Here is a 144,179-nt window from a genome sequence, read left to right on the forward strand (position 1 = left end):
GCTGCCACCGTGTGGCGGGACAGGAGTGGGGCGTAGTGGGGCGCCCTGGCCTTGGAATCAGGCGACCTGCAGCTCTGTAACATTTCTGTGGGTCATAAACCTCCCTTGCCTACGCAACTGGGTTGTTATGTGGTTTAAATAACGTGTATGTGACAACTTTTGTAAATTATGTATAATGTGGTTATCCTAAGACGACCTAAGGGACTTACATTCTCGTGGAGTGTAACATAAGCAGTAAATGATAACGACACAAGACCCATACACAATACGGCAGCAGGAATAACAACACTAGTTAACACTTTGTGGTGGTTTCACACTGGGACAGCTGTGCTCAGCTGGCACCATCACCCCAGGTTTCCTTCCTTGCCTGGTTGTGGGTTAGGGCTGCTCGAGGAGAAATCCACGCGAGATTTGGAAGGCGGAAGTGACGCGGCAGCTCGCGTGCTGGGCGGGTTGGTGCAGGGCGTAGAGGAAGGGTGGCTCGCGCTGTTTTGACTTCACTGGAGTCAAGCCTCAGCTGTGACTGTGGCGGCTCCTGCTCCCACCAGCTCTCCTTCAGCTTCTTCCGGTTCAGGTAGGTACATGCTGCTCGGCGAAGGCAGCCGCTTCTTTTTCTGGTCACCAGCACTGTGTGGTTAAACGCTGTGAGAGACAGTCGTGGGTTCCAGTTTTCCTTGCTTTCCTCAGCTTTGGTCTCGAGTTTCTTCCCCATCGGCCTACTCTTCTGACCTAACTCCTCCAGCAGATTCAGAGGCAGCCTTCTCAGCACTGGTCTTCTTCGTCAGCTTTCCTTTGTGGTTCCTAATAAGTGATTTTTCTCTCATCCTCCAGCGTTCCCCTTGCAGACCTTTACTTATCCAGATTTCCCCACGGTTGTGTAAGGGAATCCCTGTAATAAAACCCTCATTCCATTATTAGTCATATGGTTCTGCTTCCCTGATCGCACCCTCCATGATACTCGCATATGGACTCTTCTAAGCATTTCACTCATGTTTACATATCTGATTTCCAACACAAGCCTGGTGAACAGGTCCATTTTATCTGCATTTTGAAGATGAGAACATTGAGGCATAGAAAAACTAAATTACTTATTTAACATCATAGAGTCACTAAGGGGCAGAGCTGGGATTTGAGTTCCAGCTTCAGTTTTTCCAGAGTCTAGGGTCTTATTCTCTGTACTATACAGTCTGTCCTGGCATTATTTTCATTGCTGCTGCCTTTGTTCAGTGTCAGGGGAGAGCCATGAGAACTGAAGTTGTCTCTCAAGGGCAAGGAGAGTTGTGTGAAAAAGCTGAGCCTGAAAGTGCTGGTCCTGAGAACCAGAGCAAAGGTGACCTCCAGGCTGCAGCACCAATCCACAAGGGAGAAAGGATGGGCAAACGGTCAGAATTGAATCTAAGGTCCAGGGGCTGAATGGAGGAGTGGGGTTGGTTAGGTTCTCTGAGGAATCCCATGCAGGTTGGCATGAGAGAGATCCAGCCACAGGTGTTGAGAAGCTGCTTAAAAGGACCTGCAGGTCAGGAATGGGAATCCAGTGGGAATTCATCTTCTGGACACGATGATGGTGTAAGCCGAAAAAGAGGAACTGGTAGTCAAGTCAGCTTTTAGTACCAACCTTCCTAATTCCCCTTGCCTTGTCACTGAGTCCAAGGTCTTGGGCAGTTTAAGCCCACAGTGGTCGTTAAATGGATATATGTGATTTGTGCCGCATCTCTTCCTTTGGGGACCCATCTTCTGTGATTCTGTGTGATTCATGTGGGTCTGATCGGTCCCCTCATTCCACCCCCAGCTCCAGACAGGAGCATGTGACCAGGTTTGTGCAGTCAGAGCCTTGTTTGCGAGAACTATTGTAGACAATGTAGGTAGGTTGGAGTTGGCCCTATTCCCCTGGCCTCAGTGATTGGTTATGGATTTTCAGGAGAACCAAACAATGCTATCAGAACAATGTTGTCTTTTCCTCTGATACCGTGAGCTACAAACACAATATAAGTTGGAATTGCTTGTGGGTCATCTTGCCTGGCCAAATGAAGGTATCTCTCTTTCGGGAGAGGATGAGCCCAATATGCAAAGAAAAGCAAAGCTGAGAGAGAGCCCAAACCACACTGTTGAATGCCTGGATCCAGCTAAACCTGAAGGTCTAGCTCTAGGCCTGTGCTGTCTAACATGGTAACCACTAGCACGTGTGAGCACTTGAAATATAGCTAGTCCAATTTGATATGTCCTGGAGATGTAAGATAGACACCAGATTTTGAAGACTTTGTGTGTTAAAGAAAAAGAGTAAAATATCTCAAATAATTTTAACTTTCTGATTAAATGTTGAAAGTAGGATAATTATAGATATATTGGATTCATAAAGTATACTATTAAAGTGAATTTCACCTGGATCTTTTAACTTTAAAATGTGTCTATTAACAATTTTAAAATTATATATGTGTTCACATTATATTTCTATTGCTTAGCACTTCTCTAGACTCTTTACTTACAGTAGCCAATAAATTCCCTTTTTACTGATTCTGATTTGAATTGAGTTTTTGTCATTCACAGATGAGAGTTAGGACAGGCACATATTGGATCTCAGCTCAGGCAGATAGAAGTTGGGAGTGCTGCCACACAGAGCCCTGCATACATCATCAGGATGGAGACTGCAGAACATTACGCGCTCCACGTATGTGGCTTCTGTGACCTCCTAAATTGTATCTCTTTTCCTCATTCGTTTTCTGAGCACTAGGCACAGATTAATAGATGTTAGGTAGATATTTCCCTTTGGCCATTCCCTACCGCAAAGTCAGCATGTTTTATAACCAAATTGCCAGGTCTTTCTGGTCAACCATATTCAAAGATTTGAAGTCATTCTTGATCACACCACCTTTCCCTACTTCTTGATTTTCAACGAAACAGACTTTTGAGCCAGAACGAACTTCTTAAGTTCCTGTAGTGGGGTATAAACTCAATTCATAGGTATGAAAACTGATTAGTCAGGAAGTTTGTTAAATCTTTCTCCATGCTCTTTGCCTGTCCTAAGTCTTCCCAAGTGACGGGAGCAAGCAGTTGCTGCATTCTGGCCGTCCTTTTCTCCAGGAGGAAGCCCCTGGCCACCTCCTCTGACTATTGGCATTGTCACTGCTTGGGTTAAATGATCTGCTTGATTGCACTGCCCCCTTGTGGTACCAACAAACGTTAGTTAGTGGTGCACCCTATAAAAAAGAATAGTCAAGGATTAGAAAAGTTATATTAATTTGGTTTTCATTTACTTATTTGTTTTCATACAAGAAGAGACATATAACATTTGACTAATTTACTTATCAAATTAATCCTTGAGAAGAAATCTTATTCATTAAGTTAAAAATAATTAAAAAGCATACTTCAATATTAAGGGTGAAAGAAAGGAAAAGAGCAGAAAAGGGAATGATAAGGAGTAAGAGACAAAGGCAGACCTTAAGAATGGGGCAGAGAGAGAATAAAGAAAATATATTTAAAAAATAAAGAGACAGGAAAGTTAGAGTGAGAAACACAGAGACACCCAAGGGAAGAGACCTTTAAATGAGAAGAGCCATCCCTGTGGAATGAGGCTTCTGCAGAGTCCAGCACTGTGTTCCCAAGAAGGATTGTTAGCAGTTCAAGACAAGGACTGGACCCTTTCTGGGTGGTGACTAATTGGGCCTTCTGAGAAAATAGTCAAGAGGCATCAGGGAACTGCCAGCTGAGACTGTTCAGGGCCTGGTGGGCAGGGTGCGGTGGGCAACAACACTTGATGCTCCTCCCCTAGTGCCTCAGACTTTGCTTCCAGTGGGGCATCTCTGAACATCTTGTAGGAAGGACTGTAAGGAACTGAGGAAAGAGGGCCACAAACTTAACACGTGGCAAGGCAAGTCCATCCTGTTTGGGACTATATTAATCAGCTCAAGCTGCTGTAACAATATACCACAGACTGGGTGGCTTAAACAACAGAAATTTATTTTCTCACAGTTCTTGAGGCTAGAAGTCCAAGATCAAGGTGCCAGCAGGGTTGGTTTCTGATGAGACCTCGCTTTGTGGATTGCAAACTGCTGCCTTCTCACTGTGTCCTCACACAGCGGAGGAAGAGAGAGAGTTTTGGTGTCTCTTCCTCTTACAAGGACACCAATCTTATCAAATTAGGAGCTCACTCTTATGGTCCTTATGACCTCATTTAACCTTAATTACCTCCTAAAAGCCGCATCTTTAAATGTAGACATATTGGGGGTAAGGGCTTCAGCAAATGGATTTTGGAGGGACCAATTTAGAATGTTGGAACATTAGTGACGAGACAGTCCTCTCCCACCTCAGCAGTGTGGTCAGTGTGGGAGAGGTCAGTGAGGCACCGGGGAGCAGAGGGGGATGAGGCCTACCTGCATCAGTGATGGGTCAGGTCCTCACATCACCTGCCATGTAACAGAGACAAGAATAGTAACTTTAAAACTAACGCAACATTGTAAAGCAACTATACTCCAATAAAAATTATTTAAAAAAAATGAGAAAATAATAATTTCAGCTCCGAGAGGACCAGAGGAGACATTTGCTCTATGACCATAAAGGTGAACTTGTACAGTAATTACTCTCAGGCATAATGACCCACTCAAGAAACCTGTCAGGAAAAGGGAGGAGCTCTGGCAGGACTGGATTCTAATGTTTTCACTGGCAAGGACTTAGTTTCATTTTGTAAAGCTGCCCACACCTTTCTCAGTCTTGTGATGGCTAGGAGACATAAAGATGGCGGTGCTGAGGGAGATAGCAGGGGTGTGGGCTGCTGGATGTCTGAGGATTGACTGACGGAAGTAGGAGAGAGACTGAGCCACACACACACACACACACACACACACACACACACACACACACAGCTGAGCTCCAGATGTACTAATAAATCCAGAGGTATCTTCTGTAACAGACAGCCTTTATTATCTGGCCTTCTGGTTTACCATGGTTAAAGACCTAAATTCAAGGTCATGTTTTCCCAGTCACAGGTGTGGGGGAAATGACTCTTGGTCTTTGCTGCTGAGATGGACGGCATTGAACTGAAGGCTGGGATCTGGTTTGGGGACCAGGGGTCCCTTTGTATTCACTCCCTGCCGAGTGGAGCTGGTAGAAAGCCCACCGGAAGACTCCTCCCACCATTTCCTCATAAGCAGCTGCTCTTTGAGACGTGGTTAGGCCCCAGTGCATCCTGCAACCAGCCTCTGCTAACACCAGTGAAGAGTGTAGCTGAGCAGAGTCATAATCCGCACATTCACACATCAGTTAGGGATGTTAGGAGAAGCGGGAGGTGACTAGGAGCTCACACTCAGAAGACCCGGGCCTTTTTGCCATTGCTGGAGGGAAGGCAACAAAAGGGACTGGGGACTAATGAAAATCAACTTGCCATGTAAGTTCAGATACCTCGAAGATCTTGCCTAAGCCCTTTAGAAAGCAGGGCACACCCGGGCCCGTTTCACAGAGCTCAGTATCCCCGGACCAGTGACCGCCTGTGGTGGGTGGACACAGCCACTTTCTCAGAGGCCAGGGTAGAGGAGGTATCGGGCAGTCATCAGGGGAGCAGCATGGCCGGGGCCACGAGCCCCCAGAGCTCCCACGCAGCACCTGGTGCAGCGACCCTCAGCCCCGAAGCCTGCCATCTTCCCTCCCTCGCGTGCAGATCCATGAGCTATCTAGCAAGGGGAGCATGTTTAGCAGCAGAATGACCAAGGCAGGAGGTTTCCTCTGTGGGGGGCTTTGTGTGCAGGAGACTGAACGCCACCGGCGAGCTAGGCCAGCAGGTGAAAGAGACAAGAGTTTAGAGATGGGAGTGAGAGCAAGTTGAGGGACTCATTGGTGCCTGGGGGAGAGCGTGTGTGTGTGTGTGTGTGTGTGTGTGTGTGTGTGTGTGTGTGTGTGTGTGTGTGTGTGTGTGTGTGTGTGTGTGTGTGTGTGTGTGTGGTCACTTGCCTCTCAGTTCTCACATTCCCAAAGTCCTGTGTCTGTATTTGCTGTTGTTATTTACTCCTTCTGGGGTAGAGTTGAAAGCCCAGTCCCTTGGAGAGGAGGGTATTTCTTTGCAAGGTTTATTTCAATTTTATGGTTGGTAACATAACTGTCCCCATGTTCAGAGGTCTGAGGTTGAAAGTCCCCAGGATCACACTCCAAGTGCCACATCTTGTTAGGAGGGCGGGAGCCAGTGTTGGGTGTCTGTATTGTGGCTTGGTGCCTCTGAAGACACTTGTCTCCTGAGATTCTGCTGGCTGGGTGGCTCTGCTTTGACCGTTCGACCATATAAACGCTAGAGACCCGCCTGACCTTTGGTTGCTTGCTGATATCATGATAGTAGGAGACGCAATGCAAAAGGACCTGCTTGCAGAACTAAACTGTCCCAGGATTTTACAAGGTTCAACTCCCTCCTTTAGAGGAGGGGTTGGCCTACTTTTTCTGTAAAGGGCCAGGTAGTAAACATTTTAGCCTTTGTGGGCCAGTTTCTGTTACAACCAGTCAGTTCTGCCATTTGTAGCATAACAGCAGCCATAAACAATATGTAAACAAATGAGCATGGCTATGTTCCAGTAAAACTCTCTTTCCAAAAATGAGGGGGCAGGCTGCTGCCTGGATTTGGCCTACAGGCCATAGTTCGCTGATCCCTGCTATAAAATATCTTTTATATAATACTCTCCCTTCTTAAACTCCTGGCATCACCAGAACAACCTGTATTCCATAGTTATCAGGAGAGGTGGGAGAGGCTGGAAAATCCAGGGTATTTGTTTTGACATTTCTCACTGGGGTCTTGGCCTTGATAAGCTCAGGTTATGTACCCCTGATCAAGCAGCATTTGAAAACCCTCTGGGCATGAGTTACTGAACAGAGTTCTAAGTGTCCTCCCCACTGTCCTGTAGCAATAGACAAGTCAAACACGGGATTATATTGCTTCTACCTAGAAGTGTGGGGATGATGATGAAAGGAGTATCTAAAGTGTTTCCAGTTAAAAATAGAATTCAGGATAAAGATAAGGAAATGTGGGTGGTATAAACGCAAACGTAGTTTTACTAGAGGTTGCCATTTTGCGTATCTGCCAGCTAAGAACCAGAGCAAATGTTTTCCTGTAGCCTCACCCAAAGGGTTTATGATTAGACTCACGGGCTTTGCTGGGAAATAGTATATCAGTGTTGTTTTAATTTGTGTTTCTCCCATTAGGAATGAGGTAAAGGTCATTTGATATGTTTATGAAATGTTTCTTTATCTGTGAATTTATTTGTTCACATCTGCTGCCCTGTATTTTTATTGGGTTATTTGTCTTTTGTGCTACAAATTTTTTTTAAAGAGCCCTTTTATACTTATGGAGACTAGTGTTGTTTTTTTTTGATATAAGTTGCATTTGCCCCAGTGTGGTCACTTTTGTTTTTTTTTAATGTTTTAAAATTTTATAACAGCTTTATTAAGGCACAATTTGCATACAATAAAATTCACCCATCATAGCTGAACATTTTGATGAGTTTTAGCTATTGGATACAGTTGTGTAACCACCACTACACTCAAGATGCTTCCAGCATACCCCCAAATTCCCTTGTGCCAATTTGTAGTCGACCCTCTCCCTCCTCCCTGCCCCAGATAACCACCCATCTGATTCTGGAAGGTCATGTACTTGGAACCATACAGTGTGTAGCTCTTTGAGTCCGGCTTCTTTCACTCAGAATAATACTTTTGAGATTCATCCATGTTGTAGCATGAATCAGTAGTTTGTTCCTTTTTATTGTTGATAAGTATTCCATTGTATGGCTATATGGTATTTATTTGTCCATTCATCAGTCGATAGACGTTTAGGTTGTTACCGGTTTTTATGAATTTGTGAATTATGAATAATGCTGCTATGAACATTCGTATATAAATCTTTATATGTATATATGTTTTCAGTTCTCTTGGGTAAATACCTAGGAGTGGGTTGGCTAGGTTGTATGGTAAGTATATAGTTTAACTATGCAAGAAACTGTCAAAGTGTGTCCCAAAGAGGCTGTGCCATTTTGCATTCCCATCAGCGCATGAGAATTGTAGTTTTTCTTGTCAACACTTAGTAGAATCAATGTTTAAAAAACTTTCCTGATGACTAGGGATGCTGGCCATCTTTTCATATGCTTGCTGGTCATTCTTATTTAAAGTGTTTTAAACCTATCTTTAAAAATATGATTATATTGAAATGTAATTATATGATATGACTATATTGTAGAGACTTTGGTACAGAAATTTGCCCTGGATCTAAGAGGAATTTATCACTGATAGAGGATTTTTAAGCCCATCAAGAATGGGTTTAAAGCAAGAAAGGGCCTTTGAAAGGATCCTGTGGATAGAATGTGGTAGGGGTGGAGGGGTATTTTATTATTTTTTGAATTTTACTTTCTTTTTTTTTATACAGCAGGTTCTTTTTAGTTATCTATTTTATACATATTAGTGTATATGTGTCAATCCCAATCTCCCAATTCATCCCCACCCCCGCCCCGCTTTCTCCCCTTGGTGTCCATACGTTTGTTTTACACATCTGTGTCTCTATTTCTGCTTTGCAAACCAGTTCATCTGTACCATTTTTCTAGATTCCACATATATGTGTTAATATACAATATTTGTTTTTCTCTTTCTGACTTACTTCACTCTGTATGACAGTCTCTATTTCCATCCACGTCTCTACAAATGATCCAATTTCGTTCCTTTTTATGGCTGAATAATATTACCTTGTATATATGTACCACATCTTCTTTATCCATTCATCTGTCGATGGGCATTCCATGACCTGACTATTGTAAATAGTGATGCAATGAACATTGGGGTGCACGTGTCTTTTTGAATTATGGTTTTCTCTGGGTATATGCCCAGTAGTGGGATTGCTGGGTCATATGGTTGTTCTATTTTTAGTTTTTTAAGGAACCTCCATACTGTTCTCCATAGTGGTTTTATCAATTTACATTCCCACCAACAAGGCAAGAGGGTTCCCTTTTCTTCACACCCTCTCCAGCATTTGTTGTTTGTAGATTTTCTGATGATGCCCATTCTAACTGGTGTGAGGTGATACCTAATTGTGGTTTTGATTTGCATTTCTCTAATATTAGTGATGCTGAGCAGCTTTTCATGTGCTTCTTGGCCATCTGTATGTCTTCTTTGGAGAAATGTCTATTTAGGTCTTCTGCCCATTTTTGGATTGGGTTGTTTGTTTCTTTAACATTGAACTGCATGAGCTGCTTATATATTTTGGAGATTAATCCTTTGTCCATTGATTCATTTGCAAATATTTTCTCCCATTCTGAGGGTTGTCTTTTCATCTTGTTTATAGTTTCCTTTGCTGTGAAAAAGCTTTTAAGTTTCATTAGGTCCCATTTGTTTATTTTTGTTTTTATTTCCATTACTCTAGGATGTGGGTCAGAAAAGATCTTCCTGTGATTTATGTCAAAGCATGTTCTGCCTATGTTTTCCTCTAAGAGTTTTATAGTGCCCGGTCTTACATTTAGGTCTTTAATCCATTTTGAGCTTATTTTTGTGTATGGTGTTAGGGAGTGTTCTGATTTCATTCTTTTACATGCAGCTGTCCAGTTTTCCCAGCACCACTTATTGAAGAGACTGTCTTTTCTCTGCTGTATATCCTTGCCTATTTTGTCATAGATTAGTTGACCATATGTGCATGGGTTTATTTCTGGTCTTTCTTTCCTGTTCCGTTTATCTGTATTTCTGTTTTTGTTCCAGTACCATACTGCCTTGATTACTGTAGCTTTGTAGTATAGTCTGAAGTCAGGGAGTCTGATTCCTCCAGCTGAGTTTTTTTCCCTCAAGACTGCTTTGGCTATTCGGGGTCTTTTGTGTCTCCATACAAATTTTAAGATTTTTTGTTCTAGTTTTGTAAAAAATGCCATTGGTGATTTGATAGGGATTGCATTGAATCTGTAGATTGCTCTGGATAGTATAGTCATTTTCACAGTATTACTTCTTCCAATCCAAGAATGTGGTATATCTCTCCACCTGTTTGTGTCATCTTTGATTTCTTTGATCAGTGTCTTATAGTTTTCTGAGTACAGGTCTTTTGTCTCCTTAGGTAAGTTTATTCCTAAGTATTTTATTCTTTGTGCTGCAATGGTGAATGGCATTATTTCCTTAATTTCTCTTTTGGATCTTTCATTGTTAGTGTATAGGATTGCAAGAGATTTCTGTGCGTTAATTTTGTATCCTTTACCAAATTCGTTGGTTAGCTCTAGTAGTTTTCTGGTGGCATCTTTAGGATTATGTATGTACAGTATCATGGCATCTGCAAATAGTGACAGTTTTACTTCTTCTTTTCCAATTTGTATTCCTTTTATTTCTTTTTCTTCTCTGATTGCCGTGGCTAGGACTTCCAAAACTATGTTGAATAATAGTGGGGAGAGTGGACATCCTTGTCTTGTTCCTGATCTTAGAGGAAATACTTTTAGTTTTTCACCATTGAGAATGATGTTTGCTGTGGGTTTGTCATATATGGCCTTCATTATGTTGAGGTAGTTTCCCTCTATGCCCACTTTCTGGAGAGTTTTTATCATAAATGGGTGTTGAATTTTGTCAAAAGGTTTTTCTGCATCTATTGAGATGATCATATGGTTTTCATTCCTCAATTTGTTAATATGGTGTATCACGTTGTTTGATTTGCATATACTGAAGAATCCTTGCATCCCTGGGATAAATCGCACTTGATCGTGGTGTATGATCCTTTTAATGTGGTGTTGGATTCTGTTTGCTAGTATTTTGTTGAGGATTTTTGCATCTATATTCATCAGTGATATTGGTCTATAATTTTCTTTTTTTGTAGTATCTCTGGTTTTGGTATCAGGGTGATGGTGGCCTCGTAGAATGAGTTTGGGAGTGTTCCTTCCTCTGCAAATTTTTGGAAGAGTTTGAGAAGGATGGCTGTTAGATCTTCTCTAAATGTTTGATAGAATTCACCTGTGAAGGCATCTGGTCCTTTTTGTTTGTTTGTTGGAAGATTTTTATTTTATTTTTATTTATTTATTTTTAATTATTTAAAAAAATTTTGGCTGTGTTGGGTCTTTGTTGCTGCACACGGGCTTTCTCTAGTTGTGGTGAGTGGGGGCCACTCTTTGTTGTGGTGCATGGGCTTCTCATTGCGGTGGCTTCTCTTGTTGCAGAGCACGGGCTCTAGGTGTGTGGGCTTCAGTAGGTGTGATGCGCGGGCTCAGTAGTTGTGGCTCGTGGGGTCTGGAGCGCAGGCTCAGTCCTTGTGGCACACGGACTTATTTGCTCCACGGCATGTGGGGTCTTCCCGGACCAGGGCTCGAACTGGTGTCCCCTGCATTGGCAGGCGGATTCTTAATGATTGCACCACCAGGGAAGCCCCGGAAGATTTTTAATCACAGTTTCAATTTCATTACTTGTGATTGGTCTGTTCATATTTTCTGTTTCTTCCTGGTTCTGTCTTGGAAGGTTTTACCTTGCTAAGAATTTGTCCATTTCTTCCAGGTTGTCCATTTTATTGACATAGAGTTGCTCGTACTAGTCTCTTATGATGCTTTGTATTTCTGCGGTGTCCATTGTAACATTTCCTTTTTCATTTCTGATTTTATTGATTTGAGTCCTCTCCCTCTTTTTCTTGATGAGTCTGGCTAAAAGTTTATCAGTTTTGTTTATCTGTTTATCTTCTCAAAGAACCAGCTTTTAGTTTTATTGATCTTTTCTATTGTTTTCTTTGTTTCTATTTTATGTATTTCTGCTCTGATCTGTATGATTTCTTTCCTTCCACTGACTTTGGGTTGTGTTTGTTCTTCTTTCTTTAGTTCCTTTAGGTGTAAGGTTAGATTGTTTAAGATTTTTCTTTTTTCTTGAGGTTGTATTGTATTGCTATAAACTTCCCTCTTAGAACTGCTTTTGCTGCATCCCATAGGTTTTGGGTTGTCGTGTTTTCGTTGTCATTTGTCTCTAGGTTTTTTTAAATTTCCTCAGTGATCTCTTGGTTATTTAGTAACATATTGTTTAGCCTCCATGTGTTTGTGTTTTTTACGTTTTTTTTTCTCTGTATTTGATTTCTAATCTCATAGCGTTGTGATCAGAGAGGGTATATGATTTCAATTTTCTTCAGTATACTGAGGCTTGATTTGTGACACAAGATGTGATCTATCCTGGAGAATGTTCTGTGTGCAGTAGAGAAGAAAGTGTAATCTGCTGTTTTTGGATGGAATGTCCTGTAAATATCAATTAAATCTGTCTGGTCTATTGTGTCATTTAAAGCTTGTGTTTCCTTATTAATTTTCTGTCTGGATGATCTGTCCATTGGTGTAAGTGAGGTGTTAAGAATCCTCCACTATTATTGTGTTAGTGTCGATTTCCTCTTTTATAGCTTTTAGCAGTTGCCTTATGTATTGAGGTGCTCCTATGTTGGGTGCATATATATTTATAATTGTTATATCTTCTTCTTGGATTGATCCCTTGATCATTATGTAGTGTCCTTCCTTGTCTCTTGTAACATTCTTTATATTAAAGTCTATTTTATCCAACATGAGTATTGCTACTCCAGCTTTCTTTTGATTTCCATTTGCATGGAATATCTTTTTCCATCCCCTCACTTTCAGGCTGTATGTGTCCCTAGGTCTGAAATGGGTCTCTTGTAGACAGCATATATGTGTGTCTTGTTTTTGTATCCATTCAGTGAGCCTGTGTCTTTTGGTTGGAGCATTTAATCCATTTACATTTAAGGTAACTATTTGTATGTATGTTGATATTACCATTTTCTTAATTGTTTTGGGTTTGTTTTTGTAGGTCCTTTTCTTGTATTTCCCACTTAGAGAAGTTCCTTTAGCATTTGTTGTAGAGCTTGTTTGGTGGTGCTGAGTTCTAGCTTTTGCTTGTCTGTAAAGCTTTTGATTTCTCCACCAAATCTGAATGAGATCCTTGCCAGGTAGAGTAATCTTGCTTGTAGGTTCTACCCTTTCATCACTTTAAATGTATCGTGCCACTCCCTTCTGGTTTGTAGAGTTTCTGCTGAGAAATCAACTGTTAACCTTATAGGAGTTCCCTTGTATGTTATTTGTCGTTTTGCCCTTGTTGCTTTTAATAATTTTTCTTTGTCTTTAATTTTTGTCCATTTGATTACTATGTGTCTTGGTGTGTTCTCCTTGGGTTTATCCTGCCTGGGGCTCTCTGCACTTTCTGGGCTTGCGTGGCTATTTCCTTTCACATGATAGGGAAGTTTTCAACTATAATCTCTTCAAATATTTTCTTGGGTCCTTTCTCTCTCTCTTCTCCTTTTGGAACCCCTATAATGTGACTATTGTTGCATTTAATGTTGTCCCAAAGGTATCTTAGGCTGTGTTCATTTCTTTTCATTCTTTTTTCTTTATTCTGTTTGTGGCAGTGAATTCCACTATTCTCGTTTCCAGGTCACTTATCCATTTTTCTGCCCCAGTTATTCTGCTATTGATTCCTTCTAGTGTATTTTTCATTTCAGTTATTGTATTGTTTATCTTTGTTTTTCCTTTAATTCTTCTAGATCTTTCTTAAACATTTCTTGCATCTTCTCGACCTTGCCTCCATTATGTTTCCAAGGACCTGGATCACCTTCACTATGATTATTCTCAATTTTATTTTCTGGAAAATTGCCTGTCTATACTTCATTTAGTTGTTTTTCTGGGGTTTTATCTTGTTTCTTCATCTGGTACATAGTCCTCTGCCTTTTCATTTTGTGTATCTTTCTGTGAATGTGGTTTTTGTTCCATAGGCTGCAGGATTGTAGTTCTTCTTGCTTCTGCTATCTTCCTTCTGGTGGATGAGGGTGTATCTAAGAGGCTTGTGCAAGCTTCCTGTTGGGAGGGACTGGTGGTGGGTAGAGCTGGGTGTTGCTCTGGTGGGCAGAGCTCTGTAAAACTTTAATCCACTTGTCTGCTGATGGGTGGGGCTGAGTTCCCTCCCTGTTGGTTGTTTGGCCTGAGGTGACCCAGCACTGGAGGCTACAGGCTCTTTGGTGGGGCTAATGGTGGACTCTGGGAGGGCTCACACCAAGCAGTACTTCCCAAAACTTCTGCTGCCAGTGTCCTTGTCCCTGTGGTGAGCCACAGCCACCGCCCCCCCACCCCGCCTCTGCAGGAGACCCTCCAACACTAGCACGTAGGTCTGGTTCAGTCTCCTATGGGGTCACTGCCCCTTCCCCCTGGAGCCTGATGTGCATGCTACATTGTGTGTGTCCTCCAAGAGTGGAGTCTCTGTTTCCCCTAGTCCTGTAGAAGTCCTGCAGTCAAATCCTGTTAGTCTTCAAAGTCTGATTCTCTGGAATGCTTCCTCCCATTGCCAGATCCCCAGGTTGGGAAGCCTGATATGGGGCTCAGAACCTTCACTCCAGTGGGTGGACCTCTTTGGTATAATTGTTCTCCAGTTTTTGAGTCACCCACTCAGCGGTCATGGGATTTGATTTTATTGTGATTATGCCCCTCGTACTGTCTCATTGCAGCTTCTCCTTTGTCTTTGGATGTGGGGTATCTTTTTTGGTGAGTTCCAGTGTCTTCTTGTCGATCATTGTTCCGCAGTTAGTTGTGATTCTGGTGCTCTCGCAACGAGTAGGTGCACATCCTTCTATTCAGTCATCTTCAAACGAAGGTCATATAACTAGATGGTGTGGAAGCTGAGACTCAAATCTTGGTGCCTCTGACCAGGAAGCCCAGATTTTTGCCACTCCCTCAAGCTGCTGTGAATTCTCCTTCCTTTAAGACCAGTTGGCAGGGATTGCCAGGTAAAGCAGCTGACTCCTAAATGTGTTTTGAGATAAGGAATTACTCTGCAGGGAAGGGTTTGTGAGTCAAAGGTGAGTTCCCAGTGTGTATGAGAGGTGAGAGGTTGACCATCAGTTCTTAGCTGGTTGAAGCTGAGAACTTGTTACCCACCTCCGTCAGGGCCCTAAAGCCCGCCAGCCCAGATGGATCACACAGGCAGAGCTTGTGATCAGCCACGTGGCCCAGCTTGGTCACTTGGCTTTCACTTTTTCTTATTTTTTCAATGTAAAAGTTTTTTTCTCCTTTTTTTTCTTTACATCTTTATTAGATTATAATTGCTTTACAATGTTGTGTTAGTTCCTGCTATACAACGAAGTGAATCAACTGTATGTATACCTATATCCCCTCCCTCTTGGCCCTCCCTCCCACCCCTCTAGGTCATCACAGAGCACCGAGATGATCTCTCTGTGCTATACAGCAGCTTCCCACTAGTTATCTGTTTTACACACAGTAGTGTATATATGTCAGTGCTACTCTCTCAATTCGTCCCACACTCCCCTTCCCACCCTGTGTCCACAAGTCCATTCTCTACATCTCCATCTGTACTCCTGCCCTGCCACTAGGTTCATTACTACCATTTTTCTAGATTCCATATATATGTATTAATATATGGTATTTGTTTTTCTCTTTCTGACTTACTTCACTCTGTATGACAGAGTCTAGGTTCATCCACATCACTACAAATGACTCAGTTTCGTTCCTTTTTATGGCTGAGTAATATCCTATTGTGTATATGTACAATATCTTCTGTATCCATTGCTCTATTGATGGACATTTAGGCTGCTTCCAAGTCCTGGCTATTGTAAATAGCGCTGCAGTGAACACTGGGTACATGTTTCTTTTCGAATTATGGTTTTCTCTGGGTATATGCCCAGTAGTGGGATAGGTGGGTCATATGGTAGTTCTACTTTTAGTTTTTTAAGGAACCTCCATACTGTTCTCCATAGTGGCTGTATCAATTTACATTCCCACCAACAGTACAAGAGGGTTCCCTTTTCTCCACACCCTCTCCAGCATTTATTGTTTGCCGATTTTGTGATGATGGCCATTCTGACTGGTGTGAGGTGATACCTCATTGTGGTTTTGATTTGCATTTGTCTAATGATTAGTGATGTTGAGCATGTTTTCATGTGTTTGTTGGTCATCTGTATGTCTTCTTTGGAGAAATGTCTATTTAGGTCTTCTGCCCATTTTTGGATTGGGTTGTTTGGTTTTTTTGATATTGAGCTGCATGAGCTGCTTGTATATTTTGGAGATTAATCCTTTGTCATTTGCTTTGTTTGCAAAGATTTTCTCCCATTCTGAGGGTTGTCTTTTTGTCTTGTTTTTGGTTTCCTTTGCTGTGCAAAAGCTTTTAAGTTTCATTAGGTCCCATTTATTTATTTTTGTTTTTATTTTAATTACTCTAGGAGGTGGGTCAAAAAGGATCTTGCTGTGATTTATGTCAAAGAGTGTTCCACCTACCTTTTCCTGTAAGAGTTTAATGGTGTCTGGCCTTACATTTAGGTCTTTAATCCATTTTCAGTTTATTTTTGTGTATGGTGTTAGGATGTGTTCTAATTTCATTCTTTTACATGTAGCAGTCCAGTTTTCCCAGCACCACTTATTGAAGAGACTGTCTTTTCTCCATTGTATATCCTTTTCTCCTTTGTCATAGATTAGTTGACCATAGGTGCATGGGTTTATCTCTGGGCTTTCTATCCTGTTCCAATGATCTATATTTCTATTTTGGTTCCAGTACCATACTGTCTTGATTTCTGTAGCTTTGTAGCATAGTCAGAAGTCCAGGAGCCTGATTCCTCCAGCTCTGTTTTTGTTTCTCAAGATTGCTTTGGCTATTCGGGGTCTCTTGTGTTTCCATACAAATTGTAAAATTTTTTGTTCTAGTTTTGTGAAAAATGCCATTGGTAATTTGATAACGATTGCATTGAATCTCTAGATTGCTTTGGGTAGTATAGTCATTTTCACAGTGTTGATTCTTCCAGTCCAAGAACATGGTTTATATCTCCATATGTTTATATCGTCTTTGATTTCTTTCATCAGTGTCTTATAGTTTTCTGTATGCAGGTCTTTTGTCTCCTTAGGTAGGTTTATTCCTACGTATTGTATTCTTTTTGTTGCAGTGGTAAATGGGATTGTTTCCTTAATTTCTCCTTCTGATTTTTCATTGTTAGTGTATAGGAATGCAAGAGATTTCTATGTATTAATTTTGTATCCTGCAACTTTACTAAGTTCGTTGGTTAGCTCTAGTAGTTTTCTGGTGGTATCTTTAGTATTTTCTATGTATAGTATCATGTCATCTGCAAACAGTGCCAGTTTTACTTCTTCTTTTCCAATTTGGATTCCTTTTATTTCTTTTTCTTCTCTGATTGCTATGGCTAAAACTTCCAAAACTATGTTGAATAAGAGTGGTGAGAGTGGGCACCCTTGTCTTGTTCCTGATCTTAGAGGAAATGCTTTCAGTTTTTCACCATTGAGAATGATGTTTGCTCTGGGTTTGTCATATATGGCCTTCCCCCCCACCTTTTAAAAATATTTTATATAGTCAAATAGAGCCATCTTTCTCTTTCTTGCATCTGAAACTTGTCATGTAGGAAGCTTTTCCTTCTTTCCAAATTAAAAACAATATACCTGTTTCTCTTTTAGTTCTTACATGATTTCATTTTTCTGTATTTAAATCTGTTATTAATTTGGAAATTATCTTGGTGGGTAATCTGAAGGTGGATTCAATTTTATTTTATTTTTCTAATGGCTATCTAGTTATCTCAATATTAAAAAGTCATATTCCCCTAAGATTTGAGATGGCATCTTTTCATGTGTCAAATTATCATATACACTTGGGTCTGTTTGTAGACTTTCTTTTCTGTCTACTCATATGTCAATATTATACTGTTTTAATTTACAGGATTATAATATGCTCTCATATCTCATAGGCTAGCCTCTCCCCCTTTGCTTTTCTTTTATCAGGTTGTTTCTGGCTTGTTTTTGTTTTTTCTCCTTCCAACTGAACTTTATAATTAAGTTGTCTACGTAAGAAAACAATTCTATTGGTATTTTTGTTAGCGTTCCATTTGTGAGTTAACTCAGAATTAAGATCTTTATGAAGTTGAGTCTTATTGAAATATGTGGTATGTTTCTGTTTATTCACATCTACTTTAATGTCTTTCATGAATATTTATAATTTTCATCATGTTCCTTCAGTTCAAAGAACTTCCTGAAAAACTGCCTGTTGGACAGGTCTGCTGGTCATGAGTAATCTCAGATTTTACTTACCTGAAAATGTCTTTATTTTGCTTTCAGTTATGAAGACTATTTTCACTGTATGTAGAATTCTAGATTGACAATGTTTATTTTCCCTTTCAGCACTGTAAATATGTCAGTTCATTAGCTTCTGGATTGCACTGTTTCTAATGAGAGGTCAGTGATAATTCTTAGCATTTTGGGGTCTTTTTTATATGGCTACATTTCTTTTCATCATTGATTTCCAGAAATTTGACTATGATGAGATTATGTGTCATTTTCTTTGGTTTATTTGGATTGTACTGTATTGAGCTTCTCCAGTCTGTGGGTTGATATTTTTCATTAAGTTTGGAAAATTTTCAACCATATTTCTTCAAATTTTTTTTTGTGTTTTATTTATTATTATCATTATCATTATTATTATTGTTATTGTTATTTTACTGTAACATCTCTCTCCTCTCCCACTAAAAATCCAGTCACATTTTTATTAGACTATTTGATATTACCCAATAGCCACTGAGGTTCTATTCATTTTTCCAGCCTCCCCACCCCATCCCCCAACCCCACTGCCTGTGCTTCTGTTTGGATAGTTTTTATTGTCCTATCTTTATGTTCACTGATGGTTTTTTCTTCAGGGTTCAGTCTGCTGTTATGTTCATCCAGAGCTTTTTTCGTTTCTGTTCGATTATCAGTTTTAACTTATATAATTGCTGTTTGATTCTTTTGTGTAGGGTCCACTTACCTCTTGAGGGTATCTCTTCATTCAATATATCTGTGTTTTCTCATAAATCCTTAAACATGTTTATACTAACTATTTAAAATAGTTGTTTGCTAATTGCAACATCTTTGTCATTTCTGGATCTGTTTCTATTGATTATTTTTTTAATGGATCACATTTTCTTCTCATGTCTGTAATTTTTGATTGTGTAGTAGACATTTTAGCTACTTTTTAAAAAGCCTGGCTTTTGTTGTCTTGTTTTAAAGAGTGTTGGGTTTTGTTCTGTCAGTTAGTTTAGTGGAGGATGAGTTTGATGCTTTCAGGGCATAAAGTAAACTGTATTAGGATAGATTTATAGTAGGCTTTATTCTATGGCTAGAATAAGGCAACTCATCTTTGGCTTTTCTGAGGTCTCTGTTGAGTTCTTGGAGTGCACAGTGAGGTTTCTTTGCATTGAGTGGTTGGAACACCCATGTCTCTGCATTCTATGACCTCTGCAATTTCCACTCAATACACAGATCTCATCCCGAGTAGCTGTTATCTGTTACGCCTCATCTGCTCTCATCCTGTGCGTCTTAATCTTTGTTCAAAATGCTAAGATCCATTTGCAGAGTTCTTGTTCTCCTTTGTGAAGCTTCCTTTTTTCTAGTACAAGGCTCTACAAATTCCATTCCCTTGAGGTCCTGATCTCCAAGCTCTGTCTCTCCAGGTAATAAATCCATCATGCTCTGCATGAACTTACCTCCCTGAACTATGGCCCAGGAATTGCTTTCATACAGAAAGCCAAGGAGAGCATAGAGTGTACCTCATTTGCTTCCCTTCTTTTATATGATTCTTGTTGTCCAACCTCTGAAAACAGTTACTTTATAGATTTGTCCAATTTTATGGGTGATTCTGTGAGAATATTAGTTTGGTATCAATTACTGTCATGGTTAGAAGCAGAGATATGATCTGCATTTTTTTTTCTTGTTCTTGTTACGTGATGTTCAGGAGGAAACTTTGTCGATTAAATAAACAAAAAAAACTATCCATTTTCCTGCAGGATCTTGAAATCCTCATCCATGGTGTTGACTCTAAATATGTCCTTATCTCTAGAGCAACTCTACCACATTTTGCCTTTGGAGTTTTGGCAGTTTGTCACATTTGCCTCTGAGCTTGTCAATATTTTGACCCTCAACTCTTGAGGGACTCTGTCCTGGCCTGAGCTCCCTCTGTATCAAGGATTTTAAATCTCATACCACAGCTGTGTCCTTGCCTAGTCCTTGTGTTTGGGTATCCCGGCAGCTGAGGCAGAATTCAGTTCTTCATAGAATAGGATGAGAGAAATATGCATCACCAGTCTCTAGAGTCACTGTATAGTACAAAGACACCCCAGTTCATGTGAGCATGGCCTGAGAATTCAAGCCAGCAACCCCTGGGGTTCTTGCTGCTGACAACAGACCCTTTGCTGCAAACCTCATGGGGATTAATAGTGACTTTGCCTCTAAAGCTTCTTTCCTTGGTGGCAATGAGGCTGACACGTCCCTGGAATTATAGATTCATACAGTGCAGCTGCTTAATTCCCATAGAGAGCAAACATGGTTTCTCACTGTCATGCTGAAATGCTTTCTCCAAAGGCTTTTTGCAAAGGCAGCATCCCCATTCCCAGCCTTGCCTTCTCTTCTACCATGCAGCCTGGTGAAAACGTGCAACTATTCTAGTAAAGGGGCGTAGGGATGCTGATTTCTTTTATTACTTTATCTTGGGCTGAAACTGTGCTCGTATGACATCGGGCACAATTTTATTTTGTCTTCTTTGGCTTACAGGAGGCTTAGCTTCTCCCATTTTATTTATAGAAACCCACATACCAAAGGAGAGAATAAGGGAGGTTTTTCTATGATGTGGCTCTTAGCAAGAATCTGCAGATGTTACAGGTGTCTTTCCCTCATTGCATATATGCAGTCTCTCTTTGGACAGGGCACAGAGAGACTCTGCCACACCTTTCTAACAAATAACAATTATAGACTATTAGTTCTGTTTAGTCCTGTGAAGAGGAAAACTCCTTATGTGGGAGTGCCAGGAAATCTGGGCCCCATTTAGGACATTTTCTGGAGAACTTCCAATACATCATTTAATATAAATGTGTTGTAATTTGATTCAGAGCCCTTTTTAAAAAAATTCTCAGGCAGTTTATTTAATTGACCATGCATTCTGTTGCTTTATGCTTTCTCTTTCAACACTTTATGAATTAAGGAGATTTTTTTTAAATCGAAGAATTGGTTAATGAGAAATTTTAATTTGTAAACAGCACACAATAAACATTAATTTCATATAGAAGCCAAAATGTCTTGTGTTGCTGACTGTGATGTTCCTTACTTCATCTGTGTGGCTGAACTCTCGGGGCATATTTCCTGGGCCTCAGTGAGGGGTGTCATCCATGTCCTTCTGGAACCCACTCTTTGCTCCCCAATTCTACTGCTGAAAGCATACCTTTAGTTGTTGTCTGGACCCCTGGGTAATACGGAAACCTACTACATACCTCACATGGTCTTCTCTAAGGAACTTAAAAGAGAAGGGAGCTGCAGTTCCTCTTCTCTGTGTGACACTGTCTTTGATTCTTCTTGTCTTCCTCCAGCTATTTCCTCTCACTCTCCTACTACAGTGTTTCCTTTACTGGCCAGCGTGGTCCTGCTGGTCTTCAGCTGAGAGGCTTTTCCCAGTCAATTATTCAGCCTCTGCCCCTCCCGATGGTGCATTCCTGTATCGCAGCCACATTGCATTATTAAACATTTTCATGATAAACAATTCAGAGCAGCATTCAAAATTAAAAACATTCATCCCAAGGCAAATAAGAGCTCTAGTTTATTGGAATGTGCTTTAACAATAATCTGATATTCCTCCGAAGCAGGTTCTCAAATTACAGTCTGAGTTGCTGGGTGGTAGGATATCTTTCTAGAGTCCCAGGCTATAGTGGCCCTCTCTGAATTTGCCCTTGGTTATCAGCAAGACAGTTCTCTCTGAAGCTGTGAACTTTTCTCACAGAACTGATTTTCTATTGGAGAGTTTCCCCTGACTTCTCCCATTCCTCTTTGAGAAATAGGAGCCAGTTTGCTTCCTCCATCATCCATTAGTTCTAGGTGAACTACACTGTACTATTGTCCTAATTAAGGTGTGCACTTTGAAGAGTGCGCCAAGCTCAGCATCACGTAAATGAACAGACCTTTAAAATCCTCACCATTTCTGGAAGAATTTTCTTTATTTTATGAACCCTTAAGACACTCTCTAGGGTAATCTCAAGTTCTTCCTCATATGTTCCTTAAGAAGGTGGCATTGCCTTTAAAGAGCTACTCAAATCTGCCTTTACAGAGGCAGAACTGCAAAAATGGTGGATGCGTTGCTTCCTTCAAGACTTCACAGCTCACGTGTCAGAACTTTAGTTTCTCAAGTGCAGATGACGATGATAATAGTATCTAGCATTTAAGGTTATTGTGAAAATACAGTGAGTTGATAAATATGAAGCACTTAGAACAGTGACTGAAACATTATTCAGTGTGTTAGCTGCTATCATTTTTATTTGAAAGGACTTCATATAAATACATACTTTAAAATGTGTATCAAATCAACATTGTATTTAACACCATTCTATCCCTCCAGCACCGCAGTACCACTAATTGGATTTAGGTTTAGGTCTCCCCAGGCAGAACCTGAATGAACTCCAGGCTGTGACTGGGCTTTACCACCTTTCAGTGGACAATCTAGGTATTGCATTCCTGCCCTCACCTGCTGAGTTTCACCCATTCTTTCAATGGCCTCTGCTACCAACTGAGATAGCTTCCAGTTTTACCTTTGCTGCTCTCTCCCCTGCCACAGGCGAGTATTTACATGGCCTGAGATTAGAGAATGATATAAATCAGGAACCTCTGTTGGCATTTGCAGCTGAGTCTGTTTCCCCAGTGCCTATCTCCTGTAGCTGGCTGGAGTGCTCTCCCGGCCCCTTTCCTCCCATCAGTCCTATTTTAAATGATTCGTTTAGATGGGATCCTACTCTTACTCTTAAAAAGTTACCTGTTCTCAAGACCAAAAATTGATCTCAAGTTTTAGAAGGGCATGATTGGAAATCCTTCATAAGCAGTTCATCCTCAACATGATGTAGGAAGACCAATGGTGATGGCAAGATATGTTGTTTGGGGCATTTATTATTTACCAGATATTATAGACTGAATGTGTTCCTCTAAAATTCATATTTTGAAACCTAACCCCCAAGGTGATGGTATTTGGAGGTGGAGCCTTTGGGAGGCGATTAGGTCATGAGGGCCTTGCCCTCATGAATGCCATTAGGGCCCTTAAAACAGAGACTCCACAGAGCTCCTTTGCCTCTCCTACCATGTGAGGTTACAGTGAGAGGCTGGTCTGTGAACCAGAAAGTAGGCCTTCACCAGACACCAAATCTTAGACTTCCCAGACTCTATAGACTGTGAGAAATAAATTTCTGTTGTTTATAAACGACCCAGTCTGTGGTAGTTTTGTCGTAGCAGCCTGACAGACTAAGATTCAAGATAACTGGAAATGTGACCTTACACTAGGGTAACACTACTATCAGTTCATCCAGGTTAGTCAAAGGTTAAACCTACAGTCCTGGAAATTATTATTTTTTATAGAGATATAATTGACATGTAACATATTATTAGTTTCAGGTGTACAACATAATGAATCGATCTATTTATATATTGTGAAATGATCACAGTTAAGTCTAGTTAACATCCATCACCACACAGAGTTACAAATTTTTTTTTCTTGTGATGAGAACTTTTAAAATCTACTCTCTTAGCGACTTTCAAATATATGATATAGTATGCTTAACTGTATTCACCATGCTGTACATTACATCCCCAGGACTTATTTATTTTATAACTGGAATTTTGTACCTTTGACCCCTTGCAGCCATTTTGCTCACCTGCAGCCCCCACCTCTGTCTGCCAACTGCGAATCTCTTCTCTGTATCTGTGAGGTTTTTTTTTTTTAAGATTCCACATGTAAGTGATATCATACAGTATTTGTCTTTCTCTGTCTGACTTATTTCACTTAGCATAATGCCCTCAAGGTCCATCCATTTTATCTCTGATGGCAGGATTTCTGCCTTCTTATGACTGAATAATATTCCACTGTGTATGTATGTGTCTACACACACACACACACACACACATACACACATCACATTTGCTTTATCCATTTGTCCATCAGTGGACACTTAGGTTGTTTCCATGTCTTGTCTTGTAAATAATGCTGCAGTGAACATGGGGTGTAGATATCTCTGAGTTAGTGTTTTCGTTTCCTTCAGATAAATACCCTGAAGTGGAATTTCTGGATCATATTGTAGTTATATTTTTAATTTTTTAAGGAACCTCCATCCTGTTTTCCATAGTGGCTGTACCAGGTTACTTTCCCACCAGCAGTGCACAAGGGTTCTCTTTTCTCCACATCCTTGCCAACACTTGTCATTTCTTGTCATTTTGATAATAGACATTCTAACAGGTATGAGGTGGTATCTCACTGTGGTTTTGATTTGCATTTCCCTAATGATTAGTGATGTTGAGCACCTTTTCATGTACCTATTGGTTATCTGTATGTTGTCATTGGGAAAATGTCTATTTAGATCCCTTACCCATGTTTTTTAATTGAATTGTTTGGTTTTTTTGCTATTGAGTTTTATGAGTTATATATATATTTTTTGGATATTAACTGCTTATCAAATATATAGTTCACAAATATTTTCTCCCACTCCATAAGTTGTCTTTTCATTTTGTTGATAGTTTCCTTTGCTGTGTAGAAGCTTTTTAGTTTGATGTAGTCCCACTTTTTTTTTTTTTTTGTTGCCTTTGCTTTGGGTGTCAAATCCAAAAAAAATCATTGCCAAGACTGATGTCATGGAGATTACTGCCTTTGTTTTCTTCTAGGAGTTTTATGGTTTCAGCTCTTACATTCCCTAGAAATTACTAAGTAAGTGTCTTTCCTTCACTCTTAGAAGTGTCTTAGTTTAGACAATAAATTATAAGATTGCTCTAACTTGAACTGTTGTCTTCTAATCCTCCAAATTGTTTTATAACAGGAGTTCATAACCTAACATCACTTTCCCATAGATCTCTACCTCTGCCTTGCAGGCTGGTGGGTTCTATAGGCTCCTCTATTTTAACAACTCTGTTACAAAGCTTCCAGGAGAGGTATGTTGAGAAGTATGTTAGAAAACCTAACATAAGCATATTCATGGTGAAAGGTATGATGAAAATAGGACATCAGTCTCTACCACAGTAGAATAGGAAAATCTCTTTTCAGGTTATACCTCCTTCTGAAGCATTCCTTGATTGCCCAAGACAGGTGAAGAAATCTGTGCTTATATAAGGCACCCTGTGCTTATCTCTATTTTAGGATTTACTATATAATACTCAAATTATATTTGTCCTGTGACTATTCTTCTTGAAGGCAGGGACTATATTGCAATTATTTGTACTTTCCCAGGGTCTGGCACAATGCCTGGCACTAGTACCTGCTGAAAAAAATGTTTGTTGTTCTGAACATTCATCATGCTAGTTGAACTCAAGGCTATTTTTTTTAAAATTGTTATTTATTTTTTGGCTGCGTTGGGTCTTCATTGCTGCGTGTGGGCTTTCTCTAGTTGCAGCGAGCAGGGGCTACTCTTTGTTGCGGTGCACAGGCTTCTCATTGCAGTGGCTTCTCTTGTTGCGGAGCATGGGCTCTAGGGAGTGTGGGCTTCTGTAGTTGTGGCACGTGGGCTCAGTAGTTGTGACTAGCGGGCTCTAGAGTGCAGGCTCAGTAGTTGTGCACAGGCTTAGTTGCTCTGCAGCATGTGGGATCTTCCTGGACCAGGGATCGAACCTGGGTCCCCTGCCTTGGCAGGTGGATTCTTAACCACTGCGCCACCAGGGAAGTCCTTCAGGGCTATTTGTATCAACTCTTCTCTTTATTGAAGTTGGTTAGTGCCTACCTACTAGAGGCTGCTGCCCACCTACCTAATGAAGCAAATTAATCTGATGTGTTATCGTCATGTAGGCTACTCCCCCACCCACCCCGCCCCAGTCTTCCATGTATGGAACATTCTCTTGCTTCCACCTCATGGAGGCAGGTGAACCCCTTTCCCTTCTCCCTACTCTTAGTAAGTCTGATGACACCCCATGTTCCTGCTCACCTGATCCTAAGCCACGAAAAGTAAGATGAAGCAACACGTACCTGAGCCAGGAATTTCTTAGGAAGATCCTGTCAGGGACTATAGCCAGTCCCAGAGAGACATGGCCACAAGGCCCACAAGTAAAGCCAATGACCCAGGTGAGGAAGGTGTGGCCAATGTCATGAGTCTGGAGTTTGACATCGGAGCTGATCTTGATAAAAGAGATGGATCAAATAAAGAGAAACCAATTAGAATAATTCTCATTCTCTGTCTGTAATCCTGGTAAAACATATGAAAATTGTGACTCACATATGGTGTTTACACTCTGTGGATTTGAATGACCCGAGCTATTCTTATCTTGCTTTACAGTGAATAATTGAGATTTGGGCTTTGTAGGATGAAAGAAAAAGTGTTTCAAAATCCAAGGTGACTGTAACAGTATCTGCCTCTCAAGTAGGATAGGAGTGACGTATTTCATATCAGAGGAGAATATGTATATACATCTGTATGGCTTCCTTCTACTCACAGAGGCCGGAGGGGAGGAAGAGAGGAAAGCATAAAACTTCAAAATCTCCCCTGTTCTTTCTTTTCCTTTCTTCTTCTAATCTGAATAATGCTGCAAGTTTTGGGGGTGGGTATCAAAGGTTGAGATAACCCATTGTTTTGTCAAAGGATATAAATGAGTGGTTTTTTTTTTATGTTTGCCAACATGAGCACAGGGCTAAGTTGGAGTGGGAACCAAATTACTCTGAATAATAAAATGAGGGGAATTGAGATGTGAGATTTGAGGTATAAGGTATAGGCATTGCTTTCTTGCAAACCCCTGCATTGCCCCAGATCTGTAATGAAGTCTGTTATTCTCTTCATGCTTTTGAGGAAATCAGGGAGCAACTGAGTTCTACATCTACAGTGTCTGCATTGAGTATAGCAGAGCTTCTCGAACATTAATATACATGCAGATCACTGGGAAGCTTATTAAACTTGAAGATTTTGATCCAGCAGGTCTGGGGTAGGGCCCAAGATTCTGAATTACTAACAAGTGTCCAGGTGTTACCGATACCCCTGGTCTCAAGATCACATTTTGAAGAAGTGCAGGTGGACTGTCATATTCGGCAGATTGAAAAGCTTAGAATGAGAAAAACCTTGAGAACGTAAACCCTAGAGTTCCTCAGATATCTTAGGGGAGAGTATTAGACTGCCCACTGAACACAGGAAAAAAAAGTTGGAATCAGTTTTATTAAATCTCAAATGACAAGAAGAGGACAGCTGATACCTGAGTTATAGGTACCTGCATTACTTTTGAGTTTTTGGGTTTTGGGGGTTTTAGGATTGAAACTTTCCTGATTTGCTTTTCATGGTTCCTTTTCTTTCTTTCTTTCCTTCCTTTCCTCCACTGTTCCTTCTTTTCCTTTCTTATTCTTCTGTGCATTTTTCTCACATCCAATGCATGGTGTCCACTGGAATCCTAGGAAGAAAACTCAAGCTTGCCCTGAAAGTGTCACCCCAAATTAATATCCCAGAAGGCTACCCTTTCATTAGTATTCAGACCTGGTTTCAGCCCAGATCATTAATGGACTCTTTTCTCTGAGGATGATAATTATGTGTGATGATGCTGTTCCCTGCCAGTCTGGGGATATGAAGAGCTTTTATCACTGTGGTGGGCTCATCAGAGAGTTCAGTGGCCTGGATGAACGCTGTTCCACCAAGAAAACGTCTTCGGACATTGTAAGCAGAGTTTCAGCCATCGCCAAACCCGATGTTGTTGCATGACTTCGTGTGGAGTTTGTGTAGTTGCTGACGGATGAGAGCACGAGCACTGCTGGGTACTCGCAGACTGTCTGGTATTAGGACACACTGTCAGGTCACCTGTGGATAGGTTAAATGCAACAAAAACAAGAGTTCCTCCTCTGAAATCAGCTCTAATCTAGGATGCTCCCCATTCTGGCTTAGTTAATATGAACAGTGAAATTGTATATTTATCTGATGTTTCCAAACACCTCATTTGTTCTCAGATTTTCAGTCTGTTGACCATTCTCCAATCCAGTCTTTTATAGCTTTGTGTATATCAAAGAACTTCTGCATATATTCCTATTTGATGCATACGCCCTTATCTCTTTCTAATTCTCTTTTATTGCTTCATCACCTTCTGATGGAAGATTACTTGTCACTTGCCCTGGCTTATATTCACAGGGCAGTGTGTTCTACAACATTATGCAAGCATTTCCCTCCCTCAGAGCTGATACTTCTCAGAGCTCTGGCTAAGTCGACACACTGGGGTGTGGACAGCGGCTCTTCTTGTGTGGCAGGTGACTGATTAAGCTGAGCCGTGGAGGGCAGTGCTAGGAGTGAGAACCAGGCCAACGAGCAGGTAAGGGGCCAGGCAGGCAGACCACAGCCTGGGGCCACAGTTTCCTGGAAAGCAAAGCCATGTAGGTGGCCTACCTTCCAGGGAAGGGGTTAGGACTTGTAGTTCTATAGAAGCTGAAGAGATAGAGAAAAGCAAACAAGAAAACTAAGTTTTATAAGAACAGCTGCGAAATCAGGCTGTTTACTGAAGCCGTCTTCAGTCACAGAAGTTTATAGATGCTCCTTGCCAAGGTTGAATCTGTTCTCTGGAGTGACTGCCTCTGGATCTGCAGGTGGAAGTGAGTGAAATAACTTGCTAGGGTGGAGGATGGAGTAGGAATCGAGACCACAGGAAGTCAGTTCCTGGTGCAGACACTATTGTTCATGCAGTTTTGGATCCTCGGGTATCCAGAATTACAGGATGACCCAGGAGTACTGCTGTCTGGAAGGGACAACACCAATCATACTGCAAATTAGGTTTTAGAAACATTTATATTGAGCCCGTATAAACTTTACTACTAGCACAAAGCCTAGTGCCCAATACACAGTAGGTACTATTAATGTTTGCTGTACTGAGGTGGACTAAGTGTGAACAGACTGGGGTTTGTCCAAGTGGAAGCCCTGGATGTGTGACTTGGGTAGCAGGGAATTAACGTGAGTTAAAAAGGGCAGGAATATTGAGAAAATGGAACACAGCAATAAGAGGAAGGCTGCGTGTTGGGAGAAGGGCTATCAGAAAAAGAACACAGTGTGAGAAGTCCGGAGGTGGGCATCCCCAGAGGAGCTTAATTCAGCCTCATTAATGTTCTTTGAGGGCCAGCTTCTTTGGTCCTGATCTCCATGCGCCAGGGGGTGCTCTCCCTCAGGATGGGCCCTCCCCATGCTGATGACATGGCTGCCTCCTTTCCATAGTTACATAGACACAACAACAAACAGGACGAGGACTGACTCTTCCAGGTTCTCCTTCACAGAGAGGTCCCAGCAGATCTCTCCTCTGATCTCTGCCAAGAGCTACGTATGTTCCTGTTTACTCCTACATCAGTCACTGATGAGCAGAATGAGATTTCCGCGATTAGCATATATTGTGCTGAGCAGAGTGTAGTCCTTGGGGCTTTGGGGCTGGGACTGGAGCTAGACTCTCCTAAAACACTAGACAGAAGAGGGTGGAGAAGAGAGTTTGGGTAGGCTACCATCAATATTGTTATAATGGATATTTAGGGGGTTTGGGAAGCTGTTGGAATTAGTTGTGTGAAGTCCAAATCTGGTGTCTGGTGTGCGTGCCACGTTTACCTCACCTTGCTAGAACGTGTGTTGCACTCTGAATCACTGAACTGGGGGTGTGCTGCAGACCTTGTGTGCAAGAAGTGTTATGAAGGGATGGAAGGGGAGAGGCTGCATCCCAAGTTGTGATCTTTAGAAGTGGAACTGACCTGTTCACTTTGATGTAGGTGTGTGTGAGGGGAGCCTTCTTTGAGGAGATTGCCCTTAACCTGGTTCATTGCATAGTTCTACTGATCCACAAGAGAAGTTGTTTCTCTTGGTCTGATGCGTATTCTGCATGGTCCCAGTTTAAAGACTAACAGTATGGATACTCATTACCCAAATCCATCTCTCCTTACCAGCTAGATGTCTTGTCACAGCTCCCTCTGCCCTTCTAGACCCTAGTTCCCTTGCTATAAGCCCAGGCTCATGTATTTTCCAAGGTCAACTTTGAACCAGTGGGGAAATGCATTTCTTTCTTTCTTTTTTTTTTTAATTGAAGTATAGTTGATTTACAACGTTGTGTTAGTTTCTGGTGTACAGCAAAGTGATTCAGTTTATATATATATATGTGTGTGTATACACACATATACACACACATTTTCTTTTTCGTATTCTTTTCCATTATGGTTTATTAGAGGATACTGAAGATAGTTCCCTGTGCTATACAGTAGGACCTTGTTGTTTATCTATTTTATATATAGTAGTTTGTATCTGCAAATCCCAAACTCCTACGATTCCGCATATAAATGATATCATATGATATTTGTCTTTCTCTTTCTGATTTACTCCACGTAGTATGATAATATCTAGGTCTATCCATGTTCCTGCACATGGCATTATTTCATTCTTTTTTATGGATGAGTGGTATTCCATTGTGTAATATATACTACATCTTCTTTATCCATTCATGTGTCAATGGACATTTAGGTTGTTTCTATGTCTTGGCTATTGTAAATAGTGCTGCTATGACCATAGGGTTGCATGTATCTTTCTGAATTATAGTTTTGTCTGAATATATGCCCAGTAGTGGGATTGCTGGATCATATGGCAACTCTATTTTTAGTGTTTTAAGGAACGTCCATACTGTTTTCCACAATGGCTACAGCAATTTACATTCCCAGCAACAGTGTAGGAGGGTTCCCTTTTCTCCACACCCTCTCCAGCATTTGTTATTATATTTGTAGACTTTTAAATGATGGCCATTGTGACCTGTGTGAGGTGGTACCTCATTATAGTTTTGATTTGCATGGGAAATGCATTTCCATCTGGGACTTTCAGACAGCCTTGTGGGGGAAATTGGGAGAAGGGCACATCTTTAATGGTACCCCTTGTTTTACTAGATAACTTTTCTTTCCAATCTCCTCCTCCTCAAGCTCATTATTCCAAATGTATTTCAAGTTCGAAGAGGCCAAAGTGAACGGTGCTTTCTTCCTGACCAACTTTTTAAAAAAAATTTATTTATTTAATTAATTTATTTTTGGTTGTGTTGGGTCTTCGTTGCTGCGCACGGGCTTCCTCTAGTTGCGGCGAGCGAGGGCTACTCTTCGTCGCGGTGCACGGGCTTCTCATTGTGGCTTCTCTTGTTGCGGAGCACGGGCTCTAGGTGAGCAGGCTTCAGCAGTTGTGGTGCACAGGCTCAGTAGTTGTGGCTTGCAGGCTGTAGAGCGCAGGCTCAGTAGTTGTGGCGCACGGGCTTAGTTGCTCTGCAGCATGTGGGATCTTCTTGGACCCGGGCTCGAACCCGTGTCCTCTGCATTGGTAGGCAGATTCTTAACCACTGCACCAGCCAGGGAAGTCCCCTGACCGACTTTTAATCATGTTTTCCAGTCGCCATTGAGGTGGTTGTAACATTCATGACGTTATAGTTTTAGATTTGGAATTCGTCCTTTACTCCCTAGTAACGCTTAGTTATAAATTCCTTGGCTAAATTCAGTTGGAACATGAGATTCTCCTTATCTCATTCTCAATTTCTTTATGTGAGAAAGTCACAAACGTTACTTTTTGTTTTGTCTTCTGTGGTTTAAATGCCAGTCTAACCCCTCGTACCCTTGACACATTGTCCAAGATGGGCTGACAGTGGAGACATTTTAGATGCCATAGGATATTTTATAACTTTAAATATTTTATAACAAATTAAATGTTAATTATATGCTGGTCAGGGAAGAAAATCGCTGAAATATTTAATTAACATTTAATTTATTATTCATCAAATATTTACGTAGCTCCTACCTGAGGGACTTTTCCTCTTCATTAGTGTAAGTTAGTAACAAGTTATCATTGTTAGTTACTGCAGCTCCTACTAATCCAAGTTTGTATGTCTTTCTAGATCTCTTTAAAAATACCTTTGCATATGCATACAGGTAGACCCCAATACAGAAAGACGTATTTCTAAAGCCCTTTTTTCCCCCAAAGACTTTTTGTGAGTCCAGTTGATTGCTAGTTAGACATATTTTCACATAGAAATCCTATGTTTGTATGCGACTTTACAATTTGAAAACTGCCTTAATTTTCATGATCTCAATTCGCCTTGTCACTAGCAACAACTTTCATGAAATTTGTAGGGTGGGTAGGATCACTGATACCTTATAGGAGTTGGATTCTCAAAGGGTTTGTATAACCTCTCAATGTCGTGGTGGCAGAGGTGGAATTTGATCCCAGATTTTCTGCCTGCAAATTTAGCCTGTTTCATGATCAGTGTCAGGTGGCATTTCAGCCTTGGAAAAGTCCTGACAGTTACTTTAGTGACCAATTTCATCTTTTATTTCTAATTTATTATGAATGGAAAATGTGGCCTATAAATGATTCTCTTGAATATGTTTATTTAAGCAATGTACTGGATCAATTTTTTTGTGAATGTTTCATGGACATAAGACAAAAATGTATATGTGTTCTCTATTTGGAGCCATATGGTTCTCCATATATTTAGTACATTTATTGCATGATTCAGTTCCTCTAGGTATTTGCTTATTTTTTGTCTAGTAAGTCTACCCATTTCTGAAAGAAGTATATTGAATCTTCCTAGTATATTTGTTGTTCATTTATTAAGTTCTGTTTGCATTTCCAGTACTTTTTGCTTTACATATTTATCTGCTGTGTCATTTGGTGACTGTGGTATCTTGTTTATAAGTAGTGCATTCTTATTATTGCAAAATATCTCTTTGATGTGTTTGATGTTTTCATAATCTTGCTGATTTTAAAATGCTCCCTTCACCTTTCCTTTTATTTATATTTTCCCAGATTCTCTTTGTATAGTTCTTTATTTTCAGCCTTTCATTATCACTTTAAGTATTTCTTGTAAGCTTAGGGGTTTTTTAATAAGCAAATCTGAATTCTGTCTTTTGTCTTTTAATGGGAGAATTCAGCGTGCATAGTGCAAGGACTGGTATACTTGATGTTATTCTGTCTCTTCCTCTTTGGTTCGTATTTATTTGGTTCGTATTTACATAGTTGCATCTTCTTTTTATTTACATGGCTTGTTGAGATATAATTGAAGCACACTAAAGGCACACATTTAAAGTTTACTGTTGGATTACTTTGATATATATATATGTGTGTGTGTATATATATCTATATATATATCTATATATACATAATATATATATACACACACATTTGTGAAATCATATCTTCGATCAAGATAACAAGCATTCCCATCACCCACAACATTTCCTTGTGTTTCTTTGTAATCCATCCCTCTCTTCACCTGGCTTTAGGCAAACACTTCTGCCTTTTGCTAATATAAATTAGTTTGAACTTTTAGAACTTTTCATGAATTGAATTATAGAGAATATATATTTTTTTGCCTGACTTCTTTCAAATGGCATAATGATTTTGAGATTCTTCCACTTTGTGTGTAACAATAGTTCACTTTTAATATGCTCTTGTATGGACATACCGTAATTTGCTTATCCAGTGACCTGTTGCTGGATATTTGGGTGTTTCCAGTTTTTGGACTTTATGAAGAATGCTGCTATGAACGTTCATGTAGAAGTCTTTGTATGGACATGTACTTTCATTTCACTTGGATAAATACATAGTAGCAAAATAGCTGTTTTATGTGGTAGGTCCATATTTAAGTTTATAAGACACTGCCAAACTGTTTTCCAAAGTGGTTACACCATTTTACATTCTGATCAACAGTATATGAGAGTTCCATTGTTCCATCTCTTCCCCAACATAGAGGATTATAATAGGACCCAGAGGCTACATGACATAATCTCATTATCTAGTTACTTGATATATAAAAAACCAGAAAAATGTGACTGATACTCAAGGGAAAAGACAATAAAAAGACACCAACCCTGAAATGGCCTGGATGTTGGAAGTATCAGGCAAAGTCTTTAAGCATCTGTTACAACTATGCTCCATGAGGTCAAGGTAAACACACTTAAAATGAATGCAAAAATAGGAGAAATAAAACTATAAAAAAGAGTCTAATGGAAATTTTAGAGCTGAAAAATATATTATCTGAACTAGAAAAAGCTCACTGTTTGAACTCAGTAGTATAGTGAAGAAGACAGAGAAACAAGTAATGAATTTGAAGGTAGTCTGAGAAACAAAGGAATAAAAGATGGAAAAAGTTAACAGAGCCTCAGAGACCTGTGGAATGATATCAAAAGGTCTAACATACATGTCACAGTAGTCCAAGAATGAGAGGAAAAAGATGTTGAGGAAGACAACACATTTAAAGAAATAATGGCCAAAATTTCCCAAATCTGGGGAATATAAACCCAAATGTTTACAGATTCTGGAAGCTCAGTGAAACTTAAACAGCACAAACTCAAAGAAAGTTGCACCTAGATGCATCATCGTCAATCTGATGAAATAAAGATAAAGAAAAGTCTTGGGGCTTCCCTGGTGGCGCAGTGGTTGAGAGTCCGCCAGCCGATGCAGGGGATGTGGGTTCGTGCCCCAGTCCGGGAAGATCCCGAATGCAGCGGAGCGGCTGGGCCCGTGAGCCATGGCCACTGAGCCTGCGCATCTGGAGCCTGTGCTCCGCAACGGGAGAGGCCACAACAGTGAGAGGCCCGCGTACCGTAAAAAAAAAAGAAAAAGTCTTGAAGGCAGCTAGAGAAAAGTGACACATTACATACAGGGAAGCAGTGATTAGAACGACTGTGGATTTCTCATCAAAAACCATGGAGGCCAGGGGAGAGTGAAACAACAACTTCAAGTGCTGAAAGAAATGAACTGTCAACCTCAAATTCTACGTCCAGTGAAAATATCCATCAGGAATGAAAGCAGCATACAGATATTTTTCTCAGACGAAGGAAAGCTAAGAGAATTCATCATCAGCAGAACTGCTTCTTAAGAAATGCCAAAGAAATTTTTCAGGTGAAAGCGTCCTTAGGAATAAAGGCAGAGCAACAGAAATGGCAAATCTCTGGCTGAATAGAAAAGACTATTTTTTTTTTCTCAAGGTTTTTAAAATATGTACGACTGAAAAAGCAAAAACTTGTGGGATTTTTAGTGTATGAAGATGCAGTATAAATGACCATTATGACATAAATGTCAGTGAAAGGACTTACATGGTTGGAACGTTTTTTCCTTTTATATGAAGTGGAACAAAATGAGCTCAAATTAGACTGAGAAGGTAAGGTTAGATATTAATATTCTAATCTCTAGAGCAACCACTAACAAACAAGTCAAAGCAAAACATATATAACCAAAAAGCCAATAGATAAATTATTATTGAATAGTAAAAATAGTTAAATAATCCAAATGAATACTCTTTTTCATTTTCACTTTTTTGGTGTTGATTTGTAAAAGTTGGCATTCACTTCATTTGTTGTTAATTTGGAAGTTCTATTGTACTTCTTTTCCTGTTCTGTTTTCTGTTATTCAGACTCATATACATATTTCTCTCCTATTTATTTAAAAATATCTTGCCTATTTCCCCCATCAAGACCCTCTATCTTCCCTCTATTTCCCCTGTCATTATGGCATAAAGTAAGGCTTTAAGAATACTTTCACTTTCCCCCATCTCATAATCTCCCAGCCCCAACCCAGATGAGACTTTTTGGAAGACATCTTTCTTTTCTCTATCCCCAGTCTCAAAGTTTTGCTGAAGTAGTTTAGTACTTTTAATTCTTGAGTATTATTAAAATTTTCACTGAAGTTTACCCCTTATATTTTAACAATTCTTATTTAGTGCATTCATCTCATTCACACAGTTTATCAGTATCCATTTATAATTCTCTCTGTCTGTCTCTCTTTCACAGTCACACACCGCAAAGCTTTCTCCATGTGGAAAAACACACTGTTTCCTCTCCTCTTCATTATGTTACAAATTGAGTTCTTGGCTCTGATTCATTAGTTCTTTGGTTAGAGTTCTTTCTTGAGCCTTTTCGTCTGGTGAGGTATGGGTGACATGAGTATAAACAATTTTTTTCCTCTTGCTAGTTAAACATCCGGGTTCTTAGGTTGCAGTCCTTTTCTCTCAGTACTTTATAGGTAATAATCCAACATCTTCTAGCTTCCAGTGTGATGAATAAAAACTTCTATACCAGTTCTTAGCAGATAACTTATTCTTTCTGTTAGAAATTCGTAATTATTTTGTTATCCTAAGAGTTTAGGAATTTTAACATCATGTGCTCAAGAGTATATATTTTTTCAGTTAAATTTGCGTAGAATTTAGTGTACAATTTTAATCTGAAAACTTGTACTTTCCATCATCTCAGGGAAGTTCTCTTTTATTATTTGTTTAATTATCTCCTCTTGTTTCTGTATTCCATTAATGATTTCTAGAACTCCTATTACTGGCATCTTAGTTCTCCTGAATCTATCCTCCACGTCTTTCACCTTTTCCCTCACAATTTACTTTTCTATAATTTGAGATTATTCTTTTAATTGGAGTTCAGTGCACTAATTTGGGACTCGATGTTTACCACTTCTCTGTCAATTGATTTACTGAGATATTAGTTTGAGAATCAAGGTTTTCAGTTCTAGAAGATCTTTTTTTTATGCTTGTGAGCTTTGCTTGAATATCATGAAGTGCTGTTGATATGCTTCTGGTCAGTTGTCATCTGTCTCCTCTGGAAGCACCACTTTGCTGGGTGCCATTTTGTTTGGTCTTGCCTTCTCTGGGGCCATTAGATGTATTGTTATTTTCCTTTGTCTGTCACTGAGACTTAGATCTGATTATTGGGGCATCCTAAGTGGCAACAGTCCTGACGGTAACAAGAGGTAATGTGATCTCTACCTCATGGCACGGTGGAATGGAAACAGCAGTCTCTGGAGAAAGTTGCCCTCTCCCCAGATTCCATACACTCTCCTCACCTGAGGGACATGGAAACCTCAGCCCCATAGTTCAGCTCATCTCAGCATCCTGGGGACCTGTGCAACCTCTCACAAAGGGCCAATGTTGACCTCGCCCTTAGTGGGGTGAAAATCTCTGGGGACCAAGCTCCTTTAGGGTATCCAGTCGTCACCCCAGCTCTTTGACCCTGGTCTTCAGGTCTCCCACGAACTCTCCCCGTTAGACATGGATTGGAGCCTAAGACTTCTCTGGCACTTAGCTGACCATCAGCCCCGGCATCTAATTGGGGTAGGAGTGGCAGATCGTGTGAATTAGGAGGATGGGCGGATATGTGCCAGACTGCCATCATCCCAGACTTCCTCTTCTTGTGGAAGTTAAAAAAAGCCCAAGCTGATTCTGTATAAAAATAGTAAGAGAAGTGGGAATAGAATTTTAAGTAAAATAAATGGAAAGAACATGTATGTACATATTTCAGATGTTAATATATCTATGAGAATGAAGGGAAGACATTCATTTTAAAGGATGGTGGCCAAGTTTGGACATTTTATGTTGTTCATGTTGTATTAAATTGACTGTTATCTAGTGCTCATTGATTAATAAATTTTAGTGATGTAGGAAAATGTGCTCAATTAAATGAGTGACCTTAGCCATTTATAAAATATGTCCTTGGGGTCAACTTAATGTCCCAATTTGACCCACCTAAGATGTTTCTGGAGGTAACACTTTTTTGAGAGGCTAAACTACTCACCTCTTAGATTTGAGGTAGATTTATAAGACCAGGAGCAGGGATGGGAAAGATGGCTCCACGATGGCATTGGCTCAGCTTTTCGGATATGCTAGTGGAATATTCCCTTGAGGATGGATAGCCATAGCGGGGGAAAGAAGAACAGTCATGGTGATTTTTGTCTTTTGGAAGCTCATGACTTATCTTGGAACTATTTTTCCTTCCCTCACTTTGTGCCCAAGCATGAGGAGAGAGCCGGTCTACGGGCATTAGTTGGCCCACATTACAAGGAGTTGAGCCTTGGTGGGAGGAATAAAGGTGTGCCTGTGTCTTTGCTTCTTTCTTCCTCCTGGGAGGAGCTGCCTTGCCTAGAGATGTCTTAGGTGGTAGGAAGAAACTATTTCCCTCCCTTTGCATGGTGTGCTTTTCCTTGGAATTGCTTCTCTTCTGTATTAGAGTGGTAAAACACAAAGGATTAAGATTTGAGTTTAAGCTTAGGGGAGAAGGCCCAAGGCAGCCTGTTAGCCTTCTACGTTTATATGCCTGTTAGGCAGAAGAAGTCATCCATATGGTTCAGTTTGGTCACCAAGGGCTGCATTGGAATTTGGAGTAAACAACTCATGGTAATAAAGAGTATGCCTTTTTTTGGCTTTAATGTTTATATTTTCTTAGGGACCTTGGGGAGCATACTTTTTCTTGGCTTTGTCTCTATATATAATACATTTAAAACATTTTTATTATTAAAAACTTTTATTATTAAAGAAATTCTATCTATCCATCCATCCATCCATCCATCCATCATCTTAGGGACCTTGGTGGAGCAGTGGTAATGGCCATAATAGACAGCCTTTAAGTATTTGTTGTATTTTTGTTTTTTGGCTGTGTGGCATGCGGGATCTTCGTTCCCCGACCAGGGATCGAATCCATGCCCCCTGCAGTGGAAGCGCAGAGTCCTAACCACTGGACCACCAGGGAAGTCCTAGTCTTTAAGTATTTGTGGATGTGGGGAATTCGGTCATTCCTTTCAGTCTCTCACTTGAAACATGATTTGTAACCTAGGAACTGAGATCGATCTGGTGTGGGCAGTTTTAGGAGGTCCTTTAAGCCTTTCATATCCTTGGGAAATCCCTGCCTTCCTCAGGAACTACTAGGGCTGAGGACGGGCCTCTATGAGTAGAGAAGGGCAGAGTGGGTTGTCTCTGAACCCTCCAGTGGTTTTGCAGTGTGGGACATCTCTGGTCAAGGGGGAGGATAGGAGCCTTGAGCAAGTCATTAAGCTGTTGTCTCTCACCTCTAAAGCCACCCTTCTATATTTTGCTTTGTGATAATCTCCCAACTGCACTTATGCTTTGCCACCTGGTTCCTGATTAGAATTTTCCAGTAGGGGGCACTAAGAGGGAGATTGCAAGGCTAGAGGAGGAAGATGGGATTTACTACTTTCTGTTTGCTTTTGAGAGTCACCAGTAAAGCTTCTTCGCTCTGGCAGCAGCACTTCCTTCCTGTAGCAGCAGATGAATTTAGTTTGCAATATTTCCAACACCTGGAGAATCAGTCTCATTGTACCTTTCTAGAAACCCCATATCAGTCAGCTGGTACTCCCTCCTCAGCAGACTGTGTCCCTCTGGAAGTTGTTTTTTTTCCCCTTCTCTAAGTTGTAATAATTACAAACTATTTCCATTGCTCCTCCAGCCCGAAGAGTGGTAGCTGTTTCTTGTACTTGCTGCCTCCATGATGCTCTAATGTTCTATTATTCTTTGTTTCCTGATAAGTAACTTTATACAATTCTTTATATTAAGTTCTCTCTATTCACATTTCTTCTGTGGTTTTCCTGACTGCCTTAACTGATACAAGACCTTACATGAGCTGGTACCTGGAACTGTAGTGAGGATTTTTAGACAAGGCTAGCATGGTAGCAAGACTTGAGACACACAGTCTTTGCAGAAAATAGGAAGAGGCAAGAACATTCTCACTTTCTCAGTTCCCCAGGCCCTCTGTGAAAAGAATGACATAGATTGCAGCTTATAAGTGATTCCAGACAAGAGCCACCCCTTTCCAGAATGCTGGTTTGGGTCACCAGAAGTTACATCCTTCTAGAGCAGGCAGGACTGAGCGAAAGTGCCCAGATACCCAGGAAATGAGGTAGTGATGGTTTAAAATGAGAGGCATGGTCTTTAGCCCGACTGAGAGTCTGCAAAGCCAGCTAAGAAGGGTTGGTCCTGGAAGGGGAAGAGTTAATGTTGCAGATCTCTCTGGAGTCTGTGGCCAGAGCCTCTAGGAGAGATTCGTGGTAATGGTTGCTCCAGTAGCTTCTCTGGGTCAAATTATCAGGGTTTTGGGGAAGCCAGGGGAGGCTTGGTCTGCAGTGAGGAATCTGGGCAAAGTTTTGAAGGATGATTGACGTGTATCCTCAGTTCACTGAGCACTCTATCTTAGACACTTAGATGTATTAACTTCTTTAGTCCTAACAGTAACCCATTTTGTAAAGGAGGAAATAGTTTTAAATAGGTTCAGTAATTTACTCCATCATTTAGTCATGTGGTTAGTAAAGATTGGAAATGGACTTTGAATCCAGATCTGTCTTGAAGCTAGAACTCCTAAGTGCCACTCTTTTTCTTTTTTTTGCGGTACGTGGGCCTCTCACTGTTGTGGCCTCTCCCATTGCAGAGCACAGGCTCTGGACGCACAGGCTCAGCGGCCATGGCTCACAGGCCCAGCCGCTCTGCGGCATGTGGGATCTTCCCGGACCGGGGCACGAACCCGTGTCCCCTGCATCGGCAGGCAGACTCTCAACCACTGCGCCACTAGGGAAGCCCTAAGTGCCACTCTTGACCTTCTCACTCTGTAGAACTTTTGATGGGTGAGAAGTCAGTATTCCAAGTGGGAGGAAGAACATAACACTTCTTTGGCTATACCTGCCTAGTTCCTGCTCCTATCAGTCTGAAATTAGTTTTATAAAAATAATATTAATTTCAAATAATAATTGTTGTATGCTTTATCTCTAGGCAGTTTGAATTTTTCTTCTTTGGTTCAAGTTGCATTTGCTCTTTTTAACCCAAGATAGCTCTTCAGAGAACAAATCACTTTTCTTTTTTCTAACTGTTCTTTCTCTGTCCCTCCAGCCTGGACTTGCTTTCTTTCATGTAATTGATTGTTAAGCTAAGTTGGGTACTTTCCCCATGAGTATAGAAAGATTCCTGATTCTCCCACAGTTATTTAGCACACATGTACAGAGAGTTTATCTCACATCAGGGCAGTGGGAGAGGAGCGTAGTTGAGAAGCAGAGATGGGAAGGATCACCATCTTCTCTCCTTCAGTTAGATAACAAATTCCTGGAAGGCAGAGCTCTGTTTCTGATTCTGCACTGTCACATTGTTAACTGGTGTTAAATAACTGACCTAGGGCTTCTATTTTAATACGTTTTATAGCCTGTGCAGTAAGAGCAGCATACCTAACCATCTACACATACTTTTGCCAGGCTGTCCTCATGCCTGCTATTGGTGGTGGTGATGCGAATGGAGCTGTTTCATAGGTTTACTGCCACTAGAGGGTGGTGGCTCTTTGTTATTAACAAACGCTGATACTCTTTAATAGGCAAAAATATTTTGAACCAACACTCACATTTTAATTTTAATTGCATAATCTCAGGATATTTAAAATTCAAACTCACTATGGGAATCATAAATCTGAAAAGGGACTTTCTAGGACCCCGTCATGGAGGCGACGTGGCAATGGGAAGAACACTGGATTTGGAGTCAGAGGACTTGGTTTCATTGCTTACTAGCTGTGTTCTCTTGTTCCCTAAGATCTTGAAACTTTAGCCTTATTTCTAAAATGGAGATAGAACACCTGACCATATCACCTCACATAGTACCTGTATTACTTAGGGTGAGATCAGCTGCAAATAACAGAAAATTCAAATTAAATCAGCTTAAGTAACAGTGAGAATTTATTAGTGTATATTATTGGAAGTCTAGAACTAGGTGGGCCTCAGGATTGGTGGGATTCAGCAGACCACAGTGTCATCAAGAGTTATGTTTCTATTCAGTTCTGTCCTTTCTTGCCTTTCCTGATGCCAGCCTCATCCTGAGAATACACCCCATTGCTGTCACTACTCCAGGCCCATATGCTTCCTTGTCCACATTTGGAGTGTGTACATAAGGGAACCGTTTGGACATCTTTCAGAAGAGAGAGGGTGGTGCATCTTTCAGATCCGTAGAAAACTCCAGTGTATGATCTCATTGACCCAAATTCTGTCATGTTCCTACCCTTGAACCAGTAACTTAGCCTGGGGTCAGGATAATAATTCTTTTCCTATGTGCCCCATGTCTAGAGCCAGGTGTTGCATGAAGCATGTTGGCCACAGTGGGCAGTGTGTGCATTCTAGAATGGAAATCTTGGCAGCTACCAAGAGAAGGGGGAATGGAGGTTAGGGTAGCAAACACAATATCCATGATAATAACACTGAGGATAAACAGGCAACTCGTGGCCGTGGTATTTCCAATTCTGTGTCCCATAGAGCCTCAGGAGCCACCTCTAAGGGTGTGAGGGGATGGGCGGGACACTCAGCCCCAACCTGCGCCTAACACACATACCTTCAACCAAGGCAGCGCTGACCAGTGAACTCTGGGAAAATATTAGAGACCTATAAAGCACTGTATATGGTATTATATTATTAATAATAATCAGAACAAAACTACCATTATCTTAATTGGTTTACTTTATATCCTATAGACTTCGCTATTCACTTTCTGTTTAGCCAAGAGAAGAAACAGATCATTTTGTATCTTGCCAAGGTCCAAAGAGTGTTGAGTAATGCTGATCCCAATAAGCTTATGTCATTTTCTGCTTATAATATATTTGAAAGCACCTTTTCTGCACCTGCAAATGCAGATTGGTTTCTGTTTACTGTTGCAAGAGACACCTTTTATTAAGATGTAAGCAGAGCGGAAATAAAATTATAGAAGGAGTGTTGACTCCTTCTTGACTTTGTTGCTAATAAACTGTCAAAATAACACATTACCTTATACAGAACACCTTAAAATATTCAAGACTCCACTGGTCAGATTCCCTACCAAAGGAAAGATAAATCTATGTATAAACAGATAGATTACCAGTTTATTTTGTCTGCTTCTTGTTTATCAGTCATTGAAGTTCAAGGCCAACAGTGGCTTGAATTTTTCCTCTCTGAAAGGTTAACTTGGTGTTTTTGGATAAGGACTCTTAGCTCTTCAGTCTTCTGACCTTGGAATGTCATTCAAACTAGAGTCTCCCTCTAACGTGGCCTCAATTATTCAAAACGCCTTTAATCTTACAAATTAACCAAATCCCTTCCACTGCCCTTGCCTAGGGCTCAGAGTAGACCTTTATCAGTTAATAAAATGTGACTTGAAAATTTTGAGGTTTTTATCATTTATGTTTAATTTTAAACTCTTTTTTCCCTTCATTACAAGAGTTAAAACTACAATGAAGAGCAGTCTTCCCCCAAAGTTTGAGAGCATTGTTTTAAAACAATAGATTTTATTCAAATCCTAAGCAATAGAATAAAATGGTCCCGTCACATATGGGCTGGCCTTGGATATAAAATTTCTTCATTTAGTATTTGGCCTTGATTTAGGAGCTCCTGTCTCCTCCTGCCCTTCTCATGTGTCTCTCTCCTTTTCTCCCTTCTTGTCTATCTTCGTTTCTTTTCTTCCTCTTCCTTCCTTTCCTCTCCACTGCCTCCCTCCCTCAAGGGCTGTAAGACTGAGATTTTTGTCCTTCTCTGCCAGCATTGCTTCGTTTTAGCACCTGCTCCATAAATTACCCACTAATGTGTAATTTCACTCATGAGGTAAACTTTTCTATCCTGAATTTTATGACCCGGCTGGGACTGCAGGCTGGGGCATAACACTCCCTCCCATTCCCTGCACCCCAGCCTCAAGTCCTCTTAAAGCCCTCACCCCACCCCTTTTGACTTTGCCCAGGGCTGTGATTCATCTCTGGGGTTCACATCAAGCCCTTCCAGAGTTCCTCTCCCAGCTACCCTGGCATGGAATACTAGAACATTAAGGATTGGCCATTCTTTACTGGAGTAGCTCAGTTCAGCAAAACTCTGAGGACCGCCTGCTGGCCAGGTGCAGGCAGGCGATGGCAAGGTCACTTCCACCCTGCTCCTCAGAAGCTCTCCGTCCTTGAAGCCTCCACCGGCTTTCTTCAGAGATCACTCAGGGCTGGCCAGGTTTGTCCGTCACATTCCAACTGGGAAAGTCTCTCTCCCACGATTTAATCTCCACCTAGGAGTTTTTGCCTCTGGATTGCCAAGGGCTATTGCATCAACCACGCTGGGCGGGCTTCTACGAGGGTACAGTAGCTGCTCACTGCCTGACGTGGCTGAGGCCAGCTGGCCCTGCATGCACTGTGCCCTCCGTTTCTGCGTGCAGGGCTCGCCGAGGGCCTGAAGGGAAGCTCCTGTCCTGGAAGTCAGTGCAGAGCACACCATGGCCACCGCTGGTGCTGGCACACATCCGTCTGGCCACTGCCACCCAGCTGGGCTCTTTTGCCCTCCCCAGCGAGGACGGAATGGATCCCCTGACAGGATTTCTAGTTCTTTCTCTGTTTCAGGCAGAGGGTACACATTAAAATCAAAGGATTATGCTTGTTAAACTGACCCTGGGAGGGGCTGTTGACTGTCAGCGCATTCGCAGCCCACCCTTCCGATGAGCTGGGCTGGCTCACGTGAACACGCCTCTCTATCACTCTGCCATGTTCCCTGCATTAGTGTTTGCAGACTGGAAAACATTTTCTGTACTCAGATTGTCTGCGTTCAGATGCTGGCTCTACTGCCTTCTGTGTGCCTCTGGGAAAGTAAATTCATTTTCCTGGGTTTCAGTTTCTTCAGCTGTAAAACTGAGACCATGCTCTTATCTGCCTCAGAGGTTCCTCGAAGGCTTAGACAACCAAATGTCTGTAAAGTACTTAACCCAGTGCCCGGTGCATTGTAAGTGCTCAGTAAACACCTATAATATTTATTATAATCATACCTATATTTTGTGGCCCTTCTATTATCTGTCAGTGTTTCCGTATTCATTATCTGATTTAAACCACCCAGCAATTCTGGGAGGCAGAAGTTACTGTGTCTGTTTTACATACGCAGAAACCAAGGCTGAGGGGAATTGAGTAATTTGTCCCAAGTCATGCAGCTCAAACACGAGAAGCTTTCCTCTGGACTTTGGTCTCTGTGAATCCCAGAGCATCGGCTCTCCTCCTCACTGTCCTCTGCCTCACAGGGATGACCCAGCACAGTCAAGCTCCCAGGGTCCTGTCCATTTGGGGGATCCTGCACCTGTGTACCCTCCTAATTCGGAATCCCACGTTTCCGAGAGGTCTTCTTCCCCGGGTTCCTGAGTCAGCCTCGAGCCTACCCAGACCCCCATCGCCCCTGGGTCAGGGATTCCCAAGCACTAGGCCCCATTCCCCTTCCCTCTTCATCCCTGGCCTGACCATCCTGGCTGTGAACCCCTGTTTACCACATCCTCTTGGCCATGTGAGAGGGTTCTTCCTTCTAGAATATGAGGGTGCCCTTCCATGCACGCTGTGGCCTCACGGTAGGAGAGGGAAGCTGGGCCGTGCAGGATTTCAGAGTGCAGGGATCAGGCCTGGGAAGCTCCTGTCCAGAGCACACGGGGATACCTAAAGCGAGGGTCAGCCCAGCGGGGCGTCCGGTGTTACTTTCCCCTGGGGGTAGCTCCATGCCTTCAGAGTGAGCCCGGCCAGCTGCTTAGTACAGCCATTTAAAGGTTTCGAAATGTGGATAAACATGACAAAGACTCCAAGACTTCTATGAGTATATGAAAAATTCAGATGTAACCTTTAAATTGGGATTAACTTTTCCCTCTCTTCTGTAGCTCAGACTTAGTGTGTATGGTCTGGGGTGCTTCTAGATGTTATGAATCTGCACAGGATGACGGGACTCCATGGTCATCTATGCTGGAGACATGCTGGGTTAAGCAGCTTTCTTCACTGGAAGACTTTTCACAGCCCTAATATAGTCTGAACTCAGACTCTCTAGAGAATGTTGCTTGCAGCATTTCCAAACCGGTTCCATCCTGTGGTTCTTCCTTTTTTCCCACAGAGCTCCCACTGAAGCAAGTATTTCAGTGGACTAAGAGGTGGGAGACTGGGGCTTGGTCCTGACGGCCATCAGCAGCCATGTGACCTGAATGAGCCGCTTCTGCTTCGTGGGCTGCAGCCTTTTCAGCCTCGTAATAAAGATGTGGGTCCACCAAATGTTTTCTTCCAAATCGGCCATTCCATCTTTGGGTTACATTAGAATACTTCTTGCATGTATTTGCTGGGAGATGGAGAGGTGGAAGGAGATTAAGGAGAGAAAGGAAAGGGCCCAGTGTGATCATTCCTGGACAAAGGCAGTCTGCTTATTATCTCTTATTGTCTTGTTTCCTTTACTTGAAACTCAGTATACTTGTGAACCCCCATTTTCACCCCCTGCACCCGTGTCATGGCTTTCCCAACCCCTCATTTTCCCTCACACCCCTCCACCTACGACCAGTCATCAAATCCTGATGGCTCAGCCTGTAAGATCCATCCTTCAGTTCACCTCCTCCTGTCCACGTCCCCTGCCATCATCATCTCTCAGCTGCACCCCTGCAACAGGCTCCTAGCTGGTGTCTCAGTTTGTCTTGCTTCCTAAAATCCATTCTCTACTCTGAAGCCAGCTTGGAACTTCTTCATTGGAAACAAAATTTATGTGAGATTTCTCTTTTAGGTGGCACTTTTGCAAGTATACTAATGGCACTAGGATGGGATACTGGTTGGGATGTGGAAATTGTTTGGCCTAGTGGGACTTATTTATCTCTTCATTTAAAAAAAAAATAAACTTTTCCAGATATCTACTGTGTGCACTATTCTCGGTGCTGGGTGCATAATGGCAGACAAGTGTACTTCTACAGTGGTTGCAGTCCAGTGCAGTGGTCCTCAAATGTCAGCATGCACCCACCCACAAGGAGAGCTTGCTAAAACAGAGCCTGGGTCCAACCCTCAGGGTTTCCCAGGTGATGCTGGTGTGGCTTTTCCAGGGGCCACTCTTTGAGAACCAATGATATAATGGAAGAGAAAGAAAAGTGCATGAGTAAGCAAGTGAAATAATTGTCAGTTGTAATTCATGCTATAAAGGAACACTCAGGTGCCAGAGAGGGACTGACTTAAGGTGAGATGGGCAGGAAGTTCTCCCTGAGAAAGTGCTGTTTCGGCCTAGGCCTAAAGGAAGCGTGGGGTCTCGCTGTGTCTGGAAAATAATATTCAACAAAAATGAGCCTGTCCAGAGACTGTGTGGTGGGAAAGATCTTGGCGTATTTAAGAAACACAGAGAAGGCCAGCGAGACTGGAGCAGAGAGGGAAAGGTGAGGCTCAGAGAGGTTGGAGGGATAAGATCACGTAGAACATTTTAGGCGTCAGTGAAGATTTTGTCCTGAATGCAGAGGGAAGCTTCTGAAGGAGTTTTAGGCCAGCTGTGGAATAGAGCGTGAAAGTCGTGAGCAAGACGGTAGGTGGGACACCAGCTACAAGGCTGTTGCTCTGGTCCAGGGGAGAGAAGACAGCGGCTGGGACTGGGATGCAGTGAGGAAATGGAGAGGAGGAGATGGATGAGAGGCTGTATCTTAGAGGCTGAGCCTCCAGGACTTGGTATAACTGCGGCGGGGGGGGGCAGAAGGGTGTGGGGAAAGTGTGAAGTTAACGATGGCTCATGAAATGAATAGGGCCCTGTAATGGGCTTACTGGTTTTTTTGTTGTTTGTTTTTGCGGTACGCAGGCCTCTCACTGTTGTGGCCTCTCCCGTTGCGGAGCACAGGCTCCGGATGCGCAGGCTCAGCGGCCATGACTCACGGGCCGAGCCGCTCCGCGGCATGTGGGATCTTCCCGGACCGGGGCACGAACCCGTGTCCCCTGCATCGGCAGGCAGACTCTCAACCACTGCGCCACCAGGGAAGCTCCGGGCTTAGTTTTTTAAAAGTCTGCTCAGGAGGAAGTAGGCATCACGTACGAGTGCCTGCCCTAACGCATGCGCCCGATGCCCGAAGAGAGGGGTCCTGGCATGGCTTTCTGCCCACAGACTCACAGCTAAGTCCCCAAGGAGAGCCCCTCCCCACCTCCTCACATCACTCCCTGTCCTGCTAGTCAACTGGTTGCTCACCTTCCTGTCTTCTAATCATTGCCGTAGAGAAGTCCGTGTTACATGTCAGCAGTTATTGGTCTGGCAGGTGGAAGAGGAGGCATGCAGATCAACAGGGGAGCCTGAGAAGCCTGCACATTACCAGATGCTGTCCCTAGAGATGCAGGTCTGGTTGGGGCTGAGTGCTGCGTGATGCTGATGCCAGTGAGAAAACCGCTGCTTTACATCCCGCTCCGCACAGGGTGGTCCCTCGAACCACAGCATCAGCGTCACCGCTGAGCTTGCTAGAAATGCAGAGTCCCAAGCCCCCTCCAGACCTTGTGAATCATAATCTGCATTTTAATAAGACCTCCTGTGGTTCAGTTGTACAGTCAAGGTCAGGAAGCCCTGCTCCAGCTGGTGCAGCCAAACTGACCTTCCACGGTCTCTCATAATGACTTTTGGAGAAGTCAAGAGCCTGCCTCAGGTTTCTGGAGACTCTGGCTCTTCCTGTTTTATGACTCTGTTCAGTTTTATTTGCATAAACCAGCCCAGACCCTGCCTCTCCTTTCTGCTGTGTCCCAGCAGGACTGGGCACATCCTGGCCCAAGGTGACTGGCTGGGGCTGGGCCCCTCCTTGGCCCGGGTTCTCTTTCTCTGGGTGGTGAGTGTGTTCCTGCATGTCCCCGCTTCTCCTTGCCCCTGAGGAGACCCCTCTGCCAGCCGCAGTTTTATTGCTTTTAAAATCTATTTTATATTCCATTATGTGATTTCACTGTCCTCCTTCTCATTCAGCTGGAGTGCATGTTCCATTCTAATCTAGGTTCAGAACATTTCATCAGATGGTCTCCGATTAAAATACAATAAAATTGAAAGCAGGGGAAAGTCCAGAATAAAGGAGATGCCATACAACACACGAGGTCTGAATGAAATTCTGTTTCAAGACTTCTGAACACATTTTGGGAACCACCTCTGAGGTCTGTATTATAAAGGAAACAAAATGACAATAGAAACTCCCTCCTCCTGCCTCCTGCCACACAACCTGTTTTGTGTCTTTAACGTGAGAAACCACAGATTGTGTCTGAAGACCTCAAGGGTTTAGTACATTTATTAGGTTCTTATTATATGCTAGGTGTGGGTAACAGATAATCTATCTATCTATCGTCTATCTACCTATCTTTCTATCTGCCTATCCATCTATTGCCTGTATATCTATCGTCTGTCTATCTACCTATCTGTCTACCTATCATCTATCTACTTACCTATCTATCGGTCTATTTATGTATCTGTCTATCATCTATCTACCTATCTTTCTATCTGCCTATCTATTGCCTGTCTATCTATGTATCTACCTATCTATCATCTATCTGTATGTCTGTCTGTCTGTCTATCTATCTATCATCTGTGTGTTTTGTATCACAACTGCAGCTTCCAAGCCCTTAGAGCCGATCTTCCCGGGCCACACACTGCCTGCACCCTGACCACCTTTCTTCTCTGCTCATTTGTTCACGGCTGTCCCTCTGCGTGACTCTTGGCCTCCTTGGATGGTACTTTCCCTGCCCAGCACCATCTCTCTCCTCCCACAGGCAGCTCTTCCATTCAGGGCAAAAACTGACATGAGGGAGTCAGAACAGCTTTATTCTGTTTATCCCCGACAAAGTGCCTATTATGGAAAATGGGTTGTCAACCCGTTTCTAATATATGTTTTCTTGTCACGTTTCTCATATATGTAATTAGATGCATCCAACGTATATTTACTCTCTGCCCCTTCCTAATGATGATCCCTCCCATTCAGCGAAGGAAAATGTTTCCTCTACATAATTCCCCGTACTTTAAAACAGCAAACAAAGCTACAGCCAGAAACACTGTCATGCACGCGGTGACACCTTCACTCAGAATCTCCATTATCATTCTTAGCATAAAGAATTTTTTGCTTTGCGCAGCATTTTTTCTCTAGAAACTTAAGGAATTGTCTTAATTGCCTGGGACAAAGCCTGGGTGATGCAGTCGGAGAGACAGAGTGCAATTAATTTTGTCATTGATTTGGGGATGGTCCATCTTCCAGGGTAAAGTAGGCTCATTTATCCCTCCATTTTGCCACAATGTATACTGTACAGTAAGAGAGGGGGTGGGGAGGGACGGGGTGGGCATGGGGAGGAGGCGACCTATGGGCACGAATACGATCCCACTGTTCATGTGCAATTATGTTCTGTTCAGGCTCCCAGAGTGGGAGTGGGAGAAGGGAGCTGAGCTAAAACTCAAGTTGCTTGTTTCTTGTTTGTTAAACTGGAGGAGGAGAAGAACGGCAGGGAGGTTCTGTATTATCTGTTATTCAGTTTTAAATGTTTCAATTATGCTTCTCCATTGGTATGGAAAATTGAGAGTTGGCTATAAAATGCTTGTAAAAATAACCATACTTGAAGCTGTTTAATTACTTTAATGAAATGAAGACAAATATTTGTAAGTGAAGAGCATGCTCATAGATAATGCAAGTCGAGAACATGTATTATTCAGCAAATGACTTAATTAGTTTTTGATTAGTAGAAATTGCAATAATTTTTTAGCATATCTTTTATTGGAATGGTTTTTAATAATAAAATAGCATGTGGGCATCCTTTGTAGAAAGCTGTTTACTGTAAAGCAGGATAACAGATTTGGTTCCACTAGAAAAATTTCAGTTCTATTATAAGCTAATTATAGCTCTACTTGTGTTAGCAGTGCTCTGAGGTAGTGCTTCTTGTGTGTTGTCTGTACACATCTGGATATGTGAAACGACTTGAAGATGATTTAGTTTCTAGGTTCTTTCACCCTTTGAAAACCTATAGGTTTTCATCCATCCATCCATCCATCCTTTCATTCATCCTTCCATTTATCATTCATTCATCCATATATTTAATATTTTATGGCATGTCAGGGGATGGTACTGGGTATTAGAAATTTAAAGGTTTCTAAGACCTAGGACGTTTGAAAAGTTCAGAGTCCAAGGGGGGAGACCGACACGTAAAATGAATAATTAGAATTAATTTGGTGAATGGCATCCTATAACCAATATCAAGTGGTTTTAAACCAAGATGAGGGAATAACCAGTGCTTACTGTGGGCTTCAGAGAATGTCACCTAGAAGGACTGACTTTCAAGTTCTTGGAAGGACCTCCAAGCAGTAGGAAGTTTAAGAAGAGAAGCAAGAAGGTGTGGAAATGCCTGATGTGTTGACGAAACAGGGATAGAAGGGAGTAGCTGGAATGGAGTCTTTCCAGGGCCTTGAGTGCCATGCTATGGAATGTACTTTAAATAAATATTTTCTCTAATTATTAAAGTAATACATGCTCATTATGGAAAATTTGGAAAAAACAAAGAAGTGTTATAAAGAGTAAAATAAAAATCACGTGTAATCTTACACATTGTTCATGCTTTGGTACTTTATCTTTGCATACAAACTCACTTAAAAAAATAAGGATGAGATTCTGTTGTATAAACAGCTTTATATCCTGTTTCTTTCACTTAGTGCATTATAAGTGTTTTCCCATGTCATTCAAAATTCCTTGTAAATGTAATTTTTAATGACTGTGTAACAGTCCACAGTATGCATGTCTGTATGGCCTATAATTTATTTAAGCAGTCCACTCTTGTTGGGCATTTTTATTGATTCCATTTATTACTATAATAAATAATGCTATAATAAACATATTTGCACATAAATTTGCCTGAACTTCTGATTATTTCCTTAGGGTAGTTATCTAGAATTGAAATTACTAGGTCAAAAGCTATAAAAATTTTAAGACTTTTGATGCATATTGTCTTAGTGTTTTCACAGTGGAAGAGGATTAACAGTATAAAAGGTGTGCGTCTTACTGGCCAGTAGGGAGTTTTTATAATGTTCTTAATCTTTGCCAGCTTGATAGAAAATAGTATCTTGTTGCTGAGGTAATTTATATTTCCTTAATTATAGTTATTTTTACTTAACATATATTTTAAGCAGCTACTAATGATAGGCTCTATGTTTTCAGAAGCCATTTGTATTTTTTCCTTAGCATCGTCTAATCCTTTGCCTGTTTTTCTATAGTGTTTTAATATTTTCATTATTGATTTGTTGTTTTATTGATAGGTAAAATATAATGAAATCTATCAAAAGTATCCTTTGAGATTTCTTCCATTCCTTAATGTTTTTCATGTCGTTTGACCTGGCATTCTCAGGAGTTCTGAGGCAAACCTACTGCCACGTGCCAGCTTATGCAGTGAAAATGCAGCTTTCATCTGTAAGCAGTGGGGTCTGGGTTGTTCCCATGAGATACACACACACACACACACACACACACACACACACACACACACACACGTGAATTATAACAATGGAAAAAGAAAAAGATGAACACTTAAGATGTCCATTAGCTTTATATTGTATTATGTCACCAAAACGTTTGAATGTTTGCTACTTTATAACATCTTTTCAGAGAATGGGAAGCCCATCTCTTGGAGCCCAATGAAAAAAGGAAAGTTGTGGCTGGATTTCATTACTGTCAATCATGTTTGGATTATAATAGCGGAGGCTGTGATTTCTCAAGGGAGAGATAGAAGGATCAGGTCATGTCCTGGGAACTTGACTATGGTTGCATCTAAGCCAGTGAATGTGGTGTGTGTGTGTGTGTGTGTGTGTGTGTGTGTGTGTGTGTCTAGTTTGGCTCAGGCCTTTGAAAGCAGTTCAAGGAGAAGTGATATCTGATGATTTCTTAATGTTATCTTGAATAGAAAATAAAGGGACTTTGTTGAAAAAAATGTCTGATTGATATCTTGGCCTTTCACTCACTGCCTTAAAAAAGAACCGATTAATTAATTTGGGACCAACCAAGGAGAAAAGAATACTGATCTTTGGCCAAAAATTCTTCTAAATCCTCTAATTCTTATAATCTATGTCAAATAACCTCATCATCAAATTAGAAGGCAAACAACAAACAAGGAAAACTATTTGAAATAACTATATAATATCTTGAAGAGAGAGTTCCTTATTCTTCTTCTAAGGTATTTAAAAAAGGTATTCTTGTCTGTTTATTTTCCCAAATGGAATTTAGAATACCTTTGTCAAGTTCTACACCTCTCCCTTGAAAAAATATCCAGTAGGGAACAATCTGAAATGCAAAGATTAATGTGCATATATTTTTCATAGTATGTTTATTGATAGATTTGATGAACTGACATTTGAGATCAATAAGATTAATGCTGAACGAACATATGACCCTCCACATGTCTCATAACATCACACAAAAATAGGAATTGAGTGATCCCCCTCCCAATTGGGACAGGTGAGCACCCCATCCTGACACAGGCCCACTAAAAGCGGCATCCAAAAAAGTTGACAGATGTATGCCATCCCACCATGAACAGGGCCACATGTAGGACTGTTCACTGTTCCTTGGCTCAGTCCAAACAGAGGGATAGAAATAATTTCTCTGATGTTCTGTAGACAAGAAAGAACAAGCAGATTTGGGACAACTTGGGGACAGGGTGAAGTGGTCCGGTTAAGATGATGTAATTATTTCAACAGCAGTGTGACGAGGCCAGCTTGGGAGGAATGTACTTCTATGTCAGTATGTTGGTCGTAAAGGACTTCAGTAATGGGCCAGCACCTGGGCATGGCATGGGGCTGCCTATTTCAGAGAGCATCTGTTGCTATGATTCTGTTTATTTTCAAATGTGTGGAAGGCACATCTTTGCTGAGAAGTCACCTCTTTAGAAGTCATTTCAAAGTGAATGAAACATTTCCTCGACTGACTTTTGATTTTCATACTCTGGCCTTTGCAGCCTGCCCATCTGTACAGTGCTCTCAGTGTCTGTGCTGGCTTACTGACCCCTGGACTCGTCTCTGGAAGCTTCACAAACAACTTCACACTTAACACAAATGAACCTCAGTTTCTTCACCTGTAAAATGGGATCAGTATATATTGTATGCCTAACTCACAGTGTTGTTTTGATAACAAAATAAAAATTATGTATGTGAATGTGTTATGCAAATGTGAGGTATTATCATATCTCAACCTGTTTTAGCATTCATCAATAAAGACGCTCATGATGCGCCCTGAAGATACCCAGACTAAGCTCATTTTGCATTTTGCCCTCTCTGGGGTAAAACAGGCTTTTCCCAAAGCAGCATATTTGGTCAAAATAGCTATCATCACTTAGTGAATGAAATTCTGGAACCTTGTGATTTGTAAACAACCTCGTTTTATCCTCAGGAGCAAAGGCATGTTTTATTAGTATACAGCAGGTAGAACCTTGTAACTTCTTTCCCTTCACCACAAGGTGGTGCTAGTGTATCCAATAAAATAGTTGGCCCTGCGACTGAATCAAAAACCCTCTTTATTTCAGCACTAATTTATGATCAGGATTTACAACCCAGTGCCATAACTTTACCTTACCTAAGCCATCAGTTCTCTATTTATCTTTTAAAATTCTCTTCCTGTGAAATTACTCCTCTGTTTTTTTGGAGGGTTAAGTTTGCTTTTGGGACAAATCCATGTCTACATTTTGAATTATTGACTCATAATTTCCACAGGGGCCAGTGCTCCCCTTTCTTCAGTGGGATACTGCAAGACCCAGTCTTGGGCTTATTTGCAGAATGTCACCATTCAGTTGTGGTATTTAAATGTTTTATGATGGATGGTCTAATAGGAGGAGGGTGGTCTAATAGGAGGAGGATGTGAAGGCATTTTCTCTATTGCTGAGCTATTGCTCTGTAGAAGGAGCTTTGCACCCCATTTTGTGAGATCTCTGTAACCTGTGGGCAAGTTCCTTGACCTTTATGAGCTTCATTTTACCATCTCTAAAATGGTAATAAAGGTGACAGCAATCTCTTTGGACTGTTACAAAGATTAGAGATAGATTATAACATAGTTTTTTCTCATCTGTAAAATGGGATGATAATAATAGTTATCTCTTAGCGTTGTAGACTAAGTAAATGAGAGAACACATGTAAAACTCATATAAGCACAGTATTTGGGATTTAGAGAGTGCTCACTGAACATTAGTGATTATTGTCATTATCATCAAGGATGCCATAGAGTCTGTCCAAGGGGCTGGGGGTCAGGCTGAAGGGTCCTGCTCTTAGATTCCTTGGCTCTGTGTGATTGTACATAACTGTTTCCCTGGCCATTCGTGAAGCTGGTCATAGCTGCCTTTGAAGTGGTAGGAGGTTTTGTCTCCTTTCTTTTCTTTTTCTATTCCTTTTATCCCCTTTTTACTTAAGGGGAGAATAAATTATTTCCATTTAAACTGCCCACCCATAGCCCCTTTGGGGTATGAATTTGTGTTTCTGTAAAAAGGCCTGAGTAAGAAGACAGGAGCCCTAGCTTTTGCCCAGAAATGATGTCAACGTGCCCTCTGAGATTAGAGGGAGCAGACCTGGAAACCAGGCGACTCTAGATCTAGAGACTTGGAAATATAATTGCTTATAAATTTAATGACTGACCTTCTCTGATTTGGTGATTCTTTAAAATGGGAATGGTAATATTTTTTCTTCTTATCAGACAGGGTTGTTATGAAGATAAAAATGAGCATGTGAGATGTGAATGATAATATTGGGGTTCCAGATGTCTGTATTAAAAATAGAGGTATTAGGTATCTGATGGTGCACGTGCGTGTTGGGTGAAAGAGGTCATGCTTTTGGAATGCTGATTGGACAATGTGTGATTGACCTAGCAGATTTCAACTATAAAATCAGGAAGTGAGGGTATTACATATTTTCTTTTTCTTTCTCACTCCCACACCCTAGTTCCAGTTTAAATATTTTAAATAGGACAATTATTTGTCCCAACAGAGTTGAAAATGGAATAAACACTAAAATAAGGGTCACTCCCAACCGTGTTTGGGATATCTAGTAATTTTGCCTTTGCGGGAATGTGAACACTATTTTCTAGTGCAGGGATCAGCCCCTGGCCTCTCCTTAAGAACCCTAGTGGCACGAGGCCTGCCTAGACATCAGTAGGCATAGGGCATCGATAGGGAGGAAGGCAAAGAGCAGATTACAGAAAAGGGAAAGAAGTGGGAAAGAGAGAAGAGGAAGGTGGAGAAGGATAAAGGAGTCGTACATTGCTGGGAGTGAAGACAGTTGAGATGTGGGGTAGAGGAAGAGAGGAAAGACTGGAAGCTTGCGTGTTAGGAAAATCAGGGCTGGCTGACCCTGTGACCCTAAAGGATTAACTTAACTACTCTGATTCTCAGCTTCCTTAATTCGAAAGTGGGGTTAATAATATCTATCTTTGCATGATTGTAGTTAGTTTAGCAGGACAAAATGTCCAGTATTTGTGTGTGTGTGTGTGTGTGTGTGCGTGTTCTTGCCTAGAGTTGAAGCTGCCTGCCTGCCACACCCTTCTAGACAGTATCCCTTCAGAGCCTTCCCTGTTGAAGCCTAGGCAAATTGTTCTATGTTCTTTCCTATGCAAAGACTCCCCTTGAGCATCCATCACTGTCAAAGATGTGCAACAGAATGGCTCCAAGGAAGATATTCTCAGATCCCTCTTTCAAGCCAACTTTGAACGCATAATCAACGCTACTTGGGGTAGTTTTTCAAACAGACACTAATATATCTAATCACACTGCCCGTTAGTCCCCATTTCACCATCCTAATCACAGGGATATATTGGGGGGGATGCTAAATATTTTGCTGAAATCAAGGTATATTTGCCATACCCCTCAAATTATTCGGCTTGGTAAGGAATTCTAACAAATAATGTCTTGTGAATATTTCAAAAGGTTTTGTTAAAGTGTGTTCTAAATGTCCTCAGAATTGCTAACTAATGGGTTGGACTGTAGTTGGTACAGGAACTATTCTTTTTACCTCCTTTTAAAAACTCAAGAATTCTTCCATCTTCAGTCATCTAATCATTATCTATTCTTCATGATTTCTTCATGCTAACATAGATTAACTCTGAGATATAGGTGCAGATTCCTTTAGCACTTGAGATGTAATTAGTCTGAATCCTGCTACATGTGTTTTTTTTTTTCTTTTAAAAATAAAATAATGCTTTGTCTTAGACAGTTTGGGCTGTTATAACAAAATACCAGAGACTGAGTGGTTTAAGTAACAGAAATTTATTTCTCACAGTTCTGGATGCTGGGAGGTCCATGGTCAAGGCACTGGCAGATTCGGTGTCCAGTGAGGGCCTCACCCTCATGAACTGATCTCCTCCCAAAGGCCCCGCCACACTAGGGGTTAGGAGTTCAGTGTATGAATTTGTGGGGGGGGACAGATTTTCAGTGTATAGCGCGATTCTTTATTAGTATAGGAATAACAACGGCTAAATTTGTCGTCTTAGAAATTTGAAAGTACCTCCACATGCATTATCTCAAGTGATCAGTAACTGTTATCTCCATTTTAAAGACCAGGAAACTGACACTCAGGAGGCTAAGTAACTTGTTCATGATCCCACTACCACCTGTTGGCAGAGCTGGGTTCTACAAAGTGTGGGACTTCTGACTCGATTTTTGAATGTCTTGTTATATATGTATTTTATCGTGTGTTAACAGTATTACTTTTGGAAGAAAGTAAGCTACAAATAGGCAAGAATAGACACAGGTTATATGTATACATAGTACTGTCCAATAGAATATTCTGTGATGGTGGGAATATTCTACCTCTGCACTTACCCAGTTACAGTAGCCACTAGCCATATGTGGCCATGGAGCACTTGAAATGTGGCCAGTGTGAATGGAAAATGAATTTTAAATTTTATTTAGTTTTGACTGAAATAGCCACATACTACAGAGCCCCATGCCCAGGAGTAAGTGGGACAGCATCCCTCAGCCTGAAGCCCTTTCCCAGAACTAAGAGAGTTGATAAATCCACCCTCTGGTTGGACTCTAAAGGGGCGAATCCTGGATGCACTGAACATTCATCCCAAGGAGATAGTTTTAAGCCCCAGTGGTTGCTTGGAAGCCTTGTGGGGGCAGCCACATGGACATGGGGGCTTAAGAGCATGGGGAATTAAACTCCATTTCTGCACAGCTGAGTCATAGTGTATAAATTTTAATTCACTGCATAAGCAAGCCTCAGGCCCTTTGGGGCTTTTGCCCTGCTGAATTTTTCTTATAGGATCATGCCATCCTGCATGTGAATCTTTGGTTATGTGCTCTGCTTTCTAATTCTGCACATTTCAAAGTATGGATCTCCACTTAGGTAATTGGTTTTGTTGGCCCTGCTTAGAAAGAACATGGAGCTCCCTGACCACCTCCTTCGGAGTCCCACAACCAGGGCCCCTAATAAGTAGCAGATCTAGTGTTTACAGCATGGACTCTGGTGCCAGGCTGTCCAGGTTCAGATCCCTGCTGTGCCACTTATTAGCTGCATGACCCTGGACAAACATTTAAGTGCTATGGGACTCAGTTTCCTCATCTGTAAAATGGAACAATAACGGTCGTGCCTACATCATAAGGCTGGGGAGAGGATTAGATGAGTGACTGGATTTAACAGTGCCCAGCACAGTGAGCACCATATTAGTATTTGATGTTGATACTGTTGTAGGCGCAGCCCCACTCTGGTCTCAAACGCCAACTAAGACCATGGGAGGTTTTAGGTGACAGAGGTTTAAGGAACACTAGGCTTGCTTTCTGCAGCTGTGCAATGAGAGTTTTCCTGTTAATCCTGCTTACCTAGTTCCTGGAGTCCTATCTGTGACCCCCAGACCCCATGAGTCAGTCTCTTGCTGCTGCTAGACTTTCCCAGAACTGAGTCCTGTTTGCTTGCTAGTGGCCCGTGCCAAACTTTTACTACTTATTATGCTCAAACCACTTGCCTACACTTCCGTTGTCAAATTCTGGGAGCTTGAGGGATCCCCTGTTCCACTCTGGTGGGTTTGTGCATTTCCCAGTTCTAACCCCTTGGTTGTCTGGCCCCTCTTCCTCTCATCATGTCTCCTTTTTATTTCTCATCAGGCATTGTTTTGAAGGTCAAATTAGACTTTTGATATATTTTCTTTTGTAATTTCCTCTCTCTCATGAATTCGGTATTTCTTTCGGCAGTAGGATCAAAACCTATCTTTAAGTTTTGTAATCTGTTGATATAAATTCAAGCATTAACTTCTTTTAAAAAATCTAGGCCCAGTACAGATTAATTAGTTAATTAATTAATTCAACAAACTTTATTTAGTGTCCACTCTGCAAGAGGCACTATGCTAGGTGCTGGAGATACAGGGTTTTGCATAATTCTAGGCCTATAGGTGGATCTCCAAAAATGGTCGCTCAGTTTCACTCTGTAGGATTAAGCCCAAAGTCACACTTTTGTGGATGGCTACTGTACCTTTAGAGAGACATACCTCAGTGCCCATAGGTGGGAAGGAAAAGGGCAGCTCAAATACAAAGAGCTGGAAGACAATGAAGTTATCACCAGGTCTTCTGTCTCTTAGTTGGTGGGCATCCTGCTCTGCGGCTCCATCTACCTGTCCATTGCAAAAGGTGGCACGGGGTGAAGAAGAGAGGAGTCTCTAATCCTATCTACAGCAGTCCACCAATGTGCTGCAAAATGGAAATGGCAAGATGTATCAGAACTCCTCAAATCTGAAGATGTGTTTAGGACTGTAAATTTGAATTCACATATCTAATCTTGTTTCAGATCTAAGACTCTGCTTGTCCCTGGTCTAATCCTGTCCCTGGTCTAATTCCTTATTCAAGAGGAATTTACACAGCAAAACACTGAGACAAACACCCACAAACATGCCTTTTTGGTTAATTTGCTTTTTCAAATACAAGCAGTTTAACCTGGGTGCTATTTACCAGGTACTGTCCTAAAGGAAAGAGATGTAAATACTTATGTCAGATTTATTGGCTCAGGAAGTTCAGGCCCTACTGGAGGAACCCAGGAGGGCTTCCCTGGCAGAGGCTGAGGCCTCGGTGTTGGAGGCAGTGGCGGGTGCAGGCCCATGTAAACAGTTCTCAGTATTATGCTACTAAGACGTGGCTGGGGCTTGGAACAGAGCGGGAAACAGAGAGAGGGAATAAGAGTGAGAAACCCCTGCTTGCTAATATGTATATTTTACATGGCACCTTTGAAGATGAAGCTGCTACTTACACCACTTTACTCCAATTCAGTGAGTTTTACAAGACCACAGGGGGATATGTTCCAGTTTGAGCAAGCTGAAAATGTCTTAGAGCGGACAGAATAATGAGTGTTTTTTCTTTGTTTAATATTTTTGACCCAGATCGGAGAACTGTGGTTTCTATCATTTCTGCCCAATATACCTGTCGTTGTTTTCCGCCTTTGTTTCTTTCACTTCCTGAAGGAATTTCTAATTTCTTGTGTGTATAATAAGAAAGTCAAATATAGGCAATCATTTCCAATTATTTTTAAGAATTTTCCAAAATTATGTAATGAATAGTTGATTCTCTTGGTTAGTTACTTTTAAAACTGATGGTTTTGACAGATTGTTTTTTCCCTTCCCTTTTTATTTTGTGCTAGTTGGTGTATTTCTAGCCCTGATTTGAAGATTAAACCGTGACTGGAGTTTGGCTTTCCACTCCTGGACGATCAGAAAGGGACGGGGGAAGATTTTTCGGGACAAAGGTGTGTCTAGAGAAGCCCAGCTGGGATTAGGTTTGCAATCATGAATGAATATTTAGAAGAAAGATTTTGTCTTGGCCCTGAGATTGCCTCTTTCTCAGGGAGAGCTTTATTAGCATCTTTGTTTTTATTATTATCCCTCCTCCCTCTCTCTCTCCCCCTCCCCCCCTTCTTCTCCTCTTCTTCTTTTATGGTACGATTTACTAATTTCCTAATACGTGCTAAGAAACTGAGGTTTGGAGAAGTTCAGGAATTTTCTTAGGGTCACTCAGCTGCTGTGTAAACCCGGCTCTTTTTCCAAAGTTTGTTCTCATTTCGCTACATACTTTCTCCATCTCTAAACCTAGGGACTCTGTTAGAAATTCCCTAAAGGCCTAGTATTTTTGCCCCTGAGGTAGTAGGGATTGTGTTTATAAATAAAAGTGCTCTCTCACCCACCTTTATAATTTGCATACAAGCTCACATACCTCACTTCATTTTATTACAGGGTGGGGGTAATGATTCCATCTTATAGATACGGACACAGAGCTAAAATCAATTTTCTAGAATATCTGTTGTACTTTCTACTTCCCTGGGAGCAGACTTTATACCTTGTACCCGTCCAGAGCATCAAACCAGAAGTGAAACAAGAGGGTCTGTGCCCTAGGCCAGGCTCTGAGGACATCCTCTGGCACTCCCTGCAAGGCCTTGCTCGGCCCTCTCTGCTGGTTGGTGGTATGATCTGCCCTCAGTGCTTCCCTACGAGCCAAAGACCTGTTGCAAGTCGGCTCGCTGCTTCCTGTGTGTGCATCCATTTCCCACCCTCATCAAGTGTCAAGTCTTCACTCCCATCCCATTAGATTTCATTCTGCTTCATTTATCAATAATTTGCTGGTGGCAACGGCAGCTCTCAGCCCTGCTGGTTTCTGTGGCATTCAAGGTAGTGGAGAGGTGGATTGGGAGGAAAATTGAGCTAAACTAGGAGTCTGGGATTCTGGTCTCACTGGCTGTGTGGCCCTGAGAAGGCCATCTTGCCTCTTCCTCATTGTTGGAGCAGAGTATGGACTGGGTGGTCGGTTCTAATATGCCATGGCTCCTAGTGCAGTATTCGTGGAATGTGAGCCGATTATCTCTGTAACTTTCTGGGAAAGGGATATGCTTATCTTGTTGCTGAAAATGGTTAGTCCTAAGGATAGTTAGGAGTTTTATATTTTAATCTTTTCTGACAAAAAGAGAGAAACTGCATTTCTCCAAAATATTGACAAACCCAAGGGGTGCTGCATTTATCTGTGCTGCCATCTGCGCTGGATGGAACACAGCAGAAGTGAGAAGCCCCCAAACGTGGTGCAGTGTGCCAGTGCCTCAAGCCAGAGTTACATGAAATACACCCCAAAGTGCCAGTTCTCCAAGCTCAAACTTGGTTAGAAAGCAGGAAAGACTGGGAGACAGGGCCAGCTCTATGGAGAATTTTATTGCCCTTTTTTGGTAAAAGCTCTGAGAAGCAGAGTTCTATTTTTCACCTAGAGGACAGAGGAAAGGCTGAACAATAAACGCTTTGGGTGTTATAAATATGGCACCAGAATTCTCTGCGAAATGCTGACAGTTTCTCCTTGAAGTTGCAGTCTTGATTTGGGTTTTTGATTCCTTCTCTCCTCTCTCATTCTTCGCGGAGAGGGTGAGGGCACCCTTTTTTCTCAGGCTTTTGCCTTATAAGTTTTTACAAGTTTCTGCCTTGAATCTCAATTTCAGCAACTTATCTCCTTTTTGCTTCCTGCCCTGTTCCCTTGTTTCTCTACCACGAAGTCCTGACTTGCTCCTGCCGTAGGCCTCCTGGAGACACAAGTCCTCACCTGGAAGGCCAGTCCCAGCCTCCATTCTCATTAAGAAAAGTTAAGGGGTTAGCTCTATTATTATTTCAGAGGTATTCTGCATGTCTCCTACAGTGGGATCTCATGTATCAATCATGTCCCATGGGGAAAAACTTCTTTCTCTTTATTGAATATTGGTGTCTGATGGAATGCAAAGAATAAAGAGTGTTTGAAGGAGGAGAGAGACTAATAATAATGGTTTTGAATAATTACATAGAAGAGAACTCAAGGGACAATTCCTGCCTTTATTTGTTTATATTACGTCTTTTTGCAAAATAACTCCAGGCAGTTTTCAATAAGGCTCATATATACCATGTCTGTGGCTTTCCAGCTTTCCTAGTGAAGTGCATCTAATGGCAGAAGACAGTAAATAGGCACCATTCTTGGGAGACCTGGGGGAAGAACCCAGAATGATCCAAATTTGCCTTTCAATTTCAATTCATAATATATCTGTGTTTGTCCTAGTATTAAGATGTTTTAAATGACCTAACTTTGATTAAATCGGGGTCTCCAGACATATGAGTCACCATTGTCCCTGGCTTCCTGGATCCCATGACAGATCACTGCATAGCCCGGGGATACATGCGCTTCAGTGCCAGAGCCTGGCAATAGGACTTTCCCATAGGTATAAAAGAATAGGAGTCAGGTACTATAAAAGGGAGAGAGAAAATTCCAAAGGTCAAAAAGTAGCCTCTGAGTTCCCTAGCAGCAAGGACAAAACAGGAGATCTCAAACATACATTTAAATAAATCAAGCCTAAGACCTTTGTTGGAAAATTCATTTTTTTCTTTTGTTGAAATATGATCAAAGAAAAACATTGTTGAGTCTATCAGTATAGATTACTTGCTATTCTTTGTAATTGATGGCTCTGAACACCTATTGTCTACTTATATAATTTTTGCCTCAGGTAACAGAACTTGTCTGTTGACATTTATTTCCCGAGTATGTTCTAGAGGTTTACAAACTTTCTTGCGCATTCAGATCACCTGGGGAGTTTTAAAACAATCCAGATGCCTAGGCTTCACCTGACGCGAGTTAACGGGAGCTGGTGGAGGAGGTAGGAGCTAGGCATCAGCATTTTATTTTTTAAAGGTTCCTAGGAGATTCCAGCACGTGGCCAAATTTGAGATCAGTGGTTCTCGAACTTGAATGTATATCAGAATCAACTGGAGGGCTTGTTAAAACACAGATTCTGGGTTCCAACCCCAGATTTTCCTAGTAACTTGACTTCAAGTGGAGCTTGAGTATTTGCATTTGTAACAAAAAGTTCCCAGGTGATGCTGATGCTACTGGTCTGGGGAGCAGACTTTGAGAACCATTGTTCCAGACTTTCAGGTGTGTTAATATTACCAGAATGGGTGGGATGGAAATCTTCAAAATCTAAAGATGAATTTGGGTTAGCTTAGTAAAACCAGGTGATGTAGCAGGGCTTGGAAAATACTCGTACAGTCATGCTCTTCTGCTATAATGGGCATATTTGAATTTGATTCACGACATGTTTTGTTGCAGTTGGATTTAGCCCAGGTTTTGGAGACCCACCCACAGTCTATTTCCTATGGGTTAACACTGCTTCCTAAAAACGCAAGTTAAGAAAAATGTCCGTCCACTGCTGTTGTTTAACGCTGGTGTCCTGTGAGGCCTTATGGTGCACTGTGAATGTTGTGTCATTACTCCCAGGGTTTGGCGGTTGCAATGATGCTGTGATATTGTGGAAACCTTTAGAGGTGTGATAACTTTCCTTTCTCTAGGAGGGCTGCAGCTTTTTCTTTACTGGACTGAACAGTGCCTAGCCTGGCCAGCTCTTGCTTTAGCTTAGTGCATAGTTTCTTTTTCTTCTATTATAAATATCATCTGCATGACACTCTTAGCTTTCCTCATCCCATTAAAAGGTCATTAGGTTTCCCATTAGCAGCAGTTGTTGATGGTTTCCCGCAGAGGCCTCAGCGTGGGCCTCCCTGCCATGAATTTGAGCTGGGGGAGAACGAGAGAAAGGAGGGAAGTGTGGAGACTCCACTAATATCTGCCTCCCAACTTCACACCACAAAAGCTAGGCTGGAACCAGAGTCTCTCTTCTTCAGCAAAGTTGGCTGCAAGTAAAATACAATTTGCATCTTTGTTCCCCAGGGCCCCAAACAGTAACTTTCATTTAATCTCTTTGCTTTTTTTTTAACATCTTTATTTTTAAAATAAATTTATTTATTTATTTTTGGCTGTGTTGGGTCTCTGTTGCGGTGCGCAGGCTTCTCATTGTGGTGGCTTCTCTTGTTGCAGAGCACGGGCTCTAGGCGTGTGGGCTTCAGTAGTTGAGGCGCAGGCTCAGTAGTTGTGGCTCCTGGGCTCTAGAGCTCAGGCTCAGTAGTTGTGGTGCATGGGCTTAGTTGCTCCGCAGCATGTGGGATCTTCCCGGACCAGGGCTTGAACCTGTGTCCCCTGCATTGGCAGGTAGATTCTTAACCACTGCGCCACCAGGGAAGCCCTACATCTTTTAAATATAAAAACAAATAAAACATCCAGTTAACTTTGTCAATTTTACATCCCCCACCTTCTGCCAGTTGCCAGTTCTTGTTTTCTTGAGAAAACAGTTCTCATTTTCAGTTTGCTGTCTGGGTTCCCTGCAGTTCTAGATCTGATTAACTAAACTGCCTCAGGTGTGGATTCCTAGGTGACCTACTGGTGAGGTTGAGTTCCAAAGACAATGGTACATACATTTCTTTTACTCAATTTTGCCTTTCTTATAAAAACAACCACCTTTTGTACTAAGTTCCCCACCATCTGTATTTATTAAACACTATATCTATGAAGAATATATATAAGCAGGATAAAATTTAAAAGAAACACAAAACATGGGTATTTTAGAAATCTTCCTTATTAAGTGCTTATTGTACTTAATATCAATCCTTTAAAAAAATCTATAACTTTAAAGAAAGGATGCTGTCACTTTAGAATTTCTGACATCAGAAATCCCTGTAAATTCAGGCACTTCCTCGGGCTGTAGGTGTTTTCAGCTCTTCTTTTAAAAAGACAATTATCAAGGCTTAACCTGTCTCCTCAATTAACCAAGGAAGTCATCTTCCAGAAGTTTCTAACTTTCTTCTCCTCAGATACCCACCTTTCCTTTTTCACAGTTTGGAGGAAAAGAAAAAAGTTCCTAATTGTATACACCAGCTCCATTTACCTGTTCCACTTCACCATGATTGTGCTTTTCTGATTAGGAGAAAATTTGCTTTCTCTGACTGTTTCTTAGATTTAGCTCTCTGCCCTTTCCAGGGGAAGAGAGTCCTAATTTACACCACATGCATGCGTTTAGTCATTACCACTAAATGTTACAGCTTCTTGTTAAGAGTTTCCTGGAGCTGTTCTGTCTGGCTTTTGGCACAGCTTGGCTTCCTTTAAGGGACTTCACTGACGTTTGAGCGTATGTCAAAGTCCATCACACAATAAAATTATTCAGTTAGGAATGGGAGTGATTTTTTCCCGTGATGGGGGTGGTTTTCTTGCTTCTGAGCCACGTCCGTCCCACTGAATGGAGATCAGGAGGAACAGCACACGGAACGTCTGGGCATTGACAGGGATGTGACCACTGGACGGAGCAGGGCATGGCCACTGTTCCGTGTGCTTTGCATTAGCAAGCTGTTCAACTCTTCAGGAAAATTAGGTATAAATCCAATTGAAACTTTAAAAACTTTACCTCCATTTAGTAAGCTCCTTGGAATAATAGAACTCTCTCTCCTCTGTAAAACACGGGACACTGTCGAGACATGTGGTAAACCGAATGCTCTTAATATACCAACCACTTCTGCTCCCATGGATGACTTCACTTCTCAAGAGTCAGCTGCCTTTGTGGCAAACTTGTTTATGCCAGCTGTCTTTGTTATCATAATTATGTAATTTTATTAAATATTACATAAGTAGATGGGACATTAATGCAAGAAGAAAGCGTTGCTGTGAAAGCTAAGCTTCTTTGGAAAGATTTGGTAAAACAAGTGGCTAAGGAGGATTGTTCTCAAATTAGGGATGGGCAAACCATCTGCAAAAGATTAGAAGAATATTATAAAAGTCTAGGAGAATTCTGCATTTAGATTGTTTTGCTTCATCTAAAGAAATTAGATGCTGCATTATGGATGTGGTTTATGCAAGAAAACCAGTAAGAACTCCAATCAACAGACTCATAGTAGAAGCAGCAGCCTTGGCTCTGCATGAATACCTTGGTAAATAAATGTGCAGTTATAGGTTTAAGTTTGAATCAAATGTTTAAGGAACTTCAACTGACTTTTCTGATTAATTGAACAGCATCAGTCCCCATCGCGTTTACTCTTCATGCAACCCAAGTGTGACCTGGGTGTTCCTGCTCTGTGAGTTACAGGAAGTTGTCCCAAAGCTCCATACTGGGTCCTGTGGATTTTGAGAATCCCTGGGGGGCTCACATGTTCATGGTCAACTCTGGCTGTAAGTTTCTGGTTTCCTGTATTTTGGTTTTTGCATCATCACCTGTCCTTTGTGTGTTCTCTTTGTTCGGTGTCTCTTAGCCCTACCTATATAACTTGCATTTCTTTAATTTCTATTAAAAAAACTTACATAAAGCATTTTTATGTATAGTAGATGTGACTGAAGTGGAGAAAAGGGAGGGCAGGGCAATGTTTTGCAACTTGGGAATGAAAAGAATTTTAAATTGGAAACGAGATATCCTAAGGTCACCCTGCGACTGGGGATGTGGCCGCTAACCCCCTACAGAGTGCCAGCCCCACGTAACTGGCCTAGTTTCTTCTAACTGCTTTCTTCTCTCTTCTGGCTCTTCTCTCCATTCCTGTTTATGTCAGTGCAGAGCAGCTTGGCCATCCCTTTGCTGCCTCATTTCCTGCTGACCCTCCCTCTCTGGTGGGGTCTCACCTCCCTCCCTGCCTAGATAGTCAATAGGGTGACCACATCCTAGGAACTAGAACACCTTTGAAAGTACAAGTAGGCGATATTAATAATTTCTCCAGGACAAAAGGCAAAAAATTGGGATTGTTCTGGGCAAACCAGAATCGGCTATTTATCAAAGTATTTTCCTAACTGCAGGCTGTTTTCTCCTTAAGAAGCATTCTGGTGTTAACAGATAAAACTCTTTTCACCCCATTACATATACTCTCCGAATTTTGTCAGACTCAACAGCCAATTCCTTCTCTCATCAGGGGAGTGTGTTATTCACTGAAACAAAGTGTGCTTTTTATTGGCCATCACTGTTTGCTGTTCTGTGTACCTCACCCTCCCAAGCTCGGTTTTTCCATCTATGAAATGGAGAATATTATTGTCTGCTAAGGGACTCAAATGAAAAAATGAAAACAAATACCAGACAGTAAAGTGTTTTGGAGGACATTAAGCTGTAGAAATGTAAGGTTTATTGTAATCACTTAATTTAAATATATATATGTATTTAAATTAAGAGTCAAAAGTCCCAGGAGAGCTGTGAATTACATTATACTGTGTTAGCTTGATGGCTTTTCTGGGTTTGAGCCTCTGAGCATCTTATTTGGTGCCTTTTATTCTTGCTCCCTGCCTATAAACCTGGTCATTTGAAATAACTACCAGTAATCCTGAATCCTGACCTTCAGCCTCCTTATTGTTTCGGTCTCGGACCTCTACTCAGCAAAGTCATCCAATCACCCTGAATTGTAAGTCCTCGAGTCGGGTTATTGTGTCGCTGATATATGAGAACTAAATTGAAGCCATCAGCCTCATTTTCCTTACCTATTTCCAGATGTGGAAGTTAGTGGGCTTGGATTGGCTGCTAAGGCTGAGTCTCATCAAAGACCATTTTCCCTAAGGGCATTAACTGTAATTTATTGATTGGGTGGAGGCCTGAGGCATTTGGGGTCTGGATTTGTATGAGGGCCTCGAAAACTGTTGGAGCTGAAATCTAAGCCTGACACCCGAGTTTGTCAAATTGATCAGGAGCACTGTGACATTGGATTCAGAAGCCAGGTAGGCTGACAAAATGAGCAGTTGAATAAACGTCTTACCTTATTACAAAGAGATAAGCAGCTCTTTCTTTCCTCTGTGAGTAGAATATAGGCCCATTTTATATGTGCCGATTTCTACTGCTTAAATAGGGGATAAGTCTATTTAGTTCTTCATTGGCTCCTGTAGTCAGTGATGGCTATTTAGATTGTCTACACCTGCTCTTTCTACTTCCTCACCTCCTGTCTTTTCTTTTAAAATTTAAGTATATTTGACTTACAGTATTGCGTTAGTTTTAGGTATATTGCATAGTGATTCAGTATTTTTGCAGATGATATTTTATTATAAGTTATTACAAGATAATGCATATAATTCCCTGTGCTATACAGTATATCCTTGTTGCTAATCTATTTATATATAGTAGTTTGTGTCTTTTATCGTTCTCAAACTATTTCAAAAAATTGAAGCGAAGGGCACACTCCGAAATTCTTTGTATGTTTGGTAGAATTCCCCTGTGAAGCTATCTTGGTCCTGGACTTTTGTTTGCTGGGAGTTTTTTTTAAATTACAGATTCAATTTCACTTCTAATGATCAGTATGTTCAGATTGTCTGTTTTTTCTTTTTTTTTTTTAACATCTTTATTGGGGTATAATTGCTTTACAATGGTGTGTTAGTTTCTGCTTTATAACAAAGTGAATCAGTTATACATATACATATGTTCCCATATCTCTTCCCTCTTGCATCTCCCTCCCTCCCACCCTCCCTATCCCACCCCTCCAGGCTGTCTGCTTCTTCTTGACTCAGTCTTGGCATGCTGTGTTTCTAGAAATTTGTCTGTTTCTTCTAGGTTCTCTGATTTGTTGGCATGTATTCTCTTATGATTTTTAAAATATCTCTGTGATATTGATTGTTATTTATCCTCTTTCATTTCTTATTTTGTTTATTTGGGTCCTTTCTCTTTTCTTCTTGGTGAGCCTGGCTAAAGGTTTATCACTTTTGTTTATCTTTTCAAAGAACCAGCTTTTGGTTTCATTGATCTTTTCTATTACTGTTGTTGTTGGTCTCTTTTGTTTTTTGGTCTCTGTTTTTTAAATTTCCTCTCTGATCTTTATTGTTTCCTTCCTTCTGCTGACTTTGGGCTTTGTTTTTCTTCTTCTAATTCTTTTAGGTAGTAGGTTAGGTTGTGTATTTGAGATCTGTCTTATTTCTTGAGGAAGGCCTGTATTGCTATGAACTTCCCTCTTAGAACTGCTTTTGCTGCATCCCATAGATTTCGTAAGGTTGTGTTTTCATTGTCATTTGTCTTGAGGTATTATCTGATTTTCTCTTTGATTTCATCATTGACCCATTGGATTTTTTTAGTACCATGTTGTTTAGTCTTCACGTGTTTCTTCGTTTCCTGTTTTTCTTCCTGTATTTGATTTCTAGTTTCATACTGTTGTAATCAGAAAAGATGCTTGAAATAATTTCTGTCCTCCTAAATTTGTTGAGGCTTGTTTTGGGATCAAGTATGTTGATATATCCTGGAGAATATTACCTGTACACTTTAAAAGAATGTGTATTCTGCTGTTTTTGGATGTAGTGTCCTGTAGATATCAATTAAGTCCACTGGTCTATTGTATCATTTAGGACCTCTGTTGCCTTATTGATTTTCTGTCTAGATGATCTGTCCATTGATGTCAGTGGGGTGTTAAAGTCTCCTACTATTATTGTATTATTGTCAGTTTTTTCCTTTATGTCTGTTAATATTTGCTTTATATATTTAGGTGCTCTTGTATTGGGTATGTATATGTTAATGAATGTAATATCCTTTTCTCGTATTGATCCCTTTATTATTATATAATGTTCTTCTTTGTCTTTTGTTATAGCCTTTGTTTTCTTTTGTTTGTTTGTTTTTGCGGTATGCGGACCTCTCACTGTTGTGGCCTCTCCCGTTGCAGAGAACAGGCTCCGGACGCGCAGGCTCAGTGGCCATGGCTCATGGGCCTAGCCGCTCCACAGCATGTGGGATCTTCCTGGACTGGGGCACGAACCCGTGTCCCCTGCATCGGCAGGTGGACTCTCAACCACTGTGCCACCAGGGAAGCCCTAGCCTTTGTTTTAAAGTCTATTTTGTCTGATATGAATATTGCTACCCCTTTCTTGTCATTTCCATTTGCATGAAATGTCTTTTTCCAATCCCCTCACTCTCAGTCTGTGTGTGTCTTTCACCCTGAATTGAGTCTCTTGTAGGTAGTGTATTGAAGGGTCTTCTTTTTTGTTAAATCCAGTGAGCCACTCTATGTCTTTTGATCAGAGCATTTAATACATTGTCATGTAAAGTAATTATTGATAGGTATGTACTTATTGCCACTTTATTCCTTGCTTTCCAGTTGTTTTTATAGTTATTCTGTGTTCATTTATTCTTCTTTTTGTTTTTTCCATTGTGATTTGATGATTTTCTTTTGTAGTCTCCTTGAGTTCCTTTCTTTTTGGTTTTTGTGTATCTCTTGTCAGTTTTTGATTTGAGGTTACCATGAGGTTCATATATGTTGGCCTATAATTATATCTACTTGCTTTAAACTGATAATCATTTAAGTTCAAACACATTTTAAAAGATCTACAGTTTTTACTCTTCTCCCTGACATTTTGTGAATTTGATGTCATATTTTACATCTTCACGCTTATCCCTTTACTGTTTATTGTAGTTACAGTTGCTTTTACTTTTTTTTTGTTTGTTTTTTAATCTACATACTGTCTTATTTAAGTGATTTTCAATCATTACTATATATTTGCCTTTCCAATTGGGATTTTCTCTCTCTCTCTCTCTTTTTTTTTTAATAGAGAATTAGAGTGTCACTTCTTTTCCATTTAGAGGAAACCCTTCAACATTTCTTTTAGGGTAGTTTTCATATTGTTGAATTGCTTTAGTTTTTGCTTATCTGAGAAATTCTTTATCTCTCCTTTTATTCTATTTCTTAATATGTTCTTTTGCTTTTTAAATTTTATTTATTTATTTAATGTATAAATTTTTAATTTATTATTTATTATTTATTTATTTTTTGGCTGTGCTGGGTCTTTGTTGCGGCATGCGGGCTCTTTGTTGCGGCGCGTGGGCTTCTCTCTCGTTGTGGTGCGAGGGCTTCTCTAGTTGTAGCGTGCAGGCTCTAGAGCACATGGGCTCAGTATTTGTGGCATGCGGGCTTAGTTGCCCCACGGCATGTGGGATCTTAGTTCCCGACGAGGTATTGAACCCACATCCCTTGCATTAGAAGGTGGATTCTTAACCATCGGACCACCAGGGAAGTCCCCTCCTTTTGTTCTAAATGGTATCTTGCTGGGTAGAGAATCCTAGGTTGCAGGTTTTCCTTTTCAGGACATTGAATATATCATGCCACTCCCTTCTGGCCTGCGAAGTTTCTGCAGAGAAATCTGCTGATAGCCTTATGGGGGTTCCCTTGTATTTGACTCTCTGTTTTTCTCTTGCTGCTTTTAAAATTCTCTCTTTATCTTTGACTTCTGCTATTTGGATTATATGTCTTAGTGTGGATCTGTTTGGGTTCATCTTGTTGGGGACCCTCTGTTCTTTCTGTACTTTTATATCTGTTTCCTTCTTTAGGTTTGGGAAGTTTTCAGCCATAATTTCTTCAAATACATTTTTTGATCCCCTTCTCTCTCTCTCTTTCTTCTTCTGGAACCCCTATCATGCATATGTTGGCATGTTTTATGTTATCCCATAAATCTCATATGTTGCTTTTTAAAAATTTGTCTTTCTGTCTGCTGTTCTAATTGGGTGATTCCCATTATTCTATCTTCCAGATCACTTATACATTCTTCTGTGTCATTTAGTCAGCTGTTCATTGCTTCTAGAGTACTTTTTATCTCAGGAATTGAATTATCTATTTTTGATTGAGTTCTCTTTATAGTTTCTAGTTCCTTTTTAAAATGATCTATGTTTAGATTGATTCTCTTTCTTAATTCAGTTAGCATTTTTATTACCAACTTTGGAACTCAGTGTCTGATAGACTGATTTTCTCTGTTTCATTATTTATTTTTTCAGAGGTTTTCTCTTGCTCTTTCAATTGAGAGTAGTTCCTGTGCCCTTTCATTTTATTTAACTTCCTCTGTCTTTATGAATTTAGGTGAAACAGTTGTCTACTGTGGTCTTGAAGGGGTGTTTTTATGTGTGAGAGTCTTTCTGTTGATGTCTTTGGTGTGATGGCTGGATTTATTGTGTTTACCAGCCATGTGTTTCCTCAGGGTGTGCTGGCTGCTATCACCTTGATAAGGGGTGTGACTGGTGTTGGAAGAGCTAGAGCCTGTGCAGAGTGTGAGGCAGGACTTCCTGTCTGCTCAGTGGCCATCACTGCCCTGTCAGGGTTGAGGTCTGCTCCCCAAGTTGATGGAGCAGATAGATGCCCTGAGGGTCAGGCTTGAGCTGACTGTGTTCTCTTTAAGTGTGTTTTTTCTTCTCCCTGCACTGGGGCCTTTGCCCCAAAGGAGAGGAGTAGCTGTAATAAGTGGGGATCGTGTGCTTTCAGAGGTCTGATGCACTACCTGTGAAGGCATCTGTGGCTCCGTTCAGATGCAGTCCAAGGTCATGTTTTTTCCCCTGTTGTGGTTGTCCCAGATTTAGTGCAAGGTAATGGTGTGGAGTGGGCCGGGCCAGAGTGTTTGCTCAGCTGGGCCTGGGGATCTCGATGTGTTGGTTACAGGGGTTTGAGTGACTGAGCTGCTGTCAGAAGTCTGGGCTGCTTCTGGGGTGCTGTTTGAGTAAGTGCTAACAGTGGCTGCCACTTTCCCACCTGGACCACACCTCAGGTCCCTGGGTCATCTCAGCATCCCTAGATCAAGTCTTTTCCCAGGACCTGGCTGCCCTAGATCCAGGGCCAAGCTGTGGTGTGGAGTGAGCAGGGTTGGGGTGTTCACTCGGCTTGGGTTGGGCAGTGCGGCGAGGTGGCATTCACTAGGGCAGACCTCTCTTCGCCCTGTCTGGTTGCAAGCCAGCACCTGTCGTTCCTTGTGAGTGGAGTCTAGGCTTCTCCAGCCCTTCTCTCTGGCCTAGCCGTTCTCTAAGCAGCCAAGGGGCCTTGTCTCCTCTGCATATGACCCCAGGACTGGGACGCCCTGTCTGTGGCCTACCTGCTCACTCTCCAGGATGAGAGTCCATCTGTGTGGTCTTCCATTTCCTCTTAGTTCCCTCCTTAGGAGCACAGGTCTTGATTCAGTGCTTTTTTCCCCATCCTACCCAATTACATGGGAATCTTTCTTGCAGCCTTGACTGTGTAGGAGTTCTTGTGCCAGTTTCCAGTTAGTGTTCCATGAGAATCGTTCCACATGTAGATGTATTTTTGTTGTGTTTGTTGGTGGAGGTGAGCCCCATGTCCTCTTACTCCACCATCTTGATCCCCTTCCCTTTCCTCCTGTCTTAATATCCACTCCACTCAGGCTTTCTATCTCCTCCACTCCCGCCAAACTACTCATAGTGACCATCAGTGCCTTCCCCATTGGTAGAAACAGTTCCCAGTCCCGATTCTAATTGCTCTGTCACAGTATTTAACATGTTTGCTTATACTCTTATATTCTTGTAACAGTTTCTTCCCTTGGATTCCAGGGAATCCATCACACTCTTCTGGTTTCCTCACACCTCAGTGGCCACTCTGTCTCAGTCCCTTTCGCTGGTGCAGCCTGAGCTTCTTGACCTGTAAATATTGGATTCTCTAGGATTCAGTCCTTGGATGTCTTCCCTGTTCTGCCTACACCCAGGCCCATCCAGACTCATGGATTTAAACATCATCTGTCTGCTGAGGACTCCCAGATTTTTATCTTTGGCCTGAAACTCTCCCATGGACTTGAAATGCATATAATCGTATGCTTACCCAACTCTCTACTTGAATTTTTTTTTTTTTTTGCAGTACGCGGGCCTCTCACTGCTGTGGCCTCTCCCGTTGCGGAGCACAGGCTCCGGACGCGCAGGCTCAGCGGCCATGGCTCACGGGCCCAGCCGCTCCGCGGCATGTGGGATCCTCCAGGACCAGGGCACGAACCCGCGTCCCCTGCTTCGGCAGGCGGATTCCCAACCACTGCGCCACCAGGGAAGCCCTACTTGGATTTTAATAGGCATGTTAAAAAATTAGTATGTCTCATATTGAACTTTTGTTCTCCCCCTAATGATCCTCTTAATTTTTCCTTATCAATAAAGGGCAATTCCTCCCTTTCAGTTGCTTGGGCCCAAGTGCTTGAAGTCATCCTTAATTTACCTTTTATCTGACATTCTAGTTTCAGTGTATCAATATAGTTTATTGGTTTTATTTTCAAAATGCTCAAATATTCAGTATCTGACCACCTCTTATCACCTCTCCTGCTATCACCCTGGTCCCATGTACCACCCTCTTTCACCTGGTTTATTGCAGCGTCATTCCTGAATGATTCCTCCATGCTTCTGCCTTGGCCCCCTGTAGTGGAGTTTCAACATGGCAGTCAGAGTGATCCTTTAAAAACCAAAGTCAAATTATGTTACTCCTGTGGTCAAAACCTTGAATAGATCCACATTTCACTCAGAGTAACAGCCAGAGTCCTTATGAAGCTCTTACTACAAGATTCTTCACACCTGTTTCTTTTGTTGTTGTTGTTAAATATTTAATTAATTAATTAATTTTTATTTTTGGCTGAGTTGGGTCTTCGTTTTGGCATGTGGGATCTTTTTTTTTCCTTGCCGTGCATGGGCTTCTCTCTGATTGTGGCATGCCGGTTTTCTGTCTCTAGGGGCGTGCAGGCTGCAGAGCACATGGGCTCTGTAGTTTGCAGCACGCAGGCTCTCTAGTTGAGGCACACGGGCTCAATAGTGGCGTGGGCTTAGTTGCCCTGTGGCATGTGGGATCTTAGTTCCCCAACCGGGTATTGAACCTGCATCCCCTGCATTGGAAGGCAGATTCTTTACCACTGGACCACCAGGGAAGTCCCTTCACACCTGTTTCTGAGCTAATGTCCTAATAGCCCCAGTAGCCCCCTCCTCTCTTACTATGTGTGTCAGTGACCACCCTGGCTTCCAATACTCCAGCTATTCCTGCCTCACGAGATTTTTACTTGTTCACTCTGCTTGGAACTTTTTCTTGCTCAAGATGTGCGTAGTTCCCTCACTTTCTTAGGGTCTTTGCTCAAATGTCACCTTTTCAGTGAGGCCTTCCCTTATCATCCTATTTAAAATCGAAAACCTCACCCAATTCCTCTTATAGTACTTACTTTACATGCAGCAGAATAAAAAGAGACAATGTTTGTATAGATAAAATTATTTGGCCATGAATCTTAGTACCAGGTGGGGTTTTTATTCTTGAAAGTAATGTTTTCAATTTCTGAAGCTTTTTACCAAGAATATAGTAATCATCCCTAACCATTCTCTTTAAACATACTGTGTAAAAGCACTATCTGTGTTACTTGGATGGTAGATACCACATACCTGTCTCTGCTTGAAGAACTGACCTTTAGTCACTGCATTCTAGTATCTTTGAACACTTATTATAGACCTGGCATTGTGCCTTCCCACCCTGCAACTTTCTTTGTTGGAAATTAATAATATTTGTCTAAGTATGTTTTTAAGACTTTTATGTTTTAATGATATGATAAATTTATTCTAGAATTATGGTCTCATCTATGAATGTAAATGTAAATGAATTGAATTCTCAATCATAGGGAGCAACAGGTAGTGGCAACTAAGTACTGAACGGGCTTAGGTAGCAAAATCAGGATCTGGGAAGGTAAGTTAAAGTGAACCTGAAACTGGAAATCTCGAACTGTAAAAGCTATCCAGTGGAATTTGCCTCCAGTTATCGGATTGAAGAAAAGGGTCCGGTGTCCATCCCATCTCCATTTTACTAGGTGCGCAGCTGACTGGCTGCTTCTGTCTCGAGCAACGCCCCAAACCACTTCTCAACCTATTAAAAAGTGATAACATATTATTTAAATATATCGTATCCTGTTTTCAAATGTGGTGCATTTAAAATACATTTGAAATATAAGTGAATTATTCATTTACCAAAGAGCAGACTTTTACTAAAATAGTTCAGGATGAAAAGCAGCATATGAAATGATCTGATTGTCACCTACTTGCATTCTAACAGCCATATGTACTCTCCCATTCACTTGGGGTATTTTCAGTCTTCAGGCTGAAAGGTCAGATAGCATTTTGACATTTGAGAATTTTGAGGTCTCTGATTAAATCCACACCTACTGGTGATCCAACTGGTGATGGTTCCATATCAGGAAACATCAGGAGAAGAACTTTGCGTGTTTGGACAGCCAGTACTTTCTGAAATTTTGATAAAGTGCAAATTCAATTATTTAGAATTCATAAACTACAAATTAAGATATGTGCTTTAATACAGCTTGTGCCCTCTCTCTCTCTCTCTCTCTCTCTGTCTCTTTCTCTCTCTGTCTCTTGCCAATTTTCTATCCTTCTGTTTGGAATATCGCCTTAGATGCCTCATTAGTTTAATCAGCGTTAGAGAACATCTAATGAGCTAGGCAGTCAGTCAAAATTGGAGTATTTTGAGTGGAAGCTCCCATTTCCTGAGATGTAGAATCATAGAATCTAAGTTTGGAAGGAACCTTAAATTTTCATCTAGACTAATGATTCTCAACTAGAGTCGCACAGTAGAATTATCTGGGGAGTATTTTAAAATACTGATGTCCTAGACCAACTGAAACCAAGTTTCTTGGGATTGTGCCTAAGCGTCTGTATTAAAATAAAAACAAAACCCTAAGTGTTTTTACTCTGCAGCCAGGGTTGAGAGCCATGACCTAAGTAAACTCACTTGATGCTTGAATCTCCTCTGCATCATTGTCAGTGCCCCAAACTTGGCTGGTCTCTGTTAGATACTTCTGAGGAAGAAGTTGTCATTCTCTAAAGAAGAGCTCTGTAGGAAGATATTCTTTATACTGATATGAAAGCTTTCTCCTTATACCTTCTCTACTCATTGTTCCTGATTCTATTATTTGGGACCACAGAGAACAAATTCCACATTGCATTTCTTTGAAAATTAGAAGGCAATTATCATTCATTCACTTTTTTTAAAAGCCAAATATTTATTGAGTATCTTTTATAGGCCCAGAGCTGCCCTGGAGCCCCAATACAATGAAAAATGGTCATTGCACTTGTGATGCTCACAGTATGGTGGAGAAGATGGAAAAATCAATGACATTGGTGGACAGCTCAACAATGCACTGTTACCCTCCTATCTCCCCACCTTGCATCCTACCCCATCTTACTCTTCTCTGAAAAGAATAGCCTCAGTTTCTTCAATGTGTTTTCACATGACATTGTTTGAGGCCTTCTGTCTACTGAGGTTTAGACTTACTTCATGTTGTCTACATCCCTAATAAAGTATGGCTCTGAGGGTGGATTATGGATGTCAGATGTGGTCTGAATGTACTGAAGAGAGAGTGGGACTACCGTCTGCTTCCTTCCACTTTTAGATTATACACTGACGGCTCATCTTGAAATTGCAGACAATTAACGCCATTCTTCATGTATCTGGGGCTGCTTATAATGAGCAAATCTATCTTTTGGTGGACAGGCGGGCAGAGAACACAAGGCTGATGATGTCAAAGCAAGGGGTTGGAGGAGTTTAACTTCTTGTTTAGCTTAATCATGGGTCTCTAAGTTCACATGTGAACATTCTGATAATTGATTATGCCGCTGGTTCTAGGGAACCAAGGATGGGTTTGTCCACAGGTGGGCACATTTGCCAAGTGAACTGGCAAATGGGTGGGGAGCAACAGTTTGGTAAAACTCCTTTTTTTAGATTTTCATCTGTCTGCTAATCAATATTAGAAGAAAGTGACTTTCTAAGTGGTCACTTCTGGATGCAAATTGATGAGTTCTATTTTTTTAGCTCTTGTGTTTTTATTCCTGTGCTCTAAGCTAGATGATGGAGTACATATGTTGATTTCCAGTATTACCTTATCGTTTTATGGGAAATCTTAAATTAGTGACTTCTTTGGCCTTTATCTGATTTACACACTTTAGGGTGTCAGGGTTGTTATGGACCAGCAGAAACTCCCAACTCCCATCAACTGACGTTTTCAGTGTTTTCCCCAAACCACTGTCTTCCTTTATGTTTGCCAATTAGCATCTCAAGAACGGATGCTGCCATATATTTGGATTTTTGCATTCACATTTAATGTTTCACAGATATTTATAACAGAACAAATTTTGCTCTGCTGAAATAAAAAATGGATACATTGAAGACAGATCAAAGGCCATAACATCAACCATAGGATCCGTAAACATTCATTGAGGATGTGTCAAGTAGTTGGTTCAGATTAGAACCAATTTGGGTTCTAATTCAGAGAAGATTTGGGCGAGCTCCTACACCATTCGTGCCTTCTCCAATATCTCTTCAATAAGAACAAGATGCCACCATCCAGAAGGCGATGGGAAGGCATGGTGAATAATCACACCTGACCACACAATGTGTGCTAGGTCAGCAAGCCTTCAGGACAGATGCTGTTGAACAAAGTGGAAACGGAGCTCAAGTATCTGAGTGGGAGTAGAACAGTGAGGAAGGGGCTCCATCTCAAGAGCCTTTAATATGCCTACCGTGGGGCACAATGACCTATTCTAAGGATGGGGTTACATTTTCAGATGTACATATGGAGGTGTTGGAAAATAGGCTCTTATCTAGCTCCCAACTTCTCTTACCCAAGCTCCATGAGAGTTTCAAGTGCTCAGCTTTTCAAGGAGCAAATTTGTGCCAATACCAGTAGCCTGTTCAATCCTCACCATCCTGTCTTCTTTGCTGCATTTGATGTCACTGACAGTTCAGATCTGGAAAACCCCTCCCTGTGCTCTTCATTTCACTATACCATCCTGGTTGGTCGTGTCCATCTGGTCCATCCTTCTCTCACTTGGCCCTCCCACCTGCTAACCACGGGTATTCCTTAAGATTCAATATTTGGTTCTCTGATATTGTTTATGTGTACTTTTTCATTTGGATTTCTCAGGAATTAACTACCACTTAAATGATTATATGTTCCAAGTTTTTATTTTCAGCCCTAGAGCACAACATACATTATCAATTATCTGTTAAAGTCAAATGTCATTGTAATTGTTATTATTATTATCTTGACTTAAATCCACCTGCATTTGCTGCTGTCAAATGTTGTCAGTACTTGAAATCAAGTGCTTCATTTTTTTTCTTTCCTGGTTTCCCTGTCTTTTCAGTGGTACTCTTATTCCCCCAGCCATTCAAGTATATTGGCTTTCTTTTTTTTTCCTAGTAAAAACAAGTATTAACTATAGTTCAGACACTGTTCTAGGGGTTGAGTAGGTTAGGGACTGAAAGATATGGTCTCTGCATTAGTGGAGTTTGCATTTCCAGTAGGAGAGTTAGACATTAATCACGTAATCACAAAAATATACTTCACTACATGAATGAGAAGAGCTACAGAGGAAAAGTACAGGAAGCCATGAGAATGTATAACAAGGGACCTGACAGAGTCGGGGTGATGGACATCTTCCCTGCAGAACTGATATTTGACCTGAGATCTGCGAACTGAATCAGGGTTGGATAAGAACATCCCAGGCATAAAAACCAGCCTTACTAGAAGTCTTGGAAGTGGGGGTGGCCGTGGGAAGAAACTGTGCAAGTCAAAGAAAATGATGTGGGTAGAGAAGTGACATGGAAGGGAGAGTGGAAAGGGATGAGGCTGAGTCAGATCAAGAAGGGCCTTGAGGCCATGTTAAGTAAGGGGATAACACGATCAGATGTGTAGTTTTAGGTAACCATGGTCTATGAGGAAGAGAATGGATGGGCAGGGAATGGGCCAAAGTGGACATAGGGACACTGGTCTGGAGGCTATTGCAATAGTGCAGATAAGAACAAGGGTGGAGGTTGTGGAGGTTGACAGAAAATGCTGGTTCTGGGACACACATCCAGAGCTCAGAATCACTATGTCTGAACACACCTCTCATTCAACCAGTCCACACAGTCTATTAAGTTTTCCTGTCTAATACCTTCTGCATCTACGTTTTCCCTTCCATTCCTCTTCTTGCCACTTAATTCCAGAACTGTGAACTCATGTCTAAATTATATCCATCTCCTGTTACGGTTTGCTCACTGAGAACTGCTGTTGCTCTGCCTCTCAGTTCCCCACCCTAAACAGGGTCTCAAGGGTCCCAGTGACTTGTTCCCCCTTCAGGATCTTTGTCAGCTTCTAGTAGGACAAGACAGTATGAATTTGTGTGTCTTAAAAGGCCAAACTCGAATAAACTCCATCATCTGGTGCACTTTGAAAATGTACAGATTCCTAGGCTCCATACCCAGAGGTTTTGATTCAGCATCAGTTTTGGGGTGGCACCCAGGAACCTGTATTTTATGAAGCTCAGGTTTCTAAGGACCGGGCAGGATTGGTTTGCTCTGAGGCACCACTTATCTGCATTTCCCTTTGTACTGAAGAGGACACTCGTTTTCTGAGTCTAGTCCCTGTCTTCTCTGAGCTCTCTTCCTCCCCTAACTAAAACAACCTTTCTCACTGAAATCTTTATTTGACTTTAAAGCCTTCTGTTTTGTGTTTTTTTCCCCCACTGGGGAATCTCTGATGTCTTCTGAACAGACGTAGCCGCCTGTGAAGGGACGTGCCATGCCATGGAGGACTGCTCCCTGGATGGCTGAGTGACAGAGAGGATTTCCAGAGATTCATTATAAAACAGACCCTGTATTTACCAATATGAGGTGTTAGATAGAGCAAGAGAGGAAAGTCAGCAGCTAGAAAATTATCTATTTGAGAATGCAGCCCTGGTTTATGTATCTACCAGTTAGATTTGCTTCCTTTTGGTCTTTAGATGGAAAAAAAAAAAAACCCTCAAATAAGCATGACTGTGGTGCATCTGTTTTAATGCTTCTAATCTTCTGACTACTAGAGCAAAAAATTAATATCTTTCTTCCTCGGTAACTTAGATACCAATGGAAGGAGGGGAATGAAGAACAGATGCAGTTTATCTCTGGGTAGGGGACTTTGTGAGTGTGTGTGTGTGTGTGTGTGTGTGTGTGTGTGTGTGTGTATTCATATATATATGTGATTGGCATCAATTTAATATTTTTATGGAACCGTAGCAATAGATCATGTTAGATATGTGAAAAGAAAATCAAAATTGGATCCCTGACCTAATATACCTAACTTGAGAGGCATAAGTGCATTATCAGATATCCATGAGCCAAAGAAATAACATGAAGGCAAGTTTACTTGGTGTCTAAATATGGAGGCATTACTTTTTAATATTTTCTAATGTCTCGTCTTAGAACCACAGGTCTTTTCAAATGTCCTTTAATTTCATGTATATTCACGTGTAGTCAGTACACTGACACGTGGCTATTGAGCCAGGGCAGGTAGCAAGAGAACACAGATTTACATTGCCTAAAATTGAGTCACTGAAACCTGAATGAAGAGGAACACTGATGAATTATAAATTTAAGTTGAGGTGTGTGTGTGTGTGTATGTGTGTGTGTGTGTGTGTGTGTGTGTGTGTGTAAGTTGGGGAGGAGGTGAAACTGGGGGGAGGCAGGAGAATGACTTACTTCCACTCATAGCACAGGGGAAGATCAATCAACACAGAAGATTAAAAAATGTAAAGAGCTTTTCCCATTCGCCTTGCTTCCTTGCGGTGTCTTTGAATGTACTTGGCAGCAGTGGGCCCTGTCAGGCCACCTGTGCAGCCAGCAGATTGCTCCTGGTTAAATTTAAAGGGCTCCTTTATTAATCTCCTCCAGCAGCCCTTGGGGAAGCTGGATGCTCCCTTTGGAACGTCCACTGCGGTTTTACCTTTCTTGAGGAGTTATCGCAGTTTCTTTTGTTTTAAGGTTAGTGAGGGTTTTCTTTAACCCCACAGTCGACGGTGCGCTTCTTCCTTAGTTTTGCGTCGTTCAGGATACCTTGTTCGATGGTAGCTGAGGTCTGTAAGTTGTGCAGCTCCAGAGCACCGGCCACATTGTCACGCCTGGAGGAAGTGGCTCACGGGGTGCATTGTGAGTGGTCCCTTTGATGTCACACGCCATGGTAGTGGACACAGTACAAAATCAGTACAATAAGCAACTGAGTGACTGAGAAAATGCCTTTCTTTTCATTTTTCAGAGACAGTTTGGTGTAGTTTATGTTGAGTCCAGATGAAATAGAAATATGTAGCCTCTGGCTTAAGAGAGACTTGGCTTCAGTCCTGGCTCCCTCATTTACTTACTGTGTGATATGGGCGAGTTACTTAATTTCTTTGAACCTCCATTCGCCTATCTGTAAAACAGGTAACATAATACCTACCGTGCAGAGTTACAAAGAAAATTATATGTAATATATATAGAAAGCACCCAGTACAGTCCCTGGCATAGAGTAGCGACTGAATATTAAGAATGATAATCATGGTTCTATGTTTTTCAATCCAACATGAGTTATATTAGTAGCTGTGAGTGGAGAAAGTAGAGCATGAACATAGGACTGAGCTAAAACATGTATCAACTAAAGGCAGGGCTTGTGTCTCTTGTTCACATGTGTAGCTCCCAGTCTGTTCCTATCATAGGGATGGATAGTGCATGAATTATTATATAAGGTACTATTATGAGCTTGCAACATATTTCTTTGTTGAAATGTAAAAAATTAGTTGAGAATTACTGGTTCAGTACTGTGCAACGCTATGGATGTGCATTTTATCATACATTAGCTTTGGCCTGTGGTAATACAACCAACTAGAAAGAATGTACAATGGGGTTCTGATATTAAACTCTGAGCGTTCCACACAAGTATGGCTGAGAGAACAGCCCTGTTCTGGCCGGTCCACATTTCTCTTCTCGGTTCTGTACCTCAGCCACGTTCCACTTTCTTTTCTATTGTAATAAATTACTTATCAAGCCTGCCGCCTGCCCTGCAGGATTTATCAGATGTATTCCTTTTTTTTATTATTGCCTTCTTCTTGCCGCTTTTTTTCATTATTTGTGCCTTTGCTCTTTCCATGCATTTATTAACTGAATTAGCACATTTCCAATGTTTGTTCACATTTAATGAGGTATTGGTATTTTGATGGTGGAAATGAAGAAGTGAGACCTGCGGGTGAGAATTTTATTGAACTTCACTGTATTTTATTTTCCAAGATGTGCAGTTCACAAAGTCATAATCTTTTGTGCAATGCAAAGTGATACATGTCCCTACAGTATCTGATATTTTTATGGCCGAAAATATAATGCTGTTAAGGAAAGCTCCTCAGACAAATGGACTGTATCCTGAAGAGTTCAGATTTATTTAATAGGAAAAGAAAAAAAAATCTTATTAGTCAGAAACACATTAAATATATTAAAAAATAATTAGAAATTCAAAATCAAATTGGAAATGCCTCCAGATTAATTTTATTAAATAGTCTTAGTCAAGGTTCTTTTGGTGCAAATAACAGAAACCTACCCAAACTGGCTGGAGCAGAAAGGGGGAGTTTAGTGTCAGGACACACAGGTGTCCCAGAGTTTTCAAGGGCAGAAAATAGGATTGCAGCCTAGAGCAAGGAATCCATCAGAACCTAGGCACAGACGTGATGTCGGCCTCCAGCTCTCCCCACTACTGCCTCCAGCTCTCCCCACTACTGCGTTTCTTTCTCGCTGCCATTGTTACTTGTGTTTCTTTCTGCCTGTGGAAGTTGGCTGTACCCTAAGGGCAAATGCAGCTCCTGAGTTAGGGTAAACAGCCCAAAAGCTGCCCAACATCTCTGAATTCCAAATTCAGATTCCTAGGAGAAAGAAAGTGATTGGTCAGGGAAGTAGGACTTCTACAGACTTCTGCTGCCTGGAGATCTAGCATTGTCTGTGACACACTGTGTCTTGCTTGATCCTTTTCCAGTGTCACATAGAAAGCCAGTTTAATGTGGGCACAAAACATTTGTAGCTGAAGTATTTTGTGACATTTGCTTACTGGTAAAAGGCTGAGTCTATGCATATGCATGTCAGAGTGACCTATTAGAGAAGCTGTCTGTAGAACTTAAGCTCTAATAATTTTTATCTGACATAAGTAGGAAATTATGGAGAGGGTGCATATATTTGATTTTATATTTATTTTGCTTTCTTTGAGTTGGATTAGATTGTGTTTAAGCATCATTATAAGCTCATTAAAGTGGTAGCCTTTATTTAATTGCTCAAAAATGTTTATTATTTCATCGATATTTTCCTTTTCTGATCTTTATCCCCTCGTGTGTTCCATTTTCTCCCCTACTTCACTCTTATCCTATTCTTTCTTCCTTCCCCTCTTTTTCCTCACTCTCTTTCTCCCGAGAAACGAGTATATACGCGTGGGTGTTGTTGCAAAGGGGAGAGAAAAAAATTGAGCAGTGGCAAGTTTGAAAGTAGCAAAATTATTTTAGTAACTCACTCTCTTGGGAGGATACATATTGATGTATAATTTATACACAAATGCAAATCGCCATGTAAATTGGGTACGTATTTTAGCTCTTAGATAATGCTGCCCACACATTGCTGTGCCGTCCTTCCTGTGCCTCGGCTTCAGGCAGCTGCTTTGGGGTCACGAGGAGTCAGAATTGAGAGGATCTGGTATAACTTATGATGAAATGTGCAGCCTTTATATTTTCATACAGTGACCAAGGCATGTGAAGGGAATGAAAGGGGAGTAGAGAGAATAAATGGAAGAGAAAGATGTGCAAGAAGACAGCGGGGATGATGGGGGAGGGCAAGCAAGCGAAGGAGAACGCGGGCAGCTGCCTGGAGGACATTGACTCGATCAGAAGAAGGGCCACTGCTGGCACATCTAGTGTGTGTGTGATTTAGGAAAAGACCCTCCCTTGCAGTTGTGTGGCTGTGGAGGAGTAACGTCCTCAACCGGCCTGGGTGCATCTGCATGGACGAACCTCCGTAACGTCATGCAGCATCCCTGAGGGTGAGGGACAGGAGAACTGGGAAGCCAGGATGCAAATCTAAGCTTTGCAGAGAGCCCCCGCCTAGCTCATGACCCCCAGGTAAGGACGCCTGCCCGTGCTGCAGGGGCTGTGTGGGTCAGAGGTTCACTTTGGGGTATTATTGCTTGGAGACCCTGGAGCAGGGTTGAGTCAATGGGAGAGTAATCATAGGAGACAAAGGTTCGGGTGTGGGTCATGCCTGCAAATGCAGGTGGCAGAGGAGCCTGTGTGGCTATGAGCAGGAGGCAGCCTTGGGGTGGGGAAGGCCATTGGCACATGTTGCATTACGTACTGTTGGGTGACATACTCCAGCTGCTAGGGGAGAACCTCCTGGCTCCATTTCACCCCCAGGTGGAGGAGGAAGAGGACTTACATGGGCCAAGACCAACTCAGTGGAAGGCAGTTCCTTAGCTCATAAGTGGTAGAGATGGGATTTGGATTTAGGCCTGTCTGGCCGCAAAGCCCATGTGCTATGTGTCCTGCCTCAGCCTCTCTGTCACCTCTCCTGCCCTTCCTAAGGGCACTGTGACCTCCAGTTTTCAGCCAGTAGGCTCACAATTGTTACAAACACGCACCTCCCATTCTAGAGCAGCGTCGCAGTAGGGAAGCTGTTGCAGCAAATGTTAGGACATACAGACTCTGCCGTAGGAGACAAGGCTCCTTCAGTCTGGTCTTTGGATTTTCTGAAGCAAAAATTGTGTGTGACACATGGTCTAACAAAAGAATTTTGTGCTGCTTCATGCTGTGAGATCAGACTGGGAGACATAGACAGGAGATGAAATATTCAAACTTCAGGGACTCTGAGAGTGTTTGAAATAAGCATTGTTCTGGAAAATTCTGCATGTAAGTTCATGCTCCCTAGGGAAACCCACATAGTAGTATACCATATCTAACAGGTCCTATGGGGCAATCCAGGATATATTTAGAATGAAAACACATTTTTGCCCTAACATATACCTGGTAGGGAACTACCTCAAACAATTGTGATAAGACAGTAACTAAGGAGTATACAAAGGAGAGGGCTGGCAGTGGGAAGAATTAGTAGACCCTTGAGGGACCAACTAGGGCAAAGAGGCATGAGAGAGACAGGAAGCAACTCAATGGTAAGAACAGAAAAAGGCATCAAGAGAAAAAACAAAATGTTGAACTGCACATGAAAGAATTAAATTATCTTTCCATTGATAATGTGAGAGAGGGCCTTTGTGAATGAGTTGTGCTTGCTCAAAATTTAGTTCTTGAAGTTTGTGTTCTCGCTCACCTCTGTACTTTAAATGCATGGCTTCTTCTACCCAATGCTGATTCCATCCTTGTCTTTCTAGAGAACATCTATTTTCCTTGAAGGCCCGGTTTACTACCTTCTCCTCAGTGACACCTTTATTCAGTTGCCCCCTTCAACTCCCACCACAGCTAAGTGGATCATGCAACAGTTTAATAAGAACTGCTTCTAAGATAAGTGGGGCTCTGTGCTAGCACTAACAATAAAACAGCAAACAAAACACACCCAGTTTCTGCTGTTGTGAAGTTTTCCCCACGTGGTGCTACTGCTGAGCCTTTTTGTTTTTTTAATGCATGCTACTATTATTTATAATACTTACACATTGTTTTGAAATTACTTATTTATGTGTCTCTGTCTCCTATTAGATATGAGTGCTTGAGGGCAGTCACTATGTCTTAATCAAGTTTTTATCCTCAGTACCTACCCGAGTGCCTGGAATATAATAGTAACTATACATGCATATATATAATAAATGAACACTCTTTGTATTTTTACCTTTTATAAATTTGCAGGCTTTGAACATGTTCTCACTCATTCTTCATCTTCCAGTACTTCCATTTTCATAAAGAAGAGCCTCTCAGAGGAATTATTTATTCCCTTCTACAGACTTTTTTGAGATCTCATATCTATCTTGAGGAGATCAACCCAAACTGGGTCGGAATGACTGTGGTTGGTGGCATTAAAATGAGTTCATTTTGTTTCACATGGCCATTATCTGAAACCTCAGAGTTACAAAAAAATATGCATTATTGAGAATTGTTTAATTTTTCATCAAAGCATTCTTTTATTTGGCAAGTTCTTCTAGTACATTTGAAATGTGATTCTGTTTACAGAACATTGATTTACAAATAGCTTTATCAGCAGTATATCTGTTGTTTGAAATATACAACAGCAATATATGGGCACAGGATGAATGATAAGTTAATTAAGAACAAGGAACATAAAACTTTAATCAATAGACATCACAAATAAAATGTACTTCAAACTAGTATTATGGCCAGGCAGGTGGTAGGGAGAGGGGTAGATGAAACGGATGGGACAGATGAGGGGGTGGGAGGAGGAGGTGCAAAGAGAGAAAGTCAAGATGAAGAAAGGGGTAACAGGAAATGGGAGGGGGTGGGGTAAAATAGAGGCATGAGATGGGGAGAGAAGAAAAATCGAGAGAGTAGGATTAGAGAAGTCCAAGAAGGGTCAGCTAGAGACGTGAGGGGCAGAGAGAGTTTGGGACATTGACACAGAGGTGGACAAAACTGAAGCAGATAGAAAAAAAGGCAGAGGGAAGGAGAGAGGCAAAAGGAGAGAGAGTGGGGGCCTAAGTGTGTATCCATTTGTTAGACAAAACTGTATACTTGCTGGGTCATTTTGGAACTAATATAGGGCTGGTGGGGTTAATGAATTCCTTCAGCCATTCATCCCTTTGATAGACATTTATGGAACATGAACCAAATGCTGGGCACTCTTCCGGGTGTGGGGATAGAGTAGTTATCGCAAGGAGAAGACCTTTGCCCTCTCAGAGTTCAAGTTTAGGATTGGTGATGGCTCCTCTCATTCCCCAGCTACAGCAGTGGAATTTGGGCCTGTGTTCATAGTAGGGTGCCTTGTCTCGCACCATCTGTTACACTCTAGGTCTGTCCTGGAGTTACCTCCAAGGCCCTTTGAAACCCTGAATATGTATGACACTCTGGGGTCTCATCTGAGGCTCAGGATCTTCTTCCAAGCTCATGTACTTGCAGGCAGAATTCATTTCCTTGCACCCGTAAAGCTCACCGTGGCTTGCTTCTTCAAGGCCAGCAGGAGAGAGCATCTCAGACCTCTTGATGTTCTCTTGGGCTGGACTGGCCCCTTTAGTTGTAGATTCACAATGGGCCCAGAAGAAAAAACGCACTTACACAATCACAAATGAAGAGTCTCTGGGAGGTTGTGATGGTTTTGGTGACGATACCAATCAAGTGGACCAGTGCCAAGGTTGGGTCATAGAGGCCAGGGCTTGGTCAGGCACAAGGCTGTGATCTAGCTGTGGGCTGGGACCTCATCTGAGGCTTGAGCTCCTCTTCCAAGATCATGTGCTTGCAGGCAGAACTCATTTCTTTGCATCTGTAAAGCTCACCATCTCTTGCTTCTTCAAGGCCAGCAGGAGAGAGCATCTCTGACCTCTAGATGCTCTTTAAAAGGGCTCACGTGATTAGGTAAGAGTAGACATAAGTATATGGACCCAGAGAGAGACCTTATTGAAGAAAGAGAAGTAAAGCTAACCAGGAGGACATATGTATGATTAAGTCCAAAGAAACACTGTAGGGCTAGAAAAAGGAAATAAGGTTAGGAAGTAATCCAGAGCTGGGAAAATTCAGGGACAAGGTTGAAGATGGAACAGAAAGAAGGTGAAGGGACTCTTTTGAGTGGATTGAGAAGCTTGGAGTTTCTCCTTAATGGTTGCTGGCAGTGTGGGTCACTAGGCAGTCTGCTCAGATGAAAGACATAGCATCAGGCACAGACAGTTCCAATTTGGTATGTAGAGACCTCAGAGTAATAAAATGATAGAGTAAGAATTACTCTTATGCCAACCAGGAGAGACTCTCGGGGTATAATCTGAAAGCAGCATTGCTCCCTGCACATTAATCCCCACACTGTGGGGCCAGTTGTGTCCTTCCCTTCCCTTTCTTGATAACCAGGACAGCTAGGACACTTACACACACACACACACACGCACACACCCCCCCCCCCCCACAAATGCAATCCCAGGTAATAACAAAGTCTTTAATCCTTATGTATATCCTCTCCCAGTTAGTCAAGCTGCAGCCTGACCACTTGCAAAGGGACAGAGGGTGTGGTCAGCGCTTTTCCTTCTTCTCCTCGTCTAGTAATTTAACCCATCCTCCCTCATCTAGTTAACCATAGTTTGGACCTTCATGGAGTAGTGTGTGTAGGGTGATATATTAGTTTTCTATTGCTATGAAACAATCTGCTACAAGTTTAGTGGCTTAAAGTGGCACCCATTCATGATCTCCCAGTTCCTTGCGTCAGGGGTGTGGGCACAGCTGGGCCCTTTGCTCAGCATCTCACAAGGCTGTGATCCAGCTGTTGGGCTGGGATCTCATCTGAAGCTCAAGATCCTCTTCCAAGCTCATGTGCTTGCAGGCAGGCTTCATTTCCTTGCACCTGTAAAGCTCACTGTGGCTTGCTTCTTCAAGGCCAACAGGAGAGAGCATCTCTGACCTCTAGATGCTCTTTAAAAGGGCTCACCTGATTAGGTCAGGCCAACCCAGGAGAGTCTCCCTTTTGATTACTTAAAGTCAGCTGATTAGGGAAGTTAATCACATTTACAAAATCTCTTCACCTTTGCTTATTCTGTTGTTTAGAAGCAAGGCACAGGTTCTGTCCAGTCAAGGAGAGGGGGGGGTCACACAAAAGTGTGGCTAACAGGGGGCAGGAATCATGGAGGCCATCTTAGAAATCTGCCTACTACAGGTAGAAAATTTTCCACTTAATAAATATTGCTATGAACTGGTATCTGTGCTTTTTGGGATTGACAAAGGTTTGCAGCTGACTCTGTCTCATTAGCCATCCTGATAGGCTTTTGGAAATGCCCCCAGTACCTTTTCCTGCCCCCCCCATCATAGGGGTTCTTTCACCTGAGGTTTCCTTGACACATCCAAATGCACTTGTATTCCACCTCAGGCCCCTGGCCTACGGCTGGCCACCTGCCCAGCCTCTGTTGGCTGGGCCCCCTTACCCCTGTCAGGGGCTCTTGTTCAGGATCCGTGAGGATTGCATGCAGGCTCAGGAGTAGCTCACACCTTGATCACCAGGAACACTCACATATGTATTTCCCTCACAAATACTGGGAGTGCCAGGATCTCAGTATGAGAAGCTCTCTCTTCTCATGTTGTGAGAGGCCAGCCATAACTTTTCTTACCTTTTGGATTTCACAGGCATGAGTTATTCACCATTACTATGCCCACCCAGCTGCGGAGAGAACCCATTAAATTCTCTGAGAGCTTCTGTTTGAGCTCCTTTCTCTTGGCTTGATTGGAGGAGGTGGCATCAGACCACCTGGGTTAGATATCCTTGATCAGATTGCTCTTGAAAAATACGCTCCTAATTTTCAACTCTCTACCCCTTTATTTCCAGTTTTTTTTTCTTTCATCTCAGATTCGGAAGTGGCCACAGCATCAGTCAAAAGCAGTTGCAGAATAGGATTCCATAACCAAGAAAGGCAGAGTACACTGAAGAGTGTAGGTGGCTGGTCTGTCCACTGTAAGGAAGGACATTCAGAGACCTGACAACACAGAGCCATCACATTCAGAACAAGCAGCAGAACGTCAGGTGTGTAGAAGGATGCAGCTATTGCCAGCAGGGCCCAGGAAAGGGCTACAGGTTTGGGAAAGCAGTCCAGAACCAGGGAGCCATGGTTAAAGGAGGGCCAGACAGGCAGCAGATGGTGCAAAAACGACCTTGGTTCCTAGCCAAAACCTGTCCTGACTAGATAGTGCACACATGAAGTGATGGGTGAAAGTTGAAAATTAGTAAGGAACATCATTATTTGTGCCTTTGTACTTGCACTTCTTTAAAATTTTTACTAATAACTTATTTAAATGAGTAGTAATAAAAGTTCTGTGTTAATTACTATAGGAAATACACAGATGAGCTTTCAAAGAGTTTATGGGTTTAAGATAAATATATAAAAAGCCATAATAAAGATCGAATATAGTTGTCAAGAACCTCTATCCTGTTTTGATATGTTGTTATTTAGTCTAAGGTTAAACATATTATTAATCATAATGGAGATGTTCACCAAGCCACGTACCTAATACACACAAGTAACTTTTTTTTCTTAATTAACAGACTATATTTTAGGGTAGTTTTAGGTTTACAGAAAAATTGAGCAGAAAGTACAGAGAGTTCCCAAATACTCCCAGTAACTACTTTTTAAAGTTTCTGATTTTTGGTTCTAATTATTATAATCTTAAATTATCACTAATACTTCCTCTTCTTGATTTATTAATGTTAGATTATATTTGCTGATTCCTGGACATGAAGGATGTGGTATTTATTTCACTTATATTTTTTCCTGCTCTCCTTTCCCCTGTTCCTCTCTTCAGTTTTTGTTACATTAGTATTTTTTTATTTGCATTTGTATTTTACTCTATAATGACATTTTTCTTGCTTTGACTGTAGGTTTATTAGGAAAATTAGGCCCCCAAACAGCGTTTGCAATGTTCTTTTTTTTTTTTTTCTTTTTTTGCGGTACGCGGGCCCCTCACTGCTGTGGCCTATCCCGTCGCGGAGCACAGGCTCCGGACGCGCAGGCTCAGTGGCCATGGCTCATGGGCCCAGCCGCTCCGCGGCATGTGGGATCTTCCCGGACCGGGGCACGAACCCGCGTCCCCTGCATCGGCAGGTGGACTCCCAACCACTGTGCCACCAGGGAAGCCCTGCAGTGTTCTGATTGTGCATAGATTATCCATTGTCACACCAAGCTTAGTGCCTGGTCATAAAGAAGTCAGTTTTATCCTGTGTCAGTGAGTCACCAGTGCTCAGAAGAGGATATCCCAAGCGTCAAGGTCCACTGGATCGTTGTTTAGTTTCTTTTCAGCTTTCTTCATTTCTTCTAGGTCATCTTCAGCTACCACAGTTTCTTATACCTTATATTGCCTTTATGTATCTCTTTTTAATTTTGGGGGGATAGCTTTTAGTGTATTTTTTTTTCACATAGGGCACATGAATTTTCTGAACCCTCAATGTCAGAAAATGCCTTTATTTTGCCCATACATATTAAATATGTATGGGACTCTGGCCTTAAAAATCATTTTTTTTTTTTTTACAGCTTTAAAGATATTATCTGATTGTGTCCCAGTACTCAGGCTTATTGATGAGAAGAATTGTGATACTTTAATACTGAAGGAGTTATTCTTTTTAAAGTGCCTAGAAAACAGCCTGGGATAAGTGCTATATAAGTGGTTGATAAGTTAAACACTGAAAATACTGTTTAATCCTTTTTTATAAATGCTTATTTTCTCTTGGCAAACTTTTAAGATTGTTTTTCTTTACCCTTGGGATTCTGAAATGTCACCAAGCCCTGTTATTAATCCTACTTGGCACTTGGTAGAATTTTTTAGTCTGAAGATTCTTGTCTGTCTCAAGCTTTTGGAAATTTTTTTCATTATGGTTTATTTACCCACATCCATTGTAACAGTTTTCTCCTTCTGGAGCTTTTGTTAAATAGATGTTGGACTTCTTGACTTTAACCTCCATATCACTTAACTTTTCCTTCCACGTTTTCCATTGTTTGGGTCCTTTTTCTTCATCTTTTGGATCAACATCTGTCTTGTTTTATAGAAATGTGGGTGTGCTGGTGTCTGTCAACAGGAACTTCTCTCATGAGAGGGAAGTGTGTGAGTGTCTGGGCCATGTGTTGGGCACCTTGAGGTGAAGCAGGCACTTTGTGGGTGCCACAGCGGCTGAAGTTAGAAGGGAGGGCATTCTGAAGGAGAGCTCTTCCTTTCTCCCATCCTCCTTTTCTTATTCCTCCTTCTTTCCTTTAGGGTCTATGTGGAGTATAGACATGCATGAAACTTTGTACTCCTTCTCTCTGCCCAAACACCCACACATCAACCCTTATCTAGATAATTGCCCATTTTTGTGGGAATAGTCGTAAATCTTCATCCCAGCAGACAAAGGTTCTGCCCTTTGTGTTCCGTATACCTGGGAGCAGAGGCAGCACTTTGCCGGCTCAGTTGATTCAAAGAGTTCTTCAGTTAACTCACCTGATTGCCTCAGAGCCCCTCCCTGCTCTCTGCTATTCATTGACACTAAGTTGCTAGGCTGTCTCCTGCTTGTCCTGGGGGCAGCACCTCTTATCTCTGGTGTTTGGGTGGTGAAACCCCTCCCATCCCACCTTCTGTCTTCCAGGATCTCCTCAAACTTTCTGATGCCCTGATTGCTCTCTTTCTTTCATGCTATCACTGTTATGATTTCATTCTTTAAACAATATCATTTAGTTGTTTAATTAAGAACTTGGATTGGAAGAGAGGTAACTGGGTATGCTCATGAAACCTTCTTGAACTTGGAGGCTTTCTTTTAACGTACTTTAGTAATAGGGAAATCATGATGGGGGGGCATGTACTAATTGCTACCCCTCACTACACTGATGGACAACAGGGCTCCTTCGGCTCCTTCAGCTCCTAAGCTTTAAGGGAAGCATCACCTGGTGACATATTCGAATTGTGGTCAAGTCCTTATGAGGAACAGGGAGGCTTCACTATTAGCAGCCCTGCAAACCCAAATATCTGTAAAAGGAGAGCAAACCTCCCTGCCACATGCCGTCATTGCCAGCTTCCTCAGCTTGCTGGCAAGGGCATCCACCACTTCTTCTGCTACCTTGACGGCTGCTGCCCCGGGAGCGTTAGGAGGTGTTGAGGGCTAAAGACCTTCTTACCCTCAGGTAGCCATGGATGCTAAAGCTGAGGAGAAGACATTCCTTATCAGGCCTTTTGAAAATGTCCTTCTTCCTCCTGACTTAGAGTAACACACGTCTCTCTGCCTTAAGTATTCAGCTAGTAGATGATGGGGAACAGGGTGTTCTTAAGGTTCAGGGAAATTTCAACACAGCAAACACTATTTCCAGTCTTTCAGAAAACCTTTTGATTACCAACTTGTGCTTGGAGCCATCCCTGAAAAAAAAATCCAATTTGATATATTTTATGGATTTTATTATAGTGCTATTTATTCTCCATCCCAGATAGCTAAAGCTGGTGTTAAATAATGCAGGCTTTGTAGCTCTGAACCTCCAATACAGACTGGGTTTGTGTGCTCTGCTTTCAGAGAATCAGAGGATGGGGGAGGAGACGGCAGCTGTGGGCACCGGCTCACAGCCCTCTGCGGTGCTGCAGCGTTCAGGGCCTGCCTGGAGGCTGGAGGAGATGGCCCGGGAGAGTAGGGACACCTCGGGCTTCTGACTCAGCTCTGAGGCTGTAATTGGGTTGTGTCCCTGGGCAAGTCACTGAAGCCCTCTGGACCTCGGTTTTTTCCTTCATAAAATGTTTAGAGTTTGCTCCCACCTCCTCAGGCACTTCATGCTAGATGCTCTCTCAGGTTTCTGTTGAATATTCTGAGTCTCTTTTAATAAGATTACCTTTAACAACCCCACAAGCATTTCTGTAAGCAAAAGGAACACATGGAGATAGAGTGCAGCGTGAGTCTATTTAGGAGACAATGTTTCCCATGTTATAGGCTTACTCAGCCTGAGAAAGAGGGATATGTCCATCAGTGGTAAATGATTTAAATGAGGGATTGTCATTACGACTGAAGATCCTACTGATGGATAACTATTGTGAGAATCTAGGATCATATACCCTCTAAAATGCATCTCCAGTATCCTGGGTGTTTACACTGGGTGAGATGATGTTCAGTTCTGGGTGCCTTGGTTTAAAGGGTACATGGATGAAAGGGAGTGCATGTGAAAAAGAGGAGTACACGATGTCAGGAAGAGTCAGGGGTGCAGGAGAGGTGGGGAGAGGGTGAGGAGAAATAATGGCAACAGGGAAAAAACTAAGGTGCGCATAGTCATGTAGCTCTTATTAAGGCCCCCGTTTGATGAGAAAATGAGAAACGAGATACTGCACAATTCCATTCACATGAACTAAAAATATGTATTATGTTAAGACCACATACAAACATAGTTTTAGGAGAATTTAATAAAAAGAAACATTTAAAGGATATGGGATTATTTAGCTTGAAGAACAAATGGTTTGGGAGAGATGTGGTATATATTTGTGGGTATAAAAGACTGTCCTGTGGAAGAGGGAAGATTTGTTCTGGGCAGTTTTTGAGGGCAGACGTGGGACCGTTTGTTCTGCAGTTTGGGGAGCAGGTTTTAGTTCAATGCCAAGAACTTTGTGTGTGCCAGTGAAACCTTACAAAGTAGGCCAATTGGATCTATTTAGAATTGGTAAGGGGAACTGGTCTTGACTTATGTGGAAGTGACCCCTGGATTAGGCATATTTGATTATATAACGTCTGAGACCCTTTTCGTGGCTAATTCTCTACATACTAGGGTACGTGTAGAACAACCTTCAATGAACTTTAGAGGATAGATAGGAAAGATAGTGCTATGAAGGTATGTGTTGTTCAAGGGGACAAAGGCAGTTAATCACCAGAACATCCCCAGGGTGGCGCTAGCTTGGTGGATTTGCAGCTGTCTAGCACTGGATAGAACTATCTGGTGGTACTATCAGAACAGCTGTTTTCAAACTTTAACAAACATATGAATCACTTGGGAAACTTGGTTTTAAAAAGGGCCATCCACAGGTGATGCTGCTATGGTCTGTTTGGGCTGGGGTTAGAAGTTGGCTGCAGTTGAAGCCAGGCACCCAGGTGGTGGTCCCCAGATAAGCTTTGAGAAACTTTGTGTTGGGCCAGATGCTGTAGGCAGGGTCAGATTTTGAAAGGGTTTGAATTCTTGACCTCTGGGGACGTTTTAATCCTGAGCTCCTGAGGTTCTCTGCCAACAGTTCAAAGGAGGCCACTGGCCTCCCCCACTTGCCCCTGGCAGCCTCCTTCCTGCACACGGGAGGGGCTTGGGTCCCTGGCTCCCCAGCCACCCTGTTACAGACAGCGCCTATCTCTCCTAACATAGGCACCTGACAAGAGTTCCAGAATAATGATGAGTGACTGTCCTTATTCCCGAAGATAAAAATGTTGATTTAGAAACACATGTAAATATTTAGTGCAGAGTTCTTGCTTTTGGCTGCTAATGATTTTTTGATAACTTTTAGAGTTTTAGTAACAAAATAGACACCAGTGATTCTGAGTACTCATTGCATATTTTCACATACAGAGCTGGTTGATTGGTTTGGCTCTAGAAATAAAATTAGTTTCCTGAAATCCCACATTTGTGTTTGTTTGGTTATTAGTTGCTTCTTTCTAACCTGTGTGCCCAGAAGCCCCGGGGAAGCCTTGTGAATAAGAGCATATGCAAATGTGAAGCCGGCTGCCCAGACCCTGGAGAACATGAGGATCACCTGGAAGTATTTTAAAACAGTGGTTCTCAACTGGTTTTAAATTTCGATGACCGAGTTCCACCCCCAGAGATTCCAATTTAGCGGACCTGTGCTGTGGCCTGGCGGTCAGAATGTTTAAAAAGGTCCCCAGGTAGTGCTATTGTGCGGCCAAATTTGAGAACCACTGTTTTAAACATACCGATTTTCAAGCCTCAGCCAAGAGATTTTCATGGGGTGTGTCTGGGATGGGGCCCAGGGATCTGCATTTAAAAAATTCCCCAGTTTATTTCGGACGCTCACTCTTCTTGGAAACTATTGGTGTAAATGAAAAGAGCTTAGATTTGGAACGAGACAGATTTGCTTCTGATTTCTGTTTTGCCACTTATTAGCTGGGAACTTACTGCCTTGGGCAAGTGCACTAAACTCTCTAAGCTGTTTCTACATCTGTCAGCGAGGGATAATATGGATCGACCTCACAGCTCCATAGTGGACACCTGTGAGTCACTGAAAAGATTCTCTAATCCTGGGCTTCTCAAGCTTTCATGCGCACATTGCGTGCAAGTCACCTGGGGGTTGTGTTTAAATGAGGATCTGATGAGGGGCCAGGGATGCTGCCTGCTGCTTCGCTGCTGCCTGCCCGCAGGTTGAGCACCGAGGGCTTCGTGCACAATGAAAACTCGGGGCCCTTTGCTGAAACAGCGGGAAGAAAGTGTTGTTAAAGGTACTAAAGTATAGAGCTTTTTCCTTCTTCCAGGGTCTCACTTTCATCTCGTCATGGTGTGTTTTGTTATTTAATGTAGCACTATGTAAAGGAAAAGTAAAGTTTTAAAATATTAGCATGAAATTTGCCATTTAGCTTTAAATTGTGCAATGTCACTTTTAAATACAAATATGAGAGCATTTAACTCGTATGTGGAATCACCATAATTACACAGTTCAGCTCCATTGCTCATGCATCCATCTGTATTTTGTTCTCACCTAAGTCAACTGTTGTCACTTCACTTCTTGACGCACTCACAGTCCACAGTGTTCTCTGCTTTTCTCTCCTGATGAGGAAGGACTGGACAAACGAGGAACTATGGGTTGCCCTACCTTCTGTCTTTCCTTGTCCTTCCGTGTCATCATTTTCAGCATAAGTGGCTGGTTAACACAGGGATGTGATGTGAGTAAGAAAAGATACGAAGATATGGTTCCTTGGTAGTTTGTGTTTCTTAGATTGCCATTTCCAAAGTAGATCCTGGTGTGAAGGAAAGTATGGTTTCTTGGGGCTGCCGGCACTCTGGCTTGCTCAGTCATGGACTTAACATGCTCACCTTGTACTTGCTTTGAGCCTTGTTGAATTCCCACGATGTGGGCCCACTGGAACTCAGTGCTTATGGGTACCTCAAATGCCATATGCGAAGATGCATCTGGGAACAGTAAATATGCATGTTGCCCATATCTCCTCAGCTTGTGAGCATGCTCCATGTACCATTGGATTTCATTTACAAAACACAAGTTGAAAGGTAAAATTATTAAGCATTTCAAAACAGCAGAGGATCAAACTCATGACCATCATGAGTGAAGGGCCCTGTGTGGTGGCATAGGTCTCACACTCGTGAAGCCAACCTTGGCCATGCTTTGAGTAGCAAGGATATAGTGTCTATACTGCTGTGCACTGTCCATTACTCTCCATGGCAGGCATATATGACAAATCATAGGGCTCAGCAAATGTTCATTCTTTGACTTTCTTATTTTCCCTCTTCTCCCTTCTGAAGAAAGAGTGGTTCAGTGGAAAACCTTTGAAACGCTCAGATGAGGCCAACTGCAGGAGATGGTGAAAAGGGTCATCTTTGAATGTACTCATGTTCTGATGAAAGAATGAGTGACCCTGAGGCTGGGCTGGGCTGGGCTGGGCCTCCAGCCCTAGGAAGAGTTGTATGACTCTCCATGGCCAAATGTGGCCACAGGCCTAGGAATTCCAGTCTCAGGCTGCCAGGGAAGGGAGAGAGGGCCAGTTTGCCAGTCACTGAGTGGGAGGACTGCAGCACTTGCCTGTATTTGTCACTTGTCTTCCTGCTGCTTTTGTTCTTTGAGCGAATTCCTGTTTGAAGAACTGATATTTAATTCAACAGCCCCCATGGAGCCTTGTTCCTGTGATAGAAGTTTCTAAAATTCTCAGTCAACAAAATGGTAACAGCTGGTCTTTGAAACTCTGGGCACTGTAGACTGGGGAGGTGCTGGGGGAGGGAGCAGTAAGGGAACCAGGGATTGGGGCTGGGGAATGTACTATTTGTTAAGGATAATGAGGCAAAAATGTGACAGAGGTTTTTAGTACAAATAATAGACAGAAGTCTTCAAACAACAGCAGAGAGTCATTAAAAAAAGAAACAGTTAAATAATTGTCTAATTAGCAGGCACCAAGAAGGCAAAATTTATTCCATTAGAACTTCTTAAGGGAGAGTCAATAAATTTACAGCTGGGTGTTCATTTTGTCAGGAATACAGAGAATGTGGATTTTCTTGGTGCCAAGTTGTTCTTCGATCCCTTTGCTAAGCTTCATAATTAACCCAAGGTGAGTCTTGCCTCAGAGAACTGCTAGACTCAGTTGCTTTACTCAACCATGTCATTAAGCTCTGGCCCAAGTATTGAGCCTTCAAGAAGCCAGGAACCACAGGGACCTCTACTATTAACAATGCTGTGAGCTAATGTTCATACGGCGCTCCACAGCTTACAAGGCATATTGACATATGTGATTTCACTGAATTCTTGCAGCCACTCAGCAAGGGAAGCTGAGGCTGTATAAGTGAATATTTACGAGTATGGATGGTGTATTAGCTAGCTTGGGTGACCATAACAAACCACTATAGACTGGATGGCTTAAACAGAAATTTATTTTCTAACAATTCTGGAGGCTGGAAGTCAGAGATCAGAGTGCCCCCATGATTGGGTTAGGTCTCTCTTCTTGGCTTGCAGATAGCTGGCTTCTCTGTGTGCTCACATGGCCTTTCTTCAGGGCACGTAGAAAGAGGGAGGGGGAGAGAGAGAGAGAGAGAGAGAGAGAGAGAGAGGGAGGGAGAGAGAGAGAGAGAGAGAGAGAGAGAGAGAACAAAATCTCTTTGTTTTCCTCTTCTAGGGCCACCAGTCTTACCTGGTTAGGACCTCACCCATATTACCTCATTTGATCTAAATTCCCCCTAAAAACCCCATCTCCAAATACAGCCACTTTGTGGTGGTGGTGGGGTGGGAGGATAGGGCTTCAACATATGGATTTGGAGGGGACACATTTCAGTCCATACCAGATGGCAACCACCTGGTGAGAACACAAACCATCTGCAGCCACACAGCTCACTGTCTGCATTAAAATCACCTGATTTCAGGAGACTCTTACCCAGGAACATCATGTTGCAAATAATTATGATTTGGTTAAAGAACTTCCTGAAAATCCATTTATATGAAAAAAAGATGATTCAACCATCTCTCATCAGAGGAAATAATCCCCTTTCAGGACAATATAAATCACTTTATCAGACTCATCAAGCCACTGTTGATGCTTTAAGACTCTTGGAACCATTTCCTTGCTGTGTCAACCAACCCTAAACTACTATGTCAGGAAGTTGGGCCAATCTGAATCCGGCCCCTGCATTGAAATACTTGCCTTAAACCAGACTCCCAAACCTCATAAATATCCCTCTTAGAAAATAAGTCTTGTCAAGGGCGTATTCTTCCTTATTATAGTAAGTGATGAACTTCAACTTTGCTTTATCAGTAAGCTGATTAGGTGATTTTATTGAGAAGTCCGAAATCAACATCAGTTTGAACCACTGATTTGAACCTTGACTCCAACACTTTCTAGCTGTATGATCTTGGAAAAAAAATTTTAACCTCTCTATGCCTCATTTTCCTCATCTGTAAGGTGACCACCAACCACAGAAGGTCATTATAAGGTTTAAATGAGTTAATACAGATGAAGCTGTTACATACCTGACAAATGGCAGGATCTCAATAAATACATTCATATTATTGAAATCTGTCAGATGGGCTGACCAGTGCCTTCATTCATTTTCTTGATGTATATTTCCCTAAAACAAGGCTGCTTAAGCAAAGTAAAATATCATACATAGGCTTTTGATTTACAATGAAATTATATACCTCATTTCCTCCATTTCAAAAATACCATTAAATATACAATATCAATTTAAAAACAGTAGGAGCAAAAAAATGGAACACTGCTGTACTAAGTGTACACATTGGCTATAACATGCATACCAATTTCAGAAATGATAAAATGTAGAAAAGATTGTCTTCAGGAGGATTAAGTGAATTTAGAGGGTTTTTTTTTTCCCCCTAAAGCCCTCAGCTTTTGTGGGAAGGATGGGGGCTCCCCTGAAGTGCTTTCAAACACATCTCTACGGCTGAGTGGTTTCTGACTCTCTTTTGGGGACAGGCCAAGCCAGCTTGGGGAAAAAGGCAGTGAGCCTAAAACCATTTCACATATGTTTGAGTTCCTCATGGATTTGGCCATGGGACCCTATGTTTGCAGACACTTGGAGTGTGATTGCTGCAGGCTGGAGCTGGCGTTTACTTATGGGAGGGCTGGGAGAGGGGCCCCCTTTTCACAGAACTGGAATTCTGCTTGGCTGTGCTGACAGAAAGTATTGATTCAGCCATATTTCCTCTCCCATAGAGAACCTTCCCTCTGTCTCTACTCGGTGGCCTCCTTTTCTTCCTTCGTCTCACCTCATGGTATATTCACGGCCACTGAAAGTGACTCAGATGGTCAAGGCACATCTATACAGTGCTTCCGAAAGTGACTTCTGTAGACCAGGGCCAATATGCGAACTGTTTCCAGTCTCTGGTGAGAAAAATACAGAGATCGAGAGCATTTAGACATTTTATAGCAGTTTGACGTTGCTGTGAAATCCATGCAGATGATCACTGACCTTGTCTCATTTAATAGAGCCTAGACCAATGCAGGGGTTGTGTTACACCCACGGTCAGTTGCATTTAGTGCAAGTTACCTACTGACCATGTGCAGTAGGATTATAGTGGGCTGAACATTAAAACTACAGCAACAGTGACAACCACGAAACCTGTCCAATAGCCAGAGATGTATTGAGAAATACGGTTGTAAAAACTAATTATTTTTTATATAGAAGCTATACCTGGAATTTCAGCAGCTGCCACCATGTCATATAAGATCTTGGAACACTGACCTGGACACCAAGAGTTCCCAGCCCAGCTGGTTCAGAATGATTAAAGTTTACAGTTCATTTGACATTGTTCTGAATACCAAACTATGATGCTGTTTTAAAAAGTGACTAGATGTGGACAGATGTGGATTGCTTATTTCTCCATTTCATGAAAATATAATTTAAAGCAAGTTTTGAAGCTGTAGACCTTACCCATAGATCAGCATATTCTCTCTAGCTTCAGTACTAATCAGAACATGACCTTGCACCTGTCTCACTACCAGAGTGAAGGGCCTTTCTAGGCTGTCCTTTCTGTAGTTAAGGGTACTTTTAGAGTTAACAAAATAAGCACTTCCTGCCGGAGTCTTACCTGTAGCATTTTTTTTTAAAATTAAAGCAAGAGGATAAGATGTTCTGTTAATAGTCATTTTTTAAAAAAAAACCCAAATTTTATCTATTTGGCCCTTGTTCCACTAGAGAGAAACAAACCATAACAGTATCCCATTATTTATTTATTTATTAACATCATTGTTGGAGTATAATTGCCTTACAATGGTGTGTTAGTTTCTGCTTTATAACAAAGTGAATCAGTTATACATATACGTATATCCCCATATCTTCTCCCTCTTGCGTCTCCCTCCCACCCTCCCTATCCCACCCCTCTAGGTGGTCACAAAGCACAGACCTAATCTCCCTGTGCTATGCAGCTGCTTCCCACTAGCTATCTATTTTACATTTGGTAGTGTATATATGTCCATGCCACTCTCTCACTTCGTCCCAGCTTACCATTCCCCCTCCCCGTGTCCTCAAGTCCATTCTTTACGTCTGCGTCTTTATTCCTGTCCTGCCCCTAGGTTCTTCAGAACCATTTTTTGTTTTTGTTTTGTTTTTAGATTCCATATATATGTGTTAGCATACGGTATTTGTTTTTCTCTTTCTGACTTCCTTCACTCTGTATGACAGACTCTAGGTCCATCCACCTCATTAAAATTAACTCAATTTCGTTTCTTTTTATGGCTGAGTAATACTCCATTGTATATATGTGCCACATCTTCTTTATCCATTCATCTGTCAATGTACACTTAGGTTGCTTCCATATCCTGGCTATTGTAAATGGAGCTACAATGAATATTGTGGTACATGACTCTTTTTGAATTATGGTTTTCTCAGTGTATATGCCCAGGAGTGGGATTTCTGGGTCGTATGGTGGTTCTATTTTTAGTTTTTTAAGGAACCTCCATACTGTTCTCCATAGTGGCTATATCAGTTTACATTCCCACCAGCAGTAAAGGAGGGTTCCCTTTTCTCCACACCGTCTCCAGCATGTACTCTTTGTACATTTTGTGATGATGGCCATTCTGACTGGTGTCAGGTGATACCTCATTGTAGTTTTCATTTGCATTTCTCTAATGATTGGTGATGTTGAGCATCCTTTCATGTGTTTGTTGGAAATCTGTATATCTTCTATGGAGAAATGTGTATTTAAGTCTTCCACCCATTTTTGGATTGGGTTGTTCGTTTTTTTGATATTGAGCTGCATGAGCTGCTTGTAAATTTTGGAGATTAATCCTTTGTCAGTTGCTTCGTTTGCAAATATTTTCTCCCATTCTGAGGGTTGTCTTTTGGTCTTGTTTATGGTTTCCTTTGCTGTGCAAAAGCTTTGAAGTTTCATTAGGTCCCATTTGTTTATTTTTGTTTTTATTTCCATTTCTCTAGGAGGTGGACCAAAAAGGATCTTGTTGTGATTTATGTCATGGAGTGGTCTATGTTTTCCTCTAAGAGTTTGATAGTGTCTGGCCTTATATTTAGATCTTTAATCCGCTTTGAGTTTATTTTTGTGTATGGTGTTACGGAGTGTTCTAATTTCATTCTTTTACATGTAGCTGTCCAGTTTTCCCAGCACCACTTATTGAAGAGGCTGTCTTTTCGCCATTGAATATTCTTGCCTCCTTTATCAAAAATAAGGTGACCATATGTGCGTGGGTTCATCTCTGGGCTTTCTAAACTGTTCCATAGATTTGTATTTCTGTTTTTGTTCCAGTACCATACTGTCTTGATTGCTGTAGCTTTGTAGTATAGTCTGGGAGCCTGATTCCTCCAGCTCCGTTTTTCTTTCTCAAGATTTCTTTGGCTATTTGGGATCTTTTGTGTTTCCAAACAAATTGTGAAATTTTTTGTTCTAGTTCTGTGAAAAATGCCATTGGTAGTTGGATAAGGATTGCATTGAATCTGTAGATTGCTTTGGGTCGTATAGTCATTTTCACAATGTTGATTCTTCCAATCAAAGAACATGGTATATCTCTCCATCTATTTGTATCATCTTTAATTTCCTTCATCAGTGTCTTACAGTTTTCTGCATACAGGTCTTTTGTCTCCTTAGGTAGGTTTATTCCTAGGTATTTTATTCTTTTTGTTGCAATGGTAAATGGGAGTGTTTCCTTAATTTCTCTTTCAGATTTTTCATCATTAGTGTATAGGAATGCAAGAGATTTCTGTGCATTAATTTTGTATCCTGCACTTTACCAAATTCATTGATTAGCTCTAGTAGTTTTCTGGTAGCATCTTTAGGATTCTCTGTGTATAGTATCATGTCATCTGCAAACAGTGACAGCTTTACTTCTCCTTTTCCGATTTGGATTCCTTTTATTTCTTTTTCTTCTCTGATTGCTGTGGCTAAAACTTCCAAAACTATGTTGAATAATAGTGGTGAGAGTGGACAACCTTGTCTTGTTCCTGATAATAGAGGAAATGGTTTCAGCTTTTCACCATTGAGAACGATATTGGCTGTGGGTTTGTCATATATGGCCTTTATTATGTTGAGGTAAGTTCCCTCTATGCCTACTTTATGGAGGGTTTTTATCATAAATGGGTGTTGAATTTTGTCAAAAGCTTTTTCTGCATCTATTGGGATGATCATATGGTTTTTCTCCTTCAATTTGTAAATATGGTTTATCACATTGATTGATTTGCATATATTGAAGAATCCTTGCATTCCTGGGATAAACCCTACTTGATCATGGTGTGTGATCCTTTTCATGTGCTGTTGGATACTGTTTGCTAGTATTTTGTTGAGGATTTTTGCATCTGTGTTCATCAGTGATATTGGCCTGTAGTTTTCTTTCTTTGAGACATCTTCATCTGGTTTTGGTATCAGGGTGATGGTGGCCTCGTAGAATGAGTTTGAGAGTGTTCCTCCCTCTGCTGTATTTTGGAAGAGTTTGAGAGGGATAGGTGTTAGCTCTTCTCTAAATTTTGATAGAATTGTCCTGTGAAGTTGTCTGGTCCTGGGCTTTTGTTTGTTGGAAGATTTATTTGTAATCACAGTCTCAATTTCATTGCTTGTGATTGGTCTTTTTATATTTTCTCTTCCTTCCTGGTTCAGTCTCAGAAGGTTGTGCTTTTCTAAGAGTTTGTCCATTTCTTCCACATTGTCCATTTTATTAGCATATAGTTGCTTGTAGTAATCTCTCATAATTCTTTGTATTTCTGTAATGTCAGTTGTTACTTCTCCTTTTTCACTTCTAATTCTATTGATTTGAGTCTTCTCCCTTTTTTTCTTGATGAGTCTGGCTAATGGTTTATCAATTTTGTTTATCTTCTCAAAGAACCAGCTTTTAGTTTTATTGATCTTTGCTATCATTTCCTTCATTTCTTTTCCATTTATTTCTGATCTGATCTTTATGATTTCTTTCCTTCTGCTAGCTTTTGGGGTTTTTGTTCTTTTTCTAGATGCTTTAGGTGTAACGTTAGGTTGTTTATTTGAGTTGTTTCTTGTTTCTTGAGGTAGGATTTTATTGCTGTAAACTTCCCTCTTAGAGCTGCTTTTGCTGCATCCCATAGGTTTTGGGTTGTCGTGTTTTCATTGTCATTTGTTTCTAGGTATTTTTTGATTTCCTCTTTGATTTCTTCAGTGATTTCTTGGTTATTTAGTAGTGTATTGTTTAGCCTCCATGTGTTTGTATTTTTTACAGTTCTTTTCCTGTAATTGATATCTGGTCTCATAGTGTTGTTGTTGGAAAAGATACTTGATATGATTTCAATTTTCTTAAACTTACCAAGACTTGATTTGTGACACAAGATAAGATGTATCCTGGAGAATGTTTCATGAGCACTTGAGAAGAAAGTACATTCTGTTGTTTTGGATGGAATGTTCTATAAATATCAGTTCAGTCCATGTTGTTTAATGTATCATTTAAAATTTGTCTTTCCTTATTTATTTTCATTTTGGATTATCTGTCCATTGGCGAAGGTGGGGTGTTAAAGTCCCCTACTATGATTGTGTTACTGTCGATTTCCCCTTTTATGGCTGTTAGCATTTGCCTTATGTAGTAAGGTGCTCCTATGTTGGATGCATAAATATTTACAATTGTTATATCTTCTTCTTGGATTGATCCCTTGATCATTATGTAGTGTCCTTCTTTGTCTCTCGTGATAGCCTTTATTTTAAAGTCCATTTTCTCTGATATGAGAATTGCTACTCCAGCTTTCTTTTCATTTCCATTTGAATATCTTCTTCCATCCCCTCACTTTCAGTCTGTATGTGTCCGTAGGTCTGAAGTGGGTCTCTTGTAGACAGCGTATATATGGTCTTTTTTGTGTATCCATTCAGCCAGTCTGTGTCTTTTGGTGGGAGCATTTAATCCATTTACATTTAAGTTAGTTATCGATATGTATGTTCCTATTACCATTTTCTTCATTGTTTTGGGTTTGTTTTTGTAGGTCTTTTCCTCCTCTTGTGTTTCCTGCCTAGAGAAGTTCCTTTAGCATTTGTTGTAAAGCTGGTTTGGTGGTGCTGAATTCTCTTAGCTTTTGCTTGTCTGTAAAGATTTTAATTTCTCTGTCAAATCTGAATGGGATCCTTGCTGGGTAGAGTAATCTTGGTTGTAGGTTTTTCCGTTTCATCACTTTAAATATGTCCTGCCACTCCCTTCTGGCTTGCAGAGTTTCTGCTGAAGGATCAGCTGTTAACCTTATGGGGATTCCCTTGTATGTTATTTGTTGCTTTTCCCTTGCTGCTTTTAATATTTTTTCTTTGTATTTAATTTTTGATAGCTTGATTAATATGTGTCTTGGAGTGTTTCTCCTTAGATTTATCCTGTATGGGACTCTCTGCGCTTCCTGGACTTGATTGACTATTTCCTTTCCTATATTAGGGAAGTTTTCAAGTATAATCTCTTCAAATATTTTCTCAGTCCTTTTTTTTTTCTCTTCTTCTTTTGGGATCCCTATAATTTGAATATTGGTGCATTTAATGTTGTCCCAGAGGTCTCTGAGACTGTCCTCAATTCTTTTCATTCTATTCTCTTCATTCTGCTCTGTGGCAGTTATTTCCACTATTTTATCTTCTGTGTCACTTATCCAGTTTTCTGCCTCAGTTATTCTGCTATTTATTCCTTCTAGAGAATTTTTAATTTCATTTATTGTGTTGTTCATCATTGTTTGTTTGCTCTTTAGTTCTTCTAGGTCCTTGTTAAACGTTTCTTGATTTTTCTCCATTCTAGTTCCAAGATTTTGGGTCACCTATACTATCATTACTCTGAATTCTTTTTCTGGTAGACTGCCTATTTCCTCTTCATTTGTTTGGTCTGGTGAGTTTTTACCTTGCTCCTTCATCTGCTGTGTGTTTCTCTGTCTTTTCATTTTGCTTAACTTACTGTGTCTGGTGTCTCCTTTTCTCAGGCTGCATGTTCATAGTTCCTGTTGTTTTTGGTGTCTGCCCCCAGTGGCTAAGGTTCTTTCAGTGGGTTGTGTAGGCTTTCTGGTGGAGGGGACTAGTGCTGTGTTCTGCTCGATGGGGCTGAATCTTGTCTTTCTGTTGGGCAGGACTGCGTCCAGTGGTGTGTTTTGGGGTGTCTTTGACCTTGTGATTTTAGGCAGCCTCTCTGCTAATGGGTGGGGTTGTGCCTGTCTTGCTAGTTGTTTGGCATAGGGTGTCCAGCATTGTAGCTTGCTGATCATTGAGTGAGCTGTGTCTTAGTGTTAAGATGGAGATCTCTGGGAGAGTTTTCGCCATTTGATATTATGTGGAGCTGGGAGGTCTCTGGTTGACCAATGTCCTGAACTCGGCTCTCCCACCTCAGAAGCTCAGGTCTGACACCTGGCTGGAGCACCAAGACCGTATCAGCCACATGGCTCAGAAGATAAGGGAGAAAAACAAAGAAAGAAAGAAAGAAAATAATGTTATTTAAATAAAAAATAAAAATTATTAACAATAAAAAAATTTGAAAGTAAAAAGGGTAAAGAAGAGAAAAAAAGAGCAACCAAACCAAAAAACACATCCACCAATGATAACCAGTGCTAAAAACTATACTAAAACAAAATAAAACAAAACAAAAGCCATCATACAGAACCCTAGGACAGATGGTTAAAGCAAACCTATACAGACAAACATCACACAGTGAAGCATATATATACACACTCACAAAAAGAGAAAAAAATACATATCTATATATTAAAAAAAAAGAGAGCAACCAATCAATAAACAAATCTACCAGTGATAATGAACTCTAAGTACTAAACTAAGATAAACATAAAACCAGGAACAAATTAGATGCAGAAAGCAAACCCCAGGCCTACAGTTTCTCCCAAAGTCCACTGCTTCAATTTTGGGATGATTTGTTGTCTATTCAGGTATTCCACAGATGCAGGGTACATCAAGTTGATTGTGGAGATTTAATCCGCTGCTCCTGAGGCTGCACGGAGAGATTTCCCTTTCTCTTCTTTATTCAAACAGTTCCTGTGTTTCAGCTTGGATTTGGCCCCGCTTCTGCGTGTAGGTCGCCTGAGGGTATCTGTTCTTTGGTCAGACAGGACGGGGTTAAAGTAGCAGCTGATTAGGGGGCTCTGGCTCACTCAGGCTGGGGAGAGGGAGGGTTACGGAATGCGGGGTGAGCCTGCCGCGGCAGAGACCACCATGGCGTTGCAATAGCCTGAGGCGTGCCGTGTGTTCTCCTGGGGTAGTTGTCCCTGGATCCTGGGACCCTGGCAGTGGCGGTGCACAGGCTCCCAGGGGAGGTATGGATAGTGACCTGTCCTCGCACACAGGCTTCTTGGTGGCTTCAGCAGCAGCCTTAGCATCTCATGCCCGTCTCTGGGGTCCGCACTGATAGACGTGGCTCACGCCCATCTCTGGAGCTTGTTTAGGTGGTGCTCTGAATCCCCTCTCCTCGCGCACTCCGAAACAATGGTCTCTTGCCTCGTAGGCAGGTCCAGACCTTTTCCCAGACTCCTTCCCGTCTAGCTGTGGTGCACTAGCCTCCTTCAGGTTGTGGTCACACAGCCAACCCCAGTCCTCTCCCTGGGATCTGACCTCTGAAGCCCGAGCCTCAGCTCCCAGCCCCAACCTGCCCCAGTGGGTGAGCAGACAAGCCTCTCGGGCCGGTGAGTGCTGGTCGGCGCCGATCCTCTGTGTGGGAATCTCTCCACTTTGCCCTCCGCACCCCTATTGCTGTGCTCTCCTCCACGGCTTTGGAGCTTCCCCCCTGCCACCCCCCGTCTCTACCAGTGAAGGGGCTTCTTAGTGTGTGGAAACTTTTCCTCCTTCACAGCTCCCTCCCAGAGGTGCAGGTCGTGTCCCTATTCTTTTGTTTCTCTTTTTTCTTTTGCCCTACCCAGGTACTTGGGGGAGTTTCTTGCCTTTTGGGAAGTCTGTGGTCTTCTGCCAGATTAACACTGAAATTGGTAGACTGAGTAAAGCAGATTATCCTTCCCAGCATGGTCTCATCCAATCCATCGAAGGTCTGAATAGAACAAAAGCCTGAGTAAGGAAGAACTTGTTCTGTCTGACTGTCTTCAAGCTGGCACATTGATCTTCTTCTGTATTCAGATTTGGATTCAGGTTAGAACTGTATAACCACCTTCCTGGGTCTCCAGCTTGCTGACTTCTCAGCTTCCATAATTGTGTGAGCCAGTTCTTTATAAGAAATCTCCTTTTTTGGAATGGGAGTGTGTACTAGTATCTGTATCTGTATAACTATATATCTATGGATTCTGTTTCTCTGGAGAACCCTGTATTCATGGAGCATGTTTTAGAGGCTATAGAAAGTATTATTTTGATTAATCAGTGCAGTTCATCAGCTCTTTATTAAACATCTGTTAGACTCAAAGCAATGAAATATACTAAGTGCTATGAGGACCACAAAGGTAAAGAAGTTTCCAGCCTTAGGGTAAGTTTTTAAACTTGCTCTTAAACTATCATAAGGCAGGGGGTTTTAAGAGCCATGAGAGAGGTGCAATTCAAATGCTTTGTGGTTTCAGTGGAGGGAAGGTCACTTTGGCCTGGTAGTTAGGGGATGGCTTTATAAAAGAGCCAGGTCCAAGTCAGGCTCAGTTCTCCAATATCACTGAATTTTCCAACTTTTGTTTTCTTATTTATATGGGAAGAACCTTGAACTCCTCTGGTTGGTGTTGTAGGACATGTTAAAATCATGAAGGCACTATTCTTAGTGAAGATTTAATAGTCATTCAATCAAATAACATAGCATCAAAATAAATAGAGCAAAAACTGTCAAGGAGAAATAGACCAAAACACATTAGTACAAGCAGACTTTAATAACTTTTCCTCAGTTCACTGACAAATTAAATAGACAAATGAGTAAGTAAAGATGTAGAAGACCTAGTAAACATAATTAACAAGGTAGACCTAACTGATATAGCTGCATCAATTTATAGTGTACCGTACTCCGAAAACAGAGAAAACGTTTCTGAACATGTGCTGTGGAACATTTGCAAAAGTGGAACTATATTGGCCCTAAAGAAAGATTCCAGACATTTTCAGAGCCACAGACAACATTCTCAGAATCCAATACAATAATATAAAAGATTAATTACCAAAATAGAAAACAAAGATTTCTACCACCTGTACAGTACTATTTGGCCCTCTTTCTCCTTGTTAAGGAAGACACTGGCTGCCCATGCATCCCAGGGATTTGATCGTGGGGCTCAGTCTTTGGCGGTATCACTAGCCATCTATACTTTCCTCCTGCCCTTCCTGTTTCTCTGGTACTTGATGTGAGAAGGCCCTGGACTGAGGGTCATGCTACCTGAGTTCTTGTCTGCTGCTGTACATTTCTGCTACTAACTTGAGTATTCTCAGGTCAGAGTCTCAAACAATTGGAGCCTCAGTTTCCTCTTCTACAAAATGAGGGAGGTTGGATTTGATAATTTCTGAAATCTCTTACAGAGATAATGAGTTAAGAGTCAATGTCTTTTGCTAGTCAGTGTCTTGTTCCCTGTAGCTCCAGTGATTGCCCTGCACTATACTCTCTGCCCTAGGGTTGGGTCAGGTAGTCAGCCAAAGAACACCGTGACCTTGGATTTCTTTGGAGACTTTGCTAAAATTGGTTCTTAAAGTTTCATCAGTGTGTCTTTTTCCTTCAACATTTGTGTGTGAATATTTTTTGTTTGGTTTGTTGTGCTCATTGACAGTGAGTTCAAACTCACTGAACCAAACTCTCAGTGCTTCTTTTTTTTCTTTTTTGTGGTACGCGGGCCTCTCACTGCTGTGGCCTCTCCCGTTGCGGAGCACAGGCTCCGGACGCGCAGGCTCAGCGGCCATGGCTCACGGGCCCAGCCGCTCCGTGGCATGTGGGATCTTCCCAGACTGGGGCACGAACCCGTGTTCCCTGCATCGGCAGGCGGACTCTCAACCACTGCACCATCAGGGAAGCCCTCAGTGCTTCTTTTATAAACTATGAAATGCGTTATCATTTTCCTTTATTGAATCCTGCTTCCTTCTGCCCATTTTCATCTGAGTTCAGAGCTACTAGGATTGATTAGGATGACCATCCATTCCAGGTTGTGCTTCTGCCATATCTAAAGGATAGTCTTAAATATATGATCTGTTTGGGGCTTTGTCAAGAGTTAGTCCACAGACAGTAGATCTACTACCAAAAAGTTAAAAAAAAAAAAAAGCAAAAAACCCAAACAACCTTCTTTCTTGTATGCATGGAGAGGTTGAGTAATTTGAGGAGAAGGCAAATTTGCAGACATTGACCTACAAAGAAGTAGTTCTTCATGAGAACGGAATATACAGCAGCACGTAACATCTCCTTCTCCCAGATCAGGTCTGTTTACCTGGATACCTATCAGACCTTCCATGCTAAGGCATCTGTGGCCTATTATTACTACTGATACTAATCGCTGTCTACTGGACGTGGGTCAGAACTAGGAAAGAATACCAGGTCCCATCTGCAAAGCATCACTTTTTGTGAGTCCTTAATGAGTGTTTATGAAAAGAAAGCTTAATAAGAAAAGGGAACTCAGTTTGCATTTGGAGAGTGAGATAGTTGAAGAGAGGACAGAAGAGAATTCACTTACATTAAAAAAAAAAAGGAATTATAAAATTCATTCAGTCTTATATGCTGAAACATTTCGTGGCTGTTCTTTATGACTAGAGAGAGTGTCAGGGAGTAAGTGAAGAGCCAGCAGGCTTTGGGGTGAGGGTGTAGCTTGCTCAGTGGTGGGACTGCATTTTCCATTTTCTTTTACTATGTGAGTAAATGCAGTAACATAGCTGCTTAGTGTGAGTGGGGAGCGTATTGGAGACTTCCAAATCAGCAATGTCAGTGAGATTGTTGGTACTGATTTCTCCTCCTGAGTGACACAATTTAAGTGACTCTTACAGGAACTTTCTTCTTGATGACAATCGACTTCTGATTGCCTAGACATCTCACAGCCACTCACAGGAGAAACAGGGAGCGCACAGAGTGCTCCCATGCAAGGACGAGCTCAGAGTTTCTCCGGCTTCTGTTAGGCTTTTCCCCACTATGATGCCCCTGAACTGTCCCCATGAGTGGCTGGGTGGCAGCAAAAGAGAAGTATGACAAAGGAGACAGCCTGTCTATTGTGGACTCTTGCTCTGATCAGCTTGGTAATTCTGATAATTCCTGACATGTCTATATTGGTTTATTACTGCCATTATCGTCATTATTATTCTACTTTAGGGTAGACGTGTATAGTCCGAAAGATATACAAATGGAAAGTGAAAATATTTTCAATCATCTGAATAGCGTGCTTGCAGATCACTAAACACAAGAATGACTAATGAATCTTGCTTCATTCTGCCCATTTTCATCCAAGTTCAGAGCTATCAGGTTTAATAAATAAACATGAGAATAACTGATCCAGATGTCTGGCTGTTACGCAAAGTGGAGTTTATATTACAGATTTCTGGGCTCATGACTAACTGGAGAGAAGGAGGTGGTTCTCGAAGATTGATTTCTCTGATACCACCTAGTTACCTTAGTTGGAGTCAAAAAGGAAGAATTGAACCATCAGGTATATTAGAGACCCTCTTTACTTTTTGGACAAGACAACGAAACATTTACTTATAATGTCTACTCTACTTCCAAAGAGGATCTGAGGCAGCCTAGATTAAAATATAGAGAATAGGAGAGTTAAGTTGTAGATAAACTAAGAGAGCTCAGAAATCTAGATGAAAGACAGAAGGAATCATACTAGAATACAGTTAATGCATTTGAACACCAAACTTGGTTCTGATGGAAAGTCAATAGCAGCAGTGGTAATGAGGATAGTCATAAATAGTTACCATTATTTTTAAGTAGTTTTCAGACATTAATCTTTACAACAACTTGACAAACAACAACAGCAACGAATCTAGAGGCTCAGAAAAGACAAGTGACTCGAGAGCTACAGAGTAAGTGGAGCCAGAATTCAAATTCAGAACTGTCCCAGGTCAAAGCCCATATTTTGTGGTATAAAACATGTGTTTGCAGGACAATAGCTTCCTCCTGGGCCACAGGATAAGCTACTAAGATAATAAGATGCTTGACAGCCCTCGTAAAGGCCCTCTTAAAGGTGTTGGAAAGAATTACCCAGTCCTACAGCCGTTCATTAGTGAGTTGCTTTGGACTGCTGATTGCATATGTGTAAGAGGAGGCTCTCTGGGGTCCTTACTGCTTTAGTTTCTGGGAAGAGATTCCAACCCTGAAGGCCTTTGGGGAATTATTTTCTAACGTCGATTTTTCCATCTAGGGACTGTTAAAGCAACCATTTAAAATACAGCCTGTGTTTTTTCCAGCTCTGCAAAGGAAGCCTCAGTTGCCCCTTCTGTAGGAGGAAGGGCTCCCAGCTTGCCCCCTGCACAATGAAAGGTCAGAGCAAGAGGAAGCTGATCCCGGCCCTGGCTACCTGATACTGTCATCCAGATGGTACAGCAGCCTCAAGCCCTCCATGCCAGAAACTAGGATTATGGTTAACTAGGAGTCTGGGGCTCTTGGTGGCAACAATTTTTTTTTTTTGGACAAAAATATACATAAATGGTAAGTATGTTTGCAGCCATGAGTCTCTGCTCTGTAGTAACCATGTTAATGTTCTCATAAAAAGATATGGGGCAAGAGCAAAGTGACAGAAAGGCTGATTAGCATTTTATGACAGAATTAAGCTGCATGACAAATAACTCACTGGTTTATAGCCCAGCAAATGCTGGAGGTGCTAGGATGTTTTTGTTCTTTTATTTGTTTTTTATATTTAACTATGAAGGTTTCCAGAGAAATTTGAGTAAAAATGGAATACACTTGTAAGAATAGTAAATATGATTAGTGCTAATATTTATTAATAATCCTTTTGCTCCAAAATTTCTTTAAAAATTACTATATTCAACTACAGGATTTTTCGAACTTCCATGTTTAGAACTGGAAGAAAAAGTTCAGACCACTACTCATCAGTGTCCTAATTCATAATGGGTTTTACAGAATTGAACAATTCTTCCATTGGTTCTCCCCATCTTTGGGGAAGTCTCATTGAGGCCATTATTCTGTGGGTGTTAAAGGGGAAATAACTTCCACTTTGCTCAAGGTACCAATTTCTAGATTAAGGACTCCTCTACACTTGCAGTTTTATTTGTTATAGGTAAAGAATGGGAACACGGAGAAAGAGACAGGGGAGACACCATGTTTAATTCAGCAAAGGAAATGTGTATTAATAAAGGATCAGACATTGTTGCTGAGATATGATTCAACAGCTGGTTTTCTCATCTACAGATATAGGAGTCACCCCAGGTTTCCTTAATTGCTGGTGGTATTTACTTCATTAAAATATTAATATCTAAATTACCAACATTAAAAAAGAAAAAGTAAAAAAACCTGTTCATAATCTTTCCTTCCTAAGAGAACACTGATGATATACAACATCATATATTTAAATACAGAGGGTGCAAAAAATTCACCACTTCTTTGTAATCAACCAACACATTAGGTGATTGTTGGGGGTCTACCTTGTGTCTAGCACCATGCCAGGCAGCTGGAAATGCAAGGAGACAATCTAATGCCTGCCTTCCAAGAATTTCAATCCATTTGGAAAGCCAAGATGATTGAATGAAGCAATTAATGAAATGCAGGGTCATATAATAAAGTGCTATAGGATGTGGATAAAAATTATGCAGTCATTGTGGTCTTGATTACATCTGTAATTTAGATTGATAACACTTTATACATTCTAACTGCTGACAAATATCTATTGGATTGAGTTAGGAGATATTAGTTCTGGTTGACACTTTGTGTGACTATGAATAAGCCTCTTAATATATATTTTGTTCTGTATAAACTGAAGAAGATGGGTTAGATGACTTGGAAGAGCCTTCCTGTTTGTGAATCTTAGGAACTCATGACCCTGGCTACTATCACTAGGATGATTTCAATCCTTTTCTTAAAGCCTGGGAGATGGAGATACTTGGAAAGTACTTCTCCTCTGAGACAACAGTGTCTATTAATCTTTCCCGATCAGTGGGCCTCGAGACCTGAGAGCTTTCAGATCATGGCCTGAGTAAGGATGGGGCTGGAATGGCCCTTGGCTGCAGAGTATGGGACCATGATAGATCTGAAAGCACCATCCCAGGGCAATATTGGAATAAAGAGTCTAGGAGTCTTGTCAAAAGTACCAGTCTGCAACCAAATAAAGTACAAGTGGGGAGAGATACTGAAACTTTAGCAGAGGGTCAGAAACAGAATGGGAAGAGATTATCTGAGTCCAAGAACATAACCAAAGGGTGAGGAGGAAGCCTTTTATTTTTTAAAAAAAATTATTAATTATTTATTTTTTTGGCTGTGTTGGGTGTTCGTTTCTGTGCGAGGGCTTTCTCTAGTTGCGGCGAGCAGGGGCCACTCTTTTTTTTAAATTATTTATTTATGGCTGTGTTGGGTCTTCGCTTCTGTGCGAGGGCTTTCTCTAGTTGCGGCGAGCGGGGGCCACTCTTCATCGCGGTGCGCGAGCCTCTCACTATCACGGCCTCTCTTGTTGCGGAGCACAGGCTCCAGACGCGCAGGCTCAGTAGTTGTGGCTCACGGGCCTAGCTGCTCCGCGGCATGTGGGATCTTCCCGAACCAGGGCTCGAACCCGTGTCCCCTGCATTGGCAGGCAGATTTTCAACCACTGCGCCACCAGGGAAGCCCCAGGGGCCACTCTTCATCGCTGTGCGCGTGCCTCTCACTGTCGCGGCCTCTCTTGTTGCGGAGCACAGGCTCCGGACGTGCAGGCTCAGTAGTTGTGCCTCACGGGCCTAGTTGCTCCGTGGCATGTGGAATCTTCCCAGAAGATTGGGCTCGAACCCGTGTCCCCTGCATTGGCAGGCGGATTCTCAACCACTGCGCCACCAGGGAAGCCCCTGGAAGCCTTTAATTTTAAGGACAGATGGCAGAGACTGCTCCGCAGGCTGGCACTGTGGTGCCGTCTTCGTATGTTACTTCATATGGACTTTGTTTTCCACGTGGGACACGTGGATTCATGTATATTCTCTTGCCTTAACCCTTACGTGACCAAAGGCAGGCCTTGAAAATGGTGTCATGTATGACTGAGGGCATAGTTCATAGCTTAGGGGTGAAAATTTCTCAGCCCCCTACTTCAGGTCTCTTTCTTACTCAATCCATGCTTAATACTGCTACTAGCATAGTGATTTTTCTGCAGCATATTGCCTCTGACCTTGCTACTCTCCTGCATGGGAAACTTAATAGCTATGTTTGTCAAAAGTTAAAATTTTAAGATCTTCTACGGTATGGTCTCAACTCACTTTTTCACCTCTGTTGGCCATTTCTACCCTGTAAGCATCCTATATTCTGGCCAGATTATGGCCCTCAATATTTTTCAAATATGCATTGTTATTTTCTATTACTGTACCTTCATTCATGCTTATCCTCTTTCCTGGAATGCCTTTTCCTGGTCACAGTCCCCCCTAGGGTTCAATCCAATCTCAGTTTTCCCCTCAAAACCTCTTCAGAGTCCTCCAATCAGATATAATTTTTCTGTCCTTTAAATTTATGCAGCCAATTCTCCCCCCACCCCTTTTTGGAATTTGTTATTTCTACCTTATGTTTCTCTTATTTCTACATTTTTCTTTTCTGAACTGTGAGATTGTGGCCTCATTTGGGGAGGAATCTTGTGTCTTGAATATCTCACATAGCATCTGATACATGGTGATGTCTATTAGATGTCTTTTGAGGCCCTGGTCATGGCTCAGGAAGTGGACATTCAGAAAGAGAAGATAATCATGTGGAAGCCAGAAGTGCTTCTATTCAAGGTTCCTTTTTTTCTTGGCATTATTAATTTTTGCAACATACATCCCTCCCTCCCAAACGCCTTTTGCCTACAAAACATAAAACAGTATAGGAAAATGGATTTATTTATTATTTTTGACATGCTCAAATAAGTACAAGCCTATCTTGTTAATCCTTCAATTGGAACAAGTCATTTAAACTTCCCAAGTAATTGTGTCAAAACCCATGTGCCTGTTTCAAGCAGATTGCTGGAACGCAAGGGTTTCAAATGAATAAAAAATGCACCTTGTTCCTTCTTCCTTCTTCCTTCTCTTTCTCCTCCAGGGAGTACTCCTTCCTTTTTCTTTTCCCCAGCATAAATAGACTGACTTAAAAAAAATTAACCTTGTAACCCTTACTTTAAAAACTTCTTTCCTTCTTCTCTGTGGCTCTTCCTTTAGCCACCGCGTTGTGCTCACAAGTGCCGCAGGCCGCGCGATGCAGCGTTCACACGTGTCATTGGTCAGACCGCCGGGGTTCAAATCTCACTTCTGCAGAAGTTCTAGCCCTGTGACCTTCCACCACCTTGTTTATCTTTCTCTGTGGCATTTCCTCATCTCTAAAATGGGAATGATGATAATCCAGTTGTGGTCTAAAGATCAGGTGAATTGATGTCTGCATCGCACTTAGTACAGTGCGTGGTGTGAAAAAAGTATTAGCTGTATTAACTCTTCTACATTGCTAAGCTTAGGACTGACCCGTGTTCCAGACCGTTTAAACTCTAGTGCCCACACTTGGCTATTTCTTGCTCAGACTGTGATCCCTGCTGATTTCTAGGCTGTCTTTCTTACTCATTCCTACACAGAGCCACTTCTCTATCTTGTGTCTATGCATTTTTTTCCCCTTTGCATTCCCAGTTGTACCACTATCCCCCTATTTGTATGGAGATTTCATTAGGCCCCCGACGGGTACCTCCCTTCATTGTCTTAGTTTGAGGATAGTTGTGGTTAATGTCCCAGGTTGCACTTTGGGTAGAGGCTGTGAGGAAAATTTCCACTATAAATGGTACTGTGCTGTTGGTTAGAGGCATCAGGAAACTTTTTTACCTTTCCCTATAGCATTTAGGGAGAAGAGGCAGGGCCTTAGTGGAGGAGCAGTTTGATTTGAAAGAGCAGATTCTAACAACAGCAGAGAGACTGGGGGAGAGCTGTTAGACAGCCTTGCAAACACACCATACTGTTGATTCTAAAAGTAAAGGGGCTCTCTTTCTAATCACTCAGTTTATATTTCTGAGCCCTCTTGACAAAGGCAGCGGAGATGAAGGCCAGTGTTACAGATTTGGCTCTTGTGATGGAGTTAGCCAACTCCTGAGATTAAAAGTAAATCAGAAAAACGTGTGTGTGATTTATGCTTCTTTGGAAGCTTTCCACTCCTGTCCAGGGCTAAAAATAGTAAAGTTAATGTATGCTCTTTCCTCTGAGTGCAGTCAGGGCTGAAACCAAACTAGACTGGAAACTCTTTATACCTTTTGACTCAAGACAGAGCTGCCCACAGTGGGCACCGAGCAAGTGTTAGTTGCCTTTGAGTTGCCTATCCAGATTGTCCTACTCAGGACAACCTCCATTGTCTTATTTATTAATAGTTTCCAAGCTGCTACAAATGCAGTATGCAGTATTCTAAGTACAGTTTAGTCAGTTGTTTAAAGATAAATGATCATTTGTTTTTTCTGGGATGCAGGCCCTTTTCTTATATAATCAAAAAAAAAAAAAAAAAAGCAATGGCCCTTTTTGTTAGATTAGCACATTGAGATTTCATATCTTATTCCTATTTATCACCAACATTCATTCTTACCTGTCACTCCTTAGTCCCTTTCAGCCTGTTTTTTCCCCACAAATGACTTTATTTATTTAACATCTTTATTGGAGTATAATTGCTTTACAATGCTGTGTTAGTTTCTGCTGTATAACAAAATGAATCAGCTATACATATACATTTATCCCCATTTCTCTTCCCTCTTGCGTCTCCCTCCCACCCTCCCTATCCCACCCCTCTAGGTGGTCACAAAGCACCGAGCTGATCTCCCTGTGCCATGCGACTGCTTCCCACTAGCTATTTATTTTACATAGCCTATCTGTTCTTCTCAATGAATATTTGTGCTTTGGAATATTTTTTCCCAAGATGATGCATCTTAGTTTATATACAGTTTGCATTTTTTTCAAGTTCAATCTCTTCTTTATATATTTTAAGCCTTAGGGTTTTGTTTTCCATTTCTAAGTTTTCATCATGTGCAGTGTTTTCCCATCCAGTATTATCAGCATCCCTGGCTAATTTCTTCCTGTTCCCAGATCATGCAACTGTGAGCACAATTGTAGGTTCCGAGAAAGCACTTGACAGATATTATTAATTTGTTGACTAGTAAGCTGAAGGTGTAATTAGATGATTTCCTCAGTGGAGACAGAGCAGATTTTCAGATGCAAATATAAGAAGGTGGCGTTCCGAGGATGCTCTTTCCTTTGATTCCCATCTGCCCTCATCCATTAAAATTCATAGTGGTATTCATTCTGACTCTTTTGCCAAAGCCATGGCATCTGCTTCTGATCTGTGGGATTAGGAAGGGTGAAGAAGCGGTCAAACTGGATGGGGAGAAAAGAGGTTGGGGATGAATGAAGGTGTGCTCAGAAAGAGATTGAGGGTCAGGGCTGGGGGCAGCCCTTCCAAACTAAACACTATTCAAAGTGACGAAATCTGTTCATTCAGATTGGCCTCATCAGCGTGGCAGAGTAGAAAAGGAATAGGTTTTGGAGTGAAACTGCCTGGGTTGGTGTATCATTCCACTACCCTATTAGCTATATGATCTTGAACAAGTCATTTAGACTTGTCTTTCTCCTCCCTTTCCTCCTCCGCCTCATCTTTCTTCTCTCGTCCTCTCTCCTCTCCATTTTCTTCTTTTTGGAAGCGGTTGTTGGGACCTAGTTCATTCATAAGCAGGCTATTTCTGAGCTGTTTTATGGGGTTTTATCCTACCTTCAGGCAAGTAAATTTTATTTCCATTTTGTGGATGAAGTAGCTGAGGTCCAGAAAAGTTAAATATCTTGACCAAAGTCCCCACTCAAATAAGTGATGGAAGGTGGTTCTTTAAACTCAGTGTAACACACCTATAGTATACAACACAGCTTGTATTAATCAGAATATGCTGGGTTCCATTGCAGTAACAAATAGCCCCAAATCACAGTATGTTACATCAGTGAAGCTTTTCTACTTCTCACCCATGTAAGCTCACCCAGGCAGCAAGGTTGAGTTTTGTTCAGTGTGTCTTTATTCCCAGACCCAGGCTGATTGAGTTACATCTATCTGATTTTTGCTACTTTCATTGCAGAAGGAAAAGAAATTGTGGAAAGGCACATGATGGCTCTTTAAGCCTCTCCTAGGAAATAACACATACCGCTTCTGCCTATTTCATGGCCAAAGCAACATACATGAGCAAACCTGACCATCAGTGAGATGGAGAAAGTATAATCCAGCCCAGAGATGAGCAACACATTTTGGGGAATAATATAATCTCCCAATTTGCTTTTCAAAGTGTGGTCTATAGACCAATCAATCAACATCATCCAGGAGCTTATGCAAAATTCATATTCTTAGACCTTGCCCCAAACTACTAATTAGAATTTGCCTTTTAACAAGAACTGCAGGTGATTCCTCTCCATTATAGTTTGAGAAATCCTAGTTTAACTCACTGCTCTACTGTTACTTGCTTTTATCCCTTTTCTCACTGCCTTATATTGTTATTTTTATTCACTTTCCCTCTTCTACTATTTGAAATTCATGCCTTCTGCTTTCATTTCTTAAAGGTCACACCTAACATTTTAGCATGCATATTTGGCTTAACAAAGATCTGTTCTTCTCCCGAGCAGCACAAGAATCTTAGAATCTATTTGTCCTTTCTCTTTTTACATTTTATTGTTCAATATTTAAGATTTGTCTGGTTTTATACTCACCAATTATTGTTGTTATTGATTTTACAATTAATGCTTATCTAGATTAACCACATTTTAAACAATTTTATTTGGTCATTATTCTTTCATGTATTTCAGCCCTTCCTTTTGGGTTGAGAATCCTTCCTAAAGTACATCCTTTTTTTTTTTTTTTCCCTGGTATGTGGGCCTCTCACCGCTGCAGCCCCTCCTGCTGCGGAGCACAGGCTTTGGACGCGCAGGCCCAGCGGCCACGGCCCACGGGCCCAGCCGCTCCACGGCACGTGGGACCCTCCCGGACCGGGGCACGAACCCGCGTCCCCTGCATCAGCAGGTGGACCCCCAACCACTGCGCCACTAGGGAAGCCCTAAAGTACATTCTACATTGGTGCTCTGAGCAAGTATCTGTTAGTGGAAAGCTGTCTGACATAGTGTGCCTGAAATGGTCTTTATCTCACTATGATTTATGAATGGTGATCTAGATTGGTAAAGAATTCAAGGTTGACATTATTTCCTTTGAATGTTTCAAAGATATTATTCCTTTGTCTTCTTGTTTCTATTGTTGCTGTTGAGAAATCTCTTATTGTCTAATTATCATTTGAAGGTACCCTAGGTTTTCTCTCTGGATGCTTTTAAGTTCTGTTCTTTGGTGTTGTGGAGTTTCACAATGGGTATCTAGGTGTGGATTTATTTTTACTTATTCTGCTCATAAATAATTTTGCATCCTGAGTTATGTTTTTCTTCAATACTTGGAAATCCTGTGCTGTTATCTTTAAAGCTAATACACTTCCTATTTCTCTCTATTTTCTCTTTCTGGAACTCCTGTTAGACATATATTGGGCCTTTTCATTCTGTCATCCATACCCTTCAACAGAATCTTAAATTTTTTTTATCTCTTTGGTTCTCTAAACTTAATTTTGGGTTAATTTCCTTACAGTTACTTTCATGTTCATTATTCTTTCTTCAGGTGTATCTAATCTGTGTAACCTATTCACTGAGTTTGTTTAATTTTTTACTTTTCAAAATTAACTATTTTGTTTAGAGACACAAAAGATATAGAGAATACTGTCATGAATGCTTGGGAACTCACCATCAAGCTTCAGAAACAAAAACTTTATATCTTTAATTTCCTTTCATTTAAATGACTAAATTAAGATGTTCCACTTTGTTCTTTTTCAAACTTTTCTGTTATTCATTTATAAGGTCTTTTTCCTTTTTTTTATAATTTTCCATTCCATCTATATTAACCATCTAAAATATTTATCTTTCAGTTTCCCTGGTAGGTCCATCATTTGAAGATATTGGAGTCTAACCTGGTATATGTTTTACATACTGACTTTTGTTTATTGAGGAGACTTTTTAAATTTGTTTTACAATTTTGGATTATAAGCTAATTCAGCAGTGCTTTTTCTATTTGAATCCTGGATGGCTGGGGTTGAGGGCATGTCCCTTTAGGAAGTTTTTTTTTTTTTCTTTCAGGTGTTTTAGGGGTATTAACAGGCCAGAAACCATTTTCATGGTTCCTAGAGCTTGAGAGTGGTAAATGCACACTCAACACACAGAGACTTATTCCTGGTTACAAGTTCTTAGGGTAAACTTTATTTCCATCAGCAACCAGGCCTTGATAGAAAAAGCTTTCCTGTTATTTCCCTATGCTAGTAGATGGGGTTTTTTAGTTCACCCTTTCACTGAATTTACAGCCCATTGAGTTGCCTGGTTTTACATGAGGTGACTTAATTCCAACTCTGTGCCTTACTTTATCTCCTGGCCCTGTCTGGGCATAAAATCCAAGGGACTTGGGTTACAAAACCAGCAACACTTTCCATCTCCCAGACTGTTTCAGCTGAGCTCATACACTTACTCCTGTGGATTCAGATCCCTCTTTGCTTTTGGTGGAATTTTCTCTGTTTGTTATAAGCCCTGCTCTTTCACAGATGTTTATATTATTTTAGCCCATATTTTTATGTGATTTTTGATAAGGAGGTTTATTTGGTTTTCTAGTTCCCCAAACAGAACTCCCACTTACCTTCTTTGAGGTACTCTTTTTAAAAAATTTTTAAAAAGTCGATAGTACTACATACTTTGCAGATTTTTTAAAGGACTGGGTAAATATATGAAAAATATCTCTCTGTGTCTGGCAATGTCTTGCACATAGTAGATATTTGACAAAATAGTTGTTGCTATTTTTGTTATTCCTTTTTTTTTTTTTTTTTGTGGTACACGGACCTCTCACTGTTGCGGCCTCTCCCGTTGCGGAGTACAGGCTCCGGACACACAGGCCCAGCTGCTCCACAGCATGTGGGATCCCCCCGGACTGGGGCACGAACCCATGTCCCCCGCATCAGCAGGCGGACTCTCAACCACTGTGCCACCAGGGAAGCCCCTGTTATTCTTTAACATATGAATAAAACATGAAAAAATAAACCATGAAAAAATGTTTTGGATTATTTATTGTCATTAAGAAAACCCTTCTGGGAATATTTCATGGCATAGTAACTTGGATTGGGGCCTGCCTCTTGATTAAATTTCATAAAAGTTTGTTGAAAGCCTACTGTGAGGTTAGAACTCTGCTATATTCTATTGGTTTCTCAGTTTTCAGTATAGAGGCATTGCCACTTTTAAACGATGTGCTGCTTTTTTTTTGAAAAAAAATTCTTAAAGTTTATATTGAATCATAAGGCCAATATTAAGGACATCATAGAAATTAACTTTATCGTCTCTTCATTCTTTTATCATTTGGCTATCTGACTGCTGCTATGTCATCCCTACCCCCTTTGTATTTCCTTTTGCCAATTCAGTAAAAAGGTTTTTGAGTATTTATAATGCGTGCTATATACTATATATAAAATTAAAAAAACAACGTGTGCCATGTACATATTGTTCAGGGCATTGTGAGGGCTACAGGTGTAGTATAGGAACACGTTTCCATCCTAAGAGTCTATTTGGAAAGATAACCTATCCAAAATTATAAACAGGAACAATAACAAAAAAGTCTTAATTAAGTATCAGATATTGTGATGCCGGGGAAAATAGCTCAGTACCTGGTGAGAGAGTATTTAGCTTGGAGTCCTGGCTGTGTGACCTTTTATGTCCTTGACTTCTATCTGGGAAGATCCTCCTCTTTGTCTTGAGGAATATTTTGGGGAGGGACATACCCAAGGCATTGGGTAATGTATCAGTTAGGACAAATGAGAGAAAACCCAGTTCAACCTAGCTTAAGAAAAGAAAAGAAATGTGGTGTTTAACCTAACTGAAAAGATGGAGGGTTGCCCTTCACATGTGGTTTGATACAGGGGCTCATAAAGTGCCATGTGGATCTGGTTGTCCTCCATCCCTCAGCCTTCCTCACCTTCAGGGTTGGTTCCAATATCAGGTTCCCTATGGTAGTTGTTAGAAGCACCAGGCCTCCATCTTGTGAGGTGTAAGTCCAGTGGAAAAGAGATCACCTCTTGTTTACAGCAGACCAAACCAAATATGATTGCATCTTATTAGTCCTGATTGAGTTATTCCCCCATCCCAAGGGCATGTGATACTCAATAGGACAAATCTGAGGCAGAACACTTGGGATGGAGTCAACTCTACTTGGAGCATATGGATTGAGAGAAAAAGAGGGACTAGTTACCCAGATGAAATGTTGCATTTGATTATTTTAAAAGGAGTTGATGGATTCTGGCAGCTAAAGCAGCAGAGAGAAGGGAGGGAGTTAATATATGGACAGATAGAGCCAGATAGAGCTCTGTCTCATCTTGGGCAAAAGTTTCAGTCTTTGTGAAACTCAGCGTTGCCATCTGTAATGGTGTCTGCCGATAGGATTGCTTGGAGGACCAAGAGACCTAATGAATGCGGAAGTGCTTTGTAAATCAAAAAGTACTATGAAACCATAAGATATCTATATGTTACATGGATAGGGACAAACATAGAGGAAAATGAGGAGATATGGGTGGACTTTGGAGGGTCACTAAAAACTTGCTCTGTAAAGGTCAGTGCTGTATTTGTCACATGGCTGATGGTCCTAAACTTTGACTTGTTCTCCTTTCTATAATCTTTATGCATGCTCTGTTTTCTCTCTCGCCCCTTCCTAGAATTTTTTCCTCATGAATATAGACTCTGAGCAAACTTTAGGGATCTAGATAATCTTTAGTAATTTCCCTGGTTTCTCAAAACACCTTGGAATAGATGAAGGACAAGAAGGAAATGGAAAAAGATTTATAAGCTCTGGATTTCCAGATTCTTTATTCTCTTTTATTTCTTGTTGAAGTCGAAAATGATGTGTTCTGTGTTGTTTCACAGAAAGAGACTGTTGCTCCTTCTTCTATCTTGCTTTCCCAACACCATCTCTCCTTTATATTCTCTGGGTTATAAAGTATTGCTGGGTGGCTGAAACTGAATTATCTGGTTTGCAATCCCTAATGAGCAGGAAAACAGGTTATCCCTTTGAACAGGTTTCATAGGAATCAAGCCCGTGAGCCAGCTGCTTCAGACCCTGAACTCAGATAAGTTGGATGTATTTTCTTTTCTGTCTTCAAACATAAGACAAAACTTGGGAAGCTTCCATTGAACCAATATCTATTTTCTTTAGGCAGTTTATATTTTGTATGACTTTCCAGCTCTGCCTATGACTCTTTTTTTCAATAACCTACAGTGATGCTTCTTTCATTCTGTGTCTCGTGTCTTCTGCTTTTTGCAACCATCCCTCTTTTCTGATCCACATAGGCCCTTTAGGCCAGTGGGGAGGGAAGGAGTTACATCTTTTCTACTCAAGAATTAAGAGAAGGTAAGACAGATGATTGTGGACTGGCTCTAAGTAGTGAATTGGTTTGAATTGCAAGAGAAGTTTGCAGGCTGATTTTGGGTTCCTGGCATGGAAAACAAACAAAATAATCTAATTCTTCACAATTAAAACAACATATGGGTTTTTAAAAATTGCAAACTTTATTTTTAATCTTGTTTTTCACAAGGCTAAATACGTGGTCATATTGGCTGATATGAAATATTGCTAGTATCCACCTCCTCACAAACCACTAATCCTCATTGGCTCCACGCAGACTGAGCATGGCCTCTCACTCATGGCTGACACAGTTACATCGTTGATCTGTGGGACTTAACATTGAGGTGAAAATCAAAATGCAGTCAGAATCGTTTATGGCTGAGGCAGTGGCTTAAATCACAAGGGCCAACAAATTGAAGCAATAATTATTTTTGCAAAATTTTTATCCTAAACCCTCTACTTGCCTAGTACCTAGGAGGCTGATCTGTTTGCTGAGGCCCACCTTTCCCTTCTGGAATTCTGAAAGCCCCTTGTTGGGCTTTTGGTCCCTTAAAGAGGAGGAACCTAGAGACTCTCTTGCCCATCCACCACCTAGACCACAGGTTAGGAAGCTATACTCTCTGAGTTCAAATCCTGGCTCTGTCACTTACTGGAGAACATTGGACTAGTTACTTAACCTCTCTTTTAGTTTCTTTGTTTATAAAATGGGGATAACAATAGTACCTATGTTACAAAGTTGTTAGGGTTAAATGAGTACATGCATGTAAAATTCTTAGAAGCTAGCACATAGGAAGAGCTCAGATGTTACTTTAGTATTAATTGGCATTACTTTTGATTATCATCGTTGGTTCTGGATCAGAAGATACCCTGTGACTCCCAATGGGACAGACATTTTACCTTCCAAGTCCTCAGTCAAGTCTTTTCTCATATTCTCAGTAGAACCTCTTTTACTTGACATGCTTCAATTCATTGTGTGGTTATGAACACGTACATGCAAGCACGTGCACACGTGTGCCCACACACACACGCGTGCATGCTAGCTTTGATAGGGAAATTCTGATTGCGAGAAGCAGAAGCTCACTCAAGCTTGCCTAAGAAAAGAAATTTGAGTTTGCTCATCGCAGGCGTTCAAGGGTAGGCAACAGAGGCCAAAAGAACCCTGAATCTCGAATGTCATACTATAGTATGGAGCTACCTCCTTTGTCTCTCGTGTAACTGGGCTCTTTTATCTCCTGTCTCATGGTTTCAGTACTCTGTAGGCATATTAAAAATCTGTGCCTGGGCTCACTCAGGGTTGGTTCCTCTTGAGTCTGGTGTGTGCTGGTTTAGGTAGCAATGTCTAGGGAAAAGGCAAGCTGGCTGTAGAAATTTAAGTTGGGGAAGGTTCTCTTAGGTGAGTTTCCAGATGAGCAGGACATTCCTGCACCATTTGTGGAACTGACAGTCAGCCCAGTTTCACTGTAAGGTACCTACTTTGTAGAATTGTTAGTATTAAAAGAGCACGTAGATGTAAAATGCTTAGAACACAGCACATAGTAAGAGCTCACAGCCACGTCACTTTCTTTGTGTTTTTGGACAAGTGACTTCCTTCTTCCACCTCTCAGTTTCATTATCTGTAAATGAAGGACTTAGACCAGGTCCTTTCTGGTTCTGCCGTAGAACATGGTCCCATCCCACCTAAAGATCAGTTGAGGGACTAAGTGACCAGGGACTTCTCTTTCCTCCTCATCTTATTCAACTTCCCGGAGTAGGTTTCATGGTTGGGCTGCTCGTTAAAGTTTCTTCCTTTTACCGGTGTGAATAATTAATTGCCGCTCTCATTTAGATTCCTAGCAACAGAGTTCTGTCCCACATCTCCTGTGGTGCAGCATGTACTTCCTGGGCAGATGAAGAAATAACATGTGTGAGAAATCTGTTAGCAATTAGCACAGCCAACTGGACTTTCTCCGGAGGATACACAGCATCCCCCTCCAAGAACAGGGACTCTGTTCCTCCACACCAAAGAGAACCATCTGATGTGCTCACTATTTAATAAAAGAACTGAAGCTCTAATGAGGTGGAAACGTCATACATGGACAGTTTTCTCCGGAGGGATTAGTGGGGCAAACCTCCTCCTGAGATGGCCTCAGCTGTGCTGTTACGATTTAACCAAAGGCCTTGCCTCCTCTGGCAGGGGACACCTCACAGTTCATCTTTTACCTGTCTGGCAAAGCCTAACGTCTGCTCACTCCTCTAGTCTCAGTTCTAGAATCTGGGTGTGAAAGATGCAGTGGGAACCATTGCCCTCTCCCTGTGGTGGTTGTTAACCTCTATGTGTGGTAATTCTTGGTAATTCTCTCGCAGTGGGGAGTTCTCCCACCATGGTGGAAAATTCCACGTGGGTCAACCAGCCCAGGAAAGGTTAGTGAAAAACTTCAAAATTCTAGACGCGTTCTGGAGATGGGAATGACAGAGGGATATGGATAGCTGGGTAGGGTTTCGGAAACTAAAATTTGCATGGCTGTGACCATCAACTTGACTGCACCTAAGTCCCTTGTTCTCTCTTCCTATATGGGATGTGTGATCTCCACGATCCTATTATGTCTACGAGGGGTGGATCAGCATGCTGACTGGAACACTAAACCTTGGGGGATACTAAAGAGAGATCCTGTGGCCCTTCCAGTACTTTCTCTTGGTCTTGTTCCACGTTTTTCCTCTACTCTCCTGTCCTGTTCAGTTCTCTCTACTGCCCTGGTCTTCTTTTTTCCTGCTTTTTACCTTTGACCCAATCATCAAAATCTGAGGACATGTTTCACTGTTGTGATAGTGATCACCAATACAGGAAACCATGAATTGTTTTACTGAGGATTATATAAAAGAGTTAATTCTCGGGGCTTCCCTGGTGGCGCAGTGGTTGAGAGTCCGCCTGCTGATGCAGGGGACACGGGTTTGTGCCCCGGTCCGGGAAGATCCCACATGCCGCGGAGCGGCTGTCCCGTGAGCCATGGCCGCTGAGCCTGCGCGTCCGGAGTGGGAGAGGCTACAACGGTGAGAGGCCGCGTACCGCAAAAAAAAAAAAAAAAAAGAAGAGTTAATTCTCTTGACGTCAGGAATGGTGAGTGTGAAGAAAAGAATATCTTCTCAGCAAGTTTGAGGCTCACCTTTCTATGACTGACCTCTGTGTCTAAGTTTTGATGATTTTATCTGAAATACTTCACTCCAGTAATAGGAGTGGTAATGAGGAATACTTAACGTGTGTGCAGTGGCCTGGGGAGGGAGGGTAGTTTGTGGAAACTAGGGCTGGAGGGGAAGTAGGGAGTAAAGGTTGCTTATAAGCCTAAGAACTACTTAAGATAATAAACCTCTGCTATTGAAAGTTTGGGATTGAAAAGGGAATAATAAAATAGTAATCAAAAATGTGCTAAAATGAGTTTGATGCAAATGAGATGCAGAGAGTGCCCTGGATGTGTTGGAAGAGGATGTCAGATAATTGGAACGTGTACATTCTGGCCTACGCATGGCCAGCGCCAATCTCTTCAAGAACTCTCTGGAGCCTCTTACTGCTAAACCATTTTAAACAGAACAGGGACATTTTTTTCCTTCCTGTCAGTTAGAGAGTTGTGAAATTTTATCTATTTTGGTGTTTGTTCTATTGGGAAATGGACAAGTTCTGGAGAGGAATCAGGAACAAGTGTTGGCAGACACTCCATTCTCATCCTGAGTTCAGCCAAGTCACCTTAATCCAGCAACTGCCTGGCACGAGAGAAGACTTGGTGGTTTATGTCGTAGGGAGAAGGGAGGCAGGTCTAGCAAAGACCAGACTCGGGGTGCCCATTCACTCTGACCCCTGACCTTTGCTATGTGGGTGAGGGTCTTCCTGGTGCCACTCCTTTGACCCTGAGGAAGAGGAGCGGCTAATCAGAGGGGCCGGATTTCTAGGCTGCCTTTAGCGGTTGGCGGGGTTCACATCAGGCAGCTGTGTCCTGTGTTCTGTCTTCCACGACCTCCTGCTATGAAGCTGGTTGCTAAGTTGAGTCTGAGTCTTTCCTGGGGCATTTCCTACTCTGTCTGTCTCTGCACACATGCCATTGAGGCAAGATCATCCATGTGTCCAGGGAGAAGATAGTTAAGTGCTTAGCTCTTAGATACAGGGCTTGAGGTCCAGCCCTGCTTTTTCCAGAAAGCCTACGCTAGTCTTGCATTGCAGCACCTGGCCCTGGCCATCACTATGCTTCCCGTCTGTCTGCTGTTCCTTAGGCTCCTTTGAACCTTCCCAAGGGCTGGTGGGTACAGATGCCTGGCAAAGTAGGATCTAACAGAGCCCTCTTATCCTTCCTGTAGGCCTGGCAAAATCACAATGCTGCTCTTATCACCAAAGGACAGAAATGTTGCCAAATTTCTCCTCTGCAAAAGGATTAAATTATTCTAATCTGAAACCAGAGAAATTGAAGTATGATTGGGTGTTAGATATGATAATATGCTATGCTGATGTTTATCTGGGCAGAGATTACAAGCCAGGATGGTAAAGCTGTGGCAACAGATTTGTGAGGGGACCAAAAGAGGATTTGAGACTCAGAGGAAGGCTCGTGGTTCTTACTGGGATGCTTGTAGACCAAGAGGAAGGAAAGCCTGATTTAGGGAGATTTTTATGGGCAGAGTCCAGGGCAGCTGTCGAGTCATGATTTGTTCTTATAGATAAATGGAAAGCAAGTTTTACCTTAGAAGATAGAACGTTCTTTTCTGGTGACCAGAAGACTTGAGTCCTAAAGCAGAGGCTAGAAGAAATAAGGAAGAAAACTGGAAAAGGAGAACTATTTGGATGTCTGAATCTTTTTTTTTTAATTGAAGTATAGTTAATTTACAATGTTGCGGTAGTTTCAGGTGTACAGCAAAGTGATTCAGATGATTTATATATGTAAAATCTCCATTCTTTTTCAGATTCTTCTCCCTTGTAGGTTATTATAAAATATTGAGTATAGTTCCCTGCGCTGTAAGAGCTCCTCCCACTAAAAGTAATGTGTCTTGGGTGCAGATCTTCAGGGTGTGATTTGTTAATGTGCACATGGTGGGAGGGTATATTATCCAGAGTAGGGGGGCAGCTTGCTGGGATGAAGGATGGTGAACCCAGGAGCATGGTGTTTGAGAGAGAACAGCTTGTGCACTTGTTGAGGCTTTAGTGAGTAACTCAAAATGCAACCACTGAGTGGTGGAAAGAATCTGAAATGATCTCTGGGTTCAGAGTTTGACTCTGCCAGGAGTTAGCACCGTGACCAGAGGAAAGCTTCATCCCCTTTCTGAGCATTAGTTTTCCTCACCTGCAAATGAGGAGCTGGTCACGTGACTGCTAAGCTGACTTCATCCCCAACTTCCTGTGTTCCTGTGGCTTGTTTGGGAACTGTTCGGAGCTGTGCTTTTCACAGGGGTCCTGTGTCTTCAGTAGGCACACCACAGGCTCTCTGTTTCTCTTGTCAACTCGGCAGCATCTATGCCCCCTTACGAACAGCTACGACCACCCCGTGCGCCCCACCACGATCCCATGGTTCTGATTCTTTGCAATTACGATTCTCAGACTCCCTTCTCAGCAGGTTCTGTGGTGGCTTTGGCCAATGAGAGGTACTTGCATAAGATTTGAAGCCAGAGGGAAAGAAAAGTCATGAGTTACCAAGGCAGCTGTAGACATCGTGTGGGCCTCAGCAGATGGCAGACATGGGGCCATATCAGTGGTTTCTGGGCACTGTCCTGAGAATCACCTGCTTTGGTGCTGTAGGCAGTTGAGATCATTAGCGGTGACTTCTCTGTGATTCTTGTACTTCTAGATTGTCTGAAAGCCAGCCCCAGCCTCCTTGACCTTTGAATCATCCCCAACCTTTACAACAGTTGTGTACACTTCTAAGTCTATATTAAATCTCTTTCCACTTGAGTAGTTTCTGATTTCCTGACTGTATTCGTCAGGGTTCTCCACAGAAACAGAACCAAAGGATGTGTACGTATATAGAAAGAGAGAAAATTTTATTCTAAGGAATTGGCTCACACAATTGTGGAGGCTGGTGAATCCAAAATCTGCAGTGTGGGCTGGCAGGCTGGAAACGAATAGAGCCAATGATGCAGTTCCAGTATGAAGGCAGGCATCCTCGAGACCCAGGAGGGAGGATGGTGCAGACAAATTCCAAGGGTAGTCTTCTGGAGATTTGACTTTTGCCAAGGGAGGCTGGGGCTTTTTGTTTTATTTAGGCCTTCAACCGATTGGATGAGGCCCCCAGATTATGGAGGAGGGTGGTCTGTTTACTTACAGCTTGCCAATTTCAGTTGTAATCTTATCCAAAAACGTCCTCCAGTTTAACACATAAAATGAACCATCACACTGATGAAAGCCTATTTGATATAAAGCTTTAGGATCCAGGAGACAGAATTTCAAATATGGAATGTGGGATAGGTTATCTGGTTTAGTTAGACTCAAATGAGAAATGACCAGGGAAACTTGGGATTCTAGTAGTTCATGTAAAAACTTAGTTAAAAACTTAGTTAAATTTTCATTTATATTTGTCCATAATTAAGTGTCTATTCGATATAATGCTTCTGGAGACAAAGTGACTGATGTAATAGAATGTTAAGAAGGAAATAGCAAGCTGTAGGAACTATGGGATGAGTGGTTGTCAGTGCATAGGGGAGCTTAATGAAGGCATGGGATCCTTAGAGTTAGAATGGGACTTTTGGATGGAGTCTGTTGAATATTTGGACCTTGAACCCCAAATCATCCTGAATTTCCTTGTCAGCAGAAGCAGTTCCTCTTTCTATCTTTCAGGTGGTTGGTCTCCTCATTTTTAAACACCCTGCAATAAAAGGAACTAAGGCAGTTAGGAGAAGCTGACTATCCTTAAGGCTTACCCCCACTCTCTCTTAGTGCCTCCAGATCCAAACGAATAATTGGATCTCAGCAGCCTCCAGGGATAAGAGGACACAATCCAAACTTGGAGGAGATTGCATATTCACCAAAAGATTTTACCAATAGGTTCTTAAAATTTATATACAAGGAGGAGGAAATAATATAGCCTTGGATTGGGCTGAATTTATCAAAATGTATTTGAAGTTTTATCTCAAACGACGGAAACTGACTCTAACAGTTGCTTACTTGGTGGACATAAATGTGGACTTAATTGTAGCTTGTTGTAAGTGAAGTTGAGAGGTTAGACTTTCCTGGGTAAAATGTAGAGGAATGAATCTAAAGGCTTAGCAAGGCAGAAATGTTGGATTAGGTTTATCATACATGACCCCCTTACTCACATTCATCAGGAGGGCCTAGATAACATTCTTTTTACTGAAACATGGGGAAACGCATTAGTGAGGGGAACACCAGTATCTTTGACAAATTCTTTAATTGTTGTTCTCTACAGGATAAGAATGGTACGGGGAAATGCCATGATTGAAATGAGCTCCCTTAAATAAACGGGGGTTTGGAATCCTGGAATGACAGAGGACAAATGATAGTGCTTAACTACCAAAGAAAAGAGATTCTTGGTGATGGTAGTGAACGGCAGGGCCAGAGCAATAATCAGAATGATTTCACATGCAGAGATTTGGGGGAATAGGTCATTGATCTTGGTATCCTTATGACTGAAATAGATGGGAAGCCTCCTAGAGTCTTATTTGATCTGAATAACTGAGAAACCATATATCTAGTGAACAGAGAGCCCTGATCTGTTTCATAAAAATGGTGATTAAAGTTCTCTCACACAATTTCCAGGCTGGAAGTAGTTGGCCCAAAGATGCTTGAATGAAAAAGGGAAGTGTCTCCCCTTGAGGAAGAACCCTGCAGTATTGCCACAAGTATATACATTGTGAGCAGTCCTTCTGGCCTTCCCCCAAAGGCTCATGCAGCCATTTCTCAAAGACTCTGTGCCTTTGAAAAGTGAGAAACCCCGTATTTTCTTGTAATTCCTAGACTTTAGCTCTCAATGGATGCTACTCCTGGGGATCCAATACACTGCTGTGGTCCACCAGTCAGAGTAAGGATTTATAAAGTCAGATAATACGTGGATTTTCAGCTTTAGTCAATCTCAGAGTGAGCGCAGTGCATCCACAACACCACCCTGTGGTTACTTCTCCAGTTCCTAGATGCATAGTTGGAAGACACATTTGGCCACTGGAAGATCCCTGCTTTGGCTGCCTAACTTAGGGCAATCATCATAGGAAGAGCCAAACAGTAGCCCATGGAATTGTCTCTCCCACACAAATAATAAACCAAAAGCTATATTCCCTTGGAAAATTACAAAATTAGTTGTATCAAAAAAACATTGAAAGATGCAAAAGTGTGTTCCTTATGTCATCACCATTTAATGTGTATGTTTATCCTATATAGAACACGGCTAGATCTTGAGGAAAGACAATGGATTCTTTTAAACCTAATTAGGCGTGGTAACTCCAGGCTCAGCTAAAGTTTTAGATATGGTCTCTTTCCAAGAGCAGATATCTTCATTCTGTTTATGGCTTTGGCCTTGTCCTTTCTGGTGTTTCTAACCATCTTGTCTCTAGTACCTTCTATGTAGCCACTGATCTATCAGTTGTTTTTGGTCAATAGCAAAGACCACCAGAGGCTGTTTCTCTCACCCACAGGGACAGCAGTCTGCCTTCCTTCATTTACCTCACATCAGTGTCAATTCTCAGACTCTGTCCTATTGAGTCTGCAGGAATCTTGATCATCTCACTAACCCACAGGCCATCATGCTGGTCTTCTACATTGTTGACATCCTACCAGTCATCCTTGGTGAGCGGCAGTTTTCTAGATGTCTTCATCAGCACATTGTGCACGAGGGTGGAAATATCGCCAGTGGAAAGTCAGGGCTTATCACTTTAGGGCAGTTTATAGGAGTTCAGTGGTCTGGGGTGTTGAGCTGTCCCCTCTGGAACGTGAGAGATGAGTTGCAAGTGCAATGTTAGCTTCTCTGAATAACACATTTCAATGTGATACTTTGACTCATTTATCAAATAACCCGTAAGACTGCCAGTTTTGAGTGGAGCCCAGCAAGAGAAGGCTGTGCAGCATGTGCAGGCTGTAGTGCAAGGTGCTCTGTGATTTGAGCCTTATGAAATCAGACCTAGTAAGTTGTCCAGGACAGAGGGGAATGTTTTCTGGATCCTCGGGAAAACTCTGATTAGAGAATCATGGTGAAGACCCTAGGGTTATAAAGTAAAGTCATACCATGTTGAAAACAATTCCATGCTTGCTTCCAAGACTGAATCTCTGACTGTTGGACAACATGTGACCAAGCAACCCAAACTGCACATCGTCTATTGAGCGTTACCTGGTTAACCAAGCCATGATGTTGGGCATATGCTGCCGCATTCCATAATCAAGTGGAAATGGTATGGATGAGACTGGAATTGAGTAAGCCCTGGGGGCAGGAGTAAGTTGCTTGAGCAAGTGCTTTGGACTCCCATGGAATCTTCTTCTGTATTGCTGCCTCCCCCACATCCCACACCTGTGGAATCATGGGAAGCTGCTTATGGTCATTTGACTAGAGAAGGGAAAACCTGGGGCCTTGGGCTTATAGATGATTCCATGTGATGTTCCAGTACCAGACACGGAATGGATTGCTGTTACATTGCAGGGGTGGCCCTAGAGGACAGTAGGGAACGGAAAACCTTCTTCTGGGAAGGACTTAAAGAGCTAGCCAGAGGGATGGTCTATACTAGGCAGTGGCAAAAACTTTGGCTGGATGGTCAGAGACTTGGGGATATCAAGGTTAAAGGCTTAGGGACAGAGGACTCTGAAGAAGAGGTATGTAGTTGGACATGTTCGAATGGGCATAGAGTTAAGGATAATTGTTACCCATGTGACTGCTCAACAAAGGGCATCTGCTGCAGACTCTCAGTAATCACAGGGACTAGATGACCTCATCTGTGACGGCTGTCAGCTTCTTCCCCCAGCTACTCCACAACTTGCTCATCAACAAAGTGACCATATTAATAGGGATAGATGTTATGCATGAGCTCAACAACATGGATTTTCCCTTATCAAGGCTGCTCTGGCTGCTACCATTGAGTGCCCAACATGTTAACATGTCAATGGCAGAGACCAAAGCTGAGCTCCAATATGGCAACGTTCCCCAGGAGGACCAGCTAGCCACCTGGTGGTGAGTTGATTGCATTGGACTCCTTCCATTATTGAGGGGACAGCAATTTTTTTCTCCCTGGAATAGATGCGTAATATGGATATGGGTCTGCCTTCTCTGTCAGCAACGTTTCTGCCAGCACCACCATCTGTGGACTTATTGAATGCATTATTCACTGTCTTGGTATCACACACAATATTTTTATTCTGACTGAGGAATTTTATTTTGTAGCCAAAATAATAAATAAAAAGAGAGTGAGGGAAAGAGTTGCATTCATGGGATTGGCTGGTTTTATCTTGTCCCTCATTCACTCAGAAGCAAGATGCACTGAATACTCAAAAACAGCAACCTGTATATGACACCGTTTATCCCATTGCCAGAACATACGGGTCTAGAAAGCCAATTTTTGCTTCCCAACTTCATGCCTTTGGACTCTGGTGGTTTAGAACTCTTAGTTCCCAAATAGAGAATCCTTTCACCAGGGGACATGACATTAATTATCACTGGAAGCTGAAGCAACAGTTTGACCACTTAGGGCTCCTTGCACCACTGAACCAAGAGACAAAGGAAAGAGTTAGTGTATCATTGGTGATTGACTCAGATTATGAAGGGGAATTGGGGTTGCCGCTGCATAAAGAGGTATGGCACAGGGGATTTACTGGGGTATATTCCATATTTGACTGGTAGAATTTAATGGATGTCTGTAGCAACCCGATGTGGGCACCTTCAGGAATGAAGATTTGGTCATCCCAGCAGATAAATAGATATGGCTGGCTTAGATGCTGATTGATTAGAAAGGGAACATGGAATGGGTGGTAGAAGAAGGAAGTTCATGGTCTTGTTAACACTTGCAAAATGAGGACTGTGTTATATCTTTCTTTTTGCTTTGAGGTACATATTTGAGATACAGACATTTGCTTTGAGATATATGAGATACAGATGTCTCATATACCAATTTCTTCTATCTTTTCCATACAGTTTTATACAAGATGTGTTAGTTGTGATTAATCTTATAATTTAATCCTTAGTTTACTGGCTACCAAAGAAAGATGGTGACCAAACTAGAAGAGGAATTAACACTACTCAGAGACGGATATGGTTCCTGAAGGAACTTTGAGTCTCTCCTTTTGCAGGAGAGGATGAGTGCATCTACATTTGTATGAGAGGCAGATGCCTCATACTAGGTAGACACACATGAGGTTGTTGCTAGTGTTGGTTAGAAGATAAACATGGGTTAAAAGGGTTTTATGGATTTGAGTTGAGAAAAGCGGTAGGTTGTACTGGGTAATCTATTATCAAATCAACATCAGCCTTCCCCCTTATAGAATCACAGGAAAGAAGACTTGAGAACTACATTTCCCAGCATCCTTATCCGCGTAATTCCACGTTATATTCTGCCATGAAATTCAGAAGAGGAAGGGAAGGAGAAGCCCTTATTCTCTGGCTGCAGCTGTGGGCAGGTGCACAAGCACAGCAGTTGCAGATAGCTGGTTTAGCCAGTGCTCTGGGCATCCTCTCGTTGCTGCAGGCAGCTGTGGTCTCTGCCGACAGCTTCCTCATGATTCATGCACTTCTGGGTTTTCCAAAAGACAGCAGTGGCCTCCTTGACTTTTACTCTTTCTGCCCTCATGAAAACTGTGTATGCCTCTAATTCATTTGTGAAATCCCTTCCCGTTTATAATATCTTGAGTGGCTTCTGTTTTCCTGACTAAACCCTTTGTACTAAACCCAAGTTTCCTCCCCTACCCAGAAAATCCCGAATCCAGGTTTCCTACTTAGGAAGAGATGGGTTAGGCAAGGCTGTCTCCAAACATTTTTACTAAATGAAGCCATTTTTGAAGAGTCTAAAATTAACCTCTTCAGAAATGTCTAAAATTAGAAACAGTCAGTTTTCCGTGTTGGAGTGGCTTTTTTCTTAAGGGCCAGGGTTCCCTGGGAGATCTTGATTTAATCATAGGGATCCTGAATCTTTAAGTATACCAGCCACTATATGTAGAGTAAATTAAAAAAAATAGGTTGGCTGCTCAATTACACCCTCTCTCTCTCTCTCTTTTACCCCTACTCCAGCATACGTAAACACAAAAACTTCAATTTGTTTTACTGGTTAATAATATAAAAACTTATTTTAAAGCAGTATTGACATTATTGTAATTATTTTCATTGATTTTTTTCTCAGTAAGTGAATATTAAAAAGTATACCTATTCTGAAGTGCAGATCTTTGAAAATCTTTTGACTTTAAAAACATTTCTCCATACTAAAATGATTGGGATCTACTGCCCTGAAGTACAAATATCCCTGTGGTTTTTCTCCCATCCTTGAGCCTGGTATGGAATGAGCATGGCACTTATAGACAGAAAGCCGGGGGTTATATAGTGTTTCTTGCTTCTGGCTGACTATGAAATCTTGTATAAGTCACTTTTTCTCCCTGAGACTCAGTAACCTCTTCTGTACGGTAAGAGTGAAAATAGTTGTTAGAAGTAGTAACATGTATTTTCACTCCTACCGTACAGAAGAGGTTACTGAGCCTCAGGGAGAAAAAGTGACTTATTCAAGATTTCATAGTCAGCAAGAAGCAAGAAACGCCAGTAACATGGGGGACTTCCCTGGTGGTCCAGTGGTTAAGGATCCGCCTTCCAATGCAGGGGACACAGGTTCAATCCCTGGTTGGGGAAATAAGATCCCACATGCCGCCGGGCAGCTAAACCCATGTGCCACAACTACTGAGCCAGCGCTCTCTGGAGCCTGAGCGCCACAGCTAGACAGAAGCCCGCGTGCCGCAACAAAAACCCACGCGCTGTAACGAAAGATCCCGCATGCCGCAACTAAGACCTGATGCAGCCATAAATAAATAAAAAGTAAGTAAGTAGTAGTAGTAACACGAAATAAATATTTTTAAAAATCAGGTAATTTAAGTAAGTGTTATACTGTGGTCACCTAGTCCTAGAAGAGTTCTGAGCTCTTTATGTACCTGCAATAAGTAGTTATCTAACTCTCCTCTCACTAACCCAAGCTTACGTCAACCCAGCACCATACCAAGAAAATAAATGTAGCTTGGGCAAAGCTTGTTTACTCCTTCTGATTTGTTTATTTTTTTTGCGGTACACGGGCCTCTCACTGTTGTGGCCTCTCCCGTTGCGGAGCACAGGCTCCGGACGTGCAGGCTCAGCGGCCATGGCTCACGGGCCCAGCCGCTCCGCGGCATGTGGGATCTTCCCGGACCGGGGCACGAACCCGTGTCTGCTGCATCGGCAGGCGGACTCTCAACCACTGCGCCACCAGGGAAGCCCTGATTTGTTTATTTTGCAGTAAGAATTTTTTTTACTGATTGCTTATCCCTTCCCTGTTGTATTAAATAAAAGTTATTTTGCTCAGACTGCAAGCTAGCATGGGAGGAAATATTATCATAAGAATATAGAGAACATCTCATGGATCCCAAGGGCAGGGAAGTAGTTAGACTTTAACTAGAGATGAGAACTAGGAATGGATTATTTGTCTCTTTTTAAAAGTCTCTTTGTTTTTCTCTCTCAGACCTGCTTCTTTGACCCACATGATGGAATATGATTCATCATAGTTCCTCAGCTTACGTGTTACTTTTCTAGCAAGTGACCTGGAAAGCACTAGAGTCGCTTAGTCCCTATTCCAAATTCTGAGTTGGGAAAATCAGATTGAATCTTCTTGGGTCAAATGACCATCTCTGGTCCAAAAAAATGGGGCCAACATGACAGGCTCATGGGGTACAGACAGGGTTGCTAAAAGCCCTTTCCAGTGGGTGAACAGCAGTAAAGGTAGCCAGCGTGAGCTAGAGCAGCGCCCTGAAGGTTCTGTATGAACACCTGAACGGTCAGGCAAGGGCTGGAGGCCACGGAGTTGTCTCCTGAAATGCCGAGTCCTGATAACTTACGTGCTAAGCTCTGCATTATGTACTTGCACATTCATTTATCTGTTTTTGTGTTTCTTGAGAGCTCGCCAAGTGTCAGGTACTGTGCTGGACTTCGGGATACTGTCATGAGCTGGATGCATATAAACCTGTCTCACGGGCTTTGCAGTTTTATTCTAACTTGTTGAATTCTAAGCCTCACATTAAACCCATATCTTAGGCATTTTAATTCCCATTTTATAGGTAAAGATGCAGGGAAGTCAGCTTTTCTGGCACAAGGTCAGATCCCTTTCTGTTCCACCATAGATGACAGGAATTAACCTGATATTTTGTGTACCAACTTTTGATATACTGATTATAAATCATTTTTGTCACTGCATCACATCATCTGTTTTCTCAGGCAATTCTTTTCTGAATTATTTCAGTTACTGAATATGTTTGAAACTAATTAAAGTATACTTTAAAAAAGTATCCCATATTGGGCTGGGCCGTATCCCAAGTTATTTTAAATTAGTGAGGTCACTATTAATGCAACCAACTATATTAATAAATGCAAGAACATTTCTTGTACATCTATCAAATCCAACAAGCTCTAAGCTAAAATCAGGTTTTAATATTTTATAGATGGGATAGGATTTTAGCTTCTAATTACTCATTTGCCATGTTCTCTTGTTCCAGGAGAAAGAGGGTGCATGTTATCGTGCTCAGTTGTTGAGAGAGAAAGAAAGCAACAATAATGGCAGACTGATGCTGCAGGTAAGTTGGGAGTCTGTATATGTTGTTCCAGACACTATTATTTATTTCCTCTTTATGCATTACCTCATTTAATTCTCACAAACCCCAGTGAGGGATAATCATCCCAATTTTATGAATGGGAGAACTATGGTTCAGAAAGGTTAAGATACTTTGTCAAGATCAAGGAATCACAACTTGTAGCCAGATCTTTTTCGTTATGAAGTTCAAGCTCGCTCCACCACCCAGTCTTGATTGTAATATCTGTAGCTTCATTGTAGCCCATATGGGAAGTGAAATTCCAGCAGCCACGCCAGGAATTTGTGAAAAGCTTCTGTCTGGTCAAGAATTGCCACGGTTCTGTATCAGACTATTTCTGTAGTTGGACACTTCTTTATTTGAGGAGTTTCTGGATTTGCTTAACTTCCCAACTAGTGTTGGGATTCTTTTAGAACCCACCTTGAACTAGTAAAGCAAAAACGAGGCAGACAAACTGAATGAATGCCCAGGAACCAGAGCAGTGCTGAGGAGGACCCATGGCCTGGAGCTGGGCCCACAGTCCCCATCTCCACTCTCCACAGCTCTCATGCAGTTTGCTTCTTTGCAACCTCACAACCGAAGAAGAAATGGGGTTGAGTATGAGATGGGACTTCTCTCTCCAAGCTCTGGTTTTTCAAATCTTTCTGAGGGCCCTTGGTGGACCTGGATTGGGTCTCGAGTCCTCTCCTTGGCTCACATACTGCACTGGGGCTGGGGAGTGAGTTGAGGTGAGGGCCACTGTCTCACTCTCACATGCCTGTGGCCAGGGGAGGGGCCTCTGTAGTCAGAGGAAGGGGAGTTGGATGCTGGGAAGGAAAAGTAGATAAAAGAAAGCTGCGGGGAGAGTCTTCCAGCTTGCAGGGACATGCCTTTGGATCAGGGAGAATATGACCAACAGGAAGTATCAGTCAGGGCCACCTCTGCCCTGTCCTGTGCCTGACCCCTACGTTGGTGAACACCTTACAGATTTTGAATACGGAGTCAGAGGTGAGAACTTCGGTGTTCACTTGAATTCGTACTTCCCTGCTTTTGGCTCTACCCCTCTCCCCACTCTGTATTCTCTCTTCAAAGTCCTCCAAATGTTCTTAAATTCGTTTTTAAAAACTACAATTAAAACAAATCTGTTTATCTCCAAAGCTTGTTGGTTCATTATGAATTCAGAGAATAGTTTTCTGATTTATTTCCTCTGTTTGGGCTTCTTCTGCCCTGTTAGTGGAATTTGAATCTAATCTTTGTGATCAATTATAATTAATTAGGCAGTATTCTTCCTCAGTAATGGTGACGGTAGAATGGTTATGGCGATCTGTGTGTTTCTTTCACTCTAAGCTGTAAGTAGAGATCTGTTTGTTAGATTGCTGTTAATTAATCGTTTAGTTTGTCAAAACAACACAATGGGCTTAAAAATACATTTTGATAGTACTGTTTCTGACTGTGACTTGTGAATCTCTGCCGGCACCAAGAAGAAATTGATGAGAAGGATAAGGTCTCCTTACGAAGTTGATGATGCTGGTGTGTAAATCTGTGTCACTTGCTGGGAATGTATGCCTTTCTGAGACTGTAGATTTATTTTTAGGACATATATACACGTGAATATAACTGATAATTCATGAGGACAAATGTACCATCTGTAATTTATTTCAGATCGATGCACACTGGCAAGTTGCAAAATGGCTGTTTTTCTGAGCCCTGGATGATACTCGTAGATGGTGCAAAGAGTTCATTTTTAATCAATAATGTCAGTCTTCTCCCAAACTTGTAACTAACTATAGTGCTAAAAAGGACCCCAGTACAATGTATTTTACTGTATGTCTTCTAATCACATTCAGCTCTGAGAGTGGAGGTGCAAAGAAATAGCCCAAATATTGGCAGCAGTGAGGAGAGGTGAGGAAGAAGCCCAAGACTTGGGCATGTCATTAGATTGGATGAGAGAATTATGGCTTTAAGTGGATTTTTTTCCCCACTCTACAAAAGAGGAACATTGCCTGCTCCTGAGTGTCAAGGCAAGGAAGTGAGCCTTAGTCCCTGGCTTGCTCTGAGCAGGTGTTCTCTGAGTAGCAGAGAGGGGGTTTCATAGGCCCTTTTCAAAGCAGTACAAGTCCTTTGGGAGGAGAGGGCGTGTGTGTGCAGGGCTGGGCAGTCTTGAAACCTGCATCTGATGCGGGGCACAACTTGCATCATTTGACTTTGGAGGCACATGGGTTGGAAGGCTACTGGGTAATGGGGGAGAACTGGACTCACTAGCCTGTTGTTTGAGTGAACGCTACTAATCAGTTTGTTAAATGCAGAATGGATATATTGTCCAGAGGATATCCGGGGACACCTCAGTATATAATCAAAGCATGAGGTTGGGAGAATCAAATATCCTTCCCACCTTATTCCTGGGTCCTCTGACATTGTCTGGTGATCCCTTCCTTAGGCCTGCAGGTGGAAGGTTGTTTCGTTTTTGCTTATTTGTATTATTTTGTTTCATTTTAAACTTTGCTGAGCATTTCAGCATTAGCTTTATCTCCAATTGCATGATGATAAACGTAGTCTCTAGTTCCAGGAATTTTACTTACTGCTGAGGGAGTGTGGAGTTGTGGTTAAGGGCGTGGACTCCAGGGCCAAATCACCTTGACATGAACCAATTGCCTTAGTTTCGAAACTTGGTCATTGAATAAACTTGGACATAGTAGTATGCTTAATTTCTTCTACTTAAATTACAATTTTTCATGATAATACCTATTTCATAGTGTTGTTTTGAAGATTTAAAAGAATGTATGTTGAGGATTTAGACAAGTTTTGGGGATACAGCCAGTACTATATGTGTCAGATAGAGAAGCAATACATCAGAGTGATCGAGAGGGCAGACTCTGGTAGGCAGACTATATGGATTGAAAGTACAGCTCTGCCACCTGCCTGCTGTGTGGCCTTACGTCTGTCATCTAACCTCTCTGTGCCTCAGTTGTATCATCTGAAAACAGTACTACATCTCAATGTTGTTATGATAATTAAATGCATGAATATATGTAAAACCCTTAGAATACCACCTCAAGTGTAGTAAGCTTATATTCTATCTATTATTATGATTATTATGGGAAGAATTTCTTGGGTCCAGGGATTGTGTGGCAGATGTCATGACAGTGGTGAAGAGCATGGGTTCTGGAGCTGTTTTCTACCTCAGTTGTGTCATCTGAAAAATGGGGATAAGAATAGAACCAAACTCCCAGGAGAGAGTGAGGATTAAATGAGACTGTGCCTGGAGTGGGACTGGCGCCTAGCTGGGGAATGGATGTAGCTGGTTTAATTTATTGCTCTCATAATTGCTGTGGAGGCTGATACCTGCTGCTCATGTCCACAAGGCAGCCCTTAGAGTTCTCAAATCGCTCTGGAGCTTACTGCACCCCAGGGTCCTCCCAAATTCCCACACACACCAGAGCACAGCTGTCTCTTCCCTCAAGATGGGGGCCCTTTATGCTGTTCCTTGCATATGGCTTTTTGGAGCCATAACTTGGTTTGGTTTTGTTTTTTTTAAACATCTTTATTGGAGTATAATTGCTTTACAATGGTGTGTTAGTTTCTGCTTTATAACAAAGTGAATCATTTATACATATACCTATGTCCCCATATCTCTTCCCTCTTGTGTCTCCCTCCCTCCCACCCTCCCTATCCCACCCCTCTAGGTGGTCACAAAGCACTGAGCTATCTATTTTACGTTTGGTAGTGTATATATGTCCATGACACTCTCTCTCGCTTTGTCCCAGCTTACCCTTTCCCCTCCCCATATCCTCAAGTCCATTCTCTAGTAGGTCTGTGTCTTTATTCCTGTCTTGCTCCTAGGTTCTTCATGACTTTTTTTTTTTTTTAGATTCCATATATATGTGTTGGAAAATATCTCGATTGGTCAAAATAATTTAGGGATGCTAGAAGACATATAGATTACTAAACAAAAT

At 41.6% G+C, this 144,179-nt stretch overlaps 1 long non-coding RNA gene across 1 annotated transcript; it reads left to right on the forward strand.

Annotated features, from left to right (window-relative positions):
- The first annotated feature begins 452 nt into the window (after positions 1 to 452).
- LOC307186963 lies at positions 453 to 74,340 on the forward strand. Its single transcript, XR_013828521.1, has 3 exons — positions 453 to 574; positions 2,545 to 2,665; positions 73,824 to 74,340. It is a non-coding gene; the product is annotated as an uncharacterized lncRNA (long non-coding RNA).
- Positions 74,341 to 144,179: the final 69,839 nt, after the last annotated feature.

This window comes from Stenella coeruleoalba (genome assembly GCF_951394435.1).
Source record: "Stenella coeruleoalba genome assembly, chromosome: 5".
NCBI classification, from domain to species: domain Eukaryota; kingdom Metazoa; phylum Chordata; class Mammalia; order Artiodactyla; family Delphinidae; genus Stenella; species Stenella coeruleoalba.